This window comes from Dermacentor andersoni, chromosome 6 (assembly GCF_023375885.2).
Source record: "Dermacentor andersoni chromosome 6, qqDerAnde1_hic_scaffold, whole genome shotgun sequence".
Classification (NCBI taxonomy): Eukaryota; Metazoa; Arthropoda; class Arachnida; order Ixodida; family Ixodidae; genus Dermacentor; species Dermacentor andersoni.
The window spans coordinates 90,632,867-90,777,045 of NC_092819.1; the positions used below are offsets into that span (position 1 = coordinate 90,632,867).

A 144,179-nucleotide genomic window follows, 5' to 3' on the forward strand; every position below is an offset into this window, starting at 1 on the left:
AAAGTTATATTTTCTTAGAAAAAAAAAACTGGAACGTGCATCGCGTAATGTAAAACTTATTGCATACACCGCCTTCATTAGGATTATACTGGAATATTCAGCCGTTGTTTGGAGTCATCATCAAGTGACGCTTAAGAGGAAGTTGGAAAGAGTCTGGCGGCGTGTTTTATTTGTTCGACATACCGAAGGAAGGAATCAGTCACGCTTATGTTACAGCGTTGCAACTTCGATCTTCTTGAGGTATGTAGGAAAAAATATAGGCTGAAGGTGCTTTATCAAATAATGCAGGATCAACTTAAGATTGATAAGCTCAAATATCTACATGCTCCAGGCAAAAGATACCCGCGAACTAACCACGACTACGTCATAAAGCCGGACCACACCAACAGTGATACATATCGATACTCATTTTTCCTGGATGCGATAGAAATGAGGAACCAATTGCCAAACGCTATTGTTAGCTTAAAAGATGTCACCGACTTTGAAAATGCTGCTGAGGCATATTTATGGGAGTTTTCGATTTAGTTTTGAAGTACCAAGTGATTTGTGCGACTTGATATTCATTGTACGTATTTTGATAAATGTCAGAAGTGTGCTGAACAGCATTCAAGTGAACATCTTATTAACTGTGAATTGACAAGTGTTAAGCAACTTTACGTACATTGACATTGTCCATATTTGATTTATGTAATTGTATTGTCCTCTCTGTTATGACCCTCTATGAGGGTTGACAGTATTAATAAATAAATAAATAGACAACGAGGAATGTGGGTAAGAACACTTTATTTTCAGCACACATGTTTTTTTAATGAACTGCTGTTATACTGCTAAAATCTGCACATTTAATAAAAGTACACTGCTTTGCTTCATCACTCCATGCTAAGTGCAAGTATCCTGTACCAGGAAGTCAAACCAAGACGTGGGATGTTCAGTCTGTGAAAATAAAAACGAGTTTGAAACATTAACGTGCAAAAACTAAAGCACACTCAAGAAAATAAACACAGCACAGGAACATATCCAATGAATCAGAATTACCCTTGAGAGCAAACATATAGTTTCTATGGCACAGTGAAGAAACCTTATTCCTCCAGCTTTTTTGTGCGCGCAAGATAATATGAAAGTGCATGCGTTCTCCCCATATTGTGTATCTGTCACCTTTTCACACACAACAAAGATGATGTCTCAATGTGCCCAACTGTCTTTGCATATCCATTTCTCTGCTCTCATACCATGATACCTACAGTTAAAGGCTGTAGCAATGCTTAGCTTGAATGAACCAACACAAGCTACATGCACTGCGCTGTTGAACATGGCATTGTAAGTTAGATTCATGCACAGCACATTCATGTGCCATAAACATTTGATTGTGATTGTAGGCGAGATAAATAAAAAGAAGGTATGTAAATAAGAATATTCCCTAATAAGCTGTGCAGAAGTGCTCTCCCGTTTGGACAGAAGCCGAGCACAGCTGCAGTGAACAAGAAGCCAACTTATACAGCATTTAAAATCTAGGTTCTAAATGTGCTACAGATATTTCTGAATTCATGGTCGAAAATCTAGGTGTTAAAGGTGACAAACATTTAAACAGGTCTCTATTCGGACTGGTAATGCTATGTGTCACCTAGTTTGATAAAATATGCCATATCACTGGTCTCCCAAGCTACGGCTGCTGTCCAGTTGCAAGTGCAAATCACTCAATTATGTCTAGGGCACGTTTGAGCAAAAGGCAGCCAAGATTACTGTGCCAATGAGATCTATTTCCTGACATCTGATTTCTTCTCAGAAAGCTACCTCTAAAAAAAAACCTTCACAACAACATAACCCAAACCTTTCTTGAGTAAAGCCATCACACTGGTCCTTGAACACTAATTACACAGTGGCTCTTTGTGATGTAATGTTATGTACGTCAGCACCTAACGAAGTACAGGAAAATTTAATAATGGCAGCGTGACAGGTACACAAAAAAGTAAAGGGATAAAACATCACACAAGCTGCCAACAGTGTTCATATCTCCATTTCAATGTGGATGTTTTTAGCAGTGAATACATGTTCTCATTAAACTGAGTCATATTATTACAAAAGCGAAGGGCAAGGGTCTTTACATTCTAAACTGACAAATGTGCTTTATTGCGATTCACCGCAATACAGGAGGTGTTTTGCAGTGAACCATCACATAAGGTTTTGGCTAACTACGGCGGGCGTGTCCTACAGCGGGGCCTCTTGTGTATTGCGGTAAAGCGTATTATTGTGACAAGAGCTAACCTGGCACGTATGGCTTTAGCCAACAAAAGTTCTCAAGACATCATGCATCCTGCCACGAAAATCTGCTTTGATGAGAGTAGAACATTAGGTTCGTCGCTGACAGAAACCATACATTCCAGATTCACGTAAATCTTTCCCAATATCGGCATGCTTCACCGCAACACACAACTATGTTGCGGTGATAACGGTGGTCGAACAGGCTGGTGCAAATGTTTCGACACGGGAGCATGCCTTCATCAGGACAACTGCTTTCCTTGGCAGTTTTCATATACGTGAGTGCCCCCAACTCCCAACAGGGGAGATTTACCTGGACCTTTGCCAAGAGACGTACCGACCAGCGTTTGGTAGTGGCTGGTAGAGATGCAGGAGTCTAAAAAGCATTGCGAAATTCGGTTCCGTAAGGTTACCTTTACCGCAATACAAATATGTTAAGCGGTTAGACATACAAAATATTTTGCGGTGAATCATAGCAAGGGTATCCGGCCTTTGATGCAAAGCAGCTTTCCAAGAGGCACGGTAATGCCGTGGTTAGTTATGCAGTTCCCCGCATGCGAGTGAGTTCCCTGCGTTCGGCGGTTTCCCAGTGACATACAAAATTACATTGATTGACTGTGTTGTAAATGGGCGACGGCACTATATGCTGATGCAAAAGCGTCGTTTCGCTTTCGAAAACTGCGCTCGGCTAAAGAGAACAACCTTGACTCGCATATGACCAAAGCAGTTGAACAGGAAACTACGAAATTACGTAGCTGTTATGGAAGAAATCAACAGCTCAGAAAAAAATGGCCGTGTAAACATTAACTGGCTTACGAGGTCGACAAACCAACGGTTCAAAGCATCACAGCCACGTCCGAAATAGCGCTGAAGGCCGGCCAGTACACTTAGGCGCCTCAACGCGCGTAATGTAACAGGAGACGACAGGTGCACGCGTACATCATTAAGGAACACATATTATTTATGTCGGTGAAAGCGGTCACTCTTCAGTTCTGACATGCTTCAGCGCGTAACACTAGTCTACTGCGGCGAAGCTGACTTCAGGACCCCGATTTCTTCAACTCATCTGGCGAGGCAGGTCCGTTTATCACGCTTGGCAACGTTTGACATTTTCTGCCTTAATTTCGTTCGTTCTTTTTTAATTTTCTTATCACAGTGACCCTGTATCACGCAGTAGCAGAGCTAGTGCCGCGTCTTAACTGCGTAAGGAAAGGCAAGCGTGTATGCAGCAGGCACGGCGGCATTGGCTCTTGTTTGGAAACTTCAAGAGACGCTCTTCCGCGCAGCGATGTCATTTGTATTATTAAAAGAATGCAGGTGACGACTAAATGAGCAGCAGCAAAGTTGTAAAAAAGCAGTAGTAATGCTGTTCTAAGATCCTCTCGCTCGAGAGAGATGGTCTTAGAAAAAAAGCGCGATGTAACGCAATCTGACGGAACAGCTCGTCATGCCAGTGTTTTCTTACGTCCTCGTTCTTTCGCGCATCCTCCCTGAACCAGACTACTGAATGGTTCTGTGCACGCACTGACGATCCTGACGGAGGCAATACCACTCACATGAGCAGCTTTATATAATATGCCACGGCCCATTCCACATGCCGGCTGCAATTTGACGCGGCCAGGAGGCAAAATATGCGCACAAGGTACTTAATGGTAACGCATCAAACTGCTCACAGCCCCAATCCTTTATTACGCGCATATAGCGTGGAAAGATGAATTACTCACGCTCTAAGTGGGCACGGAATACGGACCGTTTCGCAGCGCAGCCGGCTCCGTAAGACGGCCGCCATGGAAATGAGCGGATGTGACATCATGGGTTATAGCGGACGTGACGTCATGGGTGAACGTAGACATTTCGGGCACCTTTCGTTTGCTGTGCCCCGGGCACAGCAGACACGGCCCTTATTTTATGGACAAATACTTATCTACGTGTATGTCTGTGTTACTGGTTGTAGAGCAAAATCTGAATATCCTGGCATAATGTATTGGAAGAACGTCATCAATATTCAGTAGAAGTTATTGTTTCTGTTGGCAGCAACTAGCTTTTATTTTTTTTAATTAGCCTAGCATTACAATAACACACTCAAATCACCTAATCTGTAAGCGGAGGTCACCCGACAAGGATCTATTTCAACGAAAGGAGGGGCAAGCATTCGCTTCACCTTTTCTTGTAAGAAGCTACGGGAGCTTCTTCTACTCCAGCAGTTTTCTTTAACCTCTTTGGGGCATGCTTTGGGGTTTCCGGCCCGCCACTCAAAACTATTATTATGCGAAGAGCGCAAACAACTTTGGTCGTCTGCTGCCACTAGTATGCATATAGAAAATATACCACTATGCAACGCCTCCTATAACTATATTATAGGAGGCGTTGCACTATGCGTCAACGATCGCCTAGCGCTTGGTGAGAGTTGTCGCTCCCCTATGCCTGGTGATTTATACGTAAGTGGCGCCGCCATAGATGACGGCCATTTTGCGGTCATCCGGCAGGCACTGAAGTTATCTAGGTTTAGCGTTATGGACCAATCGGATCCAAGAAATTGCACCAATCACGTGCCGTCCTGACCATTCCCGGCATCCTCCAGACGCACGCGGGTTCGTGAATGTCGTTGGAGCTGATCGGCAGTTCCCCTGCCTTTTAGTTTTCGAAGTGGCGCTGTTTAGTACTCCGCGGCAGCACAGGTAAGTGTCAAGAAGCATGCGCCTGCCTTTCTTGTAGTGTCATCGTCGAAGCACGCGAAAGAAAAGCAGCACTTTCGCTTTGGGACTTGTGTCAAATTCACTTATTCCGCGGCTTGCCACAATTCGTCCATCTCGCGTGTGGCGTGACTTTGGCGCGCAGAACACCCTTCATAAACACCACGTTTTCTTGGCCACCCGTTGCACCTGGTAAGTGTGTCGTACTGCGGCGTTGTTTTCAAAGCACTGAGTAGCTTTGCGGATACACGTTCCGAAATTGTCATATGGGGCCGTGGTAGGTGGGGTAGAACAATGCGGTTGTGGGAGCGGCGGCTGGTAGTGGCGCTTCGGCCGGACATCTTGACGTAACGCAGCGCGCCTCGTGGCGCGAACGCAGTGGAGACAAAGGTTCAGGAACCTGTGTATCCAAACGAACGGTGAGCGACGCGATTCGACATCGTGACATGCTACCCTTTGCGTCCTCTTGTTTCATTTCTTCGGGTCCATTGATATACGCTAGACGCTGTGGTTTTTCTCTGCGCACATCGGCTGTCACTTCCGTAGTAGCGTGCTGCAGAGCATGCCGGGCTATGTATGCAACATATTTGTCTGCAACGTGACTGTTAGCGGCTCATGCGTCTGTTTAAAGGTTTGGTGAGCTGGCGCTTTCTTCGCTGTCATACATATGCAGCAACACACGTGCCCGTCTCTCATTTTACTAAGATTGAAAGTTCACGTAATCCGTGAAGGGCGCGCTGTCACTGGAGCTACCACCAGTATGAATATGCATTCTTGACAATGTTATCATTTACCATGCAGATATTTCCTCATTTCTCGCACCAGATTTTTGGTGTAAGCTCACGCTCCTAGGTTGCTCCACGAATCCAGCCTACTAAATATCATACACAACAAAATTCTGGCGGAAGCGATCTGATGATTATCAATGTTAATGTGATTAGTATTTAACCAATGCAGCGATACGCCGTATTGCCACCGCCGGAACGCTTCATGGTTGAGATCTGTGCAGCAGCCGGGCACCTCCCTCGTGATTCCCTTTAGACACGCTGCGCCACCTAGTGGCGCCGCCACCAGGTCCGCACGCTGTGCGCCTGAACAGATGCCGCGGGCTCGAGTCCAGCCAACACAAGGAAACCTGAATGATTTTTTTTTATTTTTGTTGGAAAACTGCACATATGGTACATGCAAAGTAGCACAAGTTGGCATGTAACGAGTGATCTGGTAAGCGGCAGATGCACATCACATGCTTGTGAACTAAGTTAACCCGACGATTGGCATCAAACTTGGTTCCCCCATCACATGCACCTGATGATCTGATCATTAGACCGTGTAACCCAAGTTGGTGGGAAAACTAAGAGACTGACAGACAGGTAGAAACCCCCGAAAAGTGCATGAAGAACCCTAAAAATGTTATTTGCAATAAAACAAGTGATGAGAACATGCACCGACTTTCACGTAACATGTCATTTTCAAAGGCACATATATACGCACTTGCACATGTGATCTCCAATGAAATTGCCGCGTGTCCTAGTAGCAAAACAAACCACAACAAGCACACTACTCAATCCTTTAGAAAAACCAAGGTAGATAAGGAGAGGGCATCACAGTGCACATACAAAATAAGTCAGATGCAAGGACTGGCGATTTGCCTGCATATCACCCTTGGCTAACTCTGACCTCAATTATCATTATTGTATGATCAGTTGCACATTTTGCGAAAACTTGTCCAATCGAGCTGCAGAGCACAGCCACACTGGTTGCAATGCGAGAAAGCCTCCCGACTATTCTGCTGGCAGCGTATCACAAATGGTGTTGCCATTTTCTTCAGACAGATATGAACAGGCCTCTGAGGGTAGCCTGTTTTTTCCAAATGAGCAGTTTGCACAGTGGAGCTGTCCTGAATGGAATAATGACTTTGCTCAGAGCATTTCAAAAACGCATATGCTGTGGCCCTTTATCAAGCTGGCTGTGGGCTGACCCAAACGGCAAAAGGGGCTTTTTCGCACATGGTTCATACCTCTGGCACACATGGCTACTTGAAAATGACAGCCTGAAGTTAAAGCAGCTGACTTTGCATTGGTTTTAGCAATCATAAGCATTGATCTGCAGAAAGAATGAGCCACATGTAGCATCACAGTCTATTCAAAGTGGGCAGTCCACAAACCAGGAAGATGTGACCACTCATGTTCTGGATGACCAGCCTCGACTTTTCTATCCAAGTGTGCAAAAAACAAGTCAATACTGGTGCAATACATGATGCCTTTGTTCCACTCGGCAAATGTACAAGTGAGTTAGAGCTGTAATAGTTCAAGGACAGTTGTATCATGATACCACACTTCTGAAAGGCCACAGGCTATTTGAAAAATTCATCTTCAACAGACAAGTTTATGGTACAGCAGGGAGTAATGAAATTTCATATTGGTAGACGCATCTTTATATGCAGCATGGCAGTGCTTTGCAATATACCGAATGACCTGAGGGGGACTATTCAACAAAATAATCTTGCAGAACTCATCTCACAGTGACTTTCAACATTATTGTAATAAAACAAAGTAGCAACACACCGTATTGCCACCAACAAAATGTGTATGGGGCATGTATACAGCTAGGCTCCTGGCTCCTATTGTGGATATCCCTGGACAAGCTGCGGAATCTAGCGTTGGTGGTGCAAAGTCCGCGCATATGAATTTGTATTCGGACAAGATTTCTTAATGTATATGGTGAGTTCGATTCCACTCTGCACCAGAAAATTTCGAAGGCTTCTTTTGCCATTAAAGAGTAGCACGTACTCAGCGTGAAAGATGCTCATTGAAGAGCGGCTCATACTCTGTGGCCCAAGTTGGTCCTTCGATGGTTGGTTTTGAAGCCGGTTCCCTCAACAGAGCAACCTGATGCTCCACCCATTAGACGAAGTTCTACTGAGGGGCCTAAGTTGGTCCAAAACCCCCGCAACGAGAACATGCCCTTTGAACGGGCACTATCTACCACAGATGAGGTGATGGATACGAGCAGAACTGCGGCGTCTGACATTCGAGGAACGGCGCACCTCCCTCGAGCCCACCAGAATGAAAAATCCTGTATCACAGGGCCTGGAAAGGTCTCTTGAGCTAACCAAATCTTTTAGACACAGCACAAAACACATATAACATGGATACACAAATAATAGAGTGGAATGTCAGGGATTTACTCCACAGTCTAGATGACACTGAGGAACTCTTACTTAACTAGTCCAAAGTTGCTGTGTCCAAGAAACACATCTTAATCCTTCACATGAACTTTCTCCAGCAGTATGTCATTTATTAAAAAGCCCGCAACAATGCCCTTGCCTTATCGGGTGGTGTGTCCATAGCAGTAGATAAGGGTGTTGCCAGCAATTACAGCTTAAAAATGCCCCTAGAGGCAGTTGTGGACTGTGCGGTGCTCTTTAATAAGCTGGTCACAATTACCTCCCTATACATGCCCCTGAACTACCCTCTTTCAATAACAGAATTTCACAGATTTGTCTGTGAACTGCCCGAATCTTATATTGTCATAGATTTTAATGCCTACAATACCCTTTGGGGAGATTGTCGTGATGCCAGAGGGCGCTAGATTTCCTCTTCCTACAGATGCATGCTTGCTAAATGGGAGAGCCCACATTCTAGTGTCACAAACAAAACATTCTCATTTATTGATTTAAGCATTGCATTGAGTACACTTGTGCTGCATCTGGAGTGGAACGTGATTAAGAATCCGTATGGGAGTGACCATTTCCCCATTTTCGTAAAACAAAAGGTTATGTATGCTCTCCGCATGTCCGCTAGCGCAGTCGTTTGTGCCGACCGGACACAATACAGGGAGCTCACACATTTGACCTGGAAGAAAATCTGTACACTTTCTATTGATAATGCAGTGGCATATTTCATGGTTATAGTTGATGTGGTGTCAATATGTAGTCTCGAAACAAATGGATTGCCCTGTAAGTAACGTGTTCCCTGGTGGAACAAGTGTAAGGAAGCATATAGAACTCAATTTTATGCTCGGAGCCACCATGGAGACTCCCAACTACAGAGAACCTGAACATTTTCAAGAAAATTAAGTCTGAGGGTAGACGAATGTGCCGCCATGCCAAAAGAAAAAGCTGACAAAAATACATTTCCAGCATTAATTCTTACTCTGACGAACGAAAAGCCTGGAACAGAGTGAACAAAATCACAGGTTGGCAGACTCGTCCTCTACCACTAGTAAACACGCAGGGAGATACTCTAGGATCAAGCGGATTCTCTTGGGGCACATTTTGAGTACATTTCTAGTTCATCTGATTACTGAGGACACATTGCTGAGGTACTTAACATCCCTGTCTTCTCTTTATTTCCTTCTTGTACCACCAAGTGGACTGACTGCCTTTGAATTGGAAAGGGAAATGAATCTTACAACAGTCTAATATGGTGGAATTTCAGGCTGCACTAAAGTGTAATAAATCGGCCCCTGGAAATTATCGAATAGTTTAGAAGATGATTAAACACCTAGCCCTGAAGCAGACAAAACAGTCTTATCTTTTAACCCCATATTCTCTGCCAGCTATGTTCCATCTGCCTGGAGGTAAGCAGTCATAATTCCTATTACGGAAGGATGAACGAAAAGAAGATTGCGAGATACTGGCTACTGGGGGTTGGTGGTAAGCCATCTTAACTACCCAGACTCATTTTCTATATATATTGCAAATATAATCTTCTATACTCCCAACATGCCCGTAACAAATTGGTGGAGGTGTTTGGTAAACGTCTTATCGCATGATCTTGTTAAATGGCGATAATCGACGCAAAAATGCCCAGTACAATCTCTTTTTCACAAGGATGACAGATGAAGCCCAAGGACTGGCTGATGGCTCGTTGACCCCTTTGCAGAGCATTTTATTCACTTCTGATTGGATCACTCGACGTTCAGCATGCGATACCTGATAGGGACGCCGACGAATAGGATTCGGGTCTCCAGTGTTTATACGGTGCTGAAGAACAGATGTTTGGCCTAAAGGCCTGTCGCCGAAATCAAAGATGTCACTACGATTCAAGCGGGTGGTGTATGTCCGTGGCCTGTGCAGAGGTGAGGTCAGGTGCAATCATTTCCGCGAAGTCATCCGTTAAGAAACCAGAGCTGTAAGCTGTAATTGGCACTAATAAACTACTCTCGGCATTCAGACCCTGAATGTCAAATTCGGAACCGCTAGAAACACTGGCCAAGAACATGCCGGCCGGAATCACTTCAGGGCACAGGCTGAAATTCAGAAGCGGTAGAGCATCGTCGTTATCAGTAACTGTGACCAGCATGTGCAGGACAGCAACGTTCCAGTTCAAAAGCACGTCGATGTTGGGGCGAAGCACATATTCACTGTCAGGATCCTGTGGCTGGGCGGTCAAAGTGACGTAAGTAACTGCCTCGGGTGACAGACGCACATTGTGAAGCGAGCACAAGTGCTGTGGGGTGGTCCTCAGAGCATCGGCGAGTTGAGGCAGTTCTAACTGAAGAATGCCGGTCACGCAGTCGATGAGAGCAGAATGAATGGATAAAAAGTCCAATCCAAGAATAACGTCGTGAGGGCAGTTGTCGTTTACCGCATCGAGAACAAGTAGGGTGGCCGGCTATACTTATGCACGCAGTGCACATTCCAAGTACAACCAGCACGCCGCCGTCGGCCACACGAAGCACACTGGCAGCTGCTGGGGTGAGGACGTTCTTTAAACGTCTACATAGGCTAGCACTCATCACAGATACGTGGGCTCCAGTGTCGACAAGTCCTTGGACAGGTAAGCCTTCTATTTTAATCTATTTTAACGTCAATCGCACTTCTCTGTGGGTACAGACAGAGGATTTGCTGCAGTAGTCGGTAATGCAGCACCACCTCCGAGGGCTGCGTTTCCTAGTTTTCCAAAAGGGTGCGGCCAAAAGCCGCAGGGGACGAAAGGCGACCTGGCTGCGGCGAATGGGAAGATGCGCAACGTGTTTGCGGTGAACGAGACTGGTGTCCGCGCAGCTATGGTGAGCGGCTGTACTGCATGTTCCTAGCAGAGTTGTCGGCACTGTTAGACTCGGCGGTGGGCGAAACATTGCAGGCATTTCCATCAAAACGGCTCATGTTGGTCAGCGTGCAAGGTGTTGAGGGCCACGAGTTGCGACAGTATCGGGTGACATGACCAATGCGGCGACAGATGAAACATTGGCTGGTCATCCGCAGTTCTCCACTCGGTGGGTTGCGATAACGTGGAGAGAAGCATTAGGGTGGAGCATAAATAGTAGACGGGCGTTTGTTAGTTCTGGGATTGGCGACAGCACACACAGAATGTAAACCAATGTTTTCAAGTTCCTGGCAAATGGTACCTCGTACGAGGGGAACTGAAAATGTAGTATCAGGGCTACGCAAACAGAAAGCTGCGGGCACCATCGCGTCCAGTTCATGTCTAACGATTCGCACCATCTCTGATGGCGACGCATGCTGCTGTGTGGGTTGATCTTCACACGTCGATGTTGAGGCAGTATTGGGAAGTCTGGCGAATGGTTGCAAGACACGTCGGCTTTTGGCCTGGTCGAATTGTCGGCACTCTTTAATGATTGCGTCAACTGTAGAGCAGCTTTTGCACTTGAGCAGATTAAACGCGTCGTCAGCAATGCCCTTAGCACGTGCCTGATCTTGTCAGCTTCTGTCATGTCGTGATAGGCCTTACGACTAAGTGCCAGCACGTCCTGGATGTACAAGACAGGATTCCATGGGGGATTGGGCTTGGGAGGCCAGCTCCTGCTTTGCGGCAACTTTACGGCCGGCTGATTTGCCAAACAAATCTGTCAATTTCTCTTTGCATTGGTCCCAGCTGGTTAGCTCCTATTCGTGGTTTTCATACCACACCTTTGCCGTGCCTCTTAGGTAAAACAGGTTAGCTAGAGGTCCCATCTCTTGATTCCATTCACCCGTTCGTACATGGCCACCCAATCTTCAATGTCGGCGCCGTCGGTCCCGCAGAAAGTTCCAGCATCCTTGGGTTACACAAAGACAACCGAAAGTGACAGCGATGTAGCATGCGATGTAGGAGGCGGCAATGAAGTTGATCCCGAGTGCTCACCGTCATTCATGGTGCGGACGGTGATGTAACGTACACTGCAGAGCTCAGTTTCCAGCCGTGGTACCCCACACCTCTCACCTATACGTTACGGGGATGTTGGGAGTATAGATTATATTTACGGTATCCCCGTAACATTATTCTAAAAGAAGGCAAGGACCTGCCTTCAGCCAGAAGCTCTAGGCCTATAGCTCTAACAAGTTGCCTATGCAAGCTTTTTGAGAAAATTATTAACCGGTGCCTAATCTATCTCGAAAGCAACAGATGCCTTGCAGTGCAGCTTCAGGGAATGTAGATCCACAAGAGAGCATCTTTTCTGCATTGAGACAAATATCCGTAATGCCTTTGGGCACACAGTTTCCTTATCGGTATTTTTAGACATGGAGGAAGCACATGACACTGCTTGGTGTTACGGAATCCATCGTGATCTGGCTGGAATGAGTGTCTGAGGTAACTTGCTTTATTGTTTTAATCTGCGAGCAACAAGTGCAGCTTGGCTTGAATAAAGTGTCGGTGGACAAAAACGGTTTTAAACTGTAGCCTCAAAAAGTGTGCATTCTCTTCTCGAACAAAAGGTGTAAACAGGACCCCGTTATTGATCTTAATGGAGAACAGCTATCTGTGAGCCATGAAAATAATTTTTAGGCCTCATTTTAGATTCTAAATTAACTTTTATCCTACACTTGAAATGTTTGAAAACAAAGTGCCTGAAGACAATCGATCTACTGAACCTCTTGTCCCGCATATCTTGGGGAAATGACAGAAGGTGCCTGTTGAACTTGTACAAAAGTCTCATATGGTCATGCCTTGACTCCGGAGCCGTTGTTTATAACTCTGCCGCGCCTAGTGCTTTGAAGATGCTGGATTCTTTACACCATCTGTTGCTACAGTTGCGGTCAGGACTAGTCCTGTAGAAAGCCTGTACGGTGAATCCAATGAATGGTCTCTCCTCCAAAGGACATATTTAAGTTTCTCCTACACCCTGAAGGTGAAATCAGATCATCCATGCCATTCAGTTATTCATGACCTGTGCATGGCCAGGCTGTTCCGTAACTACCCAGCCACTAGGCCTTCTCTGGCCCTCCTGTTGGAAGCAGTCTGAAGAAATAGGTGTCTCTCTTTTAGAGAATGTCCTAATAGCTCCTACGTGGCTTCCACCACCTTGTGAGTAGCAGGCTATCCAGTATGACATCTTTCATAGAAATATCAAACCGAGCACCTGAGGCACATATGCATTCACATTTTCTTGAACTTCAGAAGTATTCCTGTGCTGAATTTTATACAGATGCTTCTAAGTCTCCTGGTGTTGCTTACGCAGCACTAGGAGCATCGTTTTTAATATACATTGCATTGAATCCATATACATGTATTTTTATGGTTGAAGCATATGTGGTATACTCTGCTGTCAAGAACATCAAGCAAACAAATCTCACTAGGGCTATTGTGTTCGTGGATTCATTGAGTGTAGTCCGAGCCCTGGTGAGTCTACGAAAGCATAAAGACACTCTTTAATGAACTATATACATTCCTATGCTCAGCTTATAGTGGTGAACAAGTCGTGATCCTATGCTGGCTACCTGGCCACAGTGGCATAAAAGACAATGAAGCTGCTGATGAGAATGCTACCTCAGTAGCTTTTAGCGACATGGACACAAACATACCCATCCCAGCCACAGACCTTAAACCGTACTTACATCACAGGCTGAAGAATCATTGGTAGAAACGGGATTCCAAGGTATCCAACAAACTGCATTTAATCAAAACCAAGTTAGAGTACTGGGTTTCGGAGAAAACATTGCGATACGACGTGCTCCTTTGTCTATTTAGAATGGGTCATACCTATGGCACCCGCTCTTACCTACTGACTGGAAGTGATCCCCCTACATGTTGAAGGTGTGGCGACAGCCTTACAGTTCTCCATGCCCTCGTCCATTGCAGAGAAATAGAAACCGTAAAATGTACTTTCGTCCTAAGTATTGTCACCATATTCCACTTCACCCAGCATTCTTTCTTAGTTGCGAACAGCCTTTTTACCTGAAAACAGTTCCATATTCCACTTCACCCAGCATTCTTTCTGAGTTGCGAACAGCTTTTTAACCTGAAAACAGTTCTTAGCCTTCTAGATGAGGTTCGCATCTTAGAAATAATTTGGCCAGGTCATGATGTGTAACACAGCCTCACCTTTGAGGTTGTAGCTGCTGTGACATCAGTTTTTACACAATGTGCCTCTCAACCCTTCAAGAGCCCTGTGGACTTCTCCATAGCAAAACCTTTATGTTGTTTTTATTATCAGTCATGATCATTATTTTGATGCTTACATATATTACACAGTTTACATAGACCTGTTCTTAGGCCTCTTTACAGCCACATTACATCTGCATGTTCAATTTGGTTCAGTACATAGGAAATTCATATCATATATCATGGTGCTCTTTGGCCATAGCTGGCCCTTGCGCCATTAAACACCATACATCATCGGCACAGCAACCTCATGCTCAAATACTTCGACAATGAACTACACAATAACCCAGGTTGGCGGGAAAGCTGTTATATGCAAAATACACAGATAATTAGCCCCTGGAAAATGCGTTAAGTAGCGTACGAATTCTAGCGCATTAAAACTGTCAGAACCCATCTCGTGATGAATCTTTGTGTTCCTGCGATTGGCATTGTAACACTATTGGCATTATGTTGCAGCCCGAGAAATGCACCAGTTAAAGGGCCCCTGAAACGGTTTGGACAAATTTTGTAGACGCGTAGGGTACAGCTTAAGTGGAACATTTGCACCACAATTTAAGTGAAGCGTATTACGTATTAATGGAGCTACAAGCGATTACAAGTTACTCCCTAGCCATGCTTTTTCTCCAACTCGTTTGCTGAGCGATCGGGGCTAAGCTCTGCCTTCACTGGTTCTGCGTCACGATGCGACGTCACATCGTCCACTTCCGATTGTTGGAGCGCGCCCCCGCCCGCGCGAAACCTCTCCGCTAGCCACTTGGCCGTCGACCCCAAGCGACAACTATCGAAGAGCGTGCGTGCGAGCATTCTGTCGTAGCGCCGAACGTGTCTGGTATACCAGTAATCACACACTAGCTGTACGTTTCGACGGAACATAAACTCAAGCTGATGAAGGAACTTTGGCGTAGACATACGTGAGCTGCCTGATCGGTCACCGCGGTACAGCCACCCGTTGGCGCAGAGCTTAAGCAGCCAAAGAAATAGCTAATATTGCTCTAACCAAGTGTAAAACATTTTAAACATTTACAAAAACGTGTTAACAATTACACACCTGCGAAAAATTTACACCAGCAGCAAAGAATACATTTCGTTACTGCTAGTGTGTGTGGTTGAGCTCTATGCCACCAGGTGGCTGCACCGTGCAGACCATTCACATTTGCTTCTGTTCATCCCCTGAAACGACACGCAAGGGGACACGGTCAGGCCCTGTCACCTTGCGCTTGCGTTTACCCTAATACCGGACTCGCGAAACGCTGTTGCGTTAGTAATCTTCCGGTGTAAGGTGTCAGCCGCAATCGCGCAAATCCTGGCGCCGATCGGATAGCGGCAGTCCGATGCGCTGCAGCCAGTCCGCTCGTCTACTAGCTTGCAGAGGGAGACGATGTCGCAGCTTGACATATTGCCAGTCGCTACGTTTGCAGTCCACAACGTAACAAAGTAGAATCATAGCGCTCGCGAAAAGACAGACCGACATTGACAGCGGAGCTCCCGTCAAAGACGGAGCACGTAACACAAGCAGACGACACTTGCTGTGTGCCGGAAGTGCTTAAGTGTACTGAAAAATTGTTTTTGTGCATTCTCTTTATGTTTCTTTTTATAAAAACAAGACTAACATTCCAACTATTACAAACATCATTTGTTTACCATAAAGTTGGAAAAATTATTGATCACGCGCCCTGGTCAGCGAATCGAATAGCTCGCCCCACTAACGTCATATGGGTAAGGGCGGCTGAAAATTTCGCCGAGCAGTGTGCTGCGATCTGCAGCGATGTGCATTTTCCTTATAATAAATTACACGCTTTATGTGGAGCACTTATTTTTATTAATGATCAGAAGGAGCTACTCTAACGACTCAGTACGTTTGTAGAATATTGTCAAAATCGTTTTGGGGTCCCTTTAAGGCACATTCACACCGAAAGCGGAGCGTCTAAGCGGATTTTCGACGCGGCGAGGTGGTGAGCGCGCGCGCCTGTTCAGACGGGAGGGCTTGCCTGGCGGCCCGCTTCGCACAGAAGGCGGAACATCTAGCGTTTTCGTGGCGCACGTGTCGCCATCTCTTGGCACCAGTCGTCCGTCCTCAACGCGTGCGCGCGAGCGTCGTCACCGCACCAGCGTCGTCTGGCCAGTCGCTCTCGCTTGCTAACCACTTGTGAAGAATGATAAGCTCGGTCGAAGACGAAATAGTTGGCATTCTACTCGCCGCTTCTTTAGCAGCTTTTCAAGACGAGCAGCAGAAAGCTCGAAGGAAGACAGCCCGCCAACGCCGCTTGTGGGTTCGCCCCGCCTTGCAAGAACGAGAGAATGGGTCATGTTTGTGCTTTGATTCTTGTATTCACTGTCCTTACATACGTCGTGTCTCTTGTCATATAGCATCGGGCAACATTTGATTGTGCCGATCAAAAGTGCAGCGCAAAATCCAGCTGTCTCGGTGGATGCCAGTTCGAGTCGGCTTGTCTCCGCGAGCCCTGATTGGCTGCGGGAAAGCCGGAAGCTGCGGCGGGGTGGAAAAAATCGGTCCGAGAGCGATCGGACTGCCCGCCTCGTTTTCCGCCTGCTTTGCCCGCTCGGCGAGGTTTTCGCCGCTTTCCGCCTGCCCGCCCCGCCTTCGGTGCCCTATGAAGGGTGTAGTTGCACGTCCTGTGTCTACAGGTGCAGACGATATCCAAACTTCACGCGAGAAAAAAGACTGCTCCTCTTGGAATGGCTGCAGGCACCACAGGACCATGAGCTTCCCTATATATGACGTGAGTGACACGGGTCTGAGATTCGTGATGGAGGGGGGGGGGGGGGGGGTTCCGGCTTTGGTATGAGAGACATCTGCATGGCGCCATGCCTGGGGAAGTACGCCGTTCCGCTGACGTCCGTTAAGGGTCCACCAACCGCTCGAGCTTCGCGTCATTGAGGTAGCAGAGCATCGTGTAGTGGAGGAAAATAACGCACGTGCCGAGCTCTTGCAGATATCCGGCAACATGGCACGGCTCTCCTGAATCGCGATGTCTGCGTCTAGTGGGGTGGCCGGCACTGCCGTAGGGGTACGGGTGGTATTGGAGGCTCGAACCCGACGCAGAAGTGCGTCTCGAGCTCCTGGAAGCACATGGGATCCTCCTAGTACGACTGGGTAAGGAAGGGCAGCCGTTTGTGTGTCTGCATCTTGGTGTCCGAGGAATGAGTGCTTAGAGAATAGCCCACGTCTTAGCCGTGCCTATTGTACCGGAGAGGCGGTCACAGAATCCTCTCCAGTTACTGGTATGAGAGCGTACACCTGCCCTTCTTGCCTAATGCGGGCAATCCGTAGTTGCAGTCGTGGATTCACGCTGTGCAACTTGCATCGCTCTATCAGCCTCCTCCTAGCATCCCCCAGATGGAGCGGGCGCAGGTCGACGTCGGGTTTAGCAGACGTAGTGGAACGCGCGTGGTGGCCTCGAGGACTGCCATGAGGGCCGCGAGTCGGTCCTCGTAGCAGCTCGCGTCGGGAGCGGCAGTTCCATGCTCGCGAAATCGACCCCAATCTGTTACACTGACCGACGATCAGGTCGGCGCGAGTTGCAGAGGGGAAGGATGGTTGCTATGGCGTAGTAATGGCTACCTACATTTGCTTGTAAGGATCGTTACGACGTCTGATCCTCGTTCATTGTGCTAGACATGTCATTACTATAAGGTAGGTGACCGTGGGTTTGGCCATGGGCGTCGGCAGCACGGGCAATGATGAGATGCTGCTTTTGCGAAAACTTAACCATTTATAGATATGGGCCGTCTCACGCTGTCAGCACGTTGCGTAGCCGAGTGGCCAGTGAGGCGCTAATCTAGTAATCAGCTCCCGTATCGACAAGTGCAGTTACCGGGTGACAGTCGACTGAAACTAATAGCAGCGGAATTTTGGCGGTTTCGAAGGAACGTGTCAGCGGTACGTCGCGAGGGGGTGACGTCGGCGGAGGATATTTGACTTAATATGACAGCGGCCTCACACCCGGAGGTCGCCATTTTCAGTTTCCCTGGCACGGGCTTCCGCCGTTGACTCCAGTGCAAAGGCGGGTTGAGCGCGGTTTGGTGACGCGTGCCGACGAGGTGATGGCGACCGCGACGGTCTTGGCTGCGGGCAGGAGGAAGATGGTTGCTTTCCAAGTATTCCGCTATTTTGTGCGGGCGCTTCCCACAGCGCGGGCAACGGGCGTCCGGGTGGTATCCCCGCAAACCGATCCGTCGGTACAGGCAGTCGTGACACAAGTATCCTGCCTCCCTCCGTGGTAGCACAACGGACTTGTAGGAAGCGTGCCATATCGTAGACTTCGGTGGACCAGGATGAAAGGCTGCTTGCGGAGTTATGCGGTGGGTTGGACTTGGAAAAGTCGAGGATTCCGAGCAGGCGGCTGCGAGAAATGGGCCGTCGACGGTGTAGAAACCAGGGTGTCTACCACCCAGGAAAAGCGGGAATTCTCAGGGATTTTGAATAGTCTGGAAAAACTCAGGGAAAACTCGGGGAATTTGTACCTCTATCAGGGAAAATTAGCTGCAATTTTATTGAAAGGGTCGAAAGTTGCAGTAATGCTGGCTCGAGTAACAGACAGAAATTGTAATCAATCGTCTTTGACGCCCTGTCATCGGCTGGAGGAGTTGCCAGTGTACAGTCAACGACCGACTTTCCGGGATGCCCGATAATTTGGACGGCATCACGTACCCCATAGAGTTAATGTATCAGAAAGTGAAATTTCGGACGCAAGAACCCTTCGCCGTCCGATTTTCCGGATTTTTTACCGTGACCGCAGGTCCGAAACGGCATTAATCAAAGCCACCACTGCTGCCGTTTTGATTACCTCGCCGCCTCGAACCGGCGCTCTCGCACGCAGACCCGCTGGCAGCCGTAGCCACCACTGCGGCAACGCTAGACTTAGCTGCTTCGACGTTCGCTATGAAGCTTCTTGCCTTTGGGTGCCGTGTTTTTCATTGAAAAAATTCGCGGTTGTCAGCAATGACACCGACTCTGCCTTTGGGGTCCTCGCGATTGGCTTAGAAGCTTAGAAAGAACGGTGCGTTGCATTATGTCGGTTCCTGAAAGTCAGCTTCGCCTTTATACAGAAATGTTACTTGCTGAAGCATACGAAAAAGTATTGCAGTGAAGCATAACAAGTGTGGGAAGCGGCTATTGCCACGGGACACAGTATGTATTCCTTGATTATGCACGCGCGCACCCGGTATCTCCTGTCACAGTACGAGCACCGATATGCGTAATACGTGTACCGACAGGCCTCCAGAGCGCTTTCGACTGTGCCTGTGGCGTTTTGAGCTCTTAAGGGCAGTAAATGACATGCATTTTTTTCCAACTGGCCGATTTTTTTGGACGTTTTCGCGGCCCCTAGGGAGTTCGAAAAATCGGACGTGGGCTGTGCAACTGATCAAGAAGATGCTTCAAATTGTCCGTGGGGCGAACGAGTGGTGGAAGGAGGACAAGAACAGAAAGGACCTACGCATTGAGGAATGAACGGGAAAGGAAGCGTGTTGCCGCCGTTTTGAAGGAGCTTGAGCTCAAAAAAACAAAGTGTTGGCTGATGCCGAAGTGCAAGTGTCTCTCATCCAAACCAAAATAAACTCTTTAAAGCAGTGAAACAACACAGGCGGGAGGCTGGCTATCGCTCTTCGTGAGCAGCCCCAGAGTATATGTCGCCGGTCCAGCACTTGATTCCCTGGACAGGAATGGCAAGTGGCTGATTGCCGGGTCTGGAGGCACATCCTGGCGCAGCGCGCTGGTGTCACTGTTGTCTCCGTGACGATGCGTCGCAGGCGTTAGTCTTCAGCACAGGTAAATTTCCGCGACAGATGCGTAGGATCTTCTGGGAGGATGTTCTGGAGCGCGGCCCTTCGAACCGCCTTAACCTCTGCCAAGACTGTCCGGGTCGATGAGGTATGAGTCGTCAGGCACTTGTTGCCGAGTCTCTGAGGGGCAGGAAAGAAGCTTCCTTCCAGCAAGTCGGCCATTCGATTGCCAGCGACCCCAGCGTGACCTGGTATCCATGCGAGACGGACAGTGTGGCCAGTCTCGTCGGCGCTTCGCATTGCCCGGTGTATCGAGTGGACAGCACTATTGCGCGAGTCCAGCCGGGCGCAGGCCTTTATGGAGGCCTGTGAGTCTGTGTAAACAGTGATGCTTGAAGGCAGCAAAAGGGGGCTTAAGGACGGCGTCACGTGCAACGGATATCGGAGCTAGTTCCGCCGTTAATTGGTCGTTGCAGGCAGGGCGGCAGGAGGAGTAGGCCGTGGCGGTACGTGGGCAGTATGAGCCATGACTGAAGCTTCGTCACTGAGGGCGGCGTCGGTGTAGACAGTGTGGTGATGGGGAGGAGCGTCGCGAACTTCTGCTTAATGCCACCTTGCGTAAGACATCTGCGCCTCTGCGTGATCGTCATTCACGTTTTGAGGAATCGGTGCAAAGGTCCCGGTCAGGGGACAATCCCAAGGAGCAGGGAAGAAGGGCAGATGCGTCGAGGGGACTGGTAGATGAAGAAGCGGGAGGATGCTGAGACCGGATATCGTGGATCTTAGTCGGGACAGATGTGGACAGATGTGGCAGCCTCGGCTATTGCCTTGATCCGATTCATTTGGGACATTTGGGCAAGGCGGTGTAAGGGGATGAAACGCGGCAGGCCGGTGACAACCTTCATGGCTTCGTGGTTGAGCGATTCGAGTTTTTGTCGTTGCTTTTGGGTAATACTGTAGAAGTTAAAGCCGTATACAGCACGTGAAATTAGTAGAGCAGTGACGAGGCGACGGAGAGTTTGCTCCTCACTTCCCCAGTTTTTGGACGCGATGCGGCGGATTAGGTGGAGTACTTGATGCCAGGTCCGAGTGATGTGAAGCCATGTTGCTGCGCCACCATCTGCATCGATGTAGATGCCTAAAGCTCGAACACTGTCTTGCTGAGATATTTGCTCGCCATCAAAGGTGAACGAAAATTGCAAGGCAGAACGGGCTGCCTTCGAGCCTAGTACTACGAAGTTTTGTCAGCAGAAGGCATGAGTCCAGCTTGAATCGCATCGGACTCGTCGGACTGTGACGTCTTCCGTATACACACTAAGCGAAGTACAGGTATCTCGGCAAGGCGATAACAGTGGTGCCATCACCAAGTTGAATAGTAATGGCGAGAGGACCGCCTTGTGGCACTCCCACTCGTGATTCCTTCGGTGAGGAGAGTGTCTGGCCTACGGCAACTTGAAATTCTCAGTCATAGAGAAAGCCGCGTATGTATGCCCATGGTTTGCTTGTGATACCGGCTCCAGCTGCGGAAGCGAGAATCGAGGGTTGAGGTACGGAGTCAAACGCCTTGCATATGTCGACCGTAACCAAAAGCTTCACATGCAAACGATGGCGAGTGTGAACTGTCTTGCGGGCTGTGCCGGTTTGACAGGCATAGAGGACGCTGTTGCTTTCGACGTGCCAGTCAAGGCGACGCAACGCCATTTTTTTTTCATAAGCTTTCCAGTCTGGGAAGTCGATGATATAGGCCGAAGGTTGCTTAGAACAGAGGGCGATTTTCCGTGCTTGGGAATGGGTATGACCGTTGATAGCTGCCACGAAGTGGGCAGCTTCCCACTGTCCCAAGCCTGATTAAGTAGATCAAGAAGTTCCTCCAGGGTATTGTCGGGAAGGTTGCGGAGCAGAGCGCATGTAACGCCGTCCGGGCCTGGTGCGCTGGACGTCTTAGTGGAAAGCAGTGCAGCACGAAGTTCCGCCTTGGTGAAAGGGGAGTTCATGACATCGTTCATCGTAGGCGGGCTTAAGCTCGAATATTCGAAGGGTCGTATTGGGTAGGGGAGGAGGGGGGGGTTCACCGGGGAAAAAAAGTGGTTCCGGCGATGTCTGCCACTTGTGCGATGATTCGGAGGGAAAGAGCTGGGTCTTCTGCTGTGCGTAGGTGGGTGCGTTGGGATAATCCTCTGAAGGTGCGCCAGACGCGGCCGGCTCCTGTGTGGCTGTCAAACGATTCACAATGCCGTTGCCAATTTTCACGAGCGAGTTGGCTGGCGTATTCGGTTGAGTCTGCAGTTGCGCGGTTAAGGCGAATTCTGTCGGACATGGTTTTTCTGCGGGCTAGGTAGATGTCTGGCTCCTTGCCTGGCCGCCCGAAGGTTGAGGAGGTGTTGGTCGGGGACTGGCGTGGAGTCGGTAAGCTGCAAAGTACGTGTGGCGGTTCGTCTGGCTTCTTGCAAGTGGTCAGACAATGGCCGTTCTAGGGAGAGATCTCTGAGTGCAGCTCTGAATGCGTCCCACTTAATGGGAACAGGTGAGCGGGCCTTTGCGCGGCTCAGGGACGTGAGTTGTATTCGGATAGGGAAATGGTTGCTGCCCCTGGCGTCTGCAAGGACATTCCAGGTACCCGAAAGTTTCTGATAGGGCCGGTGTGGTAGCTGATTGAGCTACATGTAGAGGATAACGGGTGGGCCTGTCTGGCGAATTGAGCAATGAAAGGTGAACTCGCTCTGCAGCTTGTAAAGTCGATGAACCGCGGGCACTATCGTGTCCACAGCTCCACGCGCGATGTGGGGCATTGACATCACCTCCAATGACACAGAGAGGGGGAGTGAGGTTTGGAATTTGGGCAAGCCATGACACTACGTGTCGCTACGAGCGACGTCACAGCACAAACATGCTAGTAGGCGCACTAACACGTGTACACCACCCTCTGCCTTGGAGCACGGCGGCCACGAGAAGGGCGAACGGCGTTTGGTTTGAAATTTCAGACCTTTCCGCTGCGCGTAGAGAAGTAATAGCAGGTACGATCGTTAGCGCGAAATGCATGCTATGCGCTTGTCAGCTCAAACGGCCAGACTTGGTGAGGGGCACTTTTAAGATGGCTTACGTGTGGGAATGCGAAGGCATTGTCGTCGCTTTGGGGAAATGTTTTCTCTTAGGTATTCATCCCTGTGTCGTGCACGTTGTAAACTTGCACGGCATTCCTTTTTGTGTTCCCTTGCTTCGTCTTCTGAGGCATGCTTCCGTGGGCGACCACGTTTCACAGGTGCCGCTGAGGCAGACGCTTCTGAATGCATCCCAGTAGACACAGCACCGATAGAATCCGGAGAGAAAGTGACACGGGGGAGGCGGCGACGCGACATGCGTAATGACGCACGCACTAGGCATGCCTCATTTTATACACATGATTTGGCGTCGAGTGCATCGCAGTAGAGACAGCACCGATGAAATCCGTAGAGCAAGTGACGCGTGGGAGGCAGTGACGTGCGACGACGCACGCACTAGGCACAACTTCAATAAGCCATAACCGTGGAGCCACCGTGGCGTTTGGGAAACGTGCTTGTCTCGCACCCCGGAGGCCCGGGTTCAATTTCCACCCAGAACGAAATGTACCAAATTTTCTTTTCAATTCCATTAATTGGCTTTGTTTTCGGAAACCTGCCTGGCAAATTTGACGTCAGTCCGAGCATTTATGTGTTTTTACTCGTCGCGCCATCAGCCATCTTTGGTACCATCTTTCGGTAACGCCGGTTGTTCGCGTAATGGGGTATAAAAGGGCCTTCGCGTTAATAATAGGGGGATCGTATGAGTCGAGCAAGCAATGCACACGGGACTTGTAGCATGTACGCCTGATACGACATCAGTCAAAATACCTTGCGCAGAGACGCATGTGACATACATGCGCTCACACGGCGCAAGCGCGGATTGAAGAGACAAAATATAGACTTGAAATTCCACGTAATATAATAGACCGGTGACAAATTTCGCGAAAGTGGCAAGTCGCACTTCCCACGAAGAATGCTGTGAACAGTACTGCTATTGCGGCAAACGTGCTGTTGCGGCTCGAGGTGGAGTTAGGGCAAGGGATCCAGCAATTCCATAGACGAGTACGTCCGGCAGTAGGAATGAAGGAAAAAGGGTTTGTTTGACATTAGTTACACGGCTCCAGTTACGGAAGCGTACTCCATGCAGGAGCAGGTTAAACGTCCGAGTTCGCATCAGGACACGTCGGCTCCACTGGGGAATCTCGACTAGGGAATCTGATGACTATCGCGGCCACTCACAATCGTCGAATCGATTGCGATACCACGCCCATGATATCGCATCGTCCCGCACATCCGATGGTATGGAATAGGGGACAGGATAGCAACCTGGGAATCCAAGGTCGGCGCCGTTCTTCGGTAGCATTTGACGTTGTCCCTTATCATCATTTGTTCAGGCTGTCAGGTAGTGGTGGTGGGAGGGGTGTGCCCTTTGTGGACCCGTCAGCAGTTGGTGTCAATGCTGCGTTGACGTCTTGGTAGGCGCTGATGGATGGGTGGGGTTGCTTCGTGGCAAACGTCTATTAACGCCTTTGGCCATGTTCAGGCGTAACGAACACCTCCGCCGCCATGAGATTCGACCTGAGGGTGACTAGCTGTCAACTTGCCCGAAGCGTCGATGTTCGGTCGCGGCCTGGGGGATTGTTCTAGAAGTGATGGCTGATGTCACACTGCAGCTCGAAGGCCCAGCCCTCGCCTCTTGTGTCCATTTTTCTGGAAATACACAGGCACGCTCAGTAGTCGGCGTGCCCGAATGACACGCCTACCGGACGCTATGATCTCCGCATCGCCTTACAATGCTCTAACCCTCTCTCTGTCTCGTTTCTTGTCGTGGTCAGCTCTCGGCAAGACATAAATAGGTTGCCTATCTCAATAATATCGATAGCGATTCGTGCAACACGTTTCTAAAAAAAGTACGCTGAACCCGTTACCCAAAATCTCCGGCTAAGCCCGTCTGCATTCTTATTCCGGCTCCCTTTACTTGACTCCAAAGTTGTATTCGGGCCAAATGTGGCTATCTCAGCAGTCTGCCGTTTCTTCCCGACATTTGCTTCAGCCATGCGAGAAGGCAGGGGTCGCTCTCGACCTTGAATTTCGTGCCTTCAGTAAAGCATCCTAACTTTTGAATTGCCCATACCACGCAAAAACACTATTTCTCGGAGGTGCTAAGCACCTCATCTCGCGGTGTCAGTTTTAGACTGAGGTGCAACACAGTGTGCTCTTCACCGCTTTCGTTAATTTGGGCAAGGACTACACCTAGACCACGGTTGCTGGCGTCACACTAGAGAAAGCATTCTTTGCAAAAGTCTAGCGAGACTGGCATAGGCAGTGAAGTCAAGGCTTTCCTCTCAAAGCAATCCACCTATTCCGAATAGGGTTCTGCAAATCTTCCACTTTCGTTCGACTCACGCACTAACATGTTCTTCTGTCCACAAAGGACCCGAACTAATGAAAAAAAAATGTTGCGTATATTATGCGCTTGAATTTACACGAAAATTCGAGCTCATTTCTAAATACCACGCACTCTGTAAGCTATGCTCAAAACGCTCCTGTCTTATTTATGCACGTGCGATAGATGCACGAACGCTTTGCTTCTGTGTCCGAGTGAAACACACTTTAAAGGTATGGCACAAAGATTTTCCAAACTTGTGCGGTTTAACAACGCCTTCTCTAAATAACGCGTATTTACTTTCAAAAGAAAATTTCACGAACCTTTCAGAATATCAGTGAGCTTTTAAAACGAACAATTTAGACGTAGCTTAAGACTTGCTTACTAAAATGATCTCTAGTCTCGGAGATCTCAGAACGTTTAACCAAACTCTAAAAAAAACTGTTCCTTCCACGAAACATATATCGCCGTTATTAATTCCTAATAGCCTACGGCTGCGTCATCTATTTAAGCCGTACTCGAGGCGGGCGCGGTCTGAAAGCTCTTGTCAAGCAGGGGGAATACAAAGGGCACATCGATAATTTCCCTCGCTGCATACCCCCGATACCTTGCGTACTGTCCACCAGCCTTTTTTGGCATTGCGCTAGGAATGCACCACCTGGTATGACCAATTCGCATCGCGTGACCACCGCGTTCTCCCGCGTCATACAGGCTACACCTGGAAAGGAACTCAACGAGGAGGAACATAATTGCTCCTTCGCTTTTGTCCTCCGCACCGAACGTCGTTTTCTTCGCGCCAAACGTCACGTTACCGGGAGAGGATCCCGATTCTTCCTAAATATTTCGGCCTATCCGTACCGTGTGACACGTTTTACGGTGGTCTTGGAGCCGTTTCGCTATAAGGGCAAACTTAATGGTAATGCCGACGGTCGGAGTCGTTGCCCCAATAGTGTTTATTAAATTATGGGATTTTAATGCCAAAACCATGATCCGATTATGAGACACGCCAGAGTGGAAATTCTGTCGGGAAATTTGGACCATCTAGGGTTCGTTAACGTGCACCTAAATCTAAGTACACGGGTGTTTCCGCATTTCGCCCCCATCGAAATGCGGCCGCCGTGCTTAGCAGCCCAACACCATAACCAGCCCCTAGAGTAGCGAAAGCCTTTTGCCCGTTCTGGTTTCGTTGTCATTTTTTATTGGTATTTTAAAGCGAAGCTTTCTTTGCCCCTTCCTTCAACTTTCTCACTGCTGCTGCTATCTGGCACACCGCGTCGGGGGGAGGGGGCTTTCGAGCGTGTGGGCATGACAGGAGTGAGTCGGAGAGGAAAGGCGACGCGAGAAACTCGTTTGGACCCCATCGCGTCGATTGTGCACAATGCCCTCTGGAGCTCCGTAGGCGTCGCCACACTAGCCTCTTGACAGCTGTAATTATCCGTGACACCCCTCAAAAGCATTGCAGAAACTGTAGCGCTTCCATTTTACTAACGCGCGAGTCCCGAGGCACAGTGTGCCAGAGGGGATGTAGATAGGAGGGAGGAGATGAGGCAGCATGCGCTTCTTTCCCCGGGTGTAGGAGCATGATTCGCATCTGCTGCTGCAGAGTAAGCCGCTCGTGTGGGTGGAAAGCTACAGGTACCTCGGAGTGACAGTGGCGGCAGCGGATAACTGTACGCGAATACGAAGTGCAGTTGCGCGCAAACGCCTTGGCGAGTCGTGCTTCCTGGAATCGAGAGCTTTGTGGGCCTTCAACCGATGAGGTCGCCAGGTAGTGCTGGAAATGTGTAGCAGTCCCGGCTTTTAGAAACGCGGTTGTGTGCCTCTCGTCGGCGACCAGGCAGGCTCTCGAGGTTCACTAAAGGGAAGCTGGCCGTATGGCACTGGGAGTGCACGGCTTCACTCCAAATGAGGCGGCGCAGGGAGACCTATAGTGGTCGTCTTTCGAGGCGAGGAAGGCGGTTGCTAAGTGGCATACCGGAGGGGCGATGGGAACGGGAGGCATACAAATACGTTCACCTCCGCTCAGTGGGAACGAAATTAGTTGCCCGAACCCGGTGGCTGGCAGAGCGGTACGGGGTGGAGGCTGTCCGACTCACTGAACCCCTCCAGCGCGGCACATGGCAGAGGGTGCGGGACAGGTGCGGAGGGCTGAGACTGAGGGATGGAGGGAGGCAACTAGAACGAAGACTGCCCTCGCGGTATACAGAGCTGGCAAGGCGGATATCGTCAGGGAGGCCATCGACGACAACTCTAGACGCAGTGGGTTGCTGTGCGAGGCTTGAAGTGGTGTGCTCCGAACATGCGTGTTGCGGGTCAAGTTCAATGTGGATCTCGACGCGGCTTGTCCTCGATGCCAGGACGGGGACGAGACCATCAGCACGTCGTCGTTGAGTGTCCGGGCTTGCATCCCGTTGCACCATGTGCCCAGGGCGCCGCCGCAATGGACGATTGTGATGCGCTGGCGCCTGGCTTCCGCCGTGCCGAGGAGCCCCCCCCCCCCCCCCGCACAGATGCAGAGTGTGCTGCGAGCGGCAGTGATGTACATCTTTAAGACCTTATAATAAATTACGCGCTTTACGCGGAGCACTTAGATGCGTCAATTAATGATCAGAGGGACCTACTCTAACGACTCAGTAGATTTGTACAAAATCGTCAAAATCGCTTCAGGGTCCCTTTAAGTTCAAGGTACGCTACAGTACGTTCCTGCGTACTGTACACCATGCAAATATGTCAAGCGGGCAAATTACGCAGGGCGTGATGAAGCAGAGCCGCTAAAGTGCTCAGCAAGGTCCAGGCGACACTACGGAAGTGGTCAACCGTCAAATTAACACTTCTGTGCCTGCCGTGGTGGCTTTGAGGCTTTGGCATTGGCGTTTTGGCACGTACTGCCTTATAATCCAAGTTTAATAATTGTGCCACGATGCGATGTGCCATGTGAGGCAATGACAATGCTCAACCCTCTAAGGTGTTATGAAATATGGCGCACAACAACGCCTCAAACACCTCTCCCTGTGCGTTATGTGTACTACACAGACACAGCAGTGGTACACGCAAAGTAACGTTCAACATCAACTCACCACTCCCGTGTTATACTAAACATTGAAGAAATTAAGCTTTTGCCGTCAACATCACTGCTAATTGTCGATCAAAGCAACCAGCACAGAAAGCTTCGCTTACATCGATTCCCACTGCGGGGGATCTGCATAATTTTTTCTTTCGTGCGTTTATTTTATTATCGCGTCGTTGTAGTTGATTAACTGATTTTGTTAGAAATTTCTTGGAGCTTTTAGGAAATGGCTGTTTTTAGTGTTTTAGACGGAGGACGCACGAAAGGGATAGGAAAGCAGCAGCGAGTTTGTTTTTACAACCTGTTGTCTCTCTGGAGGATGGCCTTGTGCTCGCCTGCTTTGTAGTTGTAGGCCTGGCACTGTTCTTGAGTCACTACTTATCAAACCGGCGACGAGAAGGTTGCGAGACCGGTTTGCAAGTGCAGCTTCACCAGTCCAGCCCAGGGAGAAAAGGCAGAAGAGCACTATGAGGCCTTCTGAGCGACTCCAGGGAATCCACGTGCTACGAACAAAGGGTTTGTCACAATGGAAGAAAATTCCCCTGCTGAAACGCCGATCCCTCGCCCAGTGGCTTCCGGCCCCTAAGCGTCGGGATCCTTTTCCCCCGCCGGAGATGCTGTTACGATTGACGTTTAACATTGTTATACCCGGCGTCCCTTCTCGACGATTAATGCACCACCAACAAGAGTGCAGCTATGAAAGGCCCTTCACGCTGTATCGTCGCTTTCTCAGAACCTGGGAGCTGGCTGTTAAATCAGCGTAAACAAAGCTGACGAGCGCCCGCCTGGACGAGATTGGAACCGACATAGACGGTGACACACAAAGGCGCTCACGTCGAGGCGATCACAGCCGCCGTCCGTTTTGGAAGCAGCAACCACCGTGAAATACCACTCTACCGGAGCCTGACCCCGAGTAGCAGACCGCCACGAATGGCCTACTAATTAACCAAAGGGATCAACGTCGAGGGCTTCCGTGGGAACGACTTTGACATCACGTTGCATGTCGTTGCCTCGTATGCGGGGGCAAACATGCAACATTGGAGGCGTATCCCGGCGGGACGATGCGACTTCATGGGCGTGATTTGGCGCACGGTTCAACGATTGTGGTTGGTCAAGTACAGTGAATTTCCCCGACGAGAGAAAGGGGAAAAAGAAGTGCATAAAAAGTGCAATTTGAGTGCTGTGGGCGTGTGCTTCGACTAGTACTAGTGGTCCTACTGATGCTCGTACTAGTACACGTACTCATGCTAGTACATGTGAACTCTCGTCATGTAAAAAGCCCTGTTCGTTTTCATCTCTTGGACGTCGCTCCAGACTTCTCGATCACGCGGCACCTAACACATCAGCCACGGAGCCATAATGGCCACTCGGACGCAGAGTCGCAACAACTGGATGGCAGCGATGGGATACGCTATCCTTAGTCCCAAGATGGAAAGCTGGTTTATTCTACACTTTTGTGCCAATTTTTAAAATTTTATTTAAAAAAAAATCAGTACCATTCTGTGAAGGTGGATGACGAACGAGGTTGTTTAGCGCACGGCATATAGGTGACACAGAATATTGAACAAAGGTACGAACATGTCCTAATCTCTGGTCATCTTGGCGATATAGATACGCACACACATTCGCGTATCATCTCTGTTAATAAATGTGTCCGTCACGTAAGACAATGAATGGCTCATGCCCTCGCAGACGCGGCCTCCCCATTACGACGACAGAGAGGTGAAGTTCTACTCTGGGATGATGAGTGCCAACGTAGCCAGCTGTGGAAGACGACGACGACGACGAACGCGCGAGCTGTGGCACTAGCGCGCTTGCTCGAAAAAAGTTGCTTGAAGGGCGTGGTGGTTTCGCGTTGCGAAACCACCACGCCAATTGATTCAGCAATTGTCGATCTTTAACACAACAGCGTTAAGGAGCTCGTGTCGCAGAAAAGTCGGCGGCGTTGACTGCGAGCGAAAAATCCCGGATGACAATTCATAAATAAAAACAACTTGCAATATGGGCTGCGTGGGAATCGAACCAGGGTCTCCGGAGTGTAAGACGGAGACGCTACCACTCAGCCATGAGTTTTTTTTTTTTATTGCCTGTTTTGTACTTCTATATCAAACAACAAATGACATTTGAGAAAACAAGACAAATTTGCAAGTTTTCAGCACCAAGTGTCAGCCTTATAGGGCTGACTATTTTAGAATTCTTTGAGCGCGGTCAAGGGCTCCACCCTTGACAGCCACGCAGGTACACAATCTTGTACTTTCTGAATTTCCACAAATCTCGACATGCATTCTCGGAAAAGCATTCGTGCAGGCCGAGCATCCGGATCGCAGTGATACCCCGCCATACACTCAGCCATGAGTTCGATGGTTCAAAGTGGTACAAAAGCGCCTCTAGTGAAAGCGGTGTTGCCTTAGAAACGTGCCGTAGAAATTTATACTGCGGTGTATATCGGTAATTATGAGCATGTAAATTACAGAAGTCGCAGTTAAACGAGTAGCGAAGTACGTTTCCGCTATATTTCTTCTGGGCTTGGCGCACACGCAGAGCCATCTTGCGGCAAACAAGACCCTCTCCTCGCAATGTACGGCGCTGCCGCGACAGGTGGCGCGCCACTCGCCCGCTTCTCCCCTTTGTCTCGTCAAGATCATGCGGAGCGAATGAGCGGGCGGTGCGAACGGGGTGCGATAACGCTGATCGCGTTCCTCTCTTGAAGGCGAAGCTTAAGCGTCCTCCAATTCTTTTTCTTTACTGCCTGGCTTTGGCAAAGCACAGCAATACACAAAACAAACATTACAGGATACAATTACCACGTGGTATTGACATAATCAGCCTGGCAGGGGGATGGCTTCGCCATTGTCGGTTCATCATACGCGCCCTTTAAGGCAGTGCTTTATATGCATGAAGAAGTAGACGCAGCGCAAGGCGCGAGCGAGTCACAGGCGTCCCCTCCCTCCGGAGGAGAGAAAGGGTGCGTTCGCTCGCCTCGTGCCCGGCGTTTCCCGCCAGTTCAGTCCCGGCAGTCAGATGGGGAGGCCGTGTTTGGTTCGTTCTGCGGAAGAGCAGACTACGTTGGAGAAACGGCAGCGGGAGCGAGCCGCGCTTCGTGCGTTCGGCCGCAAAGCAGGCGGCGTTTCATGAACGCCGCCGGGAACTCGCTCGAGAAAGGGCTCGTCGTCGACGTGCCGACTTCGCCGTGAGGAGCGCGAAGCCGAGGCGTTACGACAACGAAGAGTCGCGGATCTCGAGCTTCGCTTGCATCACTGTTCCAGGCAGGGGAGGGACCATCATTTCTTTGACGGTCCTTTTTGAAAAAAGTTGTACAAAACACTTTTTTTTTTAACATCTCGCCCATTTGCCTGGGACCTCTTTGGGTCACACTTGTGACAGTGGTAGTTCAAGGGCGCGTTACAGGTCCATGAGCCTACAGGGGTATGTGCCATTGAGCTTGGATCCCTTCTGCACAATCCACAGGATGTGCCCACATGATGGCTTGTTTTTGTAAACATCTCGGACACATTTTCCCCCAGATCCTAGCCATAGACAGCTTGGCTGTGAAATACTTTCAGCCTTTGCACAGACTGTTACAGAAAGTGGGTTATAAAGTGCACACAGAAGCACATGTACATATATTTGCATCAACAAGCAATATGTACAATAAACAAATCATTACTGGGCAGCTGTCTAAAGCAGCTATTAAAAGTGAATAGTCATGAAGTTTAACTCAACACCAGGCACTGTCGTAGTTTGCTATGCCACTTTCTCCTGGAAATGTAGGCGATTGTTTATCGCGCTAGCTACTCCTCAGCACCCGTTTCGATCAGTGCGCTTTTGTTACAAGGGCGGCGCTATTTCTGAATCGTGAATTTCTTGGTGGAGTCAAGTTTCAGTAGGTATAACAACATCCGGAGAGCACAGCAGTAAAATTTCTAGTTTATCAGCTTTATTAACAATGCTGCGGGCATTAAAACAGAATGACTCGAGCAGCGAAACATTTTCTGTACATCAGGCGGGTGTAACATTACTACGCGTAATAGTGTCTCCCTGTGCATGTCTTACCGGAATTCGCTTAATTTCTTGATCATCCCATACAGTTCATTGTTCATCTTCAGTTTGTCAAATAACAAGGTTACTTTTTTGCCGTTGGCACGATTATCTTTGGCAGATCGCTATAACTTTCTGCGGTTTTAGCGAACATCCGCAGAGTAATCTTACGAGTTAGATAGGTTACTACCTTTCAATTTTAAAGCATTGCGCAAGACTGACAACTTTTCTGTAAAAGCGTAAGATAACTGGACGCTCTCGGTTTTCTTTCTTTAGGTGAACACGCGCTATGGAACGTGCTTCGATGCCCAGACTGCCTTTGACGACGTTATTTACAATTCTTTGTTCGATTGATGCGTTATCTTCACGAGCAGTTTCCTTCAAATCATAGATGATATTTTTGCGACTGCAGTTCTCTAAATCGGCAATCTTTTTGTTAATTTGGTTGAAGTCTGTACTACTGCGCTGACTGATGCTACGCACTCGTCAACTTTTTCATGATACTGCCTTAGTGTAGACAGTGCTGTTTCCGCTTCTGATAGCCTACGCTGCACACTCGTGTAGTCCGTCTTCTAAAGATGTCTGAGGAGTTTTAATTGCAGTGGTCATTTCGAGGATTAGGTCTAGCTTATGTAGACCGGGATTTTCCTCCACATCACCGGTAAGTTGCAGTAGTAAGTGGGGGGCACGAAACTACTCGCAACAAGGTAGCAGACACTAGGCTCGTCAGGACTATAAGGCCTACACTAGTTTTTACGCACTTGGCAGAGGGCACTTTCTCACCAACCTGAGCAAAGAAGCGCACAGACTTTAGCATCGTTCGCCGGATGGTGCCACCGAGCCCACTGATGTGCCTGCGCTGCTGCTCTCGGCTTTTAAGTGGTTCCCGCGATGTTGTCGGGGTCGCTGACGTGCCAAAGGGAGCGTCTGGTTGAAATGCTGCTTGTACCTTTTCCATGTGGCCTGATGGCGTCAGCAAAGATGTTAGCCAGATGATCGGATGAGGCATCGCAGATTGATAGGGGTTTGTTGAACCGTAGCAATCGCTTAGCCAGCGTACTTCTGCGAACACCTGGCTGTTAGATGGCCAAAAACTGCATGCGATGACGCGTCCTGGCTTTTGAGGTGCCACCCCGAGGCTAGCGCAAGCCTAGCTTGAGAACATAGGAGTACACTCTGTACACCTGCTCGCTGAGAAATATATTTCGCTATGAAATTCACGGGCATCAGTGTAATAGATCACTTCGTTAAGTGGAGCATGTTTGCAGGTGGTGCCTAAAATCGCAGAATTTCGCACGATGCTGTACCATCCACTTTTCTTGAAAGCACGATGACTTCGCAAATACAGACGTTGACCGATGTTTAGGCTGTTCGATTTTTGGTCATGCTCGATATTTGGACTACCCCACATGGCTACGCACGCTTATATCGCATTCCGTTTCTCTACCACGGGTGCGCTTTAAAACCACGGCGCTGCAGTTTTTGCTTTTCTCTTCTTTCTTCTTCTCCGCCCTTAAACTGGCTCTCTCAACTACTACACGCAGAGACAAAGCAACAGCGCGCGCATTAGATCCCATAGATGAGATGAATATTTACAATTAGTATTAGGGTTATAATTATATTCGAGTGCTGATTGCCGTGCTATCGTTTGCTAACGAAGCTTTCCCTCAAGTCTAAATATATTAAGGCAGTTTGTCGTGTGCGTATCATGGCTACGCACGCTTATATCGCATTCCGTTTCTCTACCACGGGTGCGCTTTAAAAACACGGCGCTGCAGTTTTTGCTTTTCTCTTCTTTCTTCTTCTCCGCCCTTAAACTGGCTCTCTCAACTACTACACGCAGAGACAAAGCAACAGCGCGCGCATTAGATCCCATAGATGAGATGAATATTTACAATTAGTATTAGGGTTATAATTATATTCGAGTGCTGATTGCCGTGCTATCGTTTGCTAACGAAGCTTTCCCTCAAGTCTAAATATTTTAAGGCAGTTTGTCGTGTGCGTATCATGGCTACGCACGCTTATATCGCATTCCGTTTCTCTACCACGGGTGCGCTTTAAAACCACGGCGCTGCAGTTTTTGCTTTTCTCTTCTTTCTTCTTCTCCGCCCTTAAACTGGCTCTCTTCACTGTACTACACGCAGAGACAAAGAAACAGCGCGCGCATGCGATCCCATAGATGAGATGAATATATATATATATATATATATATATAGAGAGAGAGAGAGAGAGAAAACTATCAGTCATAGCTCTCGTAGTATAGCCCTCTGGGCCGTTTCCTTTTTTTTTCGAAAGTAGTCCTATTAGGGTTATTATAATTACACGAAGGTATTTCGCCCTCATCAGCAGCAGTCCTTGGTATAGTTATTCTGGCGGCTAGCTTCCCACGCTATGCGTGCCGCCATCGCACCTGGTTAAGCTTTTCCTAGACGCTAGAGTTAGGCTTTGTCCGCGCAACCTTGAGCGATCGGAAAGCGCGTTTCCCCCTCTTGGCCGGCGGAGAAGGGAAGCTTCGTTCCGGCCGCGAAGCTCTCCACATCTCTGTAAGGTGCCTTGGGGATGTCTCGTGCCGAAGATGCCCTCTCGGTGAGCGCATATTTCACCCCTCATCTTTTAAGAGGTTCAATACATACAAGCATTTGCCTAGCAAACCAGATTTTTTTTTTTTTCAAGGGAATTTTCCACGTCTCAGTAATTTCTCTCGTCGTATTCGAGTGCTGATTGCCGTGTTATAGTTTGTTAACGAAGCTTTCCCTCAAGTCTAAATATTTTAAGGCAGTTTTCCTAGCCTCTAAAGCCGCTCAAGTTGGCTCTTCTCCTTGAGCGGCCATTTTTCCTAGAAAGTATGCCTTCCAACTAATCCGCCCTTAAACTGGCTCTCACAACTACTACACGCAGAGACAAAGCAACAGCGCGCGCATTAGATCCCATAGATGAGATAAATATTTACAATTAGTATTAGGGTTATAATTATATTCGAGTGCTGATTGCCGTGCTATCGTTTGCTAACGAAGCTTTCCCTCAAGTCTAAATATATTAAGGCAGTTTGTCGTGTGCGTATCATGGCTACGCACGCTTATATCGCATTCCGTTTCTCTACCACGGGTGCGCTTTAAAACCACGGCGCTGCAGTTTTTGCTTTTCTCTTCTTTCTTCTTCTCCGCCCTTAAACTGGCTCTCTCAACTACTACACGCAGAGACAAAGCAACAGCGCGCGCATTAGATCCCATAGATGAGATGAATATTTACAATTAGTATTAGGGTTATAATTATATTCGAGTGCTGATTGCCGTGCTATCGTTTGCTAACGAAGCTTTCCCTCAAGTCTAAATATATTAAGGCAGTTTGTCGTGTGCGTATCATGGCTACGCACGCTTATATCGCATTCCGTTTCTCTACCACGGGTGCGCTTTAAAAACACGGCGCTGCAGTTTTTGCTTTTCTCTTCTTTCTTCTTCTCCGCCCTTAAACTGGCTCTCTCAACTACTACACGCAGAGACAAAGCAACAGCGCGCGCATTAGATCCCATAGATGAGATGAATATTTACAATTAGTATTAGGGTTATAATTATATTCGAGTGCTGATTGCCGTGCTATCGTTTGCTAACGAAGCTTTCCCTCAAGTCTAAATATTTTAAGGCAGTTTGTCGTGTGCGTATCATGGCTACGCACGCTTATATCGCATTCCGTTTCTCTACCACGGGTGCGCTTTAAAACCACGGCGCTGCAGTTTTTGCTTTTCTCTTCTTTCTTCTTCTCCGCCCTTAAACTGGCTCTCTTCACTGTACTACACGCAGAGACAAAGAAACAGCGCGCGCATGCGATCCCATAGATGAGATGAATATATATATATATATATATATATAGAGAGAGAGAGAGAGAGAAAACTATCAGTCATAGCTCTCGTAGTATAGCCCTCTGGGCCGTTTCCTTTTTTTTCGAAAGTAGTCCTATTAGGGTTATTATAATTACACGAAGGTATTTCGCCCTCATCAGCAGCAGTCCTTGGTATAGTTATTCTGGCGGCTAGCTTCCCACGCTATGCGTGCCGCCATCGCACCTGGTTAAGCTTTTCCTAGACGCTAGAGTTAGGCTTTGTCCGCGCAACCTTGAGCGATCGGAAAGCGCGTTTCCCCCTCTTGGCCGGCGGAGAAGGGAAGCTTCGTTCCGGCCGCGAAGCTCTCCACATCTCTGTAAGGTGCCTTGGGGATGTCTCGTGCCGAAGATGCCCTCTCGGTGAGCGCATATTTCACCCCTCATCTTTTAAGAGGTTCAATACATACAAGCATTTGCCTAGCAAACCAGATTTTTTTTTTTTTTTCAAGGGAATTTTCCACGTCTCAGTAATTTCTCTCGTCGTATTCGAGTGCTGATTGCCGTGTTATAGTTTGTTAACGAAGCTTTCCCTCAAGTCTAAATATTTTAAGGCAGTTTTCCTAGCCTCTAAAGCCGCTCAAGTTGGCTCTTCTCCTTGAGCGGCCATTTTTCCTAGAAAGTATGCCTTCCAACTACTCCGCCCTTAAACTGGCTCTCACAACTACTACACGCAGAGACAAAGCAACAGCGCGCGCATTAGATCCCATAGATGAGATAAATATTTACAATTAGTATTAGGGTTATAATTATATTCGAGTGCTGATTGCCGTGCTATCGTTTGCTAACGAAGCTTTCCCTCAAGTCTAAATATATTAAGGCAGTTTGTCGTGTGCGTATCATGGCTACGCACGCTTATATCGCATTCCGTTTCTCTACCACGGGTGCGCTTTAAAACCACGGCGCTGCAGTTTTTGCTTTTCTCTTCTTTCTTCTTCTCCGCCCTTAAACTGGCTCTCTCAACTACTACACGCAGAGACAAAGCAACAGCGCGCGCATTAGATCCCATAGATGAGATGAATATTTACAATTAGTATTAGGGTTATAATTATATTCGAGTGCTGATTGCCGTGCTATCGTTTGCTAACGAAGCTTTCCCTCAAGTCTAAATATATTAAGGCAGTTTGTCGTGTGCGTATCATGGCTACGCACGCTTATATCGCATTCCGTTTCTCTACCACGGGTGCGCTTTAAAAACACGGCGCTGCAGTTTTTGCTTTTCTCTTCTTTCTTCTTCTCCGCCCTTAAACTGGCTCTCTCAACTACTACACGCAGAGACAAAGCAACAGCGCGCGCATTAGATCCCATAGATGAGATGAATATTTACAATTAGTATTAGGGTTATAATTATATTCGAGTGCTGATTGCCGTGCTATCGTTTGCTAACGAAGCTTTCCCTCAAGTCTAAATATTTTAAGGCAGTTTGTCGTGTGCGTATCATGGCTACGCACGCTTATATCGCATTCCGTTTCTCTACCACGGGTGCGCTTTAAAACCACGGCGCTGCAGTTTTTGCTTTTCTCTTCTTTCTTCTTCTCCGCCCTTAAACTGGCTCTCTTCACTGTACTACACGCAGAGACAAAGAAACAGCGCGCGCATGCGATCCCATAGATGAGATGAATATATATATATATATATATATAGAGAGAGAGAGAGAGAGAGAAAACTATCAGTCATAGCTCTCGTAGTATAGCCCTCTGGGCCGTTTCCTTTTTTTTCGAAAGTAGTCCTATTAGGGTTATTATAATTACACGAAGGTATTTCGCCCTCATCAGCAGCAGTCCTTGGTATAGTTATTCTGGCGGCTAGCTTCCCACGCTATGCGTGCCGCCATCGCACCTGGTTCAGCTTTTCCTAGACGCTAGAGTTAGGCTTTGTCCGCGCAACCTTGAGCGATCGGAAAGCGCGTTTCCCCCTCTTGGCCGGCGGAGAAGGGAAGCTTCGTTCCGGCCGCGAAGCTCTCCACATCTCTGTAAGGTGCCTTGGGGATGTCTCGTGCCGAAGATGCCCTCTCGGTGAGCGCATATTTCACCCCTCATCTTTTAAGAGGTTCAATACATACAAGCATTTGCCTAGCAAACCAGATTTTTTTTTTTTTTTCAAGGGAATTTTCCACGTCTCAGTAATTTCTCTCGTCGTATTCGAGTGCTGATTGCCGTGTTATAGTTTGTTAACGAAGCTTTCCCTCAAGTCTAAATATTTTAAGGCAGTTTTCCTAGCCTCTAAAGCCGCTCAAGTTGGCTCTTCTCCTTGAGCGGCCATTTTTCCTAGAAAGTATGCCTTCCAACTACTCCGCCCTTAAACTGGCTCTCACAACTACTACACGCAGAGACAAAGCAACAGCGCGCGCATTAGATCCCATAGATGAGATAAATATTTACAATTAGTATTAGGGTTATAATTATATTCGAGTGCTGATTGCCGTGCTATCGTTTGCTAACGAAGCTTTCCCTCAAGTCTAAATATATTAAGGCAGTTTGTCGTGTGCGTATCATGGCTACGCACGCTTATATCGCATTCCGTTTCTCTACCACGGGTGCGCTTTAAAACCACGGCGCTGCAGTTTTTGCTTTTCTCTTCTTTCTTCTTCTCCGCCCTTAAACTGGCTCTCTCAACTACTACACGCAGAGACAAAGCAACAGCGCGCGCATTAGATCCCATAGATGAGATGAATATTTACAATTAGTATTAGGGTTATAATTATATTCGAGTGCTGATTGCCGTGCTATCGTTTGCTAACGAAGCTTTCCCTCAAGTCTAAATATATTAAGGCAGTTTGTCGTGTGCGTATCATGGCTACGCACGCTTATATCGCATTCCGTTTCTCTACCACGGGTGCGCTTTAAAAACACGGCGCTGCAGTTTTTGCTTTTCTCTTCTTTCTTCTTCTCCGCCCTTAAACTGGCTCTCTCAACTACTACACGCAGAGACAAAGCAACAGCGCGCGCATTAGATCCCATAGATGAGATGAATATTTACAATTAGTATTAGGGTTATAATTATATTCGAGTGCTGATTGCCGTGCTATCGTTTGCTAACGAAGCTTTCCCTCAAGTCTAAATATTTTAAGGCAGTTTGTCGTGTGCGTATCATGGCTACGCACGCTTATATCGCATTCCGTTTCTCTACCACGGGTGCGCTTTAAAACCACGGCGCTGCAGTTTTTGCTTTTCTCTTCTTTCTTCTTCTCCGCCCTTAAACTGGCTCTCTTCACTGTACTACACGCAGAGACAAAGAAACAGCGCGCGCATGCGATCCCATAGATGAGATGAATATATATATATATATATATATATAGAGAGAGAGAGAGAGAGAAAACTATCAGTCATAGCTCTCGTAGTATAGCCCTCTGGGCCGTTTCCTTTTTTTTCGAAAGTAGTCCTATTAGGGTTATTATAATTACACGAAGGTATTTCGCCCTCATCAGCAGCAGTCCTTGGTATAGTTATTCTGGCGGCTAGCTTCCCACGCTATGCGTGCCGCCATCGCACCTGGTTCAGCTTTTCCTAGACGCTAGAGTTAGGCTTTGTCCGCGCAACCTTGAGCGATCGGAAAGCGCGTTTCCCCCTCTTGGCCGGCGGAGAAGGGAAGCTTCGTTCCGGCCGCGAAGCTCTCCACATCTCTGTAAGGTGCCTTGGGGATGTCTCGTGCCGAAGATGCCCTCTCGGTGAGCGCATATTTCACCCCTCATCTTTTAAGAGGTTCAATACATACAAGCATTTGCCTAGCAAACCAGATTTTTTTTTTTTTCAAGGGAATTTTCCACGTCTCAGTAATTTCTCTCGTCGTATTCGAGTGCTGATTGCCGTGTTATAGTTTGTTAACGAAGCTTTCCCTCAAGTCTAAATATTTTAAGGCAGTTTTCCTAGCCTCTAAAGCCGCTCAAGTTGGCTCTTCTCCTTGAGCGGCCATTTTTCCTAGAAAGTATGCCTTCCAACTACTCCGCCCTTAAACTGGCTCTCACAACTACTACACGCAGAGACAAAGCAACAGCGCGCGCATTAGATCCCATAGATGAGATAAATATTTACAATTAGTATTAGGGTTATAATTATATTCGAGTGCTGATTGCCGTGCTATCGTTTGCTAACGAAGCTTTCCCTCAAGTCTAAATATATTAAGGCAGTTTGTCGTGTGCGTATCATGGCTACGCACGCTTATATCGCATTCCGTTTCTCTACCACGGGTGCGCTTTAAAACCACGGCGCTGCAGTTTTTGCTTTTCTCTTCTTTCTTCTTCTCCGCCCTTAAACTGGCTCTCTCAACTACTACACGCAGAGACAAAGCAACAGCGCGCGCATTAGATCCCATAGATGAGATGAATATTTACAATTAGTATTAGGGTTATAATTATATTCGAGTGCTGATTGCCGTGCTATCGTTTGCTAACGAAGCTTTCCCTCAAGTCTAAATATATTAAGGCAGTTTGTCGTGTGCGTATCATGGCTACGCACGCTTATATCGCATTCCGTTTCTCTACCACGGGTGCGCTTTAAAAACACGGCGCTGCAGTTTTTGCTTTTCTCTTCTTTCTTCTTCTCCGCCCTTAAACTGGCTCTCTCAACTACTACACGCAGAGACAAAGCAACAGCGCGCGCATTAGATCCCATAGATGAGATGAATATTTACAATTAGTATTAGGGTTATAATTATATTCGAGTGCTGATTGCCGTGCTATCGTTTGCTAACGAAGCTTTCCCTCAAGTCTAAATATTTTAAGGCAGTTTGTCGTGTGCGTATCATGGCTACGCACGCTTATATCGCATTCCGTTTCTCTACCACGGGTGCGCTTTAAAACCACGGCGCTGCAGTTTTTGCTTTTCTCTTCTTTCTTCTTCTCCGCCCTTAAACTGGCTCTCTTCACTGTACTACACGCAGAGACAAAGAAACAGCGCGCGCATGCGATCCCATAGATGAGATGAATATATATATATATATATATATATATATATAGAGAGAGAGAGAAAACTATCAGTCATAGCTCTCGTAGTATAGCCCTCTGGGCCGTTTCCTTTTTTTTCGAAAGTAGTCCTATTAGGGTTATTATAATTACACGAAGGTATTTCGCCCTCATCAGCAGCAGTCCTTGGTATAGTTATTCTGGCGGCTAGCTTCCCACGCTATGCGTGCCGCCATCGCACCTGGTTAAGCTTTTCCTAGACGCTAGAGTTAGGCTTTGTCCGCGCAACCTTGAGCGATCGGAAAGCGCGTTTCCCCCTCTTGGCCGGCGGAGAAGGGAAGCTTCGTTCCGGCCGCGAAGCTCTCCACATCTCTGTAAGGTGCCTTGGGGATGTCTCGTGCCGAAGATGCCCTCTCGGTGAGCGCATATTTCACCCCTCATCTTTTAAGAGGTTCAATACATACAAGCATTTGCCTAGCAAACCAGATTTTTTTTTTTTTTCAAGGGAATTTTCCACGTCTCAGTAATTTCTCTCGTCGTATTCGAGTGCTGATTGCCGTGTTATAGTTTGTTAACGAAGCTTTCCCTCAAGTCTAAATATTTTAAGGCAGTTTTCCTAGCCTCTAAAGCCGCTCAAGTTGGCTCTTCTCCTTGAGCGGCCATTTTTCCTAGAAAGTATGCCTTCCAACTACTCCGCCCTTAAACTGGCTCTCACAACTACTACACGCAGAGACAAAGCAACAGCGCGCGCATTAGATCCCATAGATGAGATAAATATTTACAATTAGTATTAGGGTTATAATTATATTCGAGTGCTGATTGCCGTGCTATCGTTTGCTAACGAAGCTTTCCCTCAAGTCTAAATATATTAAGGCAGTTTGTCGTGTGCGTATCATGGCTACGCACGCTTATATCGCATTCCGTTTCTCTACCACGGGTGCGCTTTAAAACCACGGCGCTGCAGTTTTTGCTTTTCTCTTCTTTCTTCTTCTCCGCCCTTAAACTGGCTCTCTCAACTACTACACGCAGAGACAAAGCAACAGCGCGCGCATTAGATCCCATAGATGAGATGAATATTTACAATTAGTATTAGGGTTATAATTATATTCGAGTGCTGATTGCCGTGCTATCGTTTGCTAACGAAGCTTTCCCTCAAGTCTAAATATATTAAGGCAGTTTGTCGTGTGCGTATCATGGCTACGCACGCTTATATCGCATTCCGTTTCTCTACCACGGGTGCGCTTTAAAAACACGGCGCTGCAGTTTTTGCTTTTCTCTTCTTTCTTCTTCTCCGCCCTTAAACTGGCTCTCTCAACTACTACACGCAGAGACAAAGCAACAGCGCGCGCATTAGATCCCATAGATGAGATGAATATTTACAATTAGTATTAGGGTTATAATTATATTCGAGTGCTGATTGCCGTGCTATCGTTTGCTAACGAAGCTTTCCCTCAAGTCTAAATATTTTAAGGCAGTTTGTCGTGTGCGTATCATGGCTACGCACGCTTATATCGCATTCCGTTTCTCTACCACGGGTGCGCTTTAAAACCACGGCGCTGCAGTTTTTGCTTTTCTCTTCTTTCTTCTTCTCCGCCCTTAAACTGGCTCTCTTCACTGTACTACACGCAGAGACAAAGAAACAGCGCGCGCATGCGATCCCATAGATGAGATGAATATATATATATATATATATATATATATAGAGAGAGAGAGAGAGAAAACTATCAGTCATAGCTCTCGTAGTATAGCCCTCTGGGCCGTTTCCTTTTTTTTCGAAAGTAGTCCTATTAGGGTTATTATAATTACACGAAGGTATTTCGCCCTCATCAGCAGCAGTCCTTGGTATAGTTATTCTGGCGGCTAGCTTCCCACGCTATGCGTGCCGCCATCGCACCTGGTTAAGCTTTTCCTAGACGCTAGAGTTAGGCTTTGTCCGCGCAACCTTGAGCGATCGGAAAGCGCGTTTCCCCCTCTTGGCCGGCGGAGAAGGGAAGCTTCGTTCCGGCCGCGAAGCTCTCCACATCTCTGTAAGGTGCCTTGGGGATGTCTCGTGCCGAAGATGCCCTCTCGGTGAGCGCATATTTCACCCCTCATCTTTTAAGAGGTTCAATACATACAAGCATTTGCCTAGCAAACCAGATTTTTTTTTTTTTTTCAAGGGAATTTTCCACGTCTCAGTAATTTCTCTCGTCGTATTCGAGTGCTGATTGCCGTGTTATAGTTTGTTAACGAAGCTTTCCCTCAAGTCTAAATATTTTAAGGCAGTTTTCCTAGCCTCTAAAGCCGCTCAAGTTGGCTCTTCTCCTTGAGCGGCCATTTTTCCTAGAAAGTATGCCTTCCAACTACTCCGCCCTTAAACTGGCTCTCACAACTACTACACGCAGAGACAAAGCAACAGCGCGCGCATTAGATCCCATAGATGAGATAAATATTTACAATTAGTATTAGGGTTATAATTATATTCGAGTGCTGATTGCCGTGCTATCGTTTGCTAACGAAGCTTTCCCTCAAGTCTAAATATATTAAGGCAGTTTGTCGTGTGCGTATCATGGCTACGCACGCTTATATCGCATTCCGTTTCTCTACCACGGGTGCGCTTTAAAACCACGGCGCTGCAGTTTTTGCTTTTCTCTTCTTTCTTCTTCTCCGCCCTTAAACTGGCTCTCTCAACTACTACACGCAGAGACAAAGCAACAGCGCGCGCATTAGATCCCATAGATGAGATGAATATTTACAATTAGTATTAGGGTTATAATTATATTCGAGTGCTGATTGCCGTGCTATCGTTTGCTAACGAAGCTTTCCCTCAAGTCTAAATATATTAAGGCAGTTTGTCGTGTGCGTATCATGGCTACGCACGCTTATATCGCATTCCGTTTCTCTACCACGGGTGCGCTTTAAAAACACGGCGCTGCAGTTTTTGCTTTTCTCTTCTTTCTTCTTCTCCGCCCTTAAACTGGCTCTCTCAACTACTACACGCAGAGACAAAGCAACAGCGCGCGCATTAGATCCCATAGATGAGATGAATATTTACAATTAGTATTAGGGTTATAATTATATTCGAGTGCTGATTGCCGTGCTATCGTTTGCTAACGAAGCTTTCCCTCAAGTCTAAATATTTTAAGGCAGTTTGTCGTGTGCGTATCATGGCTACGCACGCTTATATCGCATTCCGTTTCTCTACCACGGGTGCGCTTTAAAACCACGGCGCTGCAGTTTTTGCTTTTCTCTTCTTTCTTCTTCTCCGCCCTTAAACTGGCTCTCTTCACTGTACTACACGCAGAGACAAAGAAACAGCGCGCGCATGCGATCCCATAGATGAGATGAATATATATATATATATATATATATATATATATAGAGAGAGAGAGAAAACTATCAGTCATAGCTCTCGTAGTATAGCCCTCTGGGCCGTTTCCTTTTTTTTCGAAAGTAGTCCTATTAGGGTTATTATAATTACACGAAGGTATTTCGCCCTCATCAGCAGCAGTCCTTGGTATAGTTATTCTGGCGGCTAGCTTCCCACGCTATGCGTGCCGCCATCGCACCTGGTTAAGCTTTTCCTAGACGCTAGAGTTAGGCTTTGTCCGCGCAACCTTGAGCGATCGGAAAGCGCGTTTCCCCCTCTTGGCCGGCGGAGAAGGGAAGCTTCGTTCCGGCCGCGAAGCTCTCCACATCTCTGTAAGGTGCCTTGGGGATGTCTCGTGCCGAAGATGCCCTCTCGGTGAGCGCATATTTCACCCCTCATCTTTTAAGAGGTTCAATACATACAAGCATTTGCCTAGCAAACCAGATTTTTTTTTTTTTTTCAAGGGAATTTTCCACGTCTCAGTAATTTCTCTCGTCGTATTCGAGTGCTGATTGCCGTGTTATAGTTTGTTAACGAAGCTTTCCCTCAAGTCTAAATATTTTAAGGCAGTTTTCCTAGCCTCTAAAGCCGCTCAAGTTGGCTCTTCTCCTTGAGCGGCCATTTTTCCTAGAAAGTATGCCTTCCAACTACTCCGCCCTTAAACTGGCTCTCACAACTACTACACGCAGAGACAAAGCAACAGCGCGCGCATTAGATCCCATAGATGAGATAAATATTTACAATTAGTATTAGGGTTATAATTATATTCGAGTGCTGATTGCCGTGCTATCGTTTGCTAACGAAGCTTTCCCTCAAGTCTAAATATATTAAGGCAGTTTGTCGTGTGCGTATCATGGCTACGCACGCTTATATCGCATTCCGTTTCTCTACCACGGGTGCGCTTTAAAACCACGGCGCTGCAGTTTTTGCTTTTCTCTTCTTTCTTCTTCTCCGCCCTTAAACTGGCTCTCTCAACTACTACACGCAGAGACAAAGCAACAGCGCGCGCATTAGATCCCATAGATGAGATGAATATTTACAATTAGTATTAGGGTTATAATTATATTCGAGTGCTGATTGCCGTGCTATCGTTTGCTAACGAAGCTTTCCCTCAAGTCTAAATATATTAAGGCAGTTTGTCGTGTGCGTATCATGGCTACGCACGCTTATATCGCATTCCGTTTCTCTACCACGGGTGCGCTTTAAAAACACGGCGCTGCAGTTTTTGCTTTTCTCTTCTTTCTTCTTCTCCGCCCTTAAACTGGCTCTCTCAACTACTACACGCAGAGACAAAGCAACAGCGCGCGCATTAGATCCCATAGATGAGATGAATATTTACAATTAGTATTAGGGTTATAATTATATTCGAGTGCTGATTGCCGTGCTATCGTTTGCTAACGAAGCTTTCCCTCAAGTCTAAATATTTTAAGGCAGTTTGTCGTGTGCGTATCATGGCTACGCACGCTTATATCGCATTCCGTTTCTCTACCACGGGTGCGCTTTAAAACCACGGCGCTGCAGTTTTTGCTTTTCTCTTCTTTCTTCTTCTCCGCCCTTAAACTGGCTCTCTTCACTGTACTACACGCAGAGACAAAGAAACAGCGCGCGCATGCGATCCCATAGATGAGATGAATATATATATATATATATATATATATATAGAGAGAGAGAGAGAGAAAACTATCAGTCATAGCTCTCGTAGTATAGCCCTCTGGGCCGTTTCCTTTTTTTTTCGAAAGTAGTCCTATTAGGGTTATTATAATTACACGAAGGTATTTCGCCCTCATCAGCAGCAGTCCTTGGTATAGTTATTCTGGCGGCTAGCTTCCCACGCTATGCGTGCCGCCATCGCACCTGGTTAAGCTTTTCCTAGACGCTAGAGTTAGGCTTTGTCCGCGCAACCTTGAGCGATCGGAAAGCGCGTTTCCCCCTCTTGGCCGGCGGAGAAGGGAAGCTTCGTTCCGGCCGCGAAGCTCTCCACATCTCTGTAAGGTGCCTTGGGGATGTCTCGTGCCGAAGATGCCCTCTCGGTGAGCGCATATTTCACCCCTCATCTTTTAAGAGGTTCAATACATACAAGCATTTGCCTAGCAAACCAGATTTTTTTTTTTTTTCAAGGGAATTTTCCACGTCTCAGTAATTTCTCTCGTCGTATTCGAGTGCTGATTGCCGTGTTATAGTTTGTTAACGAAGCTTTCCCTCAAGTCTAAATATTTTAAGGCAGTTTTCCTAGCCTCTAAAGCCGCTCAAGTTGGCTCTTCTCCTTGAGCGGCCATTTTTCCTAGAAAGTATGCCTTCCAACTACTCCGCCCTTAAACTGGCTCTCACAACTACTACACGCAGAGACAAAGCAACAGCGCGCGCATTAGATCCCATAGATGAGATAAATATTTACAATTAGTATTAGGGTTATAATTATATTCGAGTGCTGATTGCCGTGCTATCGTTTGCTAACGAAGCTTTCCCTCAAGTCTAAATATATTAAGGCAGTTTGTCGTGTGCGTATCATGGCTACGCACGCTTATATCGCATTCCGTTTCTCTACCACGGGTGCGCTTTAAAACCACGGCGCTGCAGTTTTTGCTTTTCTCTTCTTTCTTCTTCTCCGCCCTTAAACTGGCTCTCTCAACTACTACACGCAGAGACAAAGCAACAGCGCGCGCATTAGATCCCATAGATGAGATGAATATTTACAATTAGTATTAGGGTTATAATTATATTCGAGTGCTGATTGCCGTGCTATCGTTTGCTAACGAAGCTTTCCCTCAAGTCTAAATATATTAAGGCAGTTTGTCGTGTGCGTATCATGGCTACGCACGCTTATATCGCATTCCGTTTCTCTACCACGGGTGCGCTTTAAAAACACGGCGCTGCAGTTTTTGCTTTTCTCTTCTTTCTTCTTCTCCGCCCTTAAACTGGCTCTCTCAACTACTACACGCAGAGACAAAGCAACAGCGCGCGCATTAGATCCCATAGATGAGATGAATATTTACAATTAGTATTAGGGTTATAATTATATTCGAGTGCTGATTGCCGTGCTATCGTTTGCTAACGAAGCTTTCCCTCAAGTCTAAATATTTTAAGGCAGTTTGTCGTGTGCGTATCATGGCTACGCACGCTTATATCGCATTCCGTTTCTCTACCACGGGTGCGCTTTAAAACCACGGCGCTGCAGTTTTTGCTTTTCTCTTCTTTCTTCTTCTCCGCCCTTAAACTGGCTCTCTTCACTGTACTACACGCAGAGACAAAGAAACAGCGCGCGCATGCGATCCCATAGATGAGATGAATATATATATATATATATATATATAGAGAGAGAGAGAGAGAGAAAACTATCAGTCATAGCTCTCGTAGTATAGCCCTCTGGGCCGTTTCCTTTTTTTTTCGAAAGTAGTCCTATTAGGGTTATTATAATTACACGAAGGTATTTCGCCCTCATCAGCAGCAGTCCTTGGTATAGTTATTCTGGCGGCTAGCTTCCCACGCTATGCGTGCCGCCATCGCACCTGGTTAAGCTTTTCCTAGACGCTAGAGTTAGGCTTTGTCCGCGCAACCTTGAGCGATCGGAAAGCGCGTTTCCCCCTCTTGGCCGGCGGAGAAGGGAAGCTTCGTTCCGGCCGCGAAGCTCTCCACATCTCTGTAAGGTGCCTTGGGGATGTCTCGTGCCGAAGATGCCCTCTCGGTGAGCGCATATTTCACCCCTCATCTTTTAAGAGGTTCAATACATACAAGCATTTGCCTAGCAAACCAGATTTTTTTTTTTTTCAAGGGAATTTTCCACGTCTCAGTAATTTCTCTCGTCGTATTCGAGTGCTGATTGCCGTGTTATAGTTTGTTAACGAAGCTTTCCCTCAAGTCTAAATATTTTAAGGCAGTTTTCCTAGCCTCTAAAGCCGCTCAAGTTGGCTCTTCTCCTTGAGCGGCCATTTTTCCTAGAAAGTATGCCTTCCAACTACTCCGCCCTTAAACTGGCTCTCACAACTACTACACGCAGAGACAAAGCAACAGCGCGCGCATTAGATCCCATAGATGAGATAAATATTTACAATTAGTATTAGGGTTATAATTATATTCGAGTGCTGATTGCCGTGCTATCGTTTGCTAACGAAGCTTTCCCTCAAGTCTAAATATATTAAGGCAGTTTGTCGTGTGCGTATCATGGCTACGCACGCTTATATCGCATTCCGTTTCTCTACCACGGGTGCGCTTTAAAACCACGGCGCTGCAGTTTTTGCTTTTCTCTTCTTTCTTCTTCTCCGCCCTTAAACTGGCTCTCTCAACTACTACACGCAGAGACAAAGCAACAGCGCGCGCATTAGATCCCATAGATGAGATGAATATTTACAATTAGTATTAGGGTTATAATTATATTCGAGTGCTGATTGCCGTGCTATCGTTTGCTAACGAAGCTTTCCCTCAAGTCTAAATATATTAAGGCAGTTTGTCGTGTGCGTATCATGGCTACGCACGCTTATATCGCATTCCGTTTCTCTACCACGGGTGCGCTTTAAAAACACGGCGCTGCAGTTTTTGCTTTTCTCTTCTTTCTTCTTCTCCGCCCTTAAACTGGCTCTCTCAACTACTACACGCAGAGACAAAGCAACAGCGCGCGCATTAGATCCCATAGATGAGATGAATATTTACAATTAGTATTAGGGTTATAATTATATTCGAGTGCTGATTGCCGTGCTATCGTTTGCTAACGAAGCTTTCCCTCAAGTCTAAATATTTTAAGGCAGTTTGTCGTGTGCGTATCATGGCTACGCACGCTTATATCGCATTCCGTTTCTCTACCACGGGTGCGCTTTAAAACCACGGCGCTGCAGTTTTTGCTTTTCTCTTCTTTCTTCTTCTCCGCCCTTAAACTGGCTCTCTTCACTGTACTACACGCAGAGACAAAGAAACAGCGCGCGCATGCGATCCCATAGATGAGATGAATATATATATATATATATATATATAGAGAGAGAGAGAGAGAGAAAACTATCAGTCATAGCTCTCGTAGTATAGCCCTCTGGGCCGTTTCCTTTTTTTTTCGAAAGTAGTCCTATTAGGGTTATTATAATTACACGAAGGTATTTCGCCCTCATCAGCAGCAGTCCTTGGTATAGTTATTCTGGCGGCTAGCTTCCCACGCTATGCGTGCCGCCATCGCACCTGGTTAAGCTTTTCCTAGACGCTAGAGTTAGGCTTTGTCCGCGCAACCTTGAGCGATCGGAAAGCGCGTTTCCCCCTCTTGGCCGGCGGAGAAGGGAAGCTTCGTTCCGGCCGCGAAGCTCTCCACATCTCTGTAAGGTGCCTTGGGGATGTCTCGTGCCGAAGATGCCCTCTCGGTGAGCGCATATTTCACCCCTCATCTTTTAAGAGGTTCAATACATACAAGCATTTGCCTAGCAAACCAGATTTTTTTTTTTTTTCAAGGGAATTTTCCACGTCTCAGTAATTTCTCTCGTCGTATTCGAGTGCTGATTGCCGTGTTATAGTTTGTTAACGAAGCTTTCCCTCAAGTCTAAATATTTTAAGGCAGTTTTCCTAGCCTCTAAAGCCGCTCAAGTTGGCTCTTCTCCTTGAGCGGCCATTTTTCCTAGAAAGTATGCCTTCCAACTACTCGGAATCAGCATAAACCGACTATCGCGGACAACATGAGTCTCTTTCCACGTAAGTGTGAGGCTCGGAGCAGGAGCTGTGGCGCTTGAAAGTAGCCTGGGACCTGACGAACCAACCGACTGAGCTATCTTTCTGGGCAACATCGAAGGGTCACGAGTTCAAATCACCTGTTATGTTCCTTTTTTTTTTTTCTGCCCCTTTTTCTTTCTTTTTTTTTTCTTTTTTTTTCTTTCTTTTAATGTCTTTTCCTTTATTTTATCACTGTACGGGAACCCTCCTAAAAAAATATATATATATATATATTTATATAGATCTTCAAATATTTATGGCCTCACACTCACATGTGCAGGTCATAAATACCAGGTTCTCTAGCCGAGTGCCATCCATGCGGTATAACCGAGCTCAGATTGGTCCACCTTGACTGACCAAGTAGGGCACCACTGTAGGTTAAATGAGGCGTACAACTCCTGCGGGACCCGCCTTGGTTGCTCAGTGGTTATGGTGTTAGACTGCTGAGCACGAGGTCGCGGGATTTCGGGAATTTCGATGGGGGCGAAATGCGAAAACACCCGTGTACTTAGAATTAGGTGCACGTTAAAGAACCCCAGGTGGTCGAAATTTTCGGAGTCCTCCACTACGGCGTGCATAATCAGAAAGTGGTTTTGTCACGTAAAACCCCATAAATTAATTTTTAATTTAACTCCTACGGGGACGGTAGAGTATCCGTCTCCAGTGCAAGAGGACCGTGATTCAAATCCCGGTGCCGCGCTATTCTCCACCGGAAAATACAAGAAAAAAAAAAAAAAAAAAAAAAAAAAAAACGTGTGTTGAGAAAATTGCACAAACAGGCCTGGAGTGCGGCCTGATCCCGGTGACCAGAACCGGTAACGCACTCTCTCACCAGAGCAGGATTGGCCACCCTGGTGCAGTACTTGGCCACAACCTCCTATATGAATACAACAATCAAACCCCGGCCCTCAGTCCCCAGCAGCCGCGAAGCAACTGACCACGGCGGCGGTCAGATCTGTGACGCTGCAGAGGGTGCTAAGAATACCTGGCTCCGGACAGGCCGCCATTGGAATCTGAACCTGGCAACGTTTAACGTTAGAACGCTATCTAGTGAGGCGAGTCTAGCAGTGTTATTGGAGGAATTAGAGGGTAGTAAATGGGATATAATAGGGCTCAGTGAGGTTAGGAGGACAAAAGAAGCATATACAGTGCTAAAAAGCGGGCATGTACTGTGCTACCGGGGCCTAGCGGAGAGACGAGAACTAGGAGTCGGATTCCTGATTAATAAGGAAATAGCTGGTAACATACAGGAATTCTATAGCATTAACGAGAGGGTGGCATGTCTTGTTGTGAAACTTAATAAGAGGTACAAAATGAAGGTTGTTCAGGTCTACGCTCCTACATCTAGTCATGATGACCAGGAAGTCGAAAGCTTTTATGAAGACGTAGAATCGGCGATGGGTAAAGTCAAAACAAAATACACTATACTGATGGGCGACTTCAATGCCAGGGTAGGCAAGAAGCAGGCTGGAGACAAGTCAGTGGGGGAATATGGCATAGGCTCTAGGAATAGCAGAGGAGAATTATTAGTAGAGTTTGCAGAACAGAATAATATGCGTATAATGAATACCTTTTTCCGCAAGCGGGTTAGCCGAAAGTGGACGTGGAGGAGCCCGAATGGTGAGACTAGAAATGAAATCGACTTCATACTCTGCGCGAACCCTGGCATCATTCAAGATGTAGACGTGCTCGGCAAGGTACGCTGCAGTGACCACAGGATGGTAAGAACTCGAATTAGCCTAGACTTGAGGAGGGAACGAAAGAAACTGGTACACAAGAAGCCAATCAATGAGTTAGCGGTAAGAGGGAAACTAGAGGAATTCCGGATCAAACTACAGAACAGGTATTCGGCTTTAACTCAGGAAGAGGACCTTAGTGTTGAAGCAATGAACGACAATCTCATGGGCATCATTAAGGAGTGCGCAATAGAAGTCGGTGGTAACGCCGTTAGACAGGAAACCAGTAAGCTATCGCAGGAGACGAAAGATCTGATCAAGAAACGCCAATGTATGAAAGCCTCTAATCCTACAGCTAGAATAGAACTGGCAGAACTTTCTAAGTTAATCAACAAGCGTAAGACAGCGGACATCAGGAACTATAATATGGATAGAATTGAACAGGCTCTCAGGAACGGAGGAAGCCTAAAAACAGTGAAGAAGAAACTAGGAATAGGCAAGAATCAGATGTGTGCGTTAAGAGACAAAGCCGGCAATATCGTTACTAATATGGACGAGATAGTTCAAGTGGCTGAGGAGTTCTATAGAGATTTATACAGTACCAGTGGCACCCACGACGATAGTGGAAGAGAGAATAGCCTAGAGGAATTCGAAATCCCACAGGTAACGCCAGAAGAAGTAAAGAAAGCCTTAGGAGCTATGCAAAAGGGGAAGGCAGCTGGGGAGGATCAGGTAACAGCAGATTTGTTGAAGGATGGTGGTCAGATTGTTCTAGAGAAACTGGCCACCCTGTATACGCAATGCCTCATAACCTCGAGCGTACCGGAATCTTGGAAGAACGCTAACATAATCCTAATCCATAAGAAAGGGGACGCCAAAGACTTGAAAAATTATAGACCGATCAGCTTACTGTCCGTTGCCTACAAAGTATTTACTAAGGTAATCGCAAATAGAATCAGGAACACCTTAGACTTCTGTCAGCCAAAGGACCAGGCAGGATTCCGTAAAGGCTACTCAACAATAGACCATATTCACACTATCAATCAAGTGATAGAGAAATGTGCAGAATATAACCAACCCTTATATATAGCTTTCATTGATTACGAGAAAGCGTTTGATTCAGTCGAAACCTCAGCAGTCATGGAGGCATTACGGAATCAGGGTGTAGATGAGCCATATGTAAAAATACTGGAAGATATCTATAGCGGCTCCACAGCCACCGTAGTCCTCCACAAAGAAAGCAACAAAATCCCTATAAAGAAAGGCGTCAGACAGGGAGATACGATATCTCCAATGCTATTCACAGCATGTTTACAGGAGGTATTCAGAGGCCTGGAGTGGGAAGAATTGGGGATAAAAGTCGATGGAGAATACCTTAGCAACTTGCGATTCGCTGATGATATTGCCTTGCTTAGTAACTCAGGAGACCAATTGCAATGCATGCTCACTGACCTGGAGAGGCAAAGCAGAAGGGTGGGTCTGAAAATTAATCTGCAGAAAACTAAAGTACTGTTTAACAGTCTCGGAAGAGAACAGCAGTTTACGATAGGTAGCGAAACACTAGAAGTGGTAAGGGAATACATCTACTTAGGGCAGGTAGTGACCACGGATCCGGATCATGAGACTGAAATAACCAGAAGAATAAGAATGGGTTGGGGTGCGTTTGGCAGGCATTCTCAAATCATGAACAGTAGGTTGCCACTATCCCTCAAAAGGAAAGTGTACAACAGCTGTGTGTTACCAGTACTCACATATGGGGCAGAAACCTGGAGGCTTACGAAAAGGGTTCTGCTGAAATTGAGAACGACGCAACGAGCTATGGAAAGAAGAATGATGGGTGTAACGTTAAGGGATAAGAAAAGAGCAGATTGGGTGAGGCAACAAACGCGGGTAAACGACATCTTAGTTGAAATCAAGAAAAAGAAATGGGCATGGGCCGGACATGTAATGAGGAGGGAAGATAACCGATGGTCACTAAGAGCTACGGACTGGATTCCAAGAGAAGGGAAGCGTAGCAGGGGGCGGCAGAGAGTTAGGTGGGCAGATGACATTAAGACGTTTGCAGGGACAACATGGCCACAATTAGTACATGACCGGGGTAGTTGGAGAAGTATGGGAGAGGCCTTTGCCCTGCAGTGGGCGTAACTAGGCTGATGATGATGATGATGATGACATCACTACAGCATACGTAATAGAATCAGCCTTGTAAAAGCGATCGGTCCTTTTTCCCCTGAGGATGGCGCCTATCTTGTGGCATAATCCGCGCTATGTTGAACGGGGCGACCATAAAATAGTTGTTGCCATACAGGCTGCTGCCCGTACTGTCGCCTTCGTTGGCGAGGCGATTTGCCACTGCTAAAATATGTTTAAAACGCGTTGCTTTCCTTGGCTTCTTCACGCCGTGTTTGTGGTTGGCGGCCAGAAGTTTTTTTTCCGATAGCAATTATATGGACACTCCACGCGCATTTCTGCCATCGCCGTGAGGTTCCATATAAAGTCCAAGGGCGATAACATCGTCGCCGCTCGCCGTATCTGTATGTGCGAGTGAAAGCGTGCGAGGGTGAGCCGGCAATCTCGGCTCAATCTCGCGCACCTAAGAGAGGAAAGCGGGGAGGAAGCGCTCAAGGCTTCGGAGAAGTGCAGGGAAGGGGTGGGGGCGCATACTACTCCGGGAGGCCGTGTGCGCCCGCTGGGGCCGCTGTATTTTGAAAGGCACCTGCGACACGGACGGAGTCCACCGCGCGCTGTGTTTTGCGGCTTAGTTCGCGTAGGTGCTAGACGCAGCGCGAATGTCAATCGCTCGCTGCTGCTGCCGCGCTTCCTCACTCCAGCGTTTCGGCAACGAGTTTCCGCGGTCATCGAGTTAGATGCGTTCATGTTTGTACGCGCGTGACACTGTTCGTTAATTACTGTGCCTATGTTTATACGGCCAATCAAACTACTATCCTTCATATAGATGTCCACTTATTTGCTGTCGCAATGGATGTTTCGCCTTTCGGGCGAAACTGCGACGTTTCTGATAAAAATTGAGCTGGAATAATTGTCGGTGATTCTCAATGTGAGCGAATAGCTCGAACGACCGAGCCAGCGAACGAACGTTTTCTTTACCGAGTCCGTCCACATACCAATCACGGGAACAGGCAAACAAAGCTATTTACTTCAAAAGAGCTCAGCGTCCGTAAGGAAGGGGCCGCCACGGAGGCGAAGCCAGCCAACCCAGCGGAGAGAAAGTAGGACACTGGAGTGAGGGAAATGCACAGGTGTCTCTGGACCTCGCCGGTTTGAAAACGTGGCATCAGGTCTAAGGTTGGTGAACTTTGTGGGTCGGCGAAGCGGCAGCCCAGGCTGCTGCTGCGTTGACTGGCAGAAAAGGATCAGAAGTTGGATAAGTGATGCAAGGCTCGGAGTCAAGAGGATGCCATGACCGCCGAGGACCAAAAAAAAAAAAAGAACTCGCCAACAACGCGAGGCTCGGCAACAATGTGGCGTCGCCATGTCCGCAGAGGGACGGAAGGAAAGTGGGGAGATAGGAAGCGCGAAGCAAAAGGACTGGACGACGAGACGAGCGAAGAGTGCTCGTCTTGTCCAGTTCATTTGCTCCGCGCTACCGCTGTCCCCAGTAATCAAGACGTACTGACTTAGCTAGCCCGATCCGCTACACTGTTAAGGGGAGAAACTCTGCGCCAACACCTTTCAGAGATAATTCACCGTATTGAGAAAATTATCTGCCTACTTTGACAGTCATCTTCGATGATTTCTCCATAATGTTCACACCAAACCGAAATTTGTCGTGGATTTCTAACAAAGCAGGGCTGGTTAAGCCTAGGCATTCTGGGCACAAGTTCGCTGTCGAGTGGGGGGGGGGGGGGGGAGAGTAGCCGTTAATATAGCCATACAAATAGACATCTGTGATCGGGAGTGATTCCGAGCACGGGCTAGGCTAACGCGCATAGGAGGGTTTGGGTCTGCTTGTAATTAACTGGTATCTGCCGAGATTGCCTTGAAACTCTCCAAGTGTTTGCCTCGTTTAAAATTAAATGTAGACAATCTTTACAGCCACGCAGTTAAACAGGCTTAAGCAGCCGCCATCAAAATCCATGACGTCACTGCTAGCTGGTGTGGGACACACATCCCTGAGAAGGTCATCGCAACTCATTTTGGTCTGTTTCAGTGCGTGCGGATGCCTTTTGGACTCCGCAACGCGGCTCATACTTTCTATTAAGTGCAGAGATGACGCGCGGCTCCTAGCTGTACCCCTGCATCCATCACATTCTTGTCGCAAGTGCAACTTCAGCAGACCACGAGTGCCACCTATATGCATTATTTCAGCGCCTGCAGCAATATGGTGTCATCGTTAGCGCGCAAAAGTGTACATTCAGGGCTTTGGAGCTGGAATTGTTAGGCCATCACATGTCTTCGTTGGAAATCCGTGCTTACTCGTCTCACATTCAAGCAGTGAAGAATTTTGCACAACTTACAACACTTCGCAAGTTGTGAGAACTCTTGGGTTTCGTTAATTTTAATTTGAACTAGTGAACAAATTCTGTCATAGGAAAACTAAAAATAAAGCCTCTGGGTGGTCAGTTATTTTATGTGTGGACTGAAAAACATCTACATGCCAAGTTGTTTACAGCATACATTAGAAGTCGTAATATCTATAGGCCGTCTATTTAAGTTAAAGCGACATACTATACATGTCCCGCATTTCTCTGGAAAAAATTTGCCTACCTGTGATGTCTAGCAGATGGCGTTTCTGGAATTAAACATAGAAACTAACTTGTGCATCGCAAAAACATTTCTGTTACTGGTATGTACTTCATAAGGTACGTACTTGGCTGCCCCACTGGCGAATGTGAAACGTCCCCCTCAGCCTTGACCATCACGAAATTTTTAGATATTTAAATGAAGGTCAACATGGTAATGTCCTGTAAATGAATTTCTCCATGGTGGCGTAAGGAAACGTAACAATCAATTTTATCAAAATTTGGTCAGACTAGCAAAGCAATTTTAGAGCACAGCTCCTAGGCGCAAGTTTCCACGGCCAGCCTCGGCGACGGCGTAACCGAGCGAAGGAGCACAGCGAAACGAGGAAGCAAACGTGGAGTGCAGCGAAGAATGAAAGACGTGAGGAGGAAAGTAGAGGAGGGTATGGCGAAGCATGAGAAGCGTAGTGCGGTGACGATGGCTACGAGATGGCGCCACAGTAGCGTGCATCGTCTGGTAGGCATGTCGGTTGCTGCTGCTGCGAATTGCGCCCGCGGGTCGCCCGCGCGCTGCCTTTCGCGATCTCCAGATTAGCGAGGCAGTCGCCCCACATCTCGGTTTGCAACGTGCCGCACGAGATCTCGTCCGCACCAGCCAATATATCGCGAAATTAAGACACAGCTGCGCTGAAATTCTGCATTAGGGAGTATCATAAATGGTGAATTTTTTCAGCCTCTGTACCAAAAAAACAGGTCAGCAATTGTATAGTTAAAGACATTGCCGGGACATGTGATGTACAGCCATGCATGTCTGCTTGCAGTGGGCTCATGAATGACAGTTTCTTAAAAGTACAGTGAAGCGGGCGAGTTGCAGAGCTGCCATTTTGAAGAGCACATACACAGAAAAAAAAAAAGAATTGACCAAGCTTGTACCGCTCCTCTCGGTCCATTGAAAAATTTTCAGATGTTAGGTGGCGCTGGTTCAGTCTCTCCTAGTCCATTTTCTTCTGCACTGCTTAAAACTGACGCATTCATACATTAGTCTGCCGCAGAAGGAAATGCTGTCTTTACAACCCATAAGATGTCACTCGTGTGCCCCGGTTAAGGCTGCCTGTTCGCTGGTATTTTATAAGTCCATGAGACAGTGTGATGTGACAACTTAAATGCCCTAAGTGAAGCCCGCATCCTGTTTGTGTCTTTTGTGCATGATTAATGCGGTGGCGCTTCTTTATGCAATACTGCAGGCCCAGGACAGGGCCGAAGCAGGCGGGCCAAATTGCAGGAATATAGAAAGAAGCAATAGAATCTTAACATCACTTATTGACAGCGTTAATTACTAGCGAATAAAGTGTTAATACAGGTAAATCTCGATATGTCGAACTGCCGCATAACGAAATTCTCGATATAACGAAGTATTTAACTTTTCATAGCATCTTGTCCATAGAACATATATTTAAAACCCCTATAACAAAGTGTGCGTGCATGCGATTTCAATATAACGAAATTTCACTGCCGCCGCAATGAAATGCCAAAACAACGGAAACTTCCGCAGACACAGATGGTCAAATGATGAAATTACAAGCGGCTGCTTGCAAACGCGCCTCTCAAATAGCGCGACAGGAGCGATCGCCGAAATGGAGCCGCATCATGTTCCTACAAATTTTAAATGCGATAAGATCCTGTCGCCTCCCGCGCAGTGTGTGCTTTAGGTGCGAATGAAATTGCGACGGTGAGGCAATAAAGATGATGGCTTCACGAGTGCCGCCTTCCCGTGCGAGCACACGGAAAGAGGGGGAGTGAAGCGAGATCGCGGTAACGCGATCAAGCGCGCGTCCGAGGGGTCGGGGTTGCGCATGGCTGTAAGCACGGCTGAGCGCATACGCAGCCGTGCACCATGCTTTAGAGGTAATCTGGCGCGTGTGCAAAGAGTGGGCGTGCCGAAGCGGAATGGCACCATGTAAGCTGTCTTCCCGCGCGTTTAGTATTGGAGGCTGCGTAATCTCGAGTTTCGGCGGCCCGTTGAAGCGCCGACTGCCGTATTGATCAAAATCAATTGCTTTCTTATTCAGATTCACTTTTTTCGATTGCTCCAGAATTTGGAAAATTCTGCGGCCGCCTTCCGTGTAAGAAAAATTGATCGGCGACTGTACTTATTTGCATAAGAGGTCGAATTTCAATACAATGAAATTTAGGTACAACGAAGCAAATTACTAATGTTAACGGCTTAGTTATATCGATGTTTAACTGTATAACCACAAAAGCAAGACAAAAAAGACAGGATGCGTTCATAAATATCAAAAAGCAAATAAACACCATGCGCACCGTATACCTAACCTCTTGCTGGAAAAGAAAAAGCAATATTACGGAGCCTATATCAAGGCCCAATAAAAAATAAAAAAGGAACATTGCATACCTTTATAAATAAATAGTAGGCACCATTCAGAGCATGAAAGTATAACAAGCAATGCAGATCATACTATTTTAGTCATTACGTATATATAGTGTATTTCAAAGCACATTGTTCAGAAATTATGATATTGCCTGTGGCAGTTAGCACTGCTCTTGTCCATTGGCTGTATTGCTTGAAGCCGCAGACATGTAGAAGAAATCGACATTCATAATAGACTAACAGGTTTTCATTGATCGTATAATTACATCACACAAATTTATACAATGCAGCCAGTAAGTTATGTAAGACAAATCCACTTGGAACAAATTCTGAGGATGACACCAATTTCGAATGTGCATTCCCAAAGTATGCAACAAAATTCATCTTTATTCTAGTTACTTTGGTCCTGCAGTGCAAAAACTGTGGCGTGTTTAAAAGTGGAACAGTGCATTTTAACTGAAGTTTGATGGCACTTTTCTATAAACAGGTGTCTCAAAGTTATTCCAAGTAGATAGTCCTTGATAGCTCAGTGGCTTCGTTTCGAAGTATGCTTGTTTGGGCTAGTTGGGGGCGATGGGGGTCATAGCGCTGGAAGGCCTTTTGAGTGCGCGGGCCTACAAATATAGGAAAGTAAACATCCAGTTGAAAGTTAGCCCTCGTCCCTGTCGTATTGCTCTTGTCCGTGGCCTCCTGCGCTATAACCCCATTGCGGCTTCATTTCATAAATTACAAGATGTTGCTGAAGTAACCAGAAAGTTGTATAGTTGTTGATGGTCAATTAGGCTTTTGTCCTTTTTAAGCAAGTATTCTCCGCCTATTATAGCAATAGAGCTCAAAGATGGCAATTGTCCTTTCTCTCCCAGCCAATTGTCATAAATATGCATAACTAATTTTGAAACATGCTATATGTTGTGGGGATGCGAGACTCGCGCGTCCCCTGATATGTTGTTTTCTCGCATAGCTCCCTTCTCCTGTAATCCGGCTTCGTCGCGTGGCTTTACTGCGGTGGTCGGTATGCTTGCAGGGTAGTAGGAGAGATCGCGCGAGTGTTGCTCTGCTAACACCACCTAACGGAGGTGTTACTTGGGCGCAAAAAGAAGGCTCTTCCTCTTTGGCTCGGGCTCTGCAAGCGGCGCGGACGTTCGGCGCGTGCGCCGATCCATGCTTCTGCGAGACCGTCTCGCGAGGCCTACCATGGAATGGACGAACACGATCGTTCGAATGCGCCACCGTTCGCGTGACCGTACGCGCGAACGATCACGCGTTGGTGTCCAGCATGGGGCGAACATATTCGCTCGTTTTCCGGTCGCGGTGAGTCGCACTTCCGCGATTTGTCGCGCGCCCGTCGACATATTTTGTGGATAGCAACTCGGCTATCAGGCATTAATCTATGAAAGGTGCAATACATGCCCTTGTGATCGTTTGCACTACTGTGTTATCGTTCCTTTGTCCCAAGAGCATGGGTGAGAACTCCACATCTGGCTGCCCAACGTGGACCTCTTGGGGCATCGGACGATAGTTTTGACAGTTTTGCTTCGTTCAAGACCTTTTGAACCGAAGCGTAGGGCTAGCGTGGATTTTGATCGCTAGCGTCGGTGGCGTGCTTTCTTGAGCGAGGCGACGGTGGCTGTAGTGTGTTTGAACTCTTCAGCATTCTAAGCCTTTTCGCAAGTTATTTTTTAAATGACATTCGTCGGTACGAGAGCCACGTGGTCTACATCCTGGGAGAGCGAGGCTTAACGTCCGCGGAGCATTGGCAAGCCTGAAGCGAGTGAGCACGGAAGCATCGTGGGTGGTTTTGTTTTGTAAATAGCTTCTTCTATCTGTTTGACTCTGATGAAATCGCGGCTCCGTGTTGCCGCGGGCCACGGGTGCCACTACGGGCTGACTGGTATTGCGGCCTGGCACCGGCCGCTCCGACACCGTCTGGGACGGTGGGCGTCAACTCGGATGCTGTGTGCACCGAACGGGGTAGAACCACCTAACAAAGCTGACGTCTCCTCGCGGCTACCTGTTATGCGCCCATTTTGGGTGTTGTTTTTTGGATGCCGTTTAATTGTTGTCAGGGTAGCGACGCTTTAGACCTAATGCTTTACGAAGCTGCCTGTCGCACGTGGAGGCGCACAACCTGGTGGACCGTGGCGTTGAGGTGTTGCACTTTGCTTCCCTTATTCTAGTTAACCTCGCACTAATTGTAATTACTTGTTCGACTCAAGGAAGCGAGCTTCGTTCACGTGAACTTAACATCTGAGTAGCCGCCCGATCTTTTGCTAGCCGAATTGAACATCGTACCACGTGAGCGATGGGCATGTAGAATTCCTCTCCCTTGCACTACTTTAGTGTTTGCCGATTGCGTCGAGTGTACGCAGCCTGAGTGGAGTCACCCCTCGTTTCCTGTAATCAGCACATCGTCTGCGCTGCCGCCCCGGGCAGTGGTGATGCTGTGGCCAGTTCGGCGCAGCGACTTCAGCGGCCGCCTGTATCCGGCTCGCACCCCTCGGCGGCAGAGAAAAGAGCCGGCGGTCACCAACAGCTACTGCGGCTCTCGCAAGCAGGGCGCGTCGGCGCGAGCGACACTTGCTCGTACCGACTACTGCGTCGCCGGTTCCGGATTCCTGGCCTGGAATCGTGCCGTTGAGTCTGCAGAGCTGCTGCTGTGACCAGCGGATGCTAACGGTGTACCCAAGGACAGTGTCGGCTCGCATGTTATGGACAGCGTGTGGACATTTCCTCGGCGTGGCCACTGTTGCATGTAGTACCTTGTTCGCGAAGCACGCGTTGATGTTAGACCGTGTGACATGTTTCGCTGGAATATGTAGTGATTTAAGGTTGGGAGGATGTGGGGATGCGCTACTCTCACGCGTCCCGTTTTCTCGCATAGCTCCCGTCTCTTGTAATCCGGCTTCGCCGCGTGGCTTTACTGCGGCGGTCGGTATGCTTGCAGGGTAGTAGGAGAGATGGCGTTAGTGTGGCTCTGCTAACGCCACCTAACGGCGGGGTTACTTGGGCGCAAAAAGGAAAAGGCTCTTCCTCTGGCTCGGGATCGGCGAGCGGCGCGGACGTTCGGCGCGTGCGCCGATCCATGTTTCTGCGAGACCGTCTCGCGAGGCCTACCATGGAATGGACGAACACGATCGTTCGAACGCGCCACCGTTTGCGTGACCGTACGCGCGAACGACCAGGCGTTGGTGTCCAGCATGGGGTGAACATATTCGCTCGTTTTCCGGTCGCGGTGAGTCGGACTTACGCGATTTATCGCGCGCCCATCGAGATATGTTGTGGATAGCAACTCGGCTAGCAGGCTTTAGTCTATGAAAGGTGCAATAAGTGCCCTTGTTATTTTTTGCACTACTGTGTTGTCATTCCTTTGTCCCAAGAGCACGGGTAAGAACTGAATGTGATGCTTGCTCTTACTCTTCAAAAATGCACCTTAATGGCCGTAACTCGCCCAATTCACCTGTCCGTTCCACCCGCGTCCGCCTGCATGCAGACCGGTGCGTATGCTCGTACAGCGGATTGTGTAGCGAAATTCTGTGTACACTGAATCTGCATGAGCGTGTCATACGCGCCCTCTGATTGGACGAGGCAGTTTGTTGATAGCTTGCAACCATTAAGTAAAGCAAAGGTGTTTGTGGTCGGCAGCTATCTTTAACAGCAGACGACACTAGCATATTGTTGTAGGTAGGTCGTAATCTCGGCTGTCACATTCTGTTCTGCAGCCTGGGACGCAGTAGTCGGTACGAGCAAGCGTCGCTCGCACTGACGCGCCCTGCTTGCATTGGCGCGGTCATCCTTGTTCGGAACACTGCTCATTCATCTTATCTGCGCCACCTCTTAAAGATATATTGCAGTTGCATCATGTCACAACATGGGGCTTACTCTCGGACAACACACTTTCAGTGCGTGTTGCATTGGCTGGTTCAGCAAAACCTCTCGAATCATCCAACACACGTCACCCGAAAGTAATATCACCGAAAGGGATTTGTGACAGAATCCTTTATATCGCTATCTATGCATGGTTGTGTTCGGTGCGATGGCACAGTTTCTGTAGTTGTGCTACTGACAGCTTACAACATGCAGCACACACAACTGCAGCAAAATAGTTACCTATGCCGACAAGTTGCCCCTTTTTATCACTGAGCATGCATGTGAGGCTTCGATTGCTGATTGTTTGCATTTCCTTCTTCATGCTTTTCTTTTACCCTGCCAATTTCAAGAGTATGCTTAAAATACTTCGGTAGACATATATAGTACCACCAAATACGAAGTGCGGCAAAAACACTCCTTTTAGAAATTTATTGCTGGCTGTTGCAAACTTTCCAAACAAGATAAAACCTTAACTGAAGCAGAAAAACAAGAGATGTGCTCAGCCATGGATGAAGTTCTTATGTGTAAAAATGTTATTTATAAGTGGTTAACTTGATGCAGCATGGAAGTGAATATTGAGCAGTGTGCGTGTACAATTTCATTATGACTGGCCTAAAAGCAATATGTATGTATAATAGTCACGTTATGCAGATAATATACCCATCAGTTGTTTGCAAAGACAATATGAAACTAGCATTAAGGGCCCCATTGCGCAGAAAATCCAGCGTTCACCGTGTTGATCGCGAGTGAAAATTTTCTAGCAATCGCAAAACGGCGCGCCGCTCTTTTCTTTGCAGCACCAGTAGATGGCGCCGGCATTTGCGGCAGCAACCACGCTGGCCATGCGAGAGAAATAAAAAGGACAGAGCCAGAAAGCTCGCATTCGTGCATAGCGTTCACCGCAAGAGATTCCTTGAAAAGATTACGGTTACATCAGCTGGAGTTACCGTGAAGCATGAGAAGCGCTTCTGGACCCTTAAATGCTATTGCGTTCTCCTTTCAAAAGGCCCCTCACCAGGCCCCATAGCAAGTTTAACTATGTGCTGAAAGTTGTTACATGCCCTCTAAGGAGTGTTCTGCTGCAAAAATTTTTGAAATCGGCTCATTAATAGCAGAGATTTCAGCAGGTGAGCTCCACTGCCAAGCAAGACGCTCTCTTCACTTGCCCTGTCTAGCCTATGCGAGTGAAATTCCTTCCCTGCATTCTCCCATACAGGACCTCGAGGATCGCTTGACGCATACATCGCAGACCCCGCCTTTATTTTTTTCTCCTAGCTTTTTTTTCGTTGCTAGGCACTTCCACCGACGGCATCGCGTGCGAGCTGTTGTCTCGTTCGCGCAGCCCACTATTTCGCACGCTGTGCACAAGGACACATGTCTAGCGGTATAATTCAGTGCTACACTAATACTAAGGCAGAACAAGTGGATTGCAGAGCATGATCACGCATTGGAACACGGTAGAAAATGGCATAGTTTTGGTACTTGCGCACGTGACTGCATGACCATGGGAACAAGCAGACGAAGCTGAAGTACATCTTTCTTCGGTGTGAAGTAAATGAAAAAACACAGACATTCCATTTGTATATTTCATTATTTCTCTAAACTTAAATACATCAATTCCAGCAACAGATCACACAAATAACAGATGTTGCCTTGAATAATGATCGAAGTCAAGTGTCACTACGAGCGACGTCACACTGCGGACATGAGCACGTAGGCGCAGGGACACGACCCTTACACAAAATTGTTGAAAGGTTATTGAAATGTGATCGTTCAACGTCAACAAATGGTGTTGAAAGCACATTAGGGAATTGTTGAAACAATTCGTCTGGCTTAGAGTGTGGTCACCGCAAGGGAAAAGGAAAATGGCGTTTGCATTGAAATTTGAGACCTTGACGCTGCGCATAGCGATGTAATTCTTTGCAAACATGATCGTTATCGCGCATTGTATGCTGCGCTTGTCAGCTCAAAATGGCCAGACCTGGTGTGGGGCCCTTTAAAGGCAAATCTTAAGCGTCTCCCAAGTTTTTTGTACGAAAGGTAATGATAATTTATATTGCTAGTAAGACAACTTATTTCGAGTGAAATCAAATAATTCCATCTTGCTGGCCTGGGTAGCCAATCTGTTGCCCCTTTACTACTAAGACATACCTGGTTGGGCATTTAAACACTACAACAGATTACCAAAGTGCACAAAAATTTAGCAGTACCATGACAGGCATGCTGTCCCTCTCAGCCATGGCAGCAAACATGGGTGATCACCTTGAGACTGTTTGATGCCATCAGCATCATGCATGCGCGTTCTTTGATTCTTTTTCCCCAAATAAAGAATCGGCTCATGCAGGATGCACATGATCAGTGAACTATTGTACGCTCTACGCATGTTATTTGAGTGAGTTGGGCATGGATTCTTTTTCCCCAAATAAAGAATCGGCTCATGCAGGATGCACATGATCAGTGAACTATTGTACGCTCTACGCATGTTATTTGAGTGAGTTGGGCATGGGTTTGCCCAACCCACTCAAATAACATGCGTAGAGCGTACAATAGTTCACTGATCATGTGCATCCTGCATGAGCCGATTCTTTATTTGGGGAAAAAGAATCAAAGAACGCACATGCATGATGCTGACGGCATCAAACAGTCTCAAGGTGATCACCCATATTTGCTGCCATGGCTGAGAGGGACAGCATGCCTGTCATGGTAAATGCAGAGCCATAATTTAAAGGGACAGACAACTGCTCAGAATATAAATCGAGATAACCCCACTGATGGAATGATTCCATATCGTAGTTGCTAAAACGAGCCATGTTTTTCTAATTGAATGTTGATTTATATTTTTTATTCATTGTTAAAAGTCACAGAAAATGGCCTGTGCCCCACGCGGCAGAAATGTGAAGCTGCATAAGTGACCTCCTACTAGTGTCACAGTTACTGATCTTTTTGTTAGTATTGAAATGCAGTATACTTTTTATTCATATAAGTTCCTGACTTGCAATGTGCAGATAAGCCTTCGTTTGTAGTGAGTGGAAAAGTGGCGCTGCCTTCGCCTTCATTTTCAATGGGTTGGCTTGGCTCACCTATCGACAGAGCAGTGATGAGGAGGGCCAGCCAGCCATGATGTAGGTGTGTACTTGGGGAAAAACTCGGTACATATATAAGAAATATCTGTACAACAATGCGAACCTAATGCACCAGGTTTTTATTTTCAAAAGTACTTGAAAAGGTCAAGATGTAGGTGGTTAACTGCAGTTACTCCTGTGAAAGCAGAACGATCAGTGGATTCCACAATTTGTGAGGTGGGCTATCGACAACACTCTCACTTCTCAGCGTTGCTGGAGGAGGGACACTTACTTTTTTAGAGGCTGCTCAGATTGAAAAATTCTGCTTACTAAATATCCATGCATTTTTGGAAGTAACTGCTGCAGATGTAAACACTACCGAGGGTGAGCTTTTCATTGCGCCATCAAAAACTAGGTTCTTAAAAATCTGTTGTCTGTCCCTTTAAGAAAATGAAAAGCATAGCATAACATAAACCACTGGCCAGTACCTGTATTTTAGCTGAAAGCATACCAAGATTATCAGGTGACTAAGCTTTGCAGTGATCCCACGTGTGAAAAGGTTGATGTAATTAGTGGTTTTTTGTGTTTGTCTTTCTTAATTACTAGCTGCTTTAACACGAACATGACAATGAAGTGAAGGCTCATATGGCACAAGACAGGGCAGCAAAAAAGAAGTGAGGAAAAATTTGGCATTTATTTTATTAATAGACACTCCGAGCGCATTCCCGCCATCGTGTAATTGAGCCAGCCTCTTGTCTTGAGCTGGTTTGACCCAAACTACACCACATTTTGGTTAACCCAAGATCCTAGAATTTACAGGAAAGCTGCTGCTGGATTACATATGACTTCAACTTGTGTCTGTAGTCCAGTAGTATATTATAGGTTGTTTTATTGAGGGCACCACCATATTGAGATCACAGTGCCGTCTACTGTCCGGTGCAATGCTGGTATGTGGGATCGTGGTAGAGCGTGCACCACTGACGAGTATCGAATCCCGGCCACGGTGGCCGCATTTTGATAGGGGTGAAATGCGAAAACCGCTGTGTACTTAGATTTAGGTGCACGTTAAAGAACCCCAGGTTACATCCTCCACTACAGCGTGCCTCATAATCAGAAAGTGGTTTTGGCATGTAGGACCCCATAATTTAATTTTTTTAACCGCTGACGAGTGGCAAGTTTTCGCGTTTTCCTGAGAGGTGCCAGAATGTTTTTGGGATTGGGCAACTTCTTAGCCTGTCGTTACTAAGCTTTAAGCTTGTAAATAGCCGCATTATCAAACAGCGACAGGCCTAGAGGCGCTGCCACAGCTCTGCCCACAATCTAAACAGAAGGCGAGTCAAGTCTGAACATTGTCGATACATAACATACTTGTAACGTGTTATTATTTTATATGCAGCCTTGATCTCTATTAAGGTATCACTCACGTGACAACAATCAGAAGTGTCCGGCGGTGTGCCACAGCAGCAGCGTACATGGGAAACTCCCAGAAAAGACCATTTGTGCTCCTAAAATTTTTGCAATGCGATTTTCTTATCATTGTTTACCTGGCACCCTGGACAGGCTTTACAAAATAAAGAACTGCAAAATAACAACCACAAGGGTCATCAACATGGATAAAGCAGCATTATGACAGTGGCCACGAATATACTTAAATACACCAGACGCATGCGATGCGTTGGAAGAATATGCGCGCTCTTATTGGTGCCTGTCCAAAGGCACTGAAAAAGAGTGCTGGAAAACGAACAACTACTTTTTGCAACAGCAACTTTATTATCTGGAGTAATACAATGCACGATGCACGCGCCAGCCAGACAAGTTGCCGGCGAGAATTGGATGAACTGGAGAAACCATGTAAATTAGGGGTAGCTCGCATAAGTTAGAGGACGGAAAAGAACACACCTTCATTTTTTTTAGTCTGCACATACTGTTTTCGTGACACATATTAGGTCAACTTCCACCAGAATGTTAGTTACCAAGCATGATAATCTTGGAAAACGTTCAAACAGAATAACTTCGATTGCATGCACGAGGAAATAGCTGACTTCGGCCATTCGCAATAGTTGACCGACTCGAATACGCACCTTTTGTCCATACCCAAGTTTGATCATAGGTGCCGAGTTTGTCGGCGTGCGCTCACTGAAGACAAAATGTTTTTAATGTACAGTGCTCACGGAATAAAACGCGACAGCGAGTATTTGGTACAACCCAGCATATGTGCAGAGAACTCGAGAGTACCATGTCATGTCGCTATGAATCTGGTCACTAAAGGTGACTGTGACTCCACTCTAAGTGTACACACCAAAGTTATGTCGGTGCGACACGAACTGCAGCTGGTGGAAACGAAAGTATGGGCATTAGTTAGCCCTAAAGCATTGTGTGTACAATGCTCATTCCGTGAGCACTGTACACACAATGAAGCTGATAGCGTCAAGTCCTTTCTAGTGGGCGCTTGTCTGCAACTGCAGCGGCGGAGTCCACAAAGTCGCCGCGGCTGGAGAAGCACATCACGTTCGCTACCGAAAGTTATTTTCACAGCCGAATACAGTGCAGTGGTAGCCCTTTGACGTTGAGTCGTCTGACATCACGGCAAGCAAAGACAGAACACATTAGAATCACACTAATTCGCATTTAAACCACTACTGTTCAATGCTGCCCATGGGAGAAACGGCGATCCGCACATACCAGTGGGAGGAGGAGAGTGGTGCAGCGCGCTGGTTCGTGGCCACGTTCCTCCTCACCAACAAAACGGTCTATACCATAGTGTTCTTGTAGAAAATGCTTGCAACAGTGTCTTTAATTTCTTATTGTAGGACTTGCTTTGCTGCACTATATGGACTACCATTTTTTTGCAGGTTTTGGTACAATGGAAAACCAGTATGGAGCTGTGAACTGGGGCCACTACTATATGGGAGGTGGACCACCTGTCCCTTGGTACCACTATCCTCCACCTGCATCATTTCTCCAGCCAGGATTTCAGCATCGTTCCTGTGGCTTTATAGTGCCACAAGGCTACAGCTTACATCAATCATACTGGAATGGGAACTACCAGAATTGTGCCTGGCCAGACCCTTCTAATGGAACCATAAAAGAAGTAGCACCACCTGTGCCTATCAAAGGAGAGAAATTAGAGAAAGAAACTTGCCCCCTTGGCCCTGACAGTCATGACCCTCTGCCTATGGATATTTCACCATGTGCAAGTCCTACACTAACCTCTCCGACAACATGGGTGACAAACATTTCTAGCACTAACCTCTCCAGCATGTCGCCAACAAAATGTGCGACAAATCTCTCTAGCACTAGCCTCTCCGACATATCGCCAATAAAATCTCCAATTTCCAGAACTGATCTGATGCTGAAAAAGGATACATTACGTGCCAGTCCGAAGACATCATGTGTGTTGAAAACGGTGAAATTTCCTTCCATTGATTCATCAGAGACATCATCATCTGTATTGTCATTATTGACAAAGTGCAATGCTTGCATGAAGACGTTGTTGGCGCAAGCCAAGGGCACTAACGTTACAGCTGAACCATGTACATGTCACACAAAGCAGGAAGTAGCTCCAGACTTTCAAAGTGAGCCTGAAAGTACAATAGTATATGAACCACTGAAGACACAGGCTTTTGTCAATGATTCACTTATGAAGCATAAGCCTAAAGAGGTCACAGTAACTAGAATGGCTGAGGAACCCCCGAAGCGTGTGGTAATTCAACGAGTAGATGGTGTGGCAAGGCTTTTTGCTGTCTCTGATGAAATACCCTTGCTGCAAAAGTCTGAAAATATCCAAACAAGAAAAACAGTCCAGCTACAAGAGAGTCCATTCATCACCAAAAGCAACAAAGGAGTGTATTGCGACGCTCTTGCGATTAAAGAATCTTGTCTGGAGCAGCGGAGTAGTAGCACGGATGATCCTTTGAAGTCTGTACTTGAGACGGAAGGAAACTGTATTGAAAATGTATGTCCAAATGAGGCCATCTCAGAATATAACACTTCACTGCGTACATCCACAGAACCTGTTTCGGAGCACAAGAATGCAAGAGCTCACTGTTGGAGACTGCGCGGGAGGCAAAAAGGGGATATGAAGGATCAGTACTTTTTGAAATGTGTACCTCCAGTATTGGCTGGTGTATCACCATGTGACCTTGGAGAAGACATGAATGCCAGTAAAGACTGCTTATTCCTCCAGTCGGCAGCTTTAGTGTCTACTGATGCAGTATTGTCAGCAAGCACCAGCTGCATGCAAAAGGTAGCAAATTCTGAAGTGTCTCATCTTGCCCATAGGGCTCAGAAATGCACCGACAATAGCTTACGAACCTTCAAGAGCACTGAACACAGCCCAACAAACCAGTGCTCCTTCTCCGACATCTCATCTCATCAAATGCCTCCAGATGAGCTCTTGCACTGTGGGCAAGAAGTTAGTCAAGCAAGTGTGACTGTTAGTGACGTGTGTTCAAGTACATGCATTGATAAACTTTGTACTAGTGATGTGGTTGTAGGAGGAAAGGTGACAGGTGTCTATACATCAGGACCAGTGATTGAGCGATTATTTACTTCTATTGAAATGAAAGTGGATCCGAAATTCGGTGGTCGTGTGGAACATATAGATGTACCATTGGAGCTTCTATCACAAGTTGAAAAGCTTGACGAAGGCTGGATATGCTCTTTTGAATGATTGTTGTATATAATATGTAAATCCGGTAATGAATGTTCATATGTATGCGAATATAAGCATGTGTTGCTTCCTACATTATTTTTTAAGTCATTAGGCAAGGTAAGTGCATTGTGCCATATATATAAAGGTAAGTTGCATGGCGGTTCTTGAAGCATGAGATGGAAAGAAAAGCATTGTTCAAAATGATTTTGGAGGAATGGCCGGAGCCCCCTTTAACCCAGGGCGCCACTGGCCTCGACAGCCCGCTTTACCCGGTGTATGAAGGACTGTTGCCCCCCAAGTCTGAGCTGGTTAGTTCTGCATCCCATTGCTCGATTGTGTAACTTGTTTTGTCACAGATGTGTTGTGGTGTGAAGACACTGTAGCGTGTGGGGAACATGGTAATTTGTAATTTAAGGTGGGGCAATACCTCGGTTTGATTCTTGTGCCTGCTGGCGGCTTCCTCCACTGAGTTGTGGATGTGGGGAGGTTTTTCTTTTTTTTTTTCTGGTTGTGCACTGAGTAATTCGGGCATTCGTTTTATTGATGCCATTACGGTGAATTACCAGGACCATTCCAATCGAGTCTGCCCTGTCAATAATCCCTTGGGCTAACAAATTGGCCATGGCACCATACGACCTGTTGATGGCGAATTTTGGCGGTGCTATTGACTTGTTTTGGTAACGCGGCCCCTAAGAAGCGTGCTACATTATTCTTGCTGGTCTGATTATGGTGGCTCTCTTTTGCATGCGTTCTGCATGAGCGAGGGTCGTCACGGCGAATGTTTCGGCAGCATCCATAGTCTGCCCCGATGGATGCCGCGAATTGTAGGCATTTGGTGTTGAGCGCCACTGTGTACTGCTTGTTTTTTGTTGCGTTGCCGTGTTGGTAGTCTTGGCTTGCTACGTGCGAGTTAGTATTTGATGTGGTTTGTATCAGTTCTGCGGCCGATTGTTTGTGATCTTATTCGAGCAGTATTTTTTTTTTTTTTTTTTTTTTTTTTTTGTGAGGCGTCCCTCTAGCTCCTGATTTTCTCGCCGGATCGCTGTCGTTTGCGTTCCTCGTCTCGGAGTTCTGAGTAGCTGCGCATTCTGTTTAATTAGTTCATAACCGGGATCTCGCTGTGTGTTTGGTGTGTGTTGCGGAGCAGTGGGAGGCAACCTTTGCCCAGCTCTTCCGCAGGGCAAACCGGGAATTTTCGGAGAATTTGAATAGTCTGGAAATACTCAGGGAACTTGTGCTTCTATCAGGTAAAATTAGCTGTAACTTTTCTGAAACGGAAGGAAAGTCGCGGTAACGCTGGCTCGAGTAACTGAGAGGAATCGTAACGAATCGTCTTTGATACCGTGTTGTCTGCTGGAGGAGTTGCCAGTGTACAGTGAACGGCCGACTTTCCGGACACCCGATAATTCGTACAGCTTCGCGGTACCACCACGTACCCCATAGATTCACGAACGTCTGAAATTTCGGACGTAGGAACACCGTCTGGCCTTAGGTCCACAACGGCAATAATCAAAGCCGCCACCGCCGCCATTTTGATTGCCTCGCCGCCTCGAACCGGCGCTCTTGCACGCAAACCTGCTGGCAGCCGTAACCACCACTGCGGCAACGTTAGGTCTAGCTGCTTCGACGTTCGCTGTTAAGCTTCTTGCCATTCTGTGCCGTGTTTTTCATTGAATTTGCTGCTGCCAGCAATGGCATAGACTCCGCCTTTGTAATCCTCGCGGTCGGCTTCGAAGCTCGGAAAGCACAGCGCGTTGAATATAAGGCTGGTTTCCGAAAGTTTACTTCGCTTCAATACAACAATGTTACATGGTGAAACGCGCGAAAGTGTTGCAACGAAGCATAAGCGTGGGAAGGGGCAATTGTCGTGGGATACAGTACATACTCTTATGTATGCCTTAATTGTACACTCATACACCCACCATCTCCTGTCGCAGTACGAGCACCGATATAGTTAGTAAGGTCAGAGCTTTTTGGGATGTGCTTGTGGCGGTTTGAGACCTTAAGGTCAGGAAAAGACGCATTAATCTTTTAGAAGTGCCCGATTTTTCGAACGTTCTCGCGGCCGATAGGGAGTCCGAAAAATCGGACTTTGACTGTAACTGGCCAAAAGGATGCTTCAAATGGTCCGTAGGGTGAACGCGCGGCGGAAGGACGAGACAGGGTGTCTACCAACCGAGAATTCTCGGGGATTTCGAGTAGTCTGGAAAAACTCGGGGAATTTGGGCTTCTATCAGGGAAAATTGCCTGTAATTCTATTGAAAGAGAACGAAAGTCACGGTAATGCTGGCGCGAGTAACAGAGGAATCATAATGGTCTTTGGCGCCGCGTCGTCGGCTGGACGAGTTGGCACAGTTCAGTCAACGAGTGACTTTCCGGACGCCAGATAATTCGGACGGCTTCGCGGCACCACTACGTACCCCCATAGGGTCAATGTATAAGAACTTCTGACATTTTGGACGCAAGGACCTTTCGCCGTCCGAGTTTCCGGACTTTTTGCCGTGACCGCAGTTCCGAAACGGCGTTAATAGAAGCCACAACCGCCGCTATTTTGACAACCTCGCCGCCTCTAACCGGCACACTCGCACGCAGATCCGCTGGCAGCCGTACACTCTTAAACAAAGTTACACCCTTTGGGGTGTATATCTGCCACAACAATAATCATCTGCCTTGCTTGCGCTTCCTTTCTTAAAAACGCAGCGCCCGCTACTTTCCTGTCGGGAATGCTATGTCATGCTGATAACGCGCATGCCGTTTGCTTCTGGGAAGTACCGGGCTCGCAGCGTTAAAGAAAGGAAATGCGCACAGGACAGATGACGTTTATTGTTGTGTGGCAAGATACAACCCAGAAGGTGTAATTTTGTTCTAGAGTGTAGCCACCAACGCGGCAATGTATAAGCAATGCCTAGCTGCTTCGAGGTACGGCATTAAGCTTCTTGCCGTTATCTACCGTGTTTTTCATTGAAAGAATTCGCCGCTATCAGCAATGACACCGCCTATATAATCACCACGATTGGCTTCTAAAGTTAGGAAAGCACGACGTGTTGCATAATTCCGGTTCCTGAAAGTCAGCTTTGCCTCATTACAGAAATGTTACGGTGTGAAGCATAAGTGTGGGAAGGGGTAACTATCACGGGACACAGTATGTATTCCTTAATTATACACGCGGGCACCCGCCATCTTCTATCACAGTACGAGCACCGATATGCCTAGTAAGTGTACTGGCAGGCTTTCAGAGCTTTTTCGGGCGTGCCTGTGGCGATTTGAGCCCTGAAGGGCTGTAGAAGACATGCATTCATTTCTTCGGACGTTTTCGCGGCCCCTAGAGAGTCCGAAAAATCGGACGCTGGCTGTACAACTGTCCAAGAGGATCCTTCAAATAGTCCGTGTGGCGAACGCGCAGCCGAAGGAGAACAAGAAGACAAAGGACCTACGCATTGAGAAATGAACGGGAAAGGAAGCATGCCGCTTTTTTGAAAGTGCTTGTACGCTGAAAGCGAAGTGTTGGTTGACACCTAGATGCAGGTGTCCTTCATCCAAGCAAGAAGTTCTTTAAAACAGTGAAACGAAACACTGAGGCGTTGAGCGCGGGTTGAGAGTATGTCGGGACAGTTGAGGCTGGCTTACCAGTTGCGAGAGAATCTCAGTTCCGATAAAGTTTAGGCCTCGTACCAATTAGCTTGCTATCAGTAGATAGAAATAGCTCATATTCGGAAATATTCTGTATACATCTCCTTTTTATTTGTATTTGAAAATGTTCGACTCGATTTGCAATAGGTTTTACTATTTCTTTCGAAGCTATTTTATTCGCTGTGCATTTTACTAACCCCTCCCTTCTGTTTTCTTTTTGAATAAAATAAACACTACCCCTTACTACTCAAACTGAATTAAGTTTATTTTTTAACATGCTTACTAGAGAGTGACACCATTGGCCGACATGATGTAGGGAGCTCATCTTGACATAAAACGAAGTTCAGGGAATATTGCAAAGGCACTCGGGGAAAATCTGGAAAACTCGGGGAATTTGGAAATGTCAACTTGGTAGACACCTTGCGAGAACAGGAAAGGACCTACGCATTGCGGAATGACCGAGAAAGGAAGCGTTCCGCCGCTTCTTTGAAGATACTTGAGCTCTAAACACAACGTTGGCTGACGCCGAGATCCAGGTGTCCCTCATCCAAACCAAGATAAACTCTTTAAAGCAGTGAAACGCAACACTGAGGCGTGCGCGGGCTGAGAATATGTCGGGATAGTTAAGGCTACGTTACCAGCTGTTGAGAGAGAATCTCACTTGTGACAAAGTTAGGGCCTCGTACCCTACCATACCCAACTGAAGCTTGCTATCAGTTGATAGAAATAGCTCGTATTCTAAAATGTTTGCTTCTGTAAGCATCTCCCCTTTATTCGTATTTAAGAGTGTTCGGCTCGATTTGCAGTGGGTTTTACCATTCTTTTTTCCAAGATATATTATTCGCTGTGCATTTTACTAACCCCTTCTGTTTCGTTTTTTGAATAAAATAAACTGCTCATTATTCAAACTGGATTAAGTCGTCTTTTTATTTTTTAACACGCTTACTAGAGAGTGACAGCATTTGGCGACATGGTGTCAGCCCGTCACACAGGGAATTTTGCAATGACACTCGGGGAAAACCTGGAAAACTCGGGGAATTGGGAAACGATAACTTCGTAGACACGATGCGGGCCAGAGGCTTTTGTGGCTGCTGCTGCGGGGGCATTGGCACTCGTGCGGCCCTGGGCGGCTTACTGGATGGGGTCCGACCATTGCCACAAGGGGACGGGTTTGCGGCGATGCCTGTCTTAATTCTGAGCTGAACCATCGTGGTTTCGACTACCCCACTCGCTTTCGCGAGAGGGACCGGCAATTGGTGTTCTTGAACCAAATGTTCTAGGTTTCGGCGGCATTGGTTGCTGCTGGTTATGTCTGCTGCTCTGCACGCGGCACATATAATCACACTATTCTGTCCTTGAGTGGGAGGGTGATTCATATCGCACTTCTTGCGGATGTTGACCAGGTGGGGGCACACGTCTGGGCCGTGTCCCACTTGAAAAATTTTCTGCATATTTGAGCACGGCTTGTAAGGACGAAGTCGCATCGCCCCTTATGAATAAATACATTTGTTAAGGGAACCACCGGGGAAGGCGGTGAGTGTCATGGATGACTTGCCAAGCATCCGAACTCGCTCGGTTTGAACTCTGTCCGTACTCGCATGTTGGCTACTAAATGTTCCATGGAGGTGTCCAGTGGAATGTCATGAACTGCCCAAGCAAAAAAAGAAATAAATAAATAAAAGCTCGGCAGAAGATCGGGCCGACGCCCATGGCCAGTTAAATAGTAGGCGGCCCGATCCGGGCCGTCTGGGTCGGGCGGAGCTTGGTTTTTGCACGTGGCCAGCCCGTTTGCCGACCACCGGCAGGCGGTCGGCAGACTACACCGCGCCAGCGTCATGACCGCCGGTTGAATCATCGTGACCGCTGTCAGGATTGGGGGCTCAATCCCATCGCTCGAGATCCGTTGCCAAGATTGGAGTCCGGCATGAATTCGAAGGTAGCTGGCCCATGCCGTCGTCCAACTTAAACACGCTGAGGACGTTGATGAAGGGAAGAACTGCTTCTCATCGAGAACGAGGAAAATGGGTTTATTTACAGAAATTAAATCAGTCTAACATGACTGCTTAAGAAAAAGAGTGTCAGTCCAACATGACTGCTCAAGAGAAAGTGTGTCAGCCCAACCTGACTGCACGAGAGAAGTGTGTCGAGCCTCCGCCCAACAGCCGTTTTTAAACGCTCGGTCCTTCGGCGATACAAGGCAGCGAATGTTCGTTTCGTCATCGCAAAACTAGCCGCCTCCCGCGACAAGGTGACGCACACACACACGCAAACACACAGGTGCGAAGGACTGGAGCCGATGACCGAGGGGAGTCGTTCCGGGAAGCTCGGAGACATCCTGGGTAGCTCGTTGTCCCGCCGCGGCTTGCTCATGCGTAGCGAAATCAGGTTCGCGCTGGGGACCTCGGGCACAATAGTTCGTCCGTCGAACCCGTTTCGTCACAACGGAGATGGGGCTCGTGGATGGAGGCGGTTTTCAGCACGAAGCCCGCTTCTTCGAACGCAGTCTAGCTGCAGCGACGGAGAGTGGGGGATGCGCGCCTTGTCCCCCAGTCGTAATTGGGTGGCAATCCTACATTGCAGCTCGCCATTCTTAACAGCGCCTCCATGGCCCGAAAAATCTCGACTGTCTAGCGCTGACAACCGCTAGGCAGGAAGAGAACGGCAGGTGGTCAGGGGGGGATTGATGTCTTGGCTCGCAGCGACCACTTGTGTATTGATGTCACCGCCCCCAAAACATCCAACAAGGACAGGCAACTGCAAAATGAACCCCACAACACGGCTCTGCGCCGAGATGACGTGCATTGGCTCTCACTTTAGACTCGCTAGGCTTCAAAAAAAAAAAAACAGAAGTGCAGAAACAAAAAATGCTGCATTTCGCTATGCCAATTTCTGAAGCAAATCCCTGCTGACGAATTCAGCAATCATGGAGGGAATCCTGCTAAATGAGAGGGGATCTTCTTCGCTTAATAAAATTAGCACTAGTAACCCTAAAATTTAGACGGGACCCTCAAACGCAGAATTCAAATTAGCCTGCTCAAACCATCCGCATTGCTATGCAACATTCCCTTCTTATATCTCACGGAGAAGTTGTACTCTTGGAGAGTGAGGCTACATCGGAGCAAGCGGCCATTTTTGTGTGACATTTGATTGAGCCACGTCAGAGGACAGTGGTCGGTCTCGAAGATGAACTTCGCTCCGTACAAGTAACACGACAACTTCTGTGCGGCCCAAACTAAACAAGCACATTCCTTCTCTGAAGCGCTGTAGGTTTCCTCTCTTACATTTAGTTTACGGCTGGCATAGAGGATAGGATGCTCCTCGTTATCGTCGCCGACCTGACTAAGTACCACGCCCATACCTCTGTCGCTTGCGTCGCATTGAACTATGAATTCCTTTGTGTAGTCTGGCGCGCGAAGCACAGGGCGAGAAACCAATAGCGTTTTCAAACTTTGGAAAGCGTTCTCTTTGTCCTTATCCCAGTGTACGTCACTCGGTGCTCCCTTTCGGAGGGCGTCTGTTAATGGACTTGCCATTTGCGAGTAATTCGGAATGTACCGTTGATAGTACCCCACAAGTCCCAAAAATGAACGAAGGTCCGTTTTCGTGCGCGGCTGAGAAAATCCTCCAATCGTAGCTATTTTCAGCTCCGCCGGCCGTCTCATGCCCTGACCGACAACATGGCCCAGATAAGTAACCTGCGAACAACCAAACCTACACTTTTCCGCTTTCATCGTCAAGCCGGCTTCCCTCAACCGTGAGAACACCTGTTTGAGGTGCGATTCGTGTTGTTCCCAGCTGTCCGAAAAAATTACCACATCATCAAGATAGGGCAAGGCGAACTCCTGCAAGTCTTTTAGGACAATATCCATTAACTTAGAGAAGCTAAACGGCGCGTTCTTCAGCCCGAAGCTGAGTGCGAGAGGGCGAAAAGTGCCTACAGGCGAGATGAATGCTGCATAGCGGATGGTACTTTCTGAAAGGGAACTTGCCAGTACCCCCGCACGAGATCTATAGTTGAAATGTATTTAGCAGCGTTAACTCTTTCAATTCGTTCCTCAATGTTGGGTATCGGGTACAGCTGATCCCTAGTGATGGCATTTAACTTCCTGTAGTCAACACACGGACGAGGGTCCTTGTTAGGGGTTTCTACCAGTATTAGCGGTGACGTGTAGTCACTTTCAGCGGGCTCAATAACTCCCAACTCTAGCATGCGCTGTATCTCTGCCTCCATAATCTCTCTCTATCTTGGAGACACCCTGTAAGGCTTTGATCTTACTGGTTCGGTTGATGTCAGCTCAATTTCATGCGTTATCAGTTCGGTTCTACCCGGCCGATCGCTGAATCTGTCGAGATATTCCCCTAACACCTCTTTTAGCTCATCTAGCTGCTCGGGTCTTAGAGCGTGCGAGCTTACCGAGTGCTCGACTACTTCTTCTAGACCGATTTCAGAGTTGGAGGTCGCCCTATACTCCTTAAACTTGGTACTAATGCCATCCGGCTCTTTGATGGTATAGTTAACGACTCCGCTCCGCTCTACATACGGCTTCATCAAATTACAGTGATATATCCTCACTTCCTTCCTGCGACCGGGCATTCTCAAAGCATAGCTAGTGTCTGAAAGTTTGTGCAACAATTTAACGGGCCCGTCCCAGTGAACTTCAAGCTTGTTCTTTCTTGAAGGTTTGAGGATCATTACCTGGTCTCCGGCGTTAAACGTACGAAGCCTCGCATTCTTGTCGTAATAGAATTTGGCGTTCTTTTGAGCTACTCCCATGTTCTTTCCGACTAGTTCTTGGGTTGCGCTTAGCCGTTCCAGTAAATTTAGCACGTATTCAACCACTGTTGTACTCTCACCTCTTTCCTCCCACATCTCTCTTAACATTCTCAGTGGAGAACGGAGTGTCCTCCCATACACTAGTTCTGCTGGTGAGAACCCTGTCGCTTCATGTGGAACCGTTCGCAAAGCAAACAAAGTTGCCGGCAGACAGTTCTCCCAGTCCTCCTTATGCTCGTAACAGAGCGCACGCAAAACTCGCTTAAGCACCGAATGCCACCTCTCTACACTGTTTGACTGAGGGTGATAGACAGAACTGTGTATTAACTTTACCCCGCACTTTTGCAAGAATGTGGAAGTCAGTGCGCTCGTGAATACTGACCCTTGATCTGCCTGAATTTCGGCTGGAAACCCAACTCGTGCAAACACTGTTAAAAGCGCGTCTACTACTTCGCTGGAACTGAGCTCTTTCAAAGGGATTGCTTCTGGAAACTTGGTAGCCGGACACAGCATGGTAAACAAGTACCTGTAGCCCGATTTTGTTTTTGGAAGAGGCCCTACCGTGTCTATTACAAGTCGTCTGAAAGGCTCTGTTATTAAGGGCACTACCTTCAGTGGAGCTTTCCATGTCTCTCCTGGTTTACCAGAACGCTGGCAGGCGTCGCATGATCTTACAAAGTTTTCTACGTCTTTGAAACAGCCAGGCCAGTAGTATTCCATAAGCAATCTTTCCTTTGATTTGTTTATGCCTAGGTGGCCGGACCACCCATTTCCATGACAGAGACTCAAAAGGTCCTCCCTATACTTAGTAGGTACGTAACTGATCTAAAATCCTACCCTTTCGATCTCTGTAGTGCCGATACAACAAACCTCCTCTCTCATGTATCGTCACGTTGCGCCTAGCAATGCCTTCTTTAGCTGTGTCATGTAATTTAGCTAAGCTCTCATCATTCTTTTGCTCAGCTGCCAGTGACTCTTTATCCACACGTAAGAGCTGATCAAAGTTCTTTGAGGCCGGTGATAATAACGACCCTGTCTCGCTTGTGAGTGCGTCAGCTTGCTCTTCCTGCAGGCTAGAACTTTGACACTCAAGTGCTACGCTCTCATTGAGCTGGTCAGCTGGCAGGCTCTCCTCAACTGTTCTTTTGTCCCTCGGGCCTAGCTCGGATTCGGGTATTGAAGTTATCCCCTTTTCTGCTTCCGCTGGAGGAGCGTGTGCATTTTCCACCGAAAGCGCCGCGATCTTACGAGCTTGGCCTCGGGTCAATGCCTGTACTATGCCCTCTCCCAGTTTAAGCCCTTTGTCACACAGTAACTGATTCGAACGATTCGAAAAGATGTAAGGATACTGCAGTGACAAAAATTTGGAAACTGCAGCCTCAGTCTCTAGCTCCCCGAATGGTCCATTGATTTTGACTCTGGCCATGGGCAGACACACGCTGTGTTCTTCCACAACCTGTTTTATCCTTGCTACTTCTCCGGTGAAGTCATCTACCGTCACGTAAGACGGATGGACAATGTCCATCGTGGCGGCACTGTCTCTTAGCACTCGGCATGGTTTTCCATTAACTTGCAGGTCGTGAAGATATGGACTTAAAAGTTCCATATTCTCATCCTTTTCCTCCACGTAGGAGAAAACTACGCTAGTCTTCTCGCAGTTTACAGCTATATGTCCCAGTTTGTGGCATTTGTAACAGCGCATTGGTCTAAAAGATTCGAATTTTCTTTTCTGTTCTTTTTGTGCGGTTTCTCCGTTAAGTTTCTCCTCGCTCTTTTCTGCGGGCTTTTCCGCCATGTCTACAGGCTCCGATCGTCTAGTCTGCGCACCCTTTTAGAACGGAAATGGTTTCCGCGGTCCATTTCGACCGTCCCAGTTTCCCTCCTCGGCGTTCAACTTTCTACGGGTTGCGTACTCTTCGGCTAATTCAGCCGCCCTTTCCACAGTGTTTACATTACCTCTGTCTTGCACCCACAGTTTCACAGCTTGGGGGATGGTTTTGTAAAACTGTTCTAGACACATGCATTCAATGATCATGTCTCTGCTGTCGTACGCTTCCGCGCTTTTAAGCCACTCGACTAGGTTGGCCTTTAAGCTATGTGCAAACTCCGGATATCCCTCGCTATCTTTCTTGCCTGTGCTCCTAAACCTTTGTCGAAAAGCTTCGGCTGAAAGGCGGTATTTCTTCAGGAGACTAGCCTTAACTTTTGCATAATCATATGCATCCTGTGCACTCAGTGTGGCGATTACTTCCGCCGCCTCACACGGCAACATAGACAGCGACCGCTGTGGCCATGTATTTGGGCCGAAGTTCATCTTTTCGCAAGTCCTTTCAAAATTGCTTAGGAACAAGCCTATGTCGGTCCCGACCTCAAATGGCTTTAATAGCCTGTCCATGCGGTACGATTCTGCCTCACTTGATCGTCCCAGAGCGCCTTCACTTCCTTGAGACAACTCCAAACGTTTGCTTTCAAGTTCAAGTTGCATTTTTCTTAACTCGCGATCTTTATCGCGTTCTTCTCTTTCCCGTTCTTCTTTCTCTTTCCCGTTCTGCTCTTTCTCTTTCCCGTTTCTCTCTCTTTTTGAGAAGTTCCAATCCCATTTGAATATCTTCCTCACTGGCCTGTTCGGAAATGATATGCAATAATTCTGATCTTAGCATTTCCTCGCGTACATCTAGGCCCAGTTCCTCACCAACAATCAGCAACTCGTCTCTCAGCAGTGTCCTTAACCCCATGACTGCTGCTTTACTGCCTTGATTCTGCTCTCTAAATCTAGCTAGGAAAACACAACCTAGCTAACACACAACAATCTAGCTTCCCTACAGTTCTAAACAGAACAACCACAAAATGAAGCCTAGAGAGTCAAAGCAAGAATCAAGCACTCACCGCAGATACAGCACCATGTCGCAAAGTCCATCTCACCGCTGTCAGCCAGTTGTCAGGATTGGGGGCTCAATCCCATCGCTCGAGATCCGTTGCCAAGATTGGAGTCCGGCATGAATTCGAAGGTAGCTGGCCCATGCCGTCGTCCAACTTAAACACGCTGAGGACGTTGATGAAGGGAAGAACTGCTTCTCATCGAGAACGAGGAAAATGGGTTTATTTACAGAAATTAAATCAGTCTAACATGACTGCTTAAGAAAAAGAGTGTCAGTCCAACATGACTGCTCAAGAGAAAGTGTGTCAGTCCAACCTGTGGGGATGCGCGACTCTCACGCATCCCCTGATATGCTGTTTTCCCGCACGGCTCGCGTGGCCTGGCGCCCGCGACCGTCGCACCGCGGCGGGGTTACTCGGGCGCCGAGGGACAAGGGGCTGCCTCTTTCCCGGCGGGCCGGCGAACAGCGTGGACATTCCGCGCGCGCTGCGACCATGCTTCTGCGAGACCGCCTCGCGTGGCCGCCTTCGAACGCACGACCGTTGGCGTGACCGAACCCGCGAACGACCAGGCGTTGGGATCCAGCATGGGGCGAACATATTCGCTCGCAATGCGGTCGCGGTAAGTCGGACTTCTAGATTTGTCGCGCGCCCATCGGCATGTTTTGGGGATAGCAACTCGGCTAGCAGGCATTGATCTATGAAAGGTGCAATAAATGCCCTTGTGATTGTTTGCACTACTGTGTTGTCGTTCCTTTGTTCCAAGAGTACGGAGGAGAACCCCGTATCTCCCACATCTGGCGCCCAACGTGGGGCTCTTGGGGCATCGGACGATAGATTTAACAGTTTTGCTTCGTTCGAGACCTTTGTTTGAACCGAAGCGTAGGCCTAGCGTGGATTTTGATCGCTAGCGTCGGCGGCGTGCTTTCTTGAGCGAGGCGACGGTGGCTGTAGTGCGTTTGAACTTATCAACGTGCTAAGCCTTTTCGCAAGTGTTTTTTTAATGACATTCGTCAGTACGAGAGCCACGTGGTCAGCATCCTGGGAGAGCGAGGATGAGCGCCCGCGGAGCAGTGGCAAGCCTGAAGCGAGTGAGTACGGAAGCCTCGTGGGTGGTCCGAATTTCTTATGTAAATAGCTTCTTCTATCTCTTTGACTCGGATGAAGTCGCGGCTCTGGGAGCCGGGTGGCCGCGGGCCACGGGGGCCACTACGGTCTGACTGGTATTGCGGCCTGGCACCGGGCGCTCCGACACCGTCTGGGACGGTGGGCGCCGTCAACTCGGATGCTGTGTGCACCGAGCGGAGTAGGACCACCTCACAGAGCTAACGTCTCCTCGCGGCTGCCTGTTTTGCGCCCATTTTGGGTGTTGTTTTTGGATGCCGGTTGTTGTCAGAGTAGCGACGCTTTAGGCCTAAGGCTTTACGAAGCTGCCTGTCGCACGTGGAGGGACACAACCTGGTGGACCGTGGCGTTGAGGTGTTGCAATTTGCTTCCCTCATTCTAGTTAGCCTCGCACGAATTGAAATTACTCGTTCGACTCAAGAAAGCGAGCTTCGTTCACGTGAACTTAGCAACTGAGTAGCTGCCCGATCTTTTGCTAGCCGAGTTGAACATCGTACCACGTGGGCGATGCGCATGCAGAATTCCTCTCCCTTGCACTACTTTAGTGTTTGCCGAGTGTTTTGAGTGTACGCAGCGTGATTGGAGTCACCCCTGGCTGGCTGTCACCTGCACATCGTCTGCGCGGCTGCCCCGGACTACGATCGAGTCACCCCGGGCGATGGTGATGCTGTGGCGTTCGGCGCAGCGACTTCGGCGGCCTCCTGCATCCAACTCACAACCCTCGGCGGCGGACAAAGGAGCCAGCGGTCACCGACAGCTACGGCGGCTCTTGCCAGCTGGGCGCGTCGGCGCGAGCGACGCTTGCTTGTACCGACTACTGCGTCGTCGTCTCCGGAGTTCTGGCCTGGGATCGTGCCGTCGAGTCGCAAAGCTGCTGCGGTGACCGGCGGACGCCAGCGGTGTACCCCAAGGACAGTCGGCTCGCATGTTATGGACAGCGTGTTTACATTTCCCCGGCGCGGCCACTGTTGCATGTACCACATTGTTCGCGAAGCACGTGTTGATGTTAGACTGTGTGAAATGTTTCGCCGGAATATGTAGTGATTTAAGGTTGGGGGGATGTGGGGATGCGCGACTCTCACGCATCCCCTGATATGCTGTTTTCCCGCACGGCTCGCGTGGCCTGGCGCCCGCGGCGCTCGGAGTGGTACAAGCGCGGTGCGAGAGATGGCGCCACCGTCGCACCGCGGCGGGGTTACTCGGGCGCCGAGGGACAAGGGGCTGCCTCTTTCCCGGCGGGCCGGCGAACAGCGTGGACATTCCGCGCGCGCTGCGACCATGCTTCTGCGAGACCGCCTCGCGTGGCCGCCTTCGAACGCACGACCGTTGGCGTGACCGAACACGCGAACGACCAGGCGTTGGGATCCAGCATGGGGCGAACATATTCGCTCGCAATGCGGTCGCGGTAAGTCGGACTTCTAGATTTGTCGCGCGCCCATCGGCATGTTTTGGGGATAGCAACTCGGCTAGCAGGCATTGATCTATTAAAGGTGCAATAAATGCCCTTGTGATTGTTTGCACTACTGTGTTGTCGTTCCTTTGTCCCAAGAGTACGGAGGAGAACCCCGTATCTCCCACAAACCTGACTGCACGAGAGAAGTGTGTCGCGCCTCCGCCCAACAGCCGTTTTTAAACGCTCGGTCCTTCGGCGATACAAGGCAGCGAATGTTCGTTTCGTCATCGCAAAACTAGCCGCCTCCCGCGACAAGGTGACGCACACACACACGCAAACACACAGGTGCGAAGGACTGGAGCCGATGACCGAGGGGAGTCGTTCCGGGAAGCTCGGAGACATCCTGGGTAGCTAGTTGTCCCGCCGCGGCTTGCTCATGCGTAGCGAAATCAGGTTCGCGCTGGGGACCTCGGGCACAATAGTTCGTCCGTCGAACCCGTTTCGTCACAACGGAGATGGGGCTCGTGGATGGAGGCGGTTTTCAGCACGAAGCCCGCTTCTTCGAACGCAGTCTAGCTGCAGCGACGGAGGGTGGGGGATGCGCGCCTTGTCCCCCAGTCGTAATTGGGTGGCAATTTTTCCTTGCAGCTCGCCATTCTTAACACCGCGTTCGGCCGACACACGGGCCGGCTTCTTCCCCACGACGGCAACAGCATAGCTTGTCCGCGGACAGCGTTCTTTTGACGGTATTCTTTTTTATACATCCTTCTTTTTTTTTTTTGAGTCACTTATACCGGGCGTTTATTTTTATGTCAATTTTTTAAGGCATTTTGCCGCTAATACCTGCGTGTTCCGCTTCTTCAATAGGTTACCTCAAGTCGTGGACATTACATTCTGGATAAGTCGCAAGTGAAGAAGCATTCAATTGAAAAAATCGCGCTAACTATATTTTTAATTAATTGACACAATCGCCAGTTATATCGTCGCAACGACATGCCATGCAAGATACATCGGATTCTGTGTGCAAGCTTGTAGACACCGCCAGCGCCGCCGGAATAGAAGGAGGGAAGGAAGGAAGGACGGACGGACGGACGCAGACAGACAGACAGGCAGACACAGACAGACAGACAGAAAACGCCTTAAGTTCGCAAAGAATGCTTCACCTTAAAATGTTAGAGTGCTTTCAATGCTTTCTGCTGTGCTATTTGCGATAGCCATGGGCCCAGTATTTTGCGAGTGAAGAAAGTCGGTGAGGAGCAGTGGAGTGTATCTCTCATTCTAGCTTAGGTCCTTGCGTCTCTTGTGTGGGGCATTCGAGGAGTAGATGGTGAAAATCCTCATCGCTGTTGCCACAGGAGCAAGCCGTGGATGAAGCCCGTTTTATGTGTATAGAAAATGTTTTGTGTATATGTTTAGTGTGTCGGTACTCTTCGAAAGTGCTACATTCAGCTGGTATTTGAGTTGGTGATTCACTTCGTAAGGAATCCATTCCTTAGTATTTTCATTAAACCACGTTGGCATGCATAATTGCTTCTTTAGTACACTTAACATGCGTTGTATGTCCATTGCTGATAAAGGGATGAGTTGAATTCCTGCATCTTCGTGGGCCACTTTTGCCAATTAGTCCTACAATATTCGTTGCCTGCAACACCAGCATGTCCCGGTACCCATTGTAATATCACTTCATGTTTTCTTTCAGCAGCCTAAGGTAAACTAGTCAGTACTGCGTTTGTTATTCGTGCGTGTGGTTGGTTGTCTGCAATATATTCAAGACATGCCAAAGCCGATAAGGAGTCTGCACAAATTGCCCAATTTTTTTGTGTCTCCTATCCTAGCAACGTTTAACATGCGAACTCTCTTGAGTGAGGCTAGCCTAGTAGGCTCTTTGAATAATTATCAAGCATTACTTGGAATATTATTGGCCTTAGTGAGTTTACAAGGACTGGTGAAGCTTATACAATGCTGACTAACGGCCACATCCTCTGCTACAGATGTCTTCCAGATAAGAGAGAATATGGTGTGTGATCGGTAATTCATAAGGACATAGCTGGAAACATCGATGAATTCTACAATATTAATAAGAGGGTAGCAGTCGTCGTATTAAATCTAAATAAGAGATATAAAGTAAAGGTAGTATAAGGCTATGCCCCAACCTCCAGTCATGATGATGGAGAATTAGAACAGTTTTATGAAGATGTTGAATTAGCAGTGAGATAGGCACAAACTTAGTATACTGTAGTCATGGGCTACTTCAACGTAAAAGTGGGGGGTAAGCAGGCTGGCGAACAAGAAACAGTCAAGGAAAGATGGCAGAATTCGCGGAACGAAATGGACTCCGAATACTGAATACTTCCTTCAGGAAGTATTCATTATAACAGGAAATGAACCTGGAAAAACCCTTATGAAGAAACAAGAAATGAAACAGGTTTGATACTCTCTGCCGATCCCCAGCATAGCGCAATTTAAAATTGTCAGGTAGGGCAAGAGGCACTGACCATAGGTTAGTGAGGTCAAGGCTTGCTCTCAACTTGAGGAGAGAAAGAGCAAAGTTTGTCACGAAGAAACAGGCCAACCTAGACGGAGTAAGGCTAAAAGCAGACTAATTCAAGCTGATGCTCGCTAACAAATATGTGCTTTAGAAAGGGAAGATGAAGACGACATAGAGGTAATCAATGAAACCGGAACTATGCTTATTTCAGAAACATCGATTGAAGTGGGAGTTAAGGGCATTAAGGCAACCAATACGTAAGCTCTCCCAACTAACAGACGATCTAATAAAGAAAAGACAAAGCATGCAACTGTCTAACTCAGAAGATCAAATAGAATTCTCTGAAATGTCAAAGCTGATAAACAGAAAGCTAGCGATATCCAAAATTATAACGTCGGAAAATTGAGGAAGCAGTAAAAAAATGGCCGCAGCATGAAATCATTGAGAAGAAAACTTCGTATTGGACAGAGCAAGATGTATACAGTGAAAGATAAGCAGGGTAATGTCATCGGTAATTTCGATGATATAGTAAAAGCAGCACCAGAGTTCTATACTGACCTGCACAATACCCAAAGCAGCCACGCAACCTTCATTCGAAGTAGTGATGAACATGATACAGAGGCTCCTATAACTAGCGATGAGGTTATATTGGCCTTGCAAGACATGTGCCGGGGAAAAGCGGCAGGATAAGATGGAATAACAGTCGATTTAATCAAAGATGGAGGAAATATGCTTGAAAAGCTTGCGGCCCTTCATACACAATACCTCGCGACTTCAAGTCTGCCAGAGAGCTGGAAGAATGTTAAAATTATACAAATCCATAAGAAGGGAGACTAAGAATTCAAGAATTATAGGCCCATTAGCTTGCTTTCAGTATAGTATAAAATATTCACCATGACAGTTTCCAATTGAATCAGGGCAACACTTGGCTTCAGTCAACCGAGGAAACAGGCAGGCGTCAAGAAGGGATATTCTACAATGGATCGCATCCATGTCATCAATGAGGTAATTCAGAAACCTGCAGAGTACAATCAACCTCTCTATATGGCTTTCATAGATAATGAAAATGTACGTATTTGATTCAGTTGAGGTACCAGCAGCCATGGAGACATTGCGTAATTACAGAGTGCAGGAGGCGTGCGTGAATGTCTCGGGAAATAGCTACAAATATTCAGCAGCTACCTTGCTTATCCACAAGAAAAGTAGAATGCCTATCAAGGAAGGGTCAGGCACTATCTACAAAGATTCCACAGCTACCTTGGTTCTCCACAAGTAGAAAAATTACCTATCGAGAAAGGGCCAGGCAAGGAGACACAACCTCTCCAATGCTACTCAATACATGCTTAAAAGAAGTATTCAAGCTATTAGACTGGAAAGCTTAGGAGTGAGGATCATCGGCGTATATCTCAACAATCTTCGGTTTGCACATGACAGTGTCCTGTTCACCAGCACTAGGGATGAATTGTAGACATGTAGGAGTGGACGTGCCTATTGGGCCAAGGTTTTTCGCTGTGCAATACGAGATGTTGTCAAGAGCAGTCGCTGTTCTTTGGCGCGTCTTCGAAAGAACATGATGCAGTTCTTTAAGAAGTACAGAATATCCAACTTGGCATGAGGTAAATTGTAAGTATCTTCAATCTATTGCTACACCGGCAAGAGAGAGAATGATCTTGAACTGAGACAGGCTGTACGAAATATATTGCTGCTGGACAGAACGCGTTTGCAATTTTTCCTTCAGATGAGCCAAGCGCTGTAGCAAGGTTTTTGAAAGGGCTACATCGTGATACTTTACGGCCAAGGGGGATTACTAGCCTACAGATTGTGGGTAAGGGAACGAAGGGGGTTAGTGACACGCAGAACTCACACCACCTTGGCTGTCCCAGTTTTTGCATATCCCGGATCGACTGCCCGTGTGCAGCTTGACTCTCTTGATAACCTTCAAGACACCCGAAACGACGGAACAGACGTTCTGCTCTCCGTCTAACTGCTTGTAGTCGTTCATAGTCTACGTCGACACTGTAATGGCCTTCCCGAACAGCTGTGTATCGCGTAGCCCTGGAGTAATTGCTGAGTACTGATGATATGAAGGTGCCCCAGACACCTACTTGGTTCAGTTCCGCAGAATTATATTTTCTAAATAGTTGCCAATTAGTAAGTTTAGTGACTTTAGGAGACCTTGCCGGATGCATATGGAGATGTGCCATGAGAATTGGGTACTGGTCGCTACCCCGTGTCTCATAATCTGTACACCATCCAATATTGTGCGCAAGACGTAGTAGTTCTGCAGAAACCAGCAAGGTGGATAAAAGTAATTAATAAAGGTAAAATAAGACATCCACCCAAACGTAGCAAATTCAAGCTTCCTGAAGACTGCACTTTTAGATCGAATGTCATTTGCATTCCATTGAAATGTGGTTTTGTTTCGAAAATCGTAATCCATCTGGCAAGCCATTATGTTATGTTGTAAGCTATTTTTTCAGTACCAGCAGTTCTAGCGAAACAACAGCGCTCACCTCTGGAAGGTTGGTCGCCAAAGGAAAAGCCCATAGCATTGTTTTTAACGAAACAACGAGCATGGACATCACCATATGCTGTTTAGATGATTCCGGTTCACGTGAGACATGAGCAGGTGCTTGTGTTCTCGAAAGTATGAATGCCTGCTGGGACTCATGCTATAGCGGTCAGCAACACTCAGTGGAGTTTTTCCTTGGCTGTATTTTCGGCTTGGCTTGCTTTTTCTTATCCTGTAAACCATTAGACATAATCTCATACGTTGTCTTGCGCTCTTCAGATTGTAATGAAGGAGCTGCTTTCACTGGGTTGACAGCATCTAAGTTCGAAGGAGGCGAGCCTTGCTTCGGGGTCAGACCATGTAATATTGCTTGTCGGCTGAGTAATGAAGCCGCATGGCGCTTGGGACATCCGGCGTACGAAGTAGCATAGTCTTCGTTGCAGTTGATGCTGTATAACCATGCGCTCCGGCGAAGATCTCGCATAGCAATTAGTCATGGCAGGACTTAGCAACGTGGCCGAATCACTGGCAATCGTAGCAGCGAGTTGCAGACTCTAAATATTCTCCAACTGGATGGCTCATGATTCCAAGCAGAATGTGTGTTGGCAGTCGTTTATCAGGCAAGAATTGTAGTTTGACGCTTCCAAGTGCACGTGGTTCCACTGTTCCATCTTTTCGCCGAAGACATTTGGTCTGCCTCTTGACGTAAATTGTGCCGCTGTCTTGTAAATACTCAAGTAGTTGGTCTTCAATGAATTGAACTGCAACATGTCTTATTTTGTCGAGATTATTCGCGTACGATGGTGGTACGTACGGTTCCACTGCAAGACCTGCAACATGAGTCAAGCAGCCTCGTAGAGGCAGAGAGGGACAACACATTCACGGCAAGGTTACCTTGCCTCGTTACACGAAATGATTGTATCTTCTCTCTTGCCATGGTGACAATCTTGCTGGCCAACTTGTTTGTATTCGCTTTCCAGAACGACGCTTCCCGGTCAATGAGCTTGAAAAACACTGGCATTCCCGCTTGGTGTGATTTTTTTGTATGTGACCGTGGTAAACGACCTGTCTTCTGTTCCCATGTCGGTGGTTTCCACTACTGTGGCATCGCTGTACGGCTCATGATCGTCACTATATACTTGCCCTCTTCGGAGAGTTCGTCTCGAGGTTGGCATCCGTTGTCGCACACGGGTTGAATTGGTCACTGTAGGCCGACTGTGCAGCGGGCGTCTGTTGTTCTCAAGAAGAATTAATCGCTCCACCTTCCTGAAGCAAGTGCTGGGAGTAACGGGGTTCCTTTTTTTGCCAACTCCTTCGGTTTCCATGCGCGCTGCTGGTACGGCTTGGAGGCCAAAAGGTTTTCCCGCCTCGTGAGGCGGGAAGCCGTCGACTAAATTTTGGCAACTGAGTGCAGAGGCCAAGAAAATTAAGGCAAAAAAGTGGGTCCCTGAGGAGCTCAAGTGTGATGGTGACGCAAATATCCTTTAAACTTATTCGATGTTGGGTGAAGTCGAACCCATGTCATGAACCTTTGTGACGTACGTGGTACAGCAACTGGACTCATTGGCAGGCTGCGCCACAAATGCACTAGGTATGTTCCGCTTTTCAATGAACTTCTCGCCAACTTGAGTCACTGAGTATGTGGCACTGAGTGTGCGGCAAGCGAAGGAATAATCCTCAGCGTTCGCAGGCACCGGCACTCCGCGCTTCCCGTCTCGGAGGCCAGGCGCGGACTTATTGGCAATGCCACTAGATGGCGCAGCATGCTCAGAAAGAAGCGAGAGACAAGTACGGTTGCCGCATGACGCGTTTCTCAGCGTTCGCGCGCATCGGCGCGCCATGCATTTCGGAGGCCACGCGCAGTGTTCACTTCGGCGGCGCTAGATGGCGCCGAGTGGTCTTAGGGAAGCGCCAAACAGGAGTCCTGCTGCAGTACGCGCCAAATACATAACACGTTTCGACGGTAGCAATACGTTGTGTCGCTATATTGATTAAATGCTAACGCATTGCCGTAGACAGTCATCGTGAGATGGATTCTGCCGAAATTTTTAGAGAACCACTTGGTCACAATGTGATCTTTTCTGGGGCAACCCTGCTACCATTCGGGCTGTAAGCGGCGAGTCTTTGCAACCAGTTGGTGTGTGCACTTTGTGTGTCTGTTTTTCTGGCAAGGCGTTCAAGGCAGAATTCGTAGTCCTTTCTCATTCAGCGCACGATGCAATCCTTGTGGTTGACTTTTTGCAAGAGTGTCGCACGACTGTATACTGCTGAACAAGCGAGGTTCCCTTGTCTGCTATTGTTCGGCAACCCAGTTGTTATCGAGACAATCTCGTTGTAATTCACAATGCCCTTCTACCGGCTTGGTCCGCAGTCAGCGTGCCATCTAATGCTTCAAATGGTGGCGCGAGTTCATTTGACGTTGTGATTGTGCCTTTGCCTTGTCTGAACAAAAATGTGCTCATACCGCGCTGTGGGGTTTCTCTTACCGACGGAAGAGCTCAATTATGGGTTTTCTAACTGTTCATGCGAGTCCGTTGTACTCCTGGAAGGTATGCATATTGCCCTGTTTGAAAAAGACTGCAGCAGATGCATTGGAGCCTTAAACAATGCGACTACGCCAGGCTCTACTGATGTTTGCGCTACAAAACCTGAGTTTTCAAGCATGATCAGCAAGTCCATTTGCTCGCACATAGTATCCGCTGTCAGCAACTTCAAGCAGCCGCAGTCTGTCCGGTAGCTGCGAAGTGTCCTGGCTCGTACTTCCGCCGCTTTGTTCCTAATTTCGCGGATAAGGCATATCCACTGATTGACTTGCTGCGAAAGGACGTACATTTCCAATGGACACCGGATTGTGAATCAGAATTTTCGCAGCTGAACGTTGTGCGCACTTCAGGACCGATAGTACGCCACTGGCAAGATACTGATCGAAGCTGTCAGCACCACACTCAGTCGTGGGAAGAGGAAGGCGCGATAGGCCGTCAGCACCAGCGGTGTTTACCGCTCTTGTAGCATACTACACTCAAACTCTTGTAAACGCAAGGCCCAACGCGTTAAGCGGCCAGGATAACCAACCAGCAAAGACAGTGGTGGTGGTCGGTGACGACCGAGAAGCGGTGGCCGCAGACGTGTGGACGAAACTTGTGAACGGCGAAAACGACTCGACATGACACAGACATATGCGTTGCAGGTTGCGAGCAATGCCAACGTCATAAGCGCCTACGACTATGATGTCAGGAATTATTCACTCTGTGCCGCCGCTTCACTCACCCTTTGGGATGTTGGTGTCGACCCTCTAGGCCCATTTCAACAATCACACAACGCCAACCGATGGGTAGTCGCACGCGTCGACCATCTGACGCACTTCGCAGAAACTGCGACAATACCTGCTGCAACGGCCTTGCACGTTTCACAGTTCATGCTTTGCTTTGTAATTTTGCGTCATGGCCCTACACGCATCACCATCAGCGATCGGGGACGTCAATACGTCGCTAACGTCGCCGAGGAGATCATCCGTCTGTCTGCCAGCCAGTTTCGCCAGGTCACTACATATCACCCACAGACCAATGGCCTCGTCGAACCCACGAATAAGTCACACGAACATGCTATCCATCTTTGTTGATTCTAAACACAAAAACTGGAACGAAGTGCTCCCTTACATCACTTACGCATACAACACCGCAAAGCACCAAACCACCGGCTACCCTACATTTTATCTTATCTACGCTAGCTCCCCCCGCAGCTATCTCGACACTATTCTTCAGCTATTATGCTGGATATGGACACCTCGGTTGCTGAGTTATTATGCCGCGCAGAAGATGTCCGTCGTATTGCCTTGCTACGTACTCTAGCGTGCCAACAGCATTCAAAGACGTGCTACGCCACCCTCCATCAACATGTTTTTTACGCTAAAGGTGACCTTGTGTGGCTGCGCGCACCGCTCCGCAAGCGCGGTTTGTACTAGATATTCTTGGCCCGCTACTCCGATCCGTTCGTCATTCTTGACTGCCTCCGCAACGTTGCATATTTAATGTCTTGTCTCGCAATTACTGGTCGTCACTCAAGCAAGACAGTTGACTCACGCAGTGCGCCTCAATCCTTACCACGATCGATCCTCAGATGACTCACCTAGCGGGCATCGTTTGCAAATGGGAAAGTGAAACGTGCAAACGGGAGGAAGAAAAGGACGACGAAGCTGGACTGCGTCGCAAGCGTTGGCTCCCTAGGATGTGCTTAAATTTATAAATTTTTCCATTAAGAATGCATAGATTCATCCAGATTGGAAAGTTGCTGAAGTAATTCAGCTGCTTATAAAGCTGGCGATGGACATACAATAGATAATATCGGACCTATCTCTCTGACTTCAAGTGTTGTAAAGTTTATCGGGAGAGTATTGTACGGTCATATCGAAAGGTGGATAGGCGACAACCAAATATTAAGTGACTCTCAAATAGGATTCAGGCTTGGGTGCTCAATTTGGTCGGCTCATGGTGACTTGGAGAGTCGAATTCAACTCGCTCGCCGTAACAACCAGTACGCGGCCTTAGTGACATTAGCTATTGCGAAGGCGTATGACAGCGTGAGCACAGCATCTTGATCAACAGACATGAAAGTGTCAGCTTCCCACAGTATATAATTGCATGGATTCATAATTTCCTAAGTGGACGTACATTTTATTGCTATCAAAATGGCGTTTCTTCTCATTGTTACAAACAGACAAGGGGTGTTCCTTAAGGCGCAGAACTCTTCCCCGTTTTATTTAATATTTTACGAAGACATCGTGCTTGAAAAGCTTGCAGCCCTTTATACGAAAGGTCTCACAACTTCAAGGGTCCCAAAGAACTGAAAGAATGCCAACATTATAATAATCCACAAAAAGGGAGACGTTAAAAAATTCAAAAATTGTAGGCCCATTAGCTTACTTCCAGTATTGTATGAAATATTCACGAAGGTAATTTCCAATAGAATAAGGGCAATACTTCAGTCAGCCAAGGGAACAGGCTGGCTTCAGGAAGGGATACTCTACAATGGATCACATGCATGTAATCAAACAGGTAATCTAGAAATCTGCAGAGTACAATCAACCTCTCTACATGGCTTTAATAGATTACGAAAAGGAATTGATTCAGTAGAGATACCAGTAGTCATAGAGGCGCTACATAATCAAGGAGTAGAGGAGGCTTACGTAAATATCTTGGAAAATATCTACAAAGATTCCACAGCTACCCTAATTCTCCACAAGAAAAGTAGGAAGATACCTATAAAGGAATGGGTCAGAGAAGGAGACACAATCTCTCCAATGTTATTCACTGCGTGTTTGGAAGAAGTATTCAAGCTATTAATTTGGGAAGGCTTAGGGGTAAGGATCAACGGCGAATATCTCAGCAGCCTTCGGTTTGCAGATGGCATTGTCCTATTCAGCAACACTGGGGACGAGTTACAACAAATAATTGAGTACCTTAACAGATAGAGTGTAAGAGTGGGGTTGAAGATTAATATGGAGAAAAACAAAGATAATGATAAATAGCCTGGCAAGGTAAGAAGAGTTCAGGATCGCCAGTCAGACGCCAGAGTATGCGAAGGAATACGTTTACCGAGGACAATTACTAACAGGCATACCTGGCAACTTGTCGGAATTTTCCGTACAATGTACGAATTTCGAGCAGTCTCACGATTTTACTAATCTTGCTTGAAATTTTACGGAAAACATTTTATTTGCGAAAAAAAAAAAAACGTGAAAATGTAGTAAAACTAGGTACCTTGCGCCGCCACGAGAGGGCAATGCGTATGCGTGGTATCATCATCAGCAGCTGCAAGGTTGTAGTAACTTCTGTCGTCAACTAGGGAGGTCACGAATCCATATCCAAAGCTCGATAGTGCCGATAGCGCCTCTAGCGCCTCCGCAGACCTGTTGCCATGCTGTTGCCTTTGTTCGCGCGGACGCGCGGGTTTGGACTTCAGTCAGCTTCAGTCACTGCAGTGTAGGCCTCTCCTTTTGTGTGACTAGCTGCCGCGTTGGACGCAGTGCAACTCCGGCCTGTAGCGGCTTCGCAGTGCAATGGCGGGCTCGAAGCCCCGACAGTACTTCCAAGTGTTTTTGAAATCGTACACGGCAGAATTTCCGTGCATCGTGCCGTCGAAGAAAAGGGAGAAGTTCTGATTCTGCACCACGTGTGCCTGTGATGTGAACATCTCGCATGCGGCAAGTCTCACATCAAAGTCCACGTCGCTTCGAAAAAGCATCAGGGATACGTGCGAGCCGCGCACAGCCAGCCAAGCCTAGCAAGTTTTGCACGCAGTGACAACGACGTCGGTGTGATTCGTGCAGAATGCCTCTTCATAGCGTTTTTAGTTGAACACAACATCCCGCTGAGTGTCAGCGATCATGCCGGACCGCTTTTCCGGAAGATGTTCCCCAAGTGGGAAGAAGCGAAACGCTATGCTGTGGACGAACAAAGACGACGTTAATTTTTCGGTAAATGGCCGCCAGCGCGGAGACTCCTTGCTGGATGCCCTAAAACAGCAAGAATATTTGATCGCTGTGGATGACAGTAACAATAGAGATACGCAGATTTACCCTATTGATGCGACATATTTCGTTAAAGAAACGAGTAGAGGCGGAAGCCGCCTCCTTTGCCTCGGGAAAATCCAAGGGCAAGCGAGGGGTCACAAGGTCACAAATCTGGTTCTGGACGAGATGAAGTCCCTGAATTTGCCTGTTGGAAACCTGTTGGCTATGTGTCCGGACAATGTCAATGTCATGATCGGCAAGAAAAACAGTGTTTCTACTGTATTGAGAGAGGCTCAACCAAGTTTGACAGGGTTACCTAGAGAAAAGCTCGAAACGGAAAGATCGACTTAAAGAGTTCCAAAAGATGCATGACGCCGAGGTCAGAAAGATGTTGAAGCATTCGCCGACGCGTTGGCTGTCGTTGGGAAAGTGTTACAACAGGCTGCTTGACCGGTGGAAACCACTACTCAGCTTTGTTTTTTATCTGAAACAAAGCAGTGCAACAACCAGAGCTTGTTTTTGGAGTCATACCAAATTCCGAAGACTTCCTCAGAAACCCCCAAGAACCCTGCACTGACCCCGAAGTCTGCTACAGATCTTCACAAGACTGCTGCAGGCCTCGGGGAAAAAAGCACCGACGGCGATGAACTCTCGCTAAAGAGGAAAGGAGCTCATTCTGGACCTCAAGCAAAAAGAGTGAGACTTCATACCAAGGATTCTGGGGAAGCCAACTACGTGACCCGTGAGGAGCGCCTGTTTTATTTTTTGTCATCGGAGCTAAACAGAACATGCTGTCTTTTTCTCCAGAATGTTATACCGCATATTGAGAAGGCAAAGTGGCTTCTTCAGGCACAGGCTCCTCTGATTCATGTACTGATGGGCCTCTTGAACCGCCTTTTCGGGGATCTCCTGAATAGATTTGTGCGCCAGGTGCTGTCAAGGCATGCCATTCATTGCTGGAAGTTGACTATGGACCTGCAGAGAACCAGAAAGGTGATGAAGACATAATCATTGGCAGCACAACCTACTCTGTGGTTGATACGTTGAGCTGCATTGAGAGAGGGCAGTTCTTCTCTGCTGTGCATCTGTACTTGACGGCAGCACGCGATTATATTCGCCACAAATTCTCGCTAGAAGACGTCAGTCTGAAGATGGCTGAAGTTGCTCAAGTACAAGCTCTGGAAGCTGCTTCATTCAACAGCCTACGTCATTCTATTATAGCGTGCCCTGCTATCCTACCCCAGCAGAGTGGCGAATCAAAAGAAGCAATCGACGCACTTGAAGTCGAGGTTGCCAACTTGCAAGCATATCAGGTTACAGCCGACATAGTGAATGAGCCAAGGTGCGACGTGCAGTGGCCGCAATTATATAGGAAGAATTCGAAGTGTCGACGGATCGCTCAGGTTCCACAGAATTTCAATGGTCATGCTGGGTATTCTCATCATTCCCCAAAGTAATGCTGAATGTGAGAGAATATTCAGCACTGTGAACAAAACTCGAACGGAGTTTCGCTGATCTGTGTGTGAGAAAACACTGGAAAGTCTGCTCATGGTCAAAGGGCACCAGAGTGGTACTTGCTTTGAGCAAACCTACACGGAGAAGTTTCTGAAGCAGGCAAAGTCGGCAACAGCAAAATCACTGCAAAAATAAATTGTGCCCCCAGTGGAGTTTTCACTCTTTACTCTCCAAGACACGGATTGCACTTGCGGTTGTGAAAACGTGAATAAGCTTGTCGCAAATGGTAAATCCCTTAAAAAAGAGCTGCCGAGCACCCCTCTCCCCCCGTCGCGATAATTTTAAGAATTTCCAAATCTTCAGGTTGGCAGATGTGCTCACAGGGGACCCTGATAATGAGAAGAAAACTTACAGAAGAATAAGATTGGATTGGAGCGCGTACGGCAGACATACTCGGATCCTTAGGGGAAGCTTACCATTATCGTTGAAAACAAAGGTGTACAATCAATGCATTCTACCGGTGCTCACCTATGGGGCAGAAACTTGGCGACTGACGAAGAAGCTCGAAAACAAGTTAGGGACCGCACAAAGAGCGATGGAACGAAGAATGTTAGGCATAACGTTAAGAGACAAATAGGGATAGCTGATATTCCAATGGACATTAAGGGAAAGAAATGGAGCTGGGCAGCATGTAATACGTAGGTTAGACAACCGGTGGACCGTTAGTGTTATAGAATGGGTGCCAAGAGAAGGGAAACGCAATCGAGGACGGCAAAAGAGGTGGGGTGATGAAATTAAGAAATTCGCAGGCTCAAGTTGGAATCGGTTGGCGCTGCACAGGGGTAATTAGCGATCGGAGGGAGAGGCCTCCGCCCTGCAGTGGACTTAAAATAGGTTGATGATGACGACGATTCCGACACACCATGACGTGCAGGTATGCGTATATGCTGACAATATCGTATTTCTTTCGATGTCAAATTATATACGCATCCTTTATAAAGCATTGCAGTCGTACTTGAATCAGATTGCAATGTGGCTTAAAGGAATAGAGATGTCGCTAAATGTTAGCAAAAGTGCTATCATTGTTTTCCCCTTAACTTTTCCTATCCGAATAACACTGACGTATGATCAGGAGATAATTCCACAGGTAGAATCATTAAAATATCTCGAAATGGTTTATACAGTAAAGCTGAATTGGTGGTGTAAAGTTTGGAGTCGGGCATGAATTAGATAGTAGCTGGCCCATGCCGTCGTCCCACTCAACCACGCTGAGGACGTTGTTGAAGTGAGAGACTTGTTCTCATCGAGAACGAGGAATATGCATTTATTTACAGTTTCTACATAAGGACGTTGCAGTTCATCAGTCTAGCATGACTGCGAGAGAAAAGCACACTGAGGAGCCGCGCAACAGCCCCTTAAATAAACTCTGTCCTTCCTAGATCCTTAGGTGAGGGAAAACGTTCGACCAGAGTCATCGTATCCGAGCCGCCTTTTAGCGGGAGAGCTTACACACACACACTTCCGCACAGGTTTCACCCCCCCCCCCCCCCCCGAGGTGAGGCGGTCTTCGCAGAATTGGGTCTTGCGTCTTGAAAGGCGCTTGGGACGGTGCCGCCAAATACATTCCCTCGCGAACTCGACCGCTCCCGACAAACCAGGTCGGTGGTGGCGAGCTCACTAACAAAGCCTGGTTCGTCGACCTCGTCTCGGCATTCCGGCGACGAAGAGTTGCTGACTCGGCGTATTGTCCTCCTCACACAGACAGTCGCCGCAGCAGACATCGTGACGCCAAGAGGCTGCGGAACGACGCCTTGTCGTCCTTTGAAAGCAAGTCTCCATAGTAGACCTAGTGGAGTCGTTCGGTTGCAGACTGACGGTCGGTTCCTAGAAAAGGCCAACCCCGCTGCTGCAGCTGGCTGAGAAAATTTTGCATGTCGGCACCTCTGCAGGCCATTCCTAACAGCGGACACACATAGAATACATCGCATCTAAAGGAACACGTGCCGTTGGTTTATTACGAAGAGTCAACAGCAGTCGTTTTGGAATGCACAGGGAGACTCTGCTGATTATTTATTGTATGTATGTCCGCACCATTTTAGTGTTTCGTTGCATTTTATTTTCTGGAAGTGGTGCTTATAAATTACGCCCTCTCGTTCTTTTAGAACTCGAATTATTACGTCTATGTCTTGGCCTTCCAAAATTTGGAGCGCATAATGCCTTTTATCATGAAACTCACCTGCCTTCTCTTCAAACTCGATTTGGGATACTGATAGTCCAAACATTACTGAATATCTATGCTTCTCCCTTGAGATGCTCCTCGTATATGTTCATTTGGGAGCTCTCTGTGCGCATCAATGGTTTCGACTGCATAGTCCCCAGGCAATTTTTGTGCAGAAGCTATTAGAACTATTACAAGTATCAATGCGTGATGTGCTTTTCCCAAATTTACCTTCCGCGACAGTAAGCGTTCCATTCGATGACATATTTCCTAATAACTCCAAGTTTCTGCCTATCAGGTACCTAAATGTTTTTAGATGACCACCTTGAGGACCTCCATATAAGTACACTAATAGCCACAGATGCTTCTGTCAGTCCAGAGAAGGCAGTAGTGGGCATTTTTCGTCATCCTTAACTTGGTCATTCTCTCTTCGACTGCCCGACTTTACGTCAATATTTCAGGCAGAGTTATTGGGTATCGTTATAGCTCTACGAAAACTTCCGTGATCTATTTACTCAGCCGTAATCATAACCGACTCCTTATCCGTTTGTTCTACTCTATCACTGCCAAATTCGTCTACCATTATCCCAGAATGCAGATGATGTTCAACTAGAAAATTTGAAGTTTCATTGACGAGAATTCGTTGCCGAATATCAATGCTTATTTTTTATTCCCACAGGTCTGTGTTGGCACCTTCCCCTCAATGTTTTTATTGCAGCGAACTTTAAACTATGGAACATTTATTTTATAGAGTGTCGTAGGTTCGACGTGCACAGAAAACGACTTCTAGAAGGTCTCCTTTGCCAGCTTGGATTGGTCATTACGTTTCCTGTGGTATTGTCTCTTTGTGGGGCGTCGGCACTAGGACACTGCAATGGGAACGTATGTGGTGCCATGTTTAACTTTGTGAGTGAAACAAAGTGTCTGCCATGATAATGTTATCGTTTTACTTTCCTCAATATGAACACAAAAATATTAACTTCAAATGTTAAATTAATTATAGTTTGAAAATTGATATTAACGAGCAATATTCATTGATATCATCTTAAATTAAAAAAAATTCTAAGTGCTCTTCCCTTTTTACCTCGCGTGGGGCACCAACCATCGGGCCTTATTTTCTGTATTTCAATAAAGTTATATTAACTAACTCACTCCCTTTTTACCTACTGCCACCCGATTCATGGCCGATCCCCCGTAGTGGGTTGAGCCACGTCCGTAGGCACTAAGCCAAACCAAAACACACCGTACATGTCCTTCCCTGAGCTATCATCTCCTATCCTGTAAGGAAACGTGACCCATCTTCTGTTCAACAGGAAAAGAGACGCCGTCGTCTGGTATTCGCAATATTTCTGGACATCAAAAGTGCCTACGACAACGTCTTCCACCATTCGATTCTTCAGGCGCTTGAGGATATTGGTGTTGGTGGCCGGATGTTTGCATGGCTGCAGAGTTACCTCAGTGGCCGCACCATTTTCATGTCCACTTCGGATGGCGAGACTGATAGACATGACGTTCGCAGGGGTGTTCCGCAGGGTGGTGTCCTTAGCCCAATATTGTTCAATATCATACTGGTGGGCCTTGCAGACGAGCTACCTGAAACAGCGCGTATCAGTACGTACGCGGATGATATCTGTATTTGGTCATCTGGGGTCACACGTCCACAAGTGCGTGCAAGGCTCCAACGTGCGGCTACCATAACGGCGAAGTACTTGCGCCGTAGAGGCCTGCAACTCTCAGCAACTAAGTGTGCAGTCATGGCATTCACGCGCAAATCAATGCCACATTATCCAATCGTTGTCGACGGAACAGCGCTCCCTTTAGTCACCCACCAGAGATATCTTGGCGTGATAATAGACCGCAGCCTTTCTTGGTCCAAACATGTTACTGCGCTTAGGGCTAAACTGACCAACTTTATACACGTTCTTCGTGTAATATCAGGACTGAGATGGGGCCCCTCTGAGCGAAGTTTGCTCCAAGTGTACCAGGCACTTTTTGTTGGCTACATACGCTACAGCATGCCTGTGTTATCTAACATGGGGTCATCTTGTATACGCACGCTGGAGAGCCTTCAGGCACAAGCACTACGAATATGTCTTGGCTTGCCACGCTGCACGTCAACTAAGGGCACAATAGCGGAAGCACGGGCTTGTCCTATCGACATATACAGGTCTTGTGAACCTGTGCGAACCTATCTTCGCCTGCTAACCAGACACTCACACCATCCACTGTCAACACTTCCAAGCACCAACCTTGACTGTGCTTTTTCTAAAGCTATTGCATGTCACGCAAGCATTGTACCTGCAAGATTCCAGGCCACCGACATCCCCGTGACACCTCCATGGACATTGCCAAGACCACTAGTGAGGCTTCAGATACCCGGAATTCGGAATTCGTTTCCTCCATTGGCTTGAAGCAGCTCACCCTGTCCCATATATTTACATCGTATAGTGGGACTGTACAAGTATATACCGATGGTTCGGTCACGCCATCTGCCACAACGGCCGCATTTGTCATCCCACAACTTGGAATTACTCAACGATTTCGATTAGACCACAAATCGACATCTACGGCTGCAGAACTTGCGGGAATACGAGAGGCTGTCCGTTTTATGAGAACGCAGACACCCCATAAATGGACGATATTGTGCGATGCCAAATCAGCGCTACAGGCGCTAAAATACTTTTTAAAGAAAGGACCATACTATCTGCTCGTGCTGGAAATCGTCGAACTTTATCACAGTGCCGAGTTAAGTGGCCACGTGATCACCTTTCAATGGATGCCTAGCCATTGTGGTGTCTTTGGTAATGAACTCGCTGACAGTGAGGCAAGATCGGCCTCCTCTTCCTCTAATGAAGTACGGATTGCCTACTCGCGACCTGACACCAACTCCATGATCAAGGCACTCATGCAGGACCTTACAAAGGCTTATAGAGCCCACTCTGATAATATTCACAGACGTCTACATACGATTGACCCAGACGGTAAATTCTGTTTGCCCCCCGAAGCTTACACGGAGCAAAACATAATTGCTACACAGGATTCGGCTCGGCGTTGCTTTCACCCGTCGCTACGCACACCTCATCGGCCAATCGAACAACCCTGATTGTGTACACTGCCAGATGCCCGAAACACTGCAACACGTACTGTGCGACTGCCCAGCATATATGCTGGAGCGAAGGACATTAGACAGTTTCCTAGCCAGCGTTGGCAGACAACTACTGTCGGAGGAAGCTATCCTCGGCCCATGGCCTGACACTGCAATTTCAGTGCGTGCAACAAAAGTTTTGCTGAAGTTCCTGCAGGACACCAAGCTCGACGAGCGGCTCTAGCGAGGCAACTGTCTCATGTACATAAGCACTCACCACTTCTCTTATCATCATCATCCATCCCAATACCTTCACTCCCCTTCCCTCTTCCCCAGTGCAGAGTAGCAGACTAGAGCGCACTAGCTCAGGTAGACCTCTCTGTCTTTCCTATCAATAAATTCTATTCATTCATTCGACCCATCTTCACAATATTAAGCTTGTCCCGTTCGGCCCTGTGACAAATTTTGTCTTGTGAATATTTTTATTTATTTATTTATTTATTTATTTATTTATTTATTTATTTATTCATTCATTCATTCATTTATTTATTTATTTATTTATTTATACATACTGCAGCCCGTTAGGGCTATGGCAAGAGTGGGTGTACATGCGAGGAAAACTGATTATGATATGCAGAAAGAAGAACATAGAAATATAAAAATGTGAAGGAACTATACATCAGCAATAGCATTTAAAAATTGAGAAATGGGTAACAAACGAACTTCGGCAGGTAACAAATTCCACTGTTCAATCATGCGGGGAAAAAAACTATTTGAAAGTGTTAGTGCGTGGATGAAGTGGTCTGATATTAGAGGCATGATAAGCTCTAGTTGAAATCGGGCGAGCAGGCATTAAAAGGGGGGGATCTGATAGGTGACAAAGAGAGTTCTTATAAGAATAGAAAATCTTCAGAGATTCTATGTGCCGCCGTCTAGAAAAAAAACTGGAGGTTTAATTACGCAAGAGCAGCTGACGGTGAAAAGTCTCGGTCGAAGCGACGGTAAACAAAACGAATAGCCTCCCTTTGGACCGACTCAATAGAATTAATTTCACATTGTTTATATGGGTTCCATACGGAGGAAGGATATTCTAAAATTGGGCGAATCAGTGTTTTGTATGCTACTAATTTAGTGTCCCTCGGAGCAGCAGACAACGTCCGGCGGATGTAACCAAGTTTTTTTAACGCTTTACTACAAATGTAATATACGTTCTTCGCTAGTCAACTACGAAAACCTTTTCAGTGTTCCTATCTCAGCACTGCCGTAGAGCCCGTAAAGCGTTCGCAATGAACAATTTCGTCTTTACTTTGCTGGTGATATTAATGGGAAAGTAAGCGCAGGGTGTATCTATCCGCGTTGTAGCTGGAGAAGAAACAGCGAGACTGCGGTCAGGTGCCTTCTTTGTTTAATTTACAGCCAATAGTAAGGACATTGAAATTGGAGGAAATGTTGACACTATTAGCGCTGTAGGCATTGAAGGGAAACACTTCTCTCGTTTTTGCTGGCATATTCCTTAGGCATACCTGTGATTAAAAAAAAAAAGTCGCAGTTTCAGCCGGAAGGCGAAGCATCCATTGTGATAGCAAATTAGTGGACAGCTATACCAAATAAGGGTAGTAGTTTTATTGGCCGTATAAACTTGTGAACATAGGCATACTAACTAAATTAACAAGCATGTCACGCGCGCACAAGCAACATGAATATTATCTCACTCGATTACCGCGGGAACTCACTGTCAAAACGCTGGAGTGAGAGAGAGAGAAGGAGATTCCTATTGATGGGAAAGAAAGGTTGGGGTAAAGTGCAGCGAGGAAGCACGGCAGTAGCAGCGAGCGAATTGACCTTCGCGCTGCCTCTCGCATAAACGGGAACTAAGCCGTGAAAACACAGAGAAGGAGAAGAAGAAGAAGCAGTGGCAGCAGCAGCAGCCATATGTTACCTTACCAATGGTAGACTACGAATCAGCCATATGTGACCCATAAAATAATGCGAACGTTGAAAGCTTGAAGGAACTGACATCAAAAAGTCATTCGATTTACTTATAAACGTTTCGGACGCGCATCAATAACACATCTCGTTCACAGATCTAAACTGCCACCTTAAACTCAGAAATCACATGTCCCGAATAAAATTTCTCTATCAACTGGTCAAAGAGAAGTACAAAACATACATTACAAGAAAATAAAAATTTTTATCTGGTTACGCCACCACACAAAGACATGACCTCGGCATAATTATTTTTCGTCCAGCAAACAACTCTATTAATATTTTTTTTCCCGTTTCCCGAATTTTAAACGACTGGAATGAACTAAAAACAGTCAGGTCTTATACTCCTCGACTACATCCATATTGTTGAAATTGGTGTGATATCGAGGTAATATTATAGCATTTTAATATGTTATGTGGTGTTCTAGTGTACCTCTGACTCCTTCAATTTGCGCCTTGTTTGTATTGTGCTACTTCTGTGTAAAAGTTATGCTTACCCCTTGCTAAAAATAAATACCACTGCGCTTGCAGACTTTGCCCATGCAAGCGCCTGCTAAGGACTTGCGTATCCGTAGGATTAACAACACTGCAACAACGGTGGCTGAGTGGATGAGCGTAATTAAATGAGGAAAAAGAGGCAAGCAAGCAGAAGGTGGTGGTGGTCTTCACTGGGCATAAATGCTGACAGCAAATGTGTTCAGACCCGATGGAATTGCTGAAATTTGATGTCTCTCGCTCACCCTCTCGGTTTTGTTTTGAGGGACGATGAGCAATGATTGCATCAAAGGCCGATAACTCCGCTATTGCTTCTCGTTTTCGAAAGCATACTTCCTTTAAAGCTCATATCAACACGGTAAAAACAGCGCGAAGATAACGGCAGCACAAGACAACGAAACACACAGGACAAGCGCTGTGTTGCCGCTATTTTTCCGCTGCGTTTACCATGAAGACCAACCAACTCGCCCAGTTTTACACTATATTGCAGTTCATATCGACAGTGCCGGAAATGTCGCAGTAAGCATCGCATGTCGCAGGTAGATGGTGGTGAATCGGTGTATATGCATTGTGGCCATCTGCAAAAAAATCCATACGCGTGATTCACTAGGGACGTATGTGTCGCCGAGGGCATTGCTACAGTGTTTACGAAAGCGGCCGTCAACGCTGCAATCAACGCCACTCGCCTTTGGAGCCGTCCGTTGGTTCGTCATGTACTACGCCAACACGGCGGGACTGCTGAGCTGTAAAAAACGCGCCACCGTAGCGGCTCTTCCAAGAGGCCTGCGGCAATGGTAAGACCACACGTGCGTTTCTCCTTGATTGAGTGACAAATGAATGATTTACTGATCAACCGGTAGATTGACTATAACGTCCCGAACGGTCTGTGACGAAGGTCGCGTCGAGTATCCAGTCGTATCCACATTCCAGTGGAAGATGAGCCTCCGCTGGAATGTGACGGCGATCGCGGTATATGACAGCTAGACGTTCGAGAGTCTATAGAGAAGGCTAAACGCGCCGACCCTTTAACGATTCGCTGCTTTAATCAGCTGCCTTTCTAGTTTCTTCTCGACAATCGACATACTTTTGTGCGCGTTACCCTCGATAGTCATCGTGAGATGGGTTCCGCCGAAGTTCTGCATTAGAGTTTAAATTTAGCAATTGAAACCACCACATCTACTCTTCGGTATGTAGCCTTCGTGAGAAACACCATCGTGGCAGCTGGGCGTTCAAAACATAACGCTGTGCGAATCGCGGGGCCGCAGTGTTCATCCTGGACGTGTTTCATTCTTGCTCACAGGATGGTCTGAACGAGAATGGATTTGTGCGTTCTGCAAGCTGACAGCAACTTTCGAATCTAGCAGCGTGTAACAATAATGACTGTCGGCGTATTGTAAGAGTATGCAGGGCGCTTCTGCGGTCAATGAACGCTAATGTCTTCACGGAGCAATTTTCATATGTACAGGCTGTTTTAATTCTTAACTGCGTCCATTTCTGCTTTGTCCAAGAAACAATATCGCGGAACAACCACCTCGACTCGCACAGCGCGCATTGCGCTCCCATGGGGCCGGGAGGCACGGACTTTTAGGCTTACCATTGTAATGGGTACATGTATCGACGACCATTGCAAAACGCGAATAACTTGCAATATTTATGCGCAAAAACAAAATAACTAAGTAAACTTTGGTGCGTCCCACACATCTCTTTGCGCCAGCACTCCGTTTATGGCACACGGTAACAGCGGTAACCCTGTTGCCGCCGCGCGCTGCCTTGCGGAGCGCAGAGCAGCGCAAGAAAAAAAAGAAAATTGCGACGCCATTGTACAATTGTAAGTGCCCAGGTCTATCACGATGGCGTTCGGGATCAAAGATAATGAGCTGAACCTTAAATGTGGGAGCTGACGGCGCGTCGATTTCTTTATTCTTGTTTCGCTGAAATTGCATTCAAGTTTGGACGTTGTCTTTCTGTCGCCGTCGCCTCGATTTCTGGCGAAATCTCTTAAACGTGCTCATGTACAACCTGGTAGCCATCAAGACGGTTACGAGGGCGTGTGGGGTTATTTTCACTTTAGCTTCATTTTACGAAAAAATATCTCTTCGTGCAGTCTGCATATGCAAGTACGACGACTGCGCGACAAGCAACCTCGGGCGTAAGTGCCACTGAGCCACACAATCACTGTCCTTTTTGAATGATCCAATAATTTGTGAGCTTCTTTTGTTCGCATTTCTAAGCGGTTCAATTGATTCGTCGCAACAATCACTGTGTGGCCGTGGATATGCACATCGATGGTACAAAGAAATAAGGAGGGGGGGGGGGGGAGGTGTTTCGGCGGCACTCTGGGAAGGCAGGTGGGGTTACCCTCGGCTAGAAAGTTTGGCAACCCCTGATCTAATGGGTAGGTTATCGGGACTGCTGTGATGCGGGGACCGAGTTCGTAACCAACCATGGGCCAACTTAGGTCGCAGCGTATGTGACACTGGGCATGTGCGACTCTTCCAAAGAACCTCTTTCACGCCTGCTTAATTGAGTCAATGGGCACCTGTCACTCTTCAGTGGCAAAAAAACAGTATTTAAGATTTATCCTGTACCGCTTTAATCAACTCTAATAAATCAAGAACTGTCACGCGGCTAGTCACGCGGCCCTTTATTTCTCGCAGTCCTTCTTTCAGGCTAGGAAAACAACTGTCACTTATAGGACGTTTGTAGAGCAACAGAAAAGCGGATAGGAAATTCTTCATGACAGCCTACGATTTTCTCATTGACAATATTGCTGTGACTATAATATCTGAGAAGTTAATTAATTGACTGTGACTTCTTATGTATAATTAAGCGAAATACAAAATATAGTCCGACTTGCTCCAAGCAACGGCAAGCAGCGTTACCGTGGTTCTGTCCAGCTACGTGACACTCGCTTACTTTTTTTTAAATTTTGGCACAAGTCACGTGGGACACCCCGCCTATAATCCTACAAACACAGCATGAAGGCCTTCACACATGAAGCATGTCAGCGGTGACAATACGGCGTGTCGCAGCGTTGTTCCAATGCTGTTCGCGTTAACGTCAACAGTCGTCATCCTGAGACGGTTTCTGCCGGAATTTTTTTCTTCAATCCACGAAAATACAGTAGCAAGGAAGAAAAAGCACAAAAATAAAATAATGCAGACCCAATGCACGCGTTTTAAAGCTGCAGTAAAGCGATGCGTATTAATTTGAGTTTACATTCATCGTGTGGGGACAGCGCGCAACCACATGCAGTGCTTATTCACTACAAAGGTCCCATCTTCAATATCAAGCAATTTTTTTTATTATGTTTATGCAGTACACTGCTCTCGAGCCATCCAGAAATGCAAACACCAAATCAGGCGGATGCACAGAGTGACACGTTCACGCAGCGATGCCGCGACGACATAAGCAATGACGTCGAGGGAAGAAAGGGGGGTGGCAGGTGTAAACCCCGCAGAGATTTACGACACATATACAGCTTCATTTAAGGATTGTGTACTTCTTGTGCCACAATGGCACACAAGCCATTCTGGAGGATTGGCCAATAACGGGCACTCACCTGCTGGCGCATACTGAACGGCTAAATCAAACAAAGTAAATAGAGTAAATTCGTTGATTATAACGATATATTCCATTAAGATGTCGATGTGCTTTAGAGCTGGCAACATGTTTTTGTTTAAGTTTTCTGTAGGAATTTATTTCTTTATTGAGCAGAATAGAGGTGCGCTTACTGGAATTACTTTGTCGGTCAGAACAAAGATACGCGTTGCGTACATCACTTTTGTGTTTTCACTTCCTCGATCTGCCATTACAATTGCAGTTACCGCTCAGCGTCACCCTATGTGACGCAACACTGCTACATCATTTTGAGAGACACCGCCTGCGTACGACAGACGCGGACTACAAAGGCAGAAACCCGTCGCTTCTTTCTTTGTAGTCGCACATCTGTTTGCGTTGTGGGAAGTTACACCAGCTCGCCCAAATGTCAGGTCTGTTGGCTGCTACGTCAGTTTTGAGTCGGGGTAGCCGCCTCAAATTCATGCTGTTTTGTCATTGGAGTGGCTGACTCTCCTATGGAAATTCTACCACCCTCTGTCGACGTTCCCGCTTCGACTAGCAATGCCAAACTCTCATGTGTGCCTTGAGCTTAGAAAATTGGCAAGGAAAAAAAGTATTTACTTTTCTTGAGCAAGTGGAAAATTGGCCTTAAATTCCAGCCCTCAAGAGTAACAAGGCAAAGTTCGGATAAAATTTATTGTATAAAGAGGTCCGACAGGTGAAACGGAAATCATGCACTTGATTTGCATGGTTTCATTCCACGTGTTCCTGTTTCAAATTATTTACACTGTGTTTGCAGAAAATATGTTTCGATGTCACGTTCACTACTGCAGATACGTTTAACCTTGTATTTCTAATCAAGTGATTAAGATATATTTGGTCTATTCATATTCTTTATTTGTATAGCATACGAAATCGCACCGCCACAAGTATTTGTAGTACACAGTGTGAAACCTAGTTCATTGCCAGTTCTTTCTGAAAAATGAAAAAAAGAGCCTTTTTTCTTCAGGCCGTTCAAAGTGTCCGGGAATGTTGCATTCCCACTTCAGGTTAATGAACGAGCTACCTTTTAATGAATCTAATCGCCTGTAAGTCCTCGCTCTAAGTGGTGGGCAAATAACACAGATCATGAATTGTAACCACCTAGCCCAAACCAGTGCCCTTCCTATAAGAGCCTGAGCACCACGTCTCTGCCGAGAAAGCCAAACAGCTGTTTCTGCAGTGCATCAAGGAAACGGACAGGAGTACACGGCCTCTTCTTTCTCTCTTGCTACACCACTCCCCTCGTTTGATGGGTAGCTGACTGTCTGTCTTTATTATTACTTCTGAGTCCCATATTATTCTCCTCTTCCCTTTCCTACTGAGAAGAGTAGCAGGTTACAGGACCCTCTGAGTTTCCTGAACATATCCTGCTCTTTCCCCTCCTCCACCTCAATAAAACCGTACTTCACATACATTCCAGCATTGGTGTTGAATCTGCATAATTATTTTGTAACTACGCGCAACCTGAAGAACAAATGACAGGCCTAATCTTTCAGTGCAGCTTAGCAGCAGCGTCGAGATTATTAAAACATAAATTTAATTGGGCTGTTTTCCTGTAATTATACGTCATTCAAGCAAATGAACTTCAACCGGTTAGAACCGGTTTGGGTCGTTATTTTCTCGCTCCGGGGCTGAACTAGAACTGGACCGTTTTTGGTTAACCGAAATGAAAACCGCAACGAAAAAAGTTTCGGGTTGACACTCTGGTTTCGAAAGATTGCTTTCTTATTTATAGGGATGGGCAAATACTCGACGTTTCGAATACGAATCGAACACTACGCGCTAACTATTGATATTCCAAAAGGAATTGTATTCGATATTTTGTAATATTAAAGAGTGACCAAATATTTCGCAACAACTGAGTGATAACGTGTGGCAGCTGTTCTTCGTCTGCTAAACCAAGTGTAGGGAATTACTAAAAGCGAGATGACAACAGTTTGCGAAGCAACGTCAAAACAAAATGGGTAATGCAAGCTTTGTTTTCGGTTCCGTGATGGAAGCCGATAGATTGCAACCTGCGATCTTTTTTTTTTCTTTTTTCTTTTGTTGATATTCATTTTTTGTTCTTGGCAGTCTATACTCCGTTCCATGCATAGCAGTCAACGCTGTGGAAGCTACGCAAGTAGTTCGGTCAAGCAGAGGTATAACTCCGCCGTGCCAACAGCTTTCGCTCGCGCGAGCATGCGCGAGCGGCTCCTCGCGAGGGGTTGCGAATAAAAAGAACCTGAAACAAACAACAAAACTAAAAATTATCTGAAACAACGCATTAGGAGCCGTATGCCACAGTGTGTTTGTTTCTAAGGATTGAAACTTGTTTCATTCAATACTGAGCCTATATAAAAAACATTGGCGCACTATTGCGGTAAAAAAAAAAAAACATCGAACCATATCTAAGTGCGAATGAAGCCTCCGCAAGAAGTCTCTCCAGCTTCCACAACGTTGACTGCTATGTACGGAACGGAGTATAGTTACGTAAAAGTTTTACCTTTTACGCTGCTTCTATGTAGGGCTTTCTTCGCAACGAGCTTTTTTACGTGCGTCTACGGCACACAAGTCCGTCAGCAGCTTTTCTTTTTTTGTTTCTTCTTCAGAAATTGAGATCTTTCTTTCGGCATCCTTTTATTAAGCGTTCTTGAAAAGATATTCATACTGAAGCAGCCATTCTTTTTTGAAAAGCTTGTCAGCAACTATACGTAGCTTCCAAAATGATTGTGCGGCTATTGGTGCAGTTTTTTTAAAATGAAGTTGGTGATCTCGCGCTTAAAACTGATCGCTTGTCCCTTATAGTTAGCTGTCTCTTTTGCACTGGTCACTACAGGCGTGGTAGCTAACTATACCGAAATAAATATTCCCGCTGTAAATATAAACGTCCGCATTTGACTATTCGATATTCGATTCGATATACGATGCTTGCTATTCGCAGTCGACTCATATTCGAAAAAAAGAATAATTGGCATTCGCCCAACTCTATAGTTTCGGTTTAAACTGAGTCGCTGCTTGTCTTCAGTTGCCCTTCAAATGGCGCACGCATTGTGTCGTCAACTTCCAAAGGAGGTTTCCCCTTTCCCTAGTGAGGAGTAGCAGGCTAGAGACACGCTCTCCAGGCCGACCTCTCCTCCTTTCTCTTCATTAAAATGTACTCCTCCCCCCTCTGCAAAGGAGGAGAACGTCACCTCGACGGCGGTGGGGTCGTGCCAGGTGGACGACGCCCTCGAGTACCCCCGCGACTTGTCATACGTCGCGGGCGCCTGCTGCGCGCTTTTCGTGCTGCTGGGCGTGCCGGGCAACCTGCTCACGCTGGTGTCGCTGGGCCGGAGCCGGCGACTGCGCGGCCCGACCACGGCGTTCGTGCTGAGCCTGTGCTGCGCCGACCTGCTCTTCTGCGTCGTCAACCTGCCGCTGACGGCGACGCGCTACTTCCGCCGCTGCTGGATGTTTGGCGACGACATGTGCGTCGTTTTCGGCTTCTTCTTCTACGGGAACGTGGCCACCTCCATATTCTCCATGACCGGCATCTCCGTCAGCAGGTGGGCTGCGCTTGCGACTGAGAAAGATGAATAGCTGGGAACTCTGCCGGCACTCACATATGTCTGCGTGCTGCTCTATTTAAGCTATTTAAGGAAAGAGATTGGAAACTAGGAGGAGGATGGGAAAAGAAGGAGTAAGAGCACGTTCGCACCAACCAAGCGAGAGAGAGTAGAGCGGCAAAAGCGGGCGGTGTTTCCACGCAGGGCCATTGTCACGCTGTTAATTTGGGACAGACCGAATTGAGCGGACCCGCATGACGCGGCTTATACGCAGTGAACTGCGCCGCCAGCAGCTTATCTGATTCGTCCTTATGTGCGGCGTAGTTGGGCGGCACTGAGCCTCGTCCGCAGAAGTTGGTCCGTCGCGCGCTTTCGTCGCTTCTGTCGCTGCCACCTATGCGCCTTCAAGATCCTTTTCCGTGCGGTAATGCTTACCATTGTACCCTTTCAAGGTGTGCTATGAGCGACGTGTAAAGAGCGAGCAAAGCTTTGCTTGGCTGTGTGCGAGGTAAATATCGGGTACCACAACCTTTCTTTTTTTTTTTTACAGCGTTTTACAGCGTAAGTTGTATATGACTAACCTTCCGTAGTTTTTTCGGCGTCCGGCAACAGAAACGGACTTGGCGATTTCTAACAAACCGCGGGTGCAGCTTGTGCGGCGGCGCAGATGTCAAAATGCGGAACAGATTAGAACGCTCGCCGTGAGCAATAGCGTGACGTCAAGATTATCTCAGTACATAAGCAGGAGAGATATCGGCGCCAAAACAGCTGCGTTATCGATGGGGCGGACATGTATAGTTCGTACACCCAAAGAACAACATGCGACGAGGAGCGCTGGGGAGAACAGCAACGAAAACGTGAACGGCACCGGCGCGAAACGACCACCGACGAAGAACGCTCCCGCGATGCTGAACGAAAACAACAACCGCGAGCCTGGGCACCTCCGAACGAGCAACGACGCCAGACTCGACACGCAAAAAAATGACAACCATTCCACTCTGTGAAGATGGAATGGCAGCGAAAGCACCTTGCTTTTATTTGAGAGCTTTGACTGTCGTCAGTTCTCGCTGCCATTCCATCTTTACAGAGTGGAATGGCCTCCATTTTTTTGCAGTTTATAGCAATTGTGTTTAGAAAAAGTTTATTTCGACAAGAGACGATACGAACACTGAGTCATCATCACGGCACAATTCCACCGGGACGATAACATGTTAGAAACGAAACACAGCACGTTTTCAACGTAAGTAATGTCCGAGTCCTCACGCACCAACATATAAACACGTATACCAACGGAAAGGCACAGTTACACATAAACTAAATGCCACATGTACAAAATGATTTTCAATATATACAGTGTACACAATGGTTATGTACAATGATGATGTGATAGAACACTTTACACAATTTTGAAGTGATGTGCACGAGATGTGTATATACAAAAATGATCATGTATACGAGAGGACACACACACAGAAATCACGGGCACCTGCATTCTATGTGCATTAAATGAATACTTCTGATGGTCTGGCTACAAGGACCAGGCTGGACGAAAATTCAGCCATACGCGTCCATCAGCCACCGACAGGAAACGACATGACCACTGTCGAAGGAACTCTTCTTCTCCAAGGAAGAACAACTCCTCCGACAGAAGCGACAGTATACCTCAGAGTAGAGCCTCCCCATAAGTGGAAACAGAGCGCGGTGACGACGTCCCGTGGCAACTGCCTCGCACCGGTTACGCCATAGACAGAAGGCCCCCGCAGCAATTAAAGTCGCGCGAAGCGGCCACGTGAGCAGCGACCAGATGTAATAAAGCGGTTAACTCCAAGGCCACGAAATCCAGTATGCACGGCCCTCCAAAATATCCTGGCAACGACGCATTGCAGCAGTACATGTTTATGGACACTTTGGCAATTATATGCCATGCCATGCTATATGCCATACTGTCTATGCGGGTTATAGTGCTACACTATTCTACCACTAAAAATGCGCATACCAGGTCTTACGTTCTTGATTAAATTATTCCTGAGAACTTTGAGAATGGCAACCCGCAAACAAATGTCACGAAACATAAAACTTACAGCACGTCCACTTTATCTTAAATCATCTCTCTATTACACATTAAATGTGCAAAACAATATCGACGCTCAAACCGCACAGTGATGTGATTTTACTGGCGGGGCTCTTTACGGTCAGCGTAGCGGCGCCTGTGCAATGTCATTGCAGGCCTTATAGACGGTGTGGTATTAAAAGTTAAGGGTGCCGGAAATTTTCGCGAACCCGTGTGTATTGCGTCCGCGTTAGTTGCACCCATGTATAGTTAAAATACCACCCGAGAATTTCAAGCACAATGCTAGACCTTTATATCACAGTCAGTGCTTCGGCCTTCGGGCGAAAGTGCCAAATTAATTTCGTGGCGTCGATATTTGTATACGACGCAAAAGCGTATAGACGTGATCCGCATATTGCGAGAACAATTATGTGGACACTCCAGCCGTATTTCCGTCGTCGGTGTCGCCATGATATTTCGTATAAAGTACAAGTACGATAATGCCGTGGCCGCGCGCCGTATGAAAAAAATTAAATTATGGGGTTTTACGTGCCAAAACAACTTTATGATTATGAGGCACGTGGAGGACTCCGGAAATGTCGACCACCTGGGGTTCTTTAACGTGCTCCTAAATGTAGCGCACGGGTGTTTTCGCATTTCGCCCCCATCGAAATGCGGCGGCCGTGGCCGGGATCCGATCCCGCGACCTTGTGCTCAGCAGCCTAACACCACGCGCTGTATGCTGTGTGTGTGCAAGTGATAGCGTGCGACCTCCCGCGCGCAAGGGATGAAGGCGGGGAGGAAGCGCGCCGTCTTCCATCGCGTGCAAGGCATCGGGGGCGTTCTACTGCGGCGGCGGATAGGTGCCGTGGCCTACGTTAAAGTGGGCAAAAATATTAAATAAATGGAAGGTAGAGGGAAAAAATTTCTCTCCCGGTGCCGCGACAGTGCTCGCTGCGTTTGTGCACTTAATTTTCCTATTTAGTTTTTATTACTTTTATTTATCTATTCAGACCAGGGTAACAGTTTACCCGCCAGTTACTAAGGGAACGGTCACAGATCATCATCATCAGCTACATACAGCGTGAGTGAGCGAACACATCCGCGGGCCCTATCCTGCAAGCGATTTGCGATTGGGACAGAACGTAGGTGTGCCGAGGGCTGATAGCTTCGTGTGAGCTGTGTTCTCGCCGCTTAGTTCGCGTTCAAGCGAGAGGGAACACGATGGTTAATTCGCTCGCTGCAGATGCCGCGCTTCCTCACGCGAGCGTATTGACATCGAGTGTCCGCCGTCATGGCGTGAGATGTGCTCATGTTTGCCTGCGCGCGCGTGACACCATACCTAATTTAGTAAGAAAATGTTTCCAAGTGTATACGCCCGATAAGAAAACTACTATCTTTACTTCGTATAACAAAACACGTTGTGGCGCTAGTTGCTGATGTATCTTTTCTATACCAAGGAAGCAATCCAGCGCTACTTTCTTTCTTTCTTTTCTTTTTGTTTCTTTTTTTTTCTATTTTTTGAGGAGGACAGAGAAAGACATCGTAGGCTCCGCTTCTCAACACTGTCTGGCTCTGCCGACGTGGACTCCTCTGTTTCTTCTCCAAAGCACGCGCGACACCGGCTACCTCGAGCTTCCGTACTCGACCGCGTGCAGACTACCACAAGCAAAAGGCTCACTGCCACGAGTACAGTGGTGAACGGTGTCTAGTTCTTGGCGTCGACTCAGCGTTAACGCAAAGTGGGGAAGTCTATCTCAGAACGCATGCTACATACCTCATCGTATCGCGATACAGATAACGTGGAAGCAATCACGTTACAACGAAAAGAATGAAAATAATGAAACGTAGCCAGAAGATAGCATTGCTGCCGCTTGCGCAGGAAATCCAACTCCTTTGGCGACAACGCTATCAATATGTTGCGGACGCACGATTCACCATGAGCGTCGATATGTTGAGCCTCTGTGATTAGGCGGGTAACCTCGTCCCTATATCTACCTAGAACGAAAGTGTCATCAAACAATGGGTGGAAACCGCAATTCTTAGAATGGAGTGCAAGAAATCCGTCAGATGACAGCTTCTTCGCTATTGTTGTTGTGTTGTCTTAAAATCTCGTTTATGCATCTGCTGGTCTGGCCAATATAGTGTTTTCCGCAAGACAACGGAATGCGGTAAGTTACAAATGACCTACAATACATGAACTTAGACTATGCATTTTTGCACATTCATATTTTACTGCTTTTTCCGGGTCTGTCTTACTACAAAGGCTTCCTAGCTTGCTGGACACTGAAAAGACAACCCTTATGTTATGACGGGGGGAATTTTTTTTATTAAGGTTACGCGAGTGTGGATGGATCTAGGGGATTATGGCAATGTTTTTCTCATCTGAAGTTAGCTGTTTAGGGTGTCATATTGATACGGCCTTGAGCGGACTCGCTCAAGGTCTTGAGCAGACTCGCTGTCAAAACGCTAGCGTGAGGAAACGTGGCAGCAGCAGCGAGCGAAGTGACCTTCGTGCTATCTATCGCTCCAACTCAAACTGAGCACCGAGAACGCAGAGCACGCACAAAGCTGCTAGCCGCCGATGCACCTAGAGTATGTAACCAACGCAGATGGCTCTCAAGATGTGGCCGCGCGCAGCCGCCACATGCGCAGTTGCAGCCTGAGTTAAACGCCGCCACCCACCTACTCCCCTCCCCCAGTGCGTCGCAACGTTGGGTGCCTGGCGAGCGACGGAAGACACGCGCCTCTCGCACGCCTTCCTCCCTTTCGCGCGGGCTAGATTGAGTCGCCACTGTCGGCTCCACTCGCACGCTTTCACTCGCACATACAGCGTAGGTCGCACAACGACGGCGTTATCACGTGACCTTGGGATTTATACGGAACATCACGGCGATGGCAGAAACGCGCCTGGAGTGTCCTTATAATTGCTATCTCAATAAAGATGCACTAAACGAGTATGGACTGGTAGACTGTTCGTTTAAAACTTGGGGAATCTCTAGCAAGGAAGAGTTGCTCACTAGAGAGAAACTGAACCTAATTTTTTTTCGAGTACGCTCTCGTACCGCTGCGACGAGGCAGTCGTAATGACGCCGCGTATTTGGTGGTATTTTCGCGAGTCATTTCGTGCAGTGATAACCTATAAAGGTTGCCAGGCTAACGTTTTTTTATTTTATACTTAAATTGGCAAACAGTTTCTACATGAAAAATTTTAACTACGTAGTTTTTTTTTCCAGTGTCTAGGGATCTGAGATGGTGCAGGAACTGAGCTGATACCGCGAGTCTGGTATCGTCTGCCACCGTCGCCCGTATTCGGCATTTATATTTTTCTGGCATACCAAGATTTTGCTCACGATGAGTCTACTATGTGCTCAATTCTAAAGGCATTAATCGTCCTCGGGTCAAGTTTAACTTTTGCAGTGACACTGCTGCTGGGTCGTGGACTTCAAGAACGCAAAATAACGACATGACATTTATTTAGAAAGAGGCAACTTAACATAAAAAAATAAGTGACAGGAATAATCATGCGACCTCTCGAGTCCACTATTCATCCCCAAGCCTGACCGCGCTAACTTTCTGCGGCCGCACCACGTCCATATCTCGTTTCTCGGCTGCCTGTGTCACCCCAGTCGTCCAACGCGCTTGCCTTGGTACGCGCTCGCTCGTAGCCCTGTATTCCAAAAAAAATACTCAGTGTCAGCTGGGAAATACTAAACGAACGTAGAGCGCCTGAAATGGCACTATGGACGGCGCCACAGTGCTCTGGGAATGTTAAACTGAATATTTCTCATTAGTCCGCCTTTATCGTTTCTTTTGATACTTCTCTCTTTTTTTAATCTTTCAGGGGCGTGCTGGTCAACTCGCGTCGCCGGCACGACCGCTTGTTCTCCGGGTGGCGCACGGTGATGGCGGTCATCACTTGCTGGCTTCTCGGTTTCGGCTTGCTGCTGCCCGTGCTGCTCGGCTGGTGGGGCCGCTTCGGGCTTCATAGGCCGACGTTCTCGTGCACCGTGCTGAGCAAAGACGGCCACTCGCCCAAAGTATTCCTGTTCGCCTTAGCCTTCCTGGTACCCTGCATGGGAATCATAGCGTCTTACGGGCGCATCTACTACAAGGTAACGCCACTCCCTCGTCCCCCTCCTCCCTCTCGTCGCCATTAGCGGTACATTCAGTGAAACAGAGTCCGGTAAAGCGGTGTTCTGCAGTCGATTTCGGTTGCCCACGAAGTCGTCCCATTGATGTACGTCGCCGGGCTTTATCAACACATCCTATGGTAAATGACATGCTAGGAGCTCAGGTGTAAGGCAGTATTTGCGTTAATGCGAGAACTAAACACGTTTACTTCTGGTCTTTGCTATTCTTTGCGTTGCTTAGAGGCTGTAGTGCAGAGAACATTTGACGTTCGTGAGCTCTGATAATCCCTATGCTAGTTCTCTTTCAATGGCCTCAAAATGACTCTGCTGCTTGTTCTGGGATCTAGATGTGTTCTTGGCCACCTCTGCCAATGCTGGTGTTTCTGCTCGTTCAGGGCGTGACTACCACCGCGGCGTGTTTGTTGGACCGATGCGACATGCCACCTTGATGCCGATGACACAGTAACGAAATAATTTATCGTAAAATGCAAGAGCGAAAAGAAGGCGCAGCAAGCTTTTGTGGACCGAGTCTGCTCTGCGTCTTGGCTTGTGACTGACGGTAGACAGCACTATTTAGGATGCATGCTTTGAGCCGTGACGTCACACGCGCAGGCTGACAGCTTATATATTTTACTTAGGGATCGGACAATTAGCACACTATAATTTAAAAAAAAAGCACGGTTACAATACAAGCGTCGGCCTATATTTACATGACGTGAAAGTCGGAGCGCGCAGGCCTACTGTCGATCTGTTTGCTGTGTAAGGGCTGCCAGCTTAATGCTATAGCGAAAATTTTCTGTTAAATTCGTTGTGGTGAAATGGCAAAAAAAAAAAAACGCGACACTGTTCATTCAACGCCAGAGCCACGAAATGAAATTATGGGGTTTTACGTTCCTAAACCACTTTCTGATTATGAGGCGCGCCGTAGTGGAGGACTCCGTAAATTTCGACCACCTGCAGTTCTTTAACGTGCACATAAATCTGAGCACACGGGTGTTTTCGCATTTCGCCCTCATCGAAATGCGGCCGCCGTGGCCGGGATTCGATCCCGCGACTTAGTGCTCAGAAGCCCAACACCATAGCCGCTGAGCAATCACAGCGGGTGCGAGAGTGACGTTTCTTTGACTTGGGTTATGCTAATACAAGATCACTCATCGGTCACCGGGTCATATGTACGGGGCGTTTAGGCGAACTTTCAAAAATCTTTAAATGTAGCCCGTGGCAGATGTCACAATTCTAGTTCATCAGCTTGTCTACTCGAAGCGGCGGACAATACTTGAGCTAAGAAATTGAGATGCAAAATCGACTAATTACTAAAAATTCACTAATTAAGGTTTTAACTAATTACATTATGGCCCATAGTGCAATTTACAAATTCTAGCCGTGGATTTCGCAAGGCGGATCCACTTGGAACGAATTTTCAAGATCAGTTTCGAGATATAAATTCCCGAACATTTCGGAGAAATGCATTGGCGTTCCAATTAATTTGTTAACAAAACGTCGCTTCATGCACTGAAGCACACACGTAACTGGAACGCCAATGCATTTCTCCGCAACGAATATGTGCACCGAAACAACTTTACAGGCTTGAAGGAATATGTTTGCGCATTCTCACAGCCAGTTCTTCCTGTAACTCTCGAAAAGCTCCAACAAAATTGAAATGTACGCATAAATAAACAAGGTTAGACGGGCCATCGAATATATAAATTGCGAGGTACGTTTCGCTGTGCAGATTCAGCGCAGTTCGCGCAGGCTGGCCTCCTACAGCGGCATGACCAGGTTGCGCAGCCCGTACTCGCATCACCGGGAGGAAGAGATGCGCGTCACCCGTACGATGGCGGTCATCTTTGCGCTCTTCCTTCTCTGCTTCTTGCCCTTGCTCGTGGCCAACCTGCTGGAGAAGCAGCTTACGTAAGTGCCACCTTGGCGGTTCCAGCGCAATTTCCTATTTTATGTGCACTCTCCAACAAGACAACACGTACGCCACACTTCGACGTTACGCCCCCCCCCCCCCCTCCCTTTGTTTTTCGTAGGCTGAAGATTTAAAATGGCAGTACTAAATGACACAATTTAAGGTACCAAAAGCTAGCTGAGGGCCAAGCGACAAATTTTACAGCGAAACTGTTAATGCAACCAGAAAAGCTCAAAAGCGAAGAGCCACGAAGTTTATATTAAAAAAATATATATATGTGGGGACTGTTAGGGGGTGATATGCAGGCCAATATTGAAGCGTGTGTGTGAATTATGAGTTAAATGAAAATTGTTATACCCTTGTCTTCGGCCCGTTAAGAGCCATTATATGAAACGTTTAAATGGTTTCCCCGCTTCCCTGAGAGGGCCAAAAACGGCAGAGATTTCGTATTTAAGGGAGGTAAGGGCTACTATGGGTGACGTGTATCGAAAGTTTGAAATGTCTAGCTTTTATGTGGCGTTGAAAATAGAACTGAATACCGGCTTCTTCCAATTTTTATGCGTTATACGAGGTAAGTAGTACTTTCTTCGCGGTCTCCTCGGTGAACTATGTGAGGCGCAGTGTTTATATTTGCATGTTGAGAGTGACGAATGATGAATGTTTAATATGCGAAGGTCACTTACAGCCTTTGTAGAAAGTTACTTATTCAAGCGTTCCGAAGTGTCATACTGCCATTATGCGCAACGTTTCCCAGAGTACTAAAAGAACTGCAAGTGTAATGCGGGACGAAACATTTAAGTTACTGGCTTAAATAGGAGTGCTGCAATTAATTGCTGAACCGTCATTTATTCGCAGGTTCGTAGTTGGTTTCTCTACTGTTCTCGGTGAACTAAACAACGTACATGGGGCACATTTGATGAAAATACTCGGTAGGTTATAAGTAATGTGTAGGCAAAGTTGAAGATGTGTGCGTTGTTTGTGTACTTTCCAATAAATTATGTGTACAAGTTGTCCAGAGCGTTATGTATGTGTTTTATGAGCTGCGCAAGATCTAGCCCGCTACTCTGGCTTAATTGCACATTAGACCGAGATGAAATTTAGCGAACTAGGGGGACGCATTACGGCAGATTTGTGTGCTGAGACAGATGCATGTGGATCAAGTAGAGCTTTTGCAAAAAAAAAAAGATTCTTGCATTGTTCCTAAATTTTAAAAAGATCCTGTTCGAAAGTATCCCGTGGCTGCTCTTAACTACGTTTCCCAGTTTTGCGTTGCGGAAAGGTTATCATTAGTGCAATTGCTCGTGATATTTTAAGGTTTCTGGCTTAATCAGGGTCGTTAAAATATTTATTGAACTCTCGTTTTTTTCAGTATCCTTATACATTAAAAGAAACTCGTTGTTTGCGTTTCATGAATGCCAAGCGTGCATGATTGGATTTATAAAATCACGGTGCATCCTGAGACGTCTCCTTACAGTTCTGTAGCGGGGCATGTTCCTGTAGACACTACAGCCAAGACGTGTACTCACTACACAGAACACTATGTGGCACACCAGCAGTGCCGATTGTGTGTGCAAACGCAAAATACGCCTTATAAAGCAGATGTCGTGACATCGTTTGAACACCTTGTGCTCACCGAACACAGCACATGCACTGAAAATCACAGAATGTTGGGAACGTTTGTGCGTATTGGTGGCTGAATTGGAAAAAAGCAGCGCGAAAAAGAACTCCCTTTTCTACTCGTTCTCGCGCTGCTTTTTTTCCCATGCCGCATGTACGAACACATCAAACATGGCATGCAGCATTTCGTCATGATATCAAACATACCTCAAAGCGTCGCTTAAGTTACTATAGGTTCTGCGCGTATCATTACATTTTGCTCTCTCTGGTTCTGCAACCGGATTTTGCTATTTCCTTGCACAGCCATATATTGCGTTATGCGCAACTGGATTTAGCTCTTAAACGGCTCCCACAATTACACCTCGCGGCTGATACGCGAAGAGTCCCGTATAATTGCTTTTTAAGAAAGTACCGGCAACTTTTCCTGCGTCTACATCTTTGAATAAAAAATAATAATTCATGAGCCATTTCACTCTGTGAAGGTGGATGTCCAGCGAAGCTGTTTAGCACACGACACTGAGATGACACAGAATTTTGAACAAAAGTACGAACTCATTTAACGTGATCTTTATATACGTTCGCGTACACGATGGTACCGCCGCCCCGAGGAGCCGGAGAAAACTAGACACGCGTGACATTTCGATGGGACCGCTACCACGCAACCACGGGAGAGCGGACGGAAAGGAGATACGCAAGCGCTTGGAACGCCGACAAAGAGAGGACGGTGCGAACGTAGACATGGTCGACACGGGTCAAAGCGAAGCATGAAGCGAAGTCTCTCTTCTTAGCAGCTTAATATCTGATACGGGTTCTATTTAGACTGAAGATATTAAACTTATTTTTGCAAGTTCGCTGGTTGCTTGAAGCCTGCTTCTCCTCCGCCGCGGGTCGGCCCGGTATTGCACTATGTCGGGGATCGGCCCACTGTTCTTGCACACGCAGGGAAAAAAAGCTTGGAACTCTAGCTATCAAGAGCTTCGCTGTAAAAGTGTCGCATTTTGCCATCGGTCGTGAAAGCGACGTGCAACAACAAATGCACGTGGACAAATGCTTGTGTGCAATGCGCGTGGATTGTATTGCAGTGTATTTATTTATGGAACCAGGTCGCTTCAGAGCCAAATGAAGAAACAGACAATGAAGACAGAGAGAGCACAGGAGAAATAATGCTTACTTGAAATGTAAAAATTATAACTTACCGGGAACTGAAAGTGGACGCAACGAAAAGTTGCCGTAGCCGGCAGCTGAAGCCACACCTTCCACATTACGCGTGCGGTGCTCTACAAACTAAGCTATATGTATACTGCAGCGACCAGGGATTTCTGTATGTACACAAGGTTAGCCCTGAAGATGTTAACCAGCGCCAACGTGGTTGGATCGTGATGTGTCAGGTTGTGCCATGAATCCCATTAATGCGAATAGAATTCTCGGCATCGTCAGACCAGTTATCTTGCCTCGTGTCTAACCGTTTTCGCGAAGCGCCCAGTGCTGACGGAAGCGCTGGCGTTCTACAAAACTACACGCTGACATCGAAGCTATGAATATATCTTGAATAAATGACCCGTACACAGAAATCGCTTCTATTTGTCAACTGAAAGGAGAATCTTAATTTCAGCGCACGTAGCGAATGATTTACGTCGAAAAAAAAAAACAGCGAAACTTGTAATAGCGCGAAGGTGCTCGAGTAATGTCCGAATTTGTTCGAATTGCCCCCCCCCCCCCAGTACGCTATATATGCACACATTGCACACTATCGTCCCTAGGCAACTGCGGATTTCGAGAGATGCACATCGAGGCGCGTGTGGCGTCCACGTCGCTCTACCGTGCCGATCCCGAAAATAGAGAATTCTAAAGAAGCGGGCTGTTCCGCTTATAGTATGTGCAGCAGGTTATGCGCTGCTTTCTATAAACCTCTTTGAGGTCAACTTGGGTACGTTCCGCTGGTGCCACTTTGTATGTGACATAAGTATCTGTCGCTCTTCAATGAACCTATTAGACGCCAACTTGGGTCAGTAGGTATTGTTGCGATCGACCGTTTACACCGCAAAACCTTTAGCTCACAGAGGTCGCGACCTTGGTGAACTGGCCGATGAAAACGTCAGAACTATCTCCAACTACGATGATTAATGGCCAATAGTTGGACACAGCCAGGAGAGGTTTGGGCACCTAGCGAGCCGACAGTCCTTCACCTGTCAACCGCCCAAGGTGGCGCGTCCACACCGGAGACGGGGTCAGTATGCTATCCCTCCCACTCCCTTGTTCGTGCCCAGTGATGTGCGTGTGTTTTGGACAAAGCTCCCTTTCGGAGGGAAAGGGCAACAAACCTCCGGATTGGCGGGACCTGATGTCATCCGTCTCCTGATGCCGGATTGGGGGAAGGCGACTGAACAATGAGAACGCAAACGATAAAAAGAGAGACGGACGCTTGGAGAGGGGGCTGTTGGAACTTCACGAACTTATTGTTCTGTACTTCTTGCAAAACTCTTGTAAAAATGTAACATAAACGTGTGTTTAAAGCCTTTTGGTTTTCGGGCTCAACCCCGTGTTCCCTTAATCCTCGAAGCTGAATGGATACCACAAATCTTCGGACCCCCGGTCCCAACAGTATGTGCCACTGCATATCCGCAAACTTGGCGGCGGCAATTTCTTGCGGCGCAAATATTTGGGAAGCATGTGTATCTACGTTCAAGAGGATGTAATTAACTCGTGAATTTGAAGCAATGACAAACTTGATGAGCACTTATCTTAAATGGCCTTAGATTGCATAATTCCGCATCTCTGTTTCAGAACTCCGTGGATACACGTGACGGCTTCCATTCTCTCCTGGATGTCCTGCTGCATAAATCCCGTCGTGTACGCTGTCATGAACAGGCAGTACCGAAGCTCCTACGTGGCGCTTCTGTGCCCTAAAAGAGCCAGAGAGCAAGACTTTCAAAACACAGTCTGTCGAAGTCTTAGAAACACCGCGGTATGAATATCATACGGTTTACTTGCGCGCGGCAAACAGGAAAAGGGTCAGATGCCGTGTGCTTTGCTGCTCCTATTCAAATAAACATACGTGCGTGAAACAACGTGCAAGGCTTCAGTTAAGATGCGGCAAAACGTGATAATAAATCGCACACGTACATAAAACGCTGCCTGGGTGAGAAAGATCTCGACTCCAGTGACCCTTTCACGCTTTTGACTCCATCACTGCAAGCATAAGTTCTGAAACCACGAGTCCCCGATGGCTTTGTAGAGCGTAGCCAGGAAAGAGGGCGTGGCCACCTTTCTCCGCACCACCACTCTGCAACACCTCTGTAAATAGAGCCAAATAAAGTTTTACAACAACCACCACCCCTGTGCAAACCGAGTGGTCGTAGAGTTACTCTATATGGCTCCCCGTGGTATATTTCTTTGCTTGAACAGTTTTTGGCAAACACAGGTGTACATGCACACTTTCTGCATTGTTCAGCCAAGTGGCTGCCGTGTCCTTTCCGTACGTCATTATTGTGCTGCCTTGCCTTGTTGTCGATGTACTGGTCGGTTTATGTATAAAGGCGTGCACAACCTGGGGGCACTTCATACAAAGCATGTGACGTACACATGGTGTATTTCGTCAGATTATTAGCGTCGAATTGCGTGCGTTTCCCGTTTTTTTGAAGGTGACACGCTGTCGGCAAGTTACGAGGAGCCGAACAAGCTACATTTACATTGTGTCGGTTTGCGACTTATTAAAAGCGAAGTTCTTCGCGAACCTCGCCGGGTTTTTCATGACCGTGAGTGGCTCGGCGTAGCTTTTCTCTAGCTGAATAGGCCGTCCAATCACGGCGCAGCACACATGCCGCTGGGTTCCTTGCACCACCACCAGATGGCGCCCGCCTCCGCGCATAAAAAAAAGATCAAAAGTATACCGCAGCATTTTGTGGGATATTCTGGATGGGGAAGGCTTAGGTGAAGATTGTCTACAGCTTTTGAGAGATATTTACCTAGAAAATACCGTTTGCGTTGAATGGGAAGGGATGAGGAGCGAGGAGAAAGTTCATATCAACAAGGGACTGAGGCAGGGGTGCACTTTATCCCCATTGCTCTATATGATGTACATGGTGAGGATGGAGAGGGCGCTAGAAGGAAGCAATATCGGCTTTAATCTCTCACACAAACAGGCGGGTGCAGTACTAGAGCAGCAGCTTCCAGGTTTATTTTATGCCGACGACATTGTGTTGCTAGCTAACAAGCAAAGTGATTTGCAACGTCTGCCTAATATCTGTGGACAAGAAGGCAACAATTTAGGTTTGAAATTTAGTGTTAGAAAATGAGGTGTTATGGTATTCAATGAAAACAGTGAAGAGACAGTGGAGATACAGGGCCAGGAAATACCTCGGGTAACAGAATATAAATACCTTGGTATATGGATAAACGAAGGATAAACGAACTGTAAATAATTACAGACCTATTTGCATTCTACCATACTTTGGGAAAGTTATTGAGAAACTAATTGAAACACAGCTAACGAAATGCCTTTCTAAATTTAATATTCTTTCTTCATGCCAGTTTGGTTTTCGCCACGGATATCCCACAGAGGTGGCACTTATTCATGTTACTGATCAACTAAAAAGATTAATCGACGAAGGATTTCTCGCCGCCTCAGTTTTTATCGATCTAACGCAAGCATTTGATAGCATAAATCATAATATCCTTTTTTCGAAGCTCGAAGCAATTGGCATTTGTGGGCCTGCCCTCTCACTACTAAAAAGCTACTTATATAACAGAGTTCAAGTTGTTTCCATTTCCAACGCTTATTCTCGACAGCGAATTACTAACGTTGGTGTGCCCCAGGGATCTATCCTGGGGCAACTTCTGTTTTTGGTTTATATTAATGATTTACCTGTCTTTCTTCCACAAAATGCATTCTGTACGCAGATGGCACCACTATATTCACATTTCATAAAGATATTTCATCTCTCGTTAATAAGTTAGATGCTGACTTAGAAAATATCCTAAGGTGGTGTAATGTTAACATGTTATCTATTAATGCAACTAAGACTAAATTTGTTGTATTCTCTTCTCATCAGAGAAACATGCCATCCATTCCACCTATCACTTTCGGTTCTCATCGCCTTCCTCCAAGTTCATGTTCACCTTTCCTTAGTATTCTACTTGATTGTAATTTGAAATATCACAATCACATTGCTCACATAAAAAAGAAAATAGCTTATGGTATACGCATCTTAATTAAAACACGCCCTTACTTCACACGTGCCACATTACTCTCACTTTACTACTCTTTTGTCCACTCTCACATTACTTATGGCATAATATGTTGGGGTAACACCTATAATACCCATACTGCATCTCTCCAGACAGTTCAGAACCGAGCCATAAGAATAATTACTTACAGCCCCCGCTTTTCCAATGCCACTTCCCTACTACACGAGAATAACATCCTTACCATATCTGGACTCACTAAATACAACCTAGGTATTCTTTTCTACAGATTTGTGAATAAAGAGCTACCATCGATCCCATTTTCGCCTTCTAACCTGATGATTCATAGTACCACCAGATTTGCGCTGAATAACAATTTTCTTTTACCAAGAATCCGTACTAACTATGGTAAACAGACTGTAGAATTCACTTCCATATCAATATGGAACAACCTTCCTTTCACAATAAAAAATGCAAGATCTTTATCACATTTTAAAAGAGAACTAAAATGCATTTTTTATTGACAGATTAACGACAAGTATTACTGTAGTCGGTCATTGATCGCTTTTTTTTTCTTTTTTTCTTTTTCCTCTTTTTTTCTTTTATTGTTGTAAATCAACTGCTGGTATTTTGTTCCCGCACAATTTTGCTGCTAGCATGAGGTATGCTAAACCTTGTTATTTTTTGTAATCAATCCTGTATTTTGTTTTGTAACCGTTCTTTTCTTGTTGCTTGCATACTTCCTTATTATATGCTGCTGTTGCTCTTAGATGTTAACTACAATAACTGTTCTTGTACAGGAGGTCCCGATACAGTCTTTGACTATGGGACCTCCTTCTGCATACTAAGTACTTGTAATGTGACCCAACTTCTAATAATAATTTTTTTATTCTGATTCTGAATAGATATGTGGAAACACAGGAAAGAACAATAACACTGAAGGGGAAGAGAAATGCAGCCATAATGAAACACAGAGCGCTATGGGGATACAATAGGTACGAGGTGCTCCGAGGTATGTGGAAAGGTGTAATGGTTCCAGGACTTACTTTTTGAAGTGCGGTTGTTTGCTTGAAATCGGAGGTACAATCAGGACTCGATGTGAACCAAAGGTCAGTGGGTCGCCTCGCATTGGGGGCTCACGGGAAGACTACAAATGAAGCTGTGCAGGGTGATATGCGCTGGACTAGTTTTGAAGTGAGGGAAGTTCCCAGTAAAATTGAGTATGAAGAACTGAAGAACGACTGAGGAATATGGAAGAAAGTAAATGGGCTAGGAGAGTGTTGAGGTATCTGTACAAGAAAAGCATTGATTCACAGTGGAGGAAAAGAACTAGGAAGCTTACCAGCAAGTATGCGGCCTCTAGGGTGGGCAACACAGCAACAAAGAAGGTCAAGCGGAAAGTCAGAGAGGCTGAAATAATCTCATGGGTGGCGGCAATGGAAAATAAACCTGCAATGAGTAACTACTTAAGAGGAAAAAAACGAAATCAGGAAAGAAACAATTTATGGTAACTCAAAGGGAAGCTCATTACTATTCGAAGCGAGATCGGGATGCCTTAGAACACGCACCTATAAAGCGAGATATAAGAAGGAAGAAGAAGCATGCGCTTGTTGCGGTAAAGCTAGGGAAATGATGGAGCATGTTTTATTAGAATGTGAAGACGTCTACCCAGCGGTTGATTTAAGCACCGCTGGCCTCCTTGAAGCCCTTGGGTTCAGCGAGAGCAGTGGAAAAGTAAACATGTCCGCAATAGGGATTAGTAAGAGGCGATTGGAGGATTGGTGGAATAAAAGTAGGGAAACGACAAAAAACGGAGAATTACAAAAGCACAGTTCGAAATAGGAGATCAGAAAATTTGGTTGTGGGAGTTCGTAGCGTTTTTTTTTTTCTTTTTTTATTCTTTAACCTAGGTAGGACATTAGGCAGTATAATAGCAAGAGCTTGGTGGCGCAACCTGAAACCGTCATAATCATCACCGCGGCAGCGAAGACGCCGGCCGTGCGGCGGAAAGGACAATAAAGAACCAGGATGCTCGCCGTCGCGCATCCACGACAGCGACGTCGGCATTGTATTAGCCTCTCCACAATGCCTCAGTAAAGCCTACCGTGTCACTTTGTATGGACATTCAATAAACACAAACTCGTGTTTCGATTCCTTACGCACTCACGCAAAGCTTCGTCGTATATGAATTCCAACTGGTTGGATCTGCCGCAGTTTTTCTTATTATTATTACTATTTCCAGGCATAGCTTCTGGGAGACCACAGATACGTTGGGAGCTCGGTTTGGCTGAGACAAGGAACACACCTTTTGACAGGTTGAGCACGGAGAGTCGACTGGCTTTATTCAAAAGTAAAAGCAGCTTTGGCGAGTGGCTGCGGTGGCGCCCCAGTCGGGCGGCCTCATCGATTCCAAGAAGGAGCAGGGGGCAATGACACTCACGGCGAGGCGGGGACAACGTAGTGACGGACGGTCGCTACAGATACTTTCAAACTGCCCTGACCGAAAGAATTCCACTCTCAAAACTGATGGCATAATAAATTTTAAGCTTCCGTGTACTACAGTGCCTCAATTGTGCCATCATTTATTCAAATAACAACTGGCTCATTGATATCCTGCAGTCGCCCAGCACATGCATATGTAATAGTTTCATCACGATTAACATATCTTTAAATTTGTAAAGGAAGAGTTACATCCATTCCGGAATCATTTGTAGTGTAATTGCATGCGTACCAGTCTAGAGGCGCACATCATACCGTCTTGAACGCAAGCGTTTCAATTCGCAAAAATCTGGTAGTGCGCCTTCCAGTACCGCACTGTATTCTTAAACCAAAGCTTTCTTTTGACAGACTGACTTATTTGACGGCGGCAAGGACGCGCAATGTGGTACGAGTTCGAAATGGCACCTGCACAACTGCCAGTTCAAGGGAACTAGTGCGAAAATGCCACACGACTTTGTATAGTGACCTACAACATGGTGTTATCCGGAGTGTGTAACTGACAAGTGACGGGCTCTATTGCTTTTTCCCAAAATAATGTCTAACTGCTGCTATTTAGCAAAACAACTCTATGCGGAACGTTAACAAGTTCCTTTGCTCCCGCAGGTGCGCCTAGACATGTTTGCGTGCAGTCACTGAGTGTCGCCGACTGTAGATTCAAACAGAAGGAACCGCTTGTTTTTTTCTGCGAAGCTTGTATGCACAAATCCCTATCATCGCTTATTTCACGCTCACGTAGCAAAATAGCTGAATAAACTTATCATTTACTAATGATAGCATCTACACTCCATTATAACTCCTTGCAGGGTACATTGAAAGTGTGACAGAACTTCACGGCTGCTTCGAAAAAGCTCCGGGGCAGCGGTAAAGTGATCAGCCCAAAGCTGAAGAAGCATGCAATAGCCGCCACTTGATAACGCCGCAATTTGCGGGCACGTTTGTGTTTGTGCACGGCCATCTCGGAAGCCATTCCTTGTTTGTTTGTTTAGCAGCCGCCGCGAGACAAGCGCATTTGTGTGTGTGCATGCGTGCGTGCGCATGGCGCGCGGCGACAATTTCATCGCCCACGCACTTTACACAGAACCTCACGGCGACGCGGATGGCAGAAATGCGCCCGGATTGCCCATATAATTGCCAACGTAATAAAACGTCACTTCCTTTTTACGGTACTTAGCGCATCTCCAAGCCGCTGGTCTCCAACATTCCGAAGTTGAACTGTGAAATATTTGAAACTACAAAGCAATACCTGAAACATTTGGTACTGTTAGGGTTGGCGTCTGGCACCACGTGCAGAAAGGAATTTCATCCGACCATCTTCGTCGAAATGAGGCGTGACTTCTCCTGCGATGGTTGGCGTCCCGCACCACGTGCAGAAAGAACTTTCTCTCACCCGACCATCTTGTGCGTGTGTGCGTGTGCGCGTGTGCGCGTGTGCGCGTGTGCGCGTGTGCGTGTGCGTGTGTGCGTGTGTGCGTGTGTGCGCGTGCGCGTGCGTGTGCGTGTGCGTGTGCGTGTGCGTGTGCGTGTGTGTTTAGAGAGACCCTTTCCTCGAACAAACTACAGGAGAACTTCCACGAACCCGCAACGCGCAGAAGAGACGGACAGGCGTCTACAATTCCAGGAGGCGGGACGACCTCCTCCTTGCAGCAGACTCGGTATAACCAGAGGAGGAGGGGCCCTCTTTCTGTGTTGGTCACGTGACGTCGACGGAAGCAAGATCCCGCCCACGATTGTAGAGAGCCTATTTAAGGGGCTCCGAAATGTACTTTTGATCACTTCATTCTCTTCTCTTCGTATTTCATCAACCTTTGAATAAACCGTGCAAATTTCGCACTAGAAATCGTCTCATGCTTGCTTGGTCGCCATGGTCTACCGGATGTCTGCAGGCCGCCGACAACGCCACGCTACCCAATAAGTAACGTCGGTCGAGCTTCGATAGGCAGGCGCCGCTACAACTCGGCAGCAGTACGATACGCTACCCTGGAGTACGCAACAAACTGACTGGCAGCGATTGGGATACGGAGCCCTGGAGACCCCAACTTCGACAACTACGAGATCCTAGCCTCTTCGTCCTGGCAACAACATTCGGATGGAAGGCGTCTGGATTCATGACTGCATATAGTGAGTGCACGGCTTTTCTTCACTAAGATATCACTTGGCTTTACGTATATTTTTGGAAAGTACAGTGCAGTGATTTTTCTTGAACCGTTGACGGAAGTGTGAGTACGTCAAGGTTGTTATAGAGTGAAGAGTTAGCAGCACTAAGGGAAGCCATTAACTTGAAGGCACTAAAGAAGCCGGAATTGTTGAGCTTGGCCAAAGAATTGGGCCTCCAAATTGCCGAATCAAAGAGAAAGCCGGAGATCATTGAGGCGATCGAAGCGACCGGGGCAGACGACGATGAACTGACGGAATGCCTAGATAGCATTGAGGAGAAAGACGAAGAGCGTAAGCGCATAGAGGAAAAAGTAGAGTACGAGCGAGCAGCACGTGAGGCCAAAGAGGAGCGCGAGCGCGCAGCACGTGAGGACAAAGAAGAGCGCGACCTCGAAATGAAGCGCCTAGAGATTGAGCTCCTGAAAGCTCTATACTGAAAGACCTACTACAGAGGCACGTGAAAGCGAGCGCAGAATGACAGACTTGAAGGCACCCTACGCAGTAGGAGGGGACATGGGTCTTTTTCTGGTACAGTTTGAGCGCACGTATGAAAAGGCGAAATTCGCGATGATGATGATGAAAGCATTTCATTTAAAGAAAAAAAAGGAGAGGGGAGTTAGGAGAAGAGTGGTCGGATCTTATTCAGGCATTCCGTTGGCTAAGGCCGCCGCCCTAGCTCTTTCCACGAGGGCTCGCTGGTCCTTGAGGGTTGAGCTGGACAGGGCTGCCTCCCATCCTTCCCACGTTGGCTGTTTTATAGTTTCTGAGGCACTATTAGCCTGGCAGGCCCATACCATATGGTACAAATCTGCTTTCTGCCCGCAGAATTTACACATGGCCGAAAAAGATTGTGGCTCAATAGCATGTAGCATGACTGGGTTATTAAATGACAGGGTTTGTAACCTTCGTAAATGACATTCTTCTGATTTGTCTAATCCCTTAGTTGGGCCCGGGTATTTTCGTCGCCATAAGCGCAAGTGTTGTAATACGTCTGCATAAGTTATTAATGGCACTGGGAAGTCCGAGTCTTCGGGGAGGGAGGAGGAGGGACCCCGGAGGAGGAAAGCTCGGGCGGCAGCGTGTGCACGCTCATTTCCCTCTACACCCTCGTGACCTGGCACCCAAATCAGCTCTTTGCGCGATGTCCCCAGCTTGTTTGAGGATCCTGCAAGCTAGCGGTGCAATTCGGCCCCGCGTGTAATTTCTATATGCAGTTTGCGAGTCTGTAATGATGTATTCTGAACTAGGATGCGAAGCCGCCATGGCGATCGCCGCCTCTTCCAATTCTGCAATTTCCCCGTGCCGAACAGAAAGTACATTGACCGTCTGCCCTTGATGCACCACCGATATTGTGGAGACTCCTCCCACCGGACCTGCAGCATCCACGAAGAAGGCTCCCTCTAATTTAGAATAGATCTGGTCCATCTTCTTGGCTCTTGCCCTCCTCCTTGCTTGATGATATTCTGGGCGCATGTTTTTAGGAAGGGGCAGTGTCGCGAATTTGCCCCTCCACTCTTTCGGAATGTCTTGTCTTGTTGCCGTATAGTAAGGACAGCTGATATTTAGGTCCTCTAGTACCTTGCGTCCCGTTTTCGTTCCTGCCAATCTGGCATACTGACTTAATAGGTGGGCCTCAATTATCTCATCTGTTGTATTGTGCACCCCCAACTGCAATAAGCGCTCTGTAGATGTTTTGACCGACAGTCCTAGTGCCTTCTTATATGCTGTTCTGATCATGACATCGAAATGTTTTAAATCGCACCTCCTCATCCGAAGGTACGGAGCTACGTACACAATTCTGCTGAATATAAAGGCTTTGACCAACCGAAGAGTGTCGTTCTCCATCATCCCTCTCGTTTTATTGGTGATACGTGTGATCATTCGCATTACTTGTTCGCATGCACCCTAATTTTGACCGGGGCTTCATCTTCTCGTCTGCGCATGATTAGAAGTGCCGATTTTTCCGGAGAGCAGCGCAGTCCGCACTCCTCGGCATATTTTTGGACTGTCGAAGCAGCCTCTTGGAGCGCATATTCCATCTGCCCCAGACTGTCCTTCGTCACCCAGACCGTGATGTCATCTGCATAGAGGGCGTGCCGAATTCCTTCAAAGCTAATCTGCTTAAAAAGTATAGATTAGCAGCAGAAGCATTCAGGCGAAAATTCAGGGAAGTCAAGAAGACCAAAAGCGAGTCATACTCAGATTTCGCATACACCTTGAGGTAAACCTGAAGGAATGGCTCAGAGAAGAGGGTGCACTCGGCGATGCCGAAAAGACAATGCAGTGCGTTGCTTTAGAACAGTTCTACCGCCAGCTGCCAGTAAACATCAAGTATTGGGTTCAGGATAGACCAGGCGTAGACACTATCACGAGGGCGGCCGATCTCGCTGAGGAGTACGTAACTCGCCGTGCGGACGAAAGCAACGAAGCTCCTAAGAAGGAGATGAATGAATACAGACCCGACAAGCCAAAGCGATGGCCAAAGTCGAGTCGGTATAAAACAATGGAAAGGTCAAATTCGATGAAAACTAGTGACGAGAACATCAAGGGAAGGGAGGAGTCACCCGAACAGAGGGCAGAAACGTGTGTGCGTGTGTGTGTGTGTGTGTGCGTGCGTGCGTGCGTGTTTAGCGAAACCCTTTCCTCGAACAAACTACAGGAGAACTTCCACGAACCCGCAACGCGCAGAAGAGAAGGACAGGCGTCTACAATTCCAGGAGGCGGGACGACCTCCTCCTTGCAGCAGGCTCGGTATAACCAGAGGAGGAGGGACCCTCTTTCTGTGCCGGTCACGTGACGTCGACGGAGGCAAGATCCCGCTCGCGATTGTAGAGAGCCTATTTAAGGGGCTCCGAAATGTACTTTTGATCACTTCATTCTCTTCTCTTTATATTTCATCAACCTTTGAATAAACCGTGCAAGTTTCGCACTAGAAATCGTCTCATGCTTGCTTGGTCGCCATGGTCTACCGGATGTCTGCAGGCCGCCGACAACGCCACGCTACCCAATAAGTAACGTCGGTCGAGCTTCGATAGGCAGGCGCCGCTACAACTCTGCAGCAGTACGATACGCTACCCTGGAGTACGCAACAGTACCCAGTTACTCAGGCATGTTACTTATCGAGGACGTCTCTTTCAAAGAACTACGACCTCACTTCACTAGCGGATAGCTAGTTTTTACCGCATGAGAGCTGTGTCATTTTTTTGTTATTTTGAATGTGGGTTGGTGTTTCTTCTTTTATTTGTGTGCTTTAAGGGCCTGATGGGGCACTACATAGGGGGATGACATGATGGAGAAGGAGAAACCTAAGTGCAATGTGTACAATATACATGATATAGGAAGACGTTAGAAACAATAAGAAATTATGTAAACGTTAAATAAAGATAGAGGAATTAAGGCACAAGAAAAAGAACGGGATTTTATACATTATAGTAGAGTGAGAAATGAAAACGTAGCTCACGTTGGTCACGCGATGGTGACGACCAATCCCCATCAGAAAACAAGTTTAACAGTACAATCGAATAAAACAGATAAACTACAGAAATACAAACCAGATGAAGCAGCATAGCAAGGTAAAAATGTTACAGCGTTAAGCAATTGAAAACACTGTTGAAGTAAGTATTCAAGTGTATACGCAGGTCAGGACACGTTGATTCACTCTAAGAAGGTTAATAGTGCTGCTTGCAATGAGTTCGTAAGCGGAAGGTAAAGAGTTCCATTCGGCAATAGACAAAACTAGAGGCGAATTTTTATATGCGTTAGTTTGGGCAAACATAGGCTTTTGTTTATGAATGTGCTATGCGCGAGTCGAGATGCAAGGGGCCGGAACAGTATGGGCTCGAATGAATGGTATATTACTATGATAAAGGCTATGGAAGAACGACGCCCGGGTTAATTTCCTGCGTATATCAAGAGAAGGGAGACTGAGAATTTATTTAAGGCGGACACACTTTGATAGCGAGAGTATGAAGGTAAGGTGAACCACGCAACTTTAATTTAGGCTGACTCGAGCAGATTAGAAACATTAGTGTGATGGGAGTGTCAACTTATGGGCGAATATTTTAAAGAGGGCCCGATAACAGAATTGTATGCGCGAAGTCTGGTATTTGCGTTTTCAAGCTTTAAGTGCTGTTTGAGATAAGTTTCTTTGCATGCTTTGTGGTAATGTACTAAATGTAGGCATTCCAGCTCAAATTTGACAATTAACATGTATTTGTTGCTATTTCGCCTACGTTCTTGTCGTAGCGAGTTTCATTTGCGTTATTTTCAGTGTACGATATTGCAGAGGCTTGCGCTGTACATGTGTGGCGTATTCACATGTACCATCATACAGCTATATAGCTGCTAAATATATATGGGCGCCTGTGGCTCGAAACTGTCGTTTTCAGCGATTATCGCCGTTGCCCTCCAGAACTATGTTCTTGGATCATTATTACTGCGGTAATTTTATTATTCTAACGTTTGTTTTATTATGTTGTTACAGTAAAGCACTCCGAAGTATCGATGAAAAAAAGAACATTTACTTGTGCATGTATTTCTTGCCGTTTGCGGCATGCCGTAAAGAGCCACAGTGCTGTGAGTGAGCCAACCAAGCTACTTTTGGTCTCGCCAACATAACAGAAACGTTATTTAGTTACGAGTAGCAATATTACCTCATTTCACAAGGTTCAAAGCTAGCTACTTCGAGAAATTTCAGCTTTCGTCTAGATACTTCTAGAACATGGCAAATTTTGAACTCATTATGATCATAATGAGTTCAACATGTGGCCAAGCTCGACGTTTTTTTTTACAATGACGAAGTTATTCAAGCTTTCTATTCACCCGATTTGTAGCTTAATAACTTTAGTATCGGAAAGCTGTTAGAGCAATCTTTATATAGGGAAACAGTTCTATTGCTTAAAATTTAGGCTGAGGTCTACGATGAAATCTATTATCGTGAAACTTTTACGTCAGAGCACGAGTCTTACCGCTCTGCTTAAAATTTATTCACCATGCTAGCTGTTTTGCAGTCTTCTCGTGAAGTTTTCGGGCACAATTGTGAGATATGTATCAGTTCTTAAATTAGCTTGACGGTTTACCCAAATGTGACCCATGCAGTAATAGCCCGAGCTTTCATTCACGAAACTGGACTACGAATAGCAGTAGCCATAGTAAAGAAACGGCACGGGATAAGCAATGCGATATTAACCAAGGTTGGCCTAGCATTATACATAAGTTTGGTCTATCACATTCCATTCTTATATGCATTTCAAGAGGAAGAAAATATTCGCTGTAGAATTCATAAAAAAAGTCATGCGTTCTCACCCCCAACAGCTTCTGATGACTGCACCTAATAACACAGACAGAAGTTATACACACAAGCGAATGCCGGCATTGCAAGCACAAGCCACCACTTTAAATAGAAAGCTGTAGATATTGAAGTACCAAACTAACTACATTTATGCTATAGCATTGAAATGTTGTATCTCTGCGCCGCAGACTTCCCGACAAATCTGCTTCTCGAAAACAGTCAGTATCGGAACTTGTGTGGCTCGAACTTCGCTTTTGAACGAAATACAATGCGAAGCCTGAAAGAGTTCGTCAGGGCGTCAAGATGCGTCAGCGTGAATTTCACAGCACTTACCTGTCACAGGGCCACAGCTAAGAATGAGGAAGGCGTTCAACACTCACCTCACCTGAGCTACAATAACATTCATGTTAGCACGGCTACAACACTAACAACGTCACTCAAACGGCGAAGACAAAACACATTCTCGTAACACGTAGGTGGTTCTTCCCATTGAAACCACGATAAAAGTCCTTTACGACAACATTTGTCGCTACACAGAGTGTCACTCGAAGGTCCACAACCAACCTTCGTCGTCTTGCTCAAGTTCTGACGGAAGCAGAAACGGTCCTTCTGCGTGCTCTACACAGGCGCCCAACAAAGGGTCCATCTTTATATCAATGACAGTTGTTTGTAAATCGTCGACCTTTGGACCAGGAAAGTACGCGCCGGCTATTTTGACTGTTACCCGAGGATCACTAGCGCAACTTTTCTGTTCACTCGCAGCACGAATTTCTTCAACAAAGCGGTTCACAAAGTACTCGGCAGGAATGTGGCGGTGCGAGTGGTGCGAGAACGTTTCACTATTGTTCTCCCTAAGGCAATTCGGAATGTGAGCGTTACGCGATGTTGTTGGTTGATGATGGCAGGAGTTCTGTTCTTTTCTTCGCCCCTCAACAACCGGGATGAATTGGACAGCAGATTGCACAGGTCCGGAGTTGGTACAAAGGACACTCGAAGATGGCGTCTCGTCGTTAAGCTTGGCAGCAGACCCGGAAATGCAATCAGCGCTCTGCCTCCACTTCATAGAAGCAACGCTAGGTTCACTACTGCCAACTGGCCTATCTGCACCAGTCACCACAGAGTACTGTCGCACCGCTCTAGATTTTGCATTCGCAGTCAGTGGTCCAAGTTCTTCGAGACCTGTTTCTGTTTTCGCGGTACTTGCAGTATTTTCACCCTGGACTCTGGCAGGGACAAATTTCTGCGTGCAAGTGCATTCTTCCGCTGCGTAAGTAGCACCCTGACGGTTAGCTCGCGCCATTTTACTTATGCAAGACTTGCACCTTTTCAACAGCGACAGCGGCGACGACTCGGCTGTGCCAGGATCAGCGTGATGGTACCTAACTGGCTTCAGTGCACGAGGCATTGGTGTCCGCTTTTCGAGGCTAGGGGTTTTCACCGCTTGATTCCTGTTGACTTCACAAGCGAAGCTCGTTGCGCCCTCGGCTTTCATAGCAGGTGCTGCAGCCTCGCGCTCTGTCGGTGCAGTCATCGACGGTTCTAAGGGACTCGCACACGGCGAGATTTCCATCGGCGTGGAGTAGTGGGCCTCGGTTCCAAAAGAGTGAATGTGTTGTTTCGGATAATTTACTTCCTCAGTGGGAGGGGTAAGCTGAACGTCTAGGGCGGCTTGGCGAGTATTCCCTGACCAAATATCGGAGCGAGTCCCATTCCACAGTGGCGGGAAAACGCCATACGGTGGCTGTGTTACGCCACCGTAGTAGCCATATGGTCCATATGTCGGCAGGAAGTAGAGCGTCGGCGGCGGAACGTGGCGCCAGAACGCGAAAGATTCGCTTCCTCCAGAATAGGAGTTGTGATTCGCCAAAGGCGCTTTTTTGATGGAGTCTCCCGTCATCTCCTCTTGTCTGCTTGAGTCGCCCGGCACTTGTGCTTGTTCAGTTGACTCTGCCTTCACTAGTGCTCGCCCATTTGACTCATCCATCACCTCCGCTTCTCTGCTGGAGTCATCCATGACCTGTGCTCGTCCGTCGGAGTCGTCGTCCATCGCCTGCGTCACAAACAGCACCGTGGAGCGTGGAGGCTGTGTTGGAGCGCGCGAAATACACAAGTCAAAATGCATTCCGATCTGAAATTTTGTTACAACGAAACGTTAGGCTGCATGACTAGCACGTGAAATGGCAACATTTCCGTTTTTGTGCAATATCTACAAGTAACAACGCATCTCGCCGCCTCTGACAGTTCGCAAAGAAAAACTGCGAAGTGCGCAAGACTGCAAGAAAAGTGACCCCAATGGTGTAGGGAAAGCAGCCCCGCGAAGGTAGCATGGGTTGTCTCTGATGGCATGAAGGTGGACGGCGTCCAGTTGTTTTCCTTTTGTTTATAATAAAGAAATTAATTAAGGAAAGGAACGCTACATATAAGAAATCCGTTTTTGTTGGCGTACGTACGCAATGTATCTTGTGGCACAAACATATTGGTGAAGAAAGTACATTATAGAGTGATGTTATCTTAACCACACAAGTTGAAAAGCCTATGCAGACGACTAAGCACAGGGGTAAAAAACAATAGAAGGAGCAAGGTTTCTCAGGAAAGTGCAAACACGAATTTGTTCTATGTGCCAAGAACGAAATGCCAGCTATGAGCATCGATGTTTTTTTTTAACCCGAACACTATAGCGCGTGCTGAAGAGAAAATCATAAGAGATACAATCAGTTATTTTCACGATCTTGCTGATGGCACACGAAGACGATGAAACGAAATATGAAGCGATTTCTTCAGATTACACTGAAATAATTGATTGTGAGTCTTTCCAAAAGGAGATGCCTGGCTTGCCACAAGATGTATGATGTCATACATATTTTTTGCCAGAAAATACGGAACAAGAAAGCACGGGCAGCAACGCCACCTTGAAGTTTGCGCTATGTCAGATACCAGCCAGTCGTGCAAGACAAAACCCGCAATGTGATGGGAAGAGGCGAAGAAAGCTTCACTTTAATACTACAGTCGGAACAATGAACAAGAATAGGGGCAAATCAAAGGGTGGTAAAAAAGCAAGAAAGAGTCTTGCGAAAGATTTCCCACGACTTTGTAAAGCGAATTGTTGGTGAGACGAAAAGGTAAACAATAAAGATATCACGCTTCAGCGATTCCTTCTACTCTAAACTTATTTACTGCGACAATAGAATTCTACCAGCGTGAAGATCGTTTTATTTTCGGTTGACTGCTCCTTCCTCAAATAATTGGGTCCATCCACTACGGGGAACTGGACAAGAACGCAGCAGTTATAGGGCGGTTAGTAGGGAAGAGGGATGTGGTCGTATAAAAACTTATTTAAAGTGAGACTTAGACAAAAAAGTTTATTATAATTTTTAAAAGTTAAATATGACTGTGTGATAGTACAGATATATTAGTGTCTAATATTATCCTTGCTCTTCTTTGTTACGCACGCAACTTCCTTGTATGACATAAAGTTCATATTTTATACATACTGTATGCATGCCGTATTGTATTGTATACTACGTACGTAGACAGGAGGACGTCAGAGTTGTAGTCTGTCCATGTGAGCTAGATTTAGTTAAAATTCATAACTTTAAGCAACATTTCATTCGCTAGTGTTTGGTCAGAGGCTTATGCTAAATTTTTTTGGTCAAGGTGGTTCTACCGTTTACTATTTAAGTATATTTCATTCACATAACCTTGGTGCATCATTTTTGTTTTCGTTTGTTACAATCGAATTTCTTTGTGTTTGCATTGTTCAGTACACCACAAAGTTCATCCATCCATCCATTGTTTAGTACGTTCAGTTCAGTATGTTCAGCACGGGGGGGGGGGGGGGGGGCAAAGTCCTAGGATGAGCCTGAGGAATGCAGCAAAGCACGCTTTTTTAGATTAAGTTACTAAATGGAGCAGATAGGAGGGTACATCTAGAAAAGGGTGAATACAAGATAAGTGAAAAAATTGTAGAAGTGCCACAGTTGCGAGTGCACGAATATTGAAGGACGGGTTGCCTAATTTAGTACTCACACAGGAAGTTCAGAGAGAAGACGCCAAAGCCAACTGGGCGTGAAGCACAGAAAAGCTCCTGGATCAGACAAGGTCCCAGTAGAAACCTGGAAAGTGGTAAAAAAAAGCAATTGACATATTGTAGTGCCTTTGAAGATCTAGGGGTACCAACATTTAAATAAATAGAGACGAATCAAACAAAGGAAGCCGGCAATCACATTTGCAAATGAAATGCTATGCATGCGTAACGGTGGTAAGTTCAAGTATTCAGCACCTCGTGTGGGCATGCGGAGGGTTCAAGACGTTCAGAAAAAAAGTACCGGCCTCAGAGGTCACGTTTGAGAACTGGGCCCGGCCATGGGCTAAGGTCAAAGAGACCCTTAACTCACTACAGACCTTCGCATGTGAAACTCCCAAAGTGAGCCACCGTTAACTCCCTTCACCTTATAAGTGTAGACACAATTTAAATATGTGACCATTTCTCTTTCTGCATCTAGAAGTACACAAGCGGTATCTTCGACAGCAAGAACTACAGAGAAATCAATCCTGTTTCTAAATGTTGAAGAAGGTCAACGAGACTGCCAGGGCAGCTAAACTTTTGGATCTTTCAAAAACGCGCATTTACTATTGGAAGCGTGGTCTTCTGCCGATCAAAATTTTGACCTGGTGGAAATACTGATCCATAGAAAAACCACGCAGCATCATAGTATTTATGTATTTAGGTAAAACTTCTGCCCCAGTGCTCAAGCAGGATATTTGGATGACCTAAATGATAAGCTATACCACAAGATTATGTTCATATGATTTATTAGGAGCCTACACAGGCAAGCGAAGACAAATGGTCGCTTACGCCTCAGTAAAACAAGAAACTTCGAAGTGGAGGTGAAGCACCAACACAAATCTGCACCAACTCCTTTCACCTTTATACAGTGGCATGCGTTCTGAAATAGCATCATGCATAGTAAACACCCTGAAGGCAGCGATATAATCGCAAGCCACAGATACTAGCCCATGCGTGAAATTGTCGAGGCGCTTTAGATTTTTAAACATTGAAGCACGTCCATAAGCCAACCTTCAGCGTCACTGACTAACGAGGCTTCTTAACTGGGTAATTCTTGACACCATCCATACATATGCTTTCCATGTCTGAGCATTGATGCATGTCGTTAGCTATTTTCCGTTTCGTTTGTACCTTTCCGCGTTGCTCACATTATACAGGGTGTCCCAGAAGTTCTTCCCTGATTACAAACATGCAGGAGGCAGAAAATATGACCCATAGACACGTCTTTTATGTTGAATTGCATGTGACATATTCAAGTTTTTGTGTGTACATACATACTCACTGTTACTTTGTTACAAGGCCCAGTGACGTAACAGCGGAATCGGACACCATTTGCAAACAACATGTACTCAAACCAGGAGAAAGCCCAATCTGTCATGTGGTGTGACGATACACTCTCACCAAAAGTCCAGAGACAATTCCAGACGGCCTATCATAGACACTTACCAGACGTTAGAAGCATCAAGACCTGGCATGCAAAGTTTAAAGCAACAGGGAGCGGCTGTGATCTCCAAGCCTGATCTACCTCACTGAGAGATCAGGCCTGGACCTACTGCGCTGACAACTCAGTGAGAGGCGCCTTCTTGAGAAGTCCAAAGACGTCAGACCGCAGAGCCTCGCGTGAGTTGCAGATTCCGAAGACATCAGTACACGGCATCCTATGTTGACCAACACAGGGGCGGAATTGGAATATCGCCTCGATATCCTTCGGGCAACAAAAGAAACACACGTTTAAATTTATTAATTTTGTGTATCACCACAAAAACTTCATTATGTTACCTGGACTTCAAGATAAAATACCATGTGTCTATGTGTCATACTTTCTGCCTCCTACATGTTTGTAATCAAGAAAAGAATTCTGGGACACCTATATATTACATTATTTTTTATCAAACTTACAACTTTCAGAAAACCTTTCCTTTGTCCGGCATTATGTGAGTAGATGTCCTGAAACATGCTGTACCAGTAGTCACCGGTACAACAACGTTCTACATGAAAGATGGGGCACTACAGGAAAATTTAGGTCCCGCGGTTTGAGGATCAACAGAAGTAAGCCAAGCTGTATACCACATATGAAATGATAAGACCTTAATAAACTATTGAAATTTTCTTTCACGGGTGCAGGAAGTATATGAAGTTTAGCAAACAGAAATAGCCAACTAGCACACAAGCAGTTATCAAATGTAGCAGAATTCGCAAATGAACACAAGGCATGGCGCAAAGTAAATTAAGCGCAAGTAAGGAAAACAGAACACCGCACGCATGTGGGAATCTAAATGTGAACTTATGGTGGTTTTTGCTGCAACAATTCCCCTACTCACACAACATAGGAAATCGAGCATACTAGAGAGAAATTACTCGCAATTTACTGCTGAATTATTCACCTGCTTGTTAAAAAAGGTATGTCTTACTATACCTAACGCACAGGACCTGCTATATTTCACTGTTGATATTTTATGAGAGGGTGTCACAGCTCTGAGACGTGAACATACCAGTCTTTGTACTTCTCGTACCTTTTCTTCCTGAAAAACAGAGCAATGACAACAAAGCCACTCATTGGCAAAGCAACGAGAAACATTCGTCAGCGTGACGCTGCAGGGGTACACTTTTTAACGACATAAGATTCAAGAGTATAAGACATTAAAACATATATGCTTTTGGTAACACACGACGTCTGTCCAGAAAGCTCGCGAACTTTGCACGTATAAGCTGTTCGCAATTACGTACCAACTCCAAGGTTTCGTCGCCTTCCATATAGTTCCTGCTTGAGTTCAAGTTACTAATTCAGCGATTATATTATGACAGAAATTTCATCTGGAAAACTTCAATTGGAATGTAATGGAGCTCTATTAAAGATGTCTCTAGCGACGTCACTGAATTCATTCCAGTCACTTTAC

The 144,179-nt window shown here is 47.0% G+C and overlaps 1 protein-coding gene, 2 long non-coding RNA genes and 1 other non-coding gene across 4 annotated transcripts; 3 read left to right on the forward strand and 1 right to left on the reverse strand.

Moving 5' to 3' along the window:
* Nucleotides 1-766: 766 nt before the first annotated feature.
* Nucleotides 767-4,153, reverse strand: LOC140218988 (uncharacterized). The gene is made up of 2 exons (XR_011895219.1): nt 3,981-4,153; nt 767-933 (listed from the first exon to the last, which is right to left on the reverse strand). It is a non-coding gene; the product is annotated as an uncharacterized lncRNA (long non-coding RNA).
* Nucleotides 4,154-4,825: 672 nt separating this feature from the next.
* Nucleotides 4,826-75,244, forward strand: LOC126523005 (uncharacterized). The gene is made up of 2 exons (XR_011895220.1): nt 4,826-4,934; nt 68,900-75,244. It is a non-coding gene; the product is annotated as an uncharacterized lncRNA (long non-coding RNA).
* Nucleotides 75,245-109,369: 34,125 nt separating this feature from the next.
* LOC126523007 (protein trapped in endoderm-1-like) lies at nt 109,370-125,406 on the forward strand. The gene is made up of 5 exons (XM_072288951.1): nt 109,370-109,384; nt 111,932-112,377; nt 118,263-118,542; nt 120,293-120,471; nt 124,874-125,406. The coding sequence occupies exons 1-5, from the start codon at nt 109,370-109,372 to the stop codon at nt 125,058-125,060; spliced, it is 1,107 nt and encodes a 368-aa protein (XP_072145052.1). The 3' UTR covers nt 125,061-125,406.
* Nucleotides 122,826-123,019, forward strand: LOC140219154 (U2 spliceosomal RNA). Its single transcript, XR_011895367.1, has one exon. It is a non-coding gene; the product is annotated as a U2 spliceosomal RNA (small nuclear RNA).
* Nucleotides 125,407-144,179: the final 18,773 nt, after the last annotated feature.

Excerpts from the sequence above, each read along its gene's own strand:
- LOC126523007 (XM_072288951.1), top strand. Across the intron at positions 112,378-118,262 it reads ACCGGCATCTCCGTCAGCAG|ATCTTTCAGGGGCGTGCTGG; the intron begins GTGGGCTGCGCT and ends TCTCTTTTTTTA. Across the intron at positions 118,543-120,292 it reads ACGGGCGCATCTACTACAAG|ATTCAGCGCAGTTCGCGCAG; the intron begins GTAACGCCACTC and ends TTCGCTGTGCAG.